The sequence below is a fragment of the Pristis pectinata genome, chromosome 12 (genome assembly GCF_009764475.1).
Source record: "Pristis pectinata isolate sPriPec2 chromosome 12, sPriPec2.1.pri, whole genome shotgun sequence".
NCBI lineage: Eukaryota > Metazoa > Chordata > Chondrichthyes > Rhinopristiformes > Pristidae > Pristis > Pristis pectinata.
The window spans coordinates 7,762,476-7,888,271 of record NC_067416.1 but is presented as its reverse complement, the minus strand read 5'-3'; the positions used below and the strand labels follow the sequence as shown (position 1 = coordinate 7,888,271).

Here is a 125,796-nt window from a genome sequence, read left to right as displayed (position 1 = left end):
ATTTAAGGAACAACAGAGGGACACTGAGAGACACAAATAGACCAATATGGATTGCAGAGCTGTAAACACAATGCAAATATAAAGGAGTATATGCTGACTGCAGTTCTGATGAACTCATTCCAAAAATAGGACAGAGGTGTTTCCAGAAGCTGATTGAATTGCAAAGGATTTCTATTGAAGGAAGAGAGAAAAACAGAAAGACAAGAGAATCATAAACACAACACAGAAGGCAACAGACGTGCTAGAATCAATTTCCTGCTTCTCAATATCAAACTGCGAACCATAACAGCTGATGGAAAATTCTGCAGCAATGACTGGCTCAGCACAGGGGAAATCGGGAGACTCAAAGAAACAATAAGCCGTAAATGTTATAACTCGATAAATTATTGAGCTGGGTTTCATTCTATCAATGGTGTGTTGAGGTGCCTGCCATTGAGGGGAAAGAAGAGAGGAAACTTATCAGGGCAAATACCCTTAAAATAACAGTGCACACAGGAGAACTCGAATCATTATATGGGAACTGCAGACTATCAGCAACCAGCAGCCTTTCTTCTACACAGCCAGCTAAAACAAATTTGTCTCCATTTGAAGTTCACTTCACCACATTATTCTTTATTAAAAGTTGCTGAAATCTGTACTTGTGCTGCATTAATAACTGCTTGCAAAAACATCATCTACAAATTCACTGATGCTGGATATTGGATGGGAATTTAGCAAACAGGCTATTAGTAACTGCTGATGTGTGCCTTTGTTCCAGGATTACCTCAATCTATGGAACACATTTTAATCAAAAAATATTGCTTCTTTTTTTTTAAAAAGCCAATGGCAGTTATTCTTCCAGTGTTGATGCGTTAGTTCCCATCTCAGTTAATTCCCTTCTATGTTCCAAGAAGCTGAATAATGCAGAAGTGCAGAATTATACTTAGTGTGCAAATTGCTGTTTCTATATTTGTTACATTGCAATCTTTCAGGGGGGTTTTTTAATTCCCCAAGATAGTGATTTAAAACTTCTTTCTCCTATTACATCCTACATTCAGTGCTGACAGACTGAAGCATACATTTGCCTCATTATAGACTGCTGCTGGGGGCCTTGACCTCAGATGTGACTGGAGTTTGGAGGAGGCAATGGGGGGGGAGGGGGGGGGTGTGGAGGTCGGGGTAAACATTGCCGTTCACACCGGGAACTCTCCAAGCTGGGGTCGGAATGCCCAGAAATTAACCATCGATGTCCCGGACACAACCACGCTCAACACCCAGGGAAACAGAGCATCAACCAATGAGCAACAAACTGCTGGAGGAACTCAGCGGGTCAAGCAGCATCTGTGGGAGGAAAGGAACTGTCAACGTTTCGAGTTGAAACCTTGCATCAGGACTTCATCCCCTGCACCATCACATGCGTCATCACATCAGATCTGCCCTCCACAGCATCCAATCTGAGAGTGCCCCAACCCCACACTTCTATCTTTTACAGAGCTCTGGGCAACAACCAATGGGTTGGAGGTAGTGGATAGGGTTGAGATAAACAATGGGCTTCACAGAACTTTTTCATTCGTGGGACATTGATGTCACTGATGATAAGATGCAAGATACAAGGTTTCTTTATTAGTCACATGTACATCGAAACACACAGTGAAATGCATCTTTTGCGTAGAGTGTTCTGGGGGCAGCCCGCAAGTGTCGCCACCAGACCATGTCCACAACTTCCTAACCTGTACGTCTTTGGAATGTGGGAGGAAACCCACGCAGACACGAGAAGAATGTACAAACTCCTTACAGACAGTGGCTGGAATTGAACCCGAGTCACTGGCGCTGTAATAGCGTTACATTGACCGCTACACTACCGTGCCAGCATTTATTGTGCATCCTTAATTGCCCGAGCTGAGGCGGTTAGGAGCCAACCATATTGTCGGGTCTGGAGTCACATATCAGCCAGATTGGGTAAAAACAGATTACCTCCCTGAAGGACAGAAGTCAATGTGACAGGTTTTAAGCAACAATCCAACACACAATCTGTTTCCATGGTTACCACCACTAAAACAAGGACTTTATTCCCCTCCTACAATTCCAGATTGTCCAGTTCTTTTAATTCTCCAGCTGCAATGATGGAGTTTGTACTCATGTCCTTCAATCAATGGTCCAGAACTTCAGCTGGTAGTCCAGTACCTTAAACAATGGACACAGGGAACCTCAGAAGCTAGAGTCTATTTAAAGAGGAGAGCCAACACAAATAGTGACAGCAACCTCTCCCCATAAAGACAGGATCATTTCTTCAGCAAAGGAAATGCAGTGGGTACAGGATAAATCTTGTGTATAAAATCAAAAAAAAACAAAAACCATATGATCACAAAAATTGATTGACAGGAAAATTACCCAATTATCTCCATTCTGACTTGGAATAGCATTGTTACCACATGCAGTCCATTCTTATTTGAAGCCTTTGGTTAGTTACAAGAAATAATGCACATGGGTAACAAACGGGTAGTTCGACTGACAGTCAAATCAGATTTCCTTTCCAACCAGCTGTAGAAAGGTGGGGCTCCATGAGGATGGACAGCGGGAGTTGGTGGGGGAACCAGAGGTCATATGATAAATCCTCCAGGAATACCCACTGCTAGAGTTAGCAACCCAGATTACAATTGGTCCTGAGCTCAAGAAAAAATAATGTAGGCAAATTCTCCAGCCACTAATCTCCTGTGCACCATCCCTAGTACATATTTACGTGTATACCATCCCAAGGTTAAATCAGGCACAGAACAGGATGCTTTGTCCCACATTTTGTCGAGTTACCCAGCCTCCCCTCCATGGACTCTGTCTACACTTCTTGCTGTCTTGGTAAAGAAGCCAAAATAATCAAAGACCCCACCCACCCGAGACATTCCCCCCTCCCATTGGGCAGAAGATACAAAAGCCTGAAAGCATGTACCACCAGGCTTAAGGACAGCTTCTATCCCACTGTTATAAACTATTGAACCGACCCCTAGTATGATAAGATGGACTCTTGACCTCACAATCTATCTTGTTATGGTCTTGCACCTTATTGTCTGCCTGCACTTTCTCTGTAACTGTCACTTTAATCTACATTCTGCTATTCCTTTCCCTTGTACTACCTCAATACACTGTTGCAATGAAATGATCTGCATGGATGGCATGCAAATCAAATTTTTCTCTGTACCTCAGTACATGTGACAATAATAAACCAATTTACCAATTTAACCAATTTCTTGAGTACAGTTCTAGCCGCACCATCCAGACAATGTCAGAAAGCAAAAACCTGCAAATGTGGGAAATCCAAAATTAAAAACAGAAAACACTGAAAATACCCCGCAATTCAGGCAGCATCCGCAGAGAGAGAAACAGAGTCGGTGTTGCAGGTTGTTGACTGCTCATGAGAATATCTTGAGCTATTGGCACAGTTCCTGAGACAACCCCACGCTGGGAACACTGGAGTAGTTCCGGGTACCATCAGCAAAGTAAGGCACAGTCCCTGAACACCTGATGAAACGTCATTGACTTGAAACATGCACTCTCTCTCCCGACAGATGCTGCCTGACCTGCTGAGTACTTCCAGCAGCCTGCTTGGTGATGGTCCTTCCACCACTTTAAGCATTTACATTGTCCACGTGGCCAAGGTGTGTACCTACTACACGGACTCACCAAGGTTCCTTCAACAGCGTCTCCCAATATGGGAGCCAATAGAAGGGGCGATACCGCCCAGCAGGACAAGGGCAGCTGGTGTTTGGGAGATCAAAATCAGTCCTTCGTTGTCACTGGATCCAAATCCTGCAACTCTCTCCTTGACAGCACTGTGGGAGCTTCTTCCCCAAACAGTTTGTAGCAATCCACCACTGCTTTCTCAATGGTCTCCAATAGTGGCCAATGCTGGCCTTCCAGTAAACAGCCACCCCCTGAAATTAATAAAAAGGACATGCAAAAACCTGATTGGTAGGAGTGCAAGTTAGTCAGAGGTTGGCCTTGTTTTAAGGAAAATTCAGCAAGCAATAACTTTAAACCCCCTTCTCACACAGAGATGAAAGGGTCTATGCTCGACTAAACACTGACTAGAAAACTTTAGTTGTGGCCCAATGCATTCAAATATTGGCAAGCTCCAAGGAAACCCCATTGTAAATACTAACACATTTCTAGGGATCTCATGGAAATGATCACTGTCCTAGAGATCCCCAGGGACACAATGGACCCTCAGGGGATCGCGTATGTCGTGGACGGTGAGAATGTGATTCTGCTCTGAAGTGTTGCATGGTGCATTTAGCAGGTGTTTCTCTCTGCTGTGTTGCATGTGCATTTAGCTAGTGTTATTTTGCTGTAGATGCTTAGTTTGTTTTCTTCTCTTTATGTATTAGTTGTAGTGTATTGACACCGGTTGTCCCTTTGTAGTGCTTTTAGTTAATAAACGTTCATATTAAAAAAGGGACACACTGGAACAATCCCAAACGATCAGCCCCTCATGGATATACTGACACAGTCGCAGAGAACCCCAGGCAAATGATGGCATGGTCTCGGAAATTCCCAAGGAAATATTGGCATGGTTCCAGACACATCCTTTGAAGTATTCAAACACATCCACAGACTTTATGGAAATTTCTGGGAGTTTGTGGAACTACTGGCATCTTGCCAGAGAGATTGCAGAACTATCTGCAGTGTCACTGGATCCCCTTGCACTGCAGGTACGAACAAGGAGAACATCACTGGAGGAATGGTCCCACCCCCTCAATCCCAGTTGCTAATAACCTTGCAACCTTGGGAGCCCACACCCTCACTTCTGGCAGTGAGTGTAAGCCACCAAACAGAGCACTGTGACCGGTAACTTCCAGTGAGGAGCAACACAGCTGGAGATGGTGACAAAAGCCGACCCCCCCCCCAGGTTCTGAGCATAACACAAGCCCAACGTTGACACCAGAAATTCTGCAGATGCTGGAATCTGCAGCAACTCACAAAAAGTGCCAGAGGAACACAGCAGGTCGGGCAGCATCCATGGAGGGAAATGAACAGTCGACGTTTCAGGCTGAGACCCTTCGTCAGGACTAGAAAGGAAGAGGGCAGAAGCCAGAATAAGACGGTAGGGGGAGGAGCGCACGCAGGCAGGTGATAGGTGAGTTCAGGTGAGGGGGGAAGGTAGGTGGGAGGGGGACGGGGAGAAGATGTAATAAGCAGAGAGGTGATGGGTAGAAGAGGCAAAGGGCTGACGAAGAGAGGAGATGGGCAGGTCATCAAGGTGGGGAAAGGAAGCCACAGGAATAAGGGAAGGCAAAGGAGTGGGGGGGGGGGTGGGAGAAGAGGGGGGAGGGAGAAAAAGAAAGGGTGGGGTTACCGGAAGTTAGAGAAATCGATGTTGAGGCCATCAGGTTGGAGACTCCCAAGGCGGAATATGAGGTGTTGTTCCTCCGACCTGCGCCTGGCCTCAATGTGGCAGTAAAGGAGGCCGTGGACAGACCTGTCAGTATGAGAGTGGGAGGTGGAATTGAAGCGGGTGCCCGCCATGGACCACTTCCATGGTTTAATGCTCCTTGTAAAGTTACTCATTTCACGCGTGTTCCACAGACAGTTTTCCCATTTTCTTTCAGCCACAGGAAAAGCGACTGCCATGCAGGAAACACAGGAGGAAATCAGTCACTGCCCCTGCACCAACTGTAGGTCTCAGCCCCGAAATGGTCAGACAGCAACTTTGATGAACTGCCCCTTCCACCTGAACTCCTGATTGGTTTGTGAGTACCATTCACTACTGCAAATTGCACAACAGCAGATGATGCCAGTCCAAATGGTAACCCAGCAGAAATCTGTGCTGAGCATCACTGCTGGCCATCCGTTGAGGAGCTACATAGAACATTATAGGACAGTACAGGCCCTTCAGCCCACAATGTTGTGCCGACATTTTATCCTGCACTAACCCTTCCCTCCCACATAGCCCTCCATTTCTCTCTCATTCATGTGGCTAAGAGTCTCTTAAATGTCCCTAATGTATCTGCCCCCACAATCTCTGCCAGCAGTGCGTTCCACACACCCACTACTCTGTGTAAAAAAAACTTACCCCTGACGTCCCCCTTATACCTTCCTCCAATCACCTTAAAGTTATGCCCCATCGTGTTACTCATTTCCACCCTGGGAAAAAGTCTCTGACTGTCCCCTTGATCTATGCCTCTTATCATCTTGAACACCTCTATCAAGTCACCTCTCATCCTCCTCCTCTCCAAAGAGAAAAGCCCTAGCTCGCTCAACCTATCCTCATAAGACATGCTCTCCAATCCAGGCAACATCCTGGTAAATCTCCTCTGCACCCTCTCTAAAGCTTCCACATCCTTCCTATAAATGAGGCGACCAGAACTGAACACAATATTCCAAGTGTGATCTGACCAGAGTTCTATAGAGCTGCAACATCACCTCACAGCTCTTGAACTCAATACCCCAACTAATGAAGGCCAACACTCCACACGCCTTCTTAACAACCCTGTGCTCCTATCACATTCGAATTATATGAATTACACCATTAGTGTATGATTGAACTAGACCAATCTAAAGGCCAGCGACGGTCCTTACACATTTTCTGCCTACTTACCATTTCAACCAAAATCACGCAACTCATATTTCATTATGACATAGGAGACTATTCAGCCCATCGAGTCTCTGCCAGCTCACAGAGCAATCCCATTCCTCCACTACTTTCCACAGTTACTTTTCTCCCCACATTCCCATGAACTAACCCTAGAATCTACCACTCACCCACATTTCAAGGAGAATGTACGCCAGCCAATTAACTTAGCAACCCGTACATCTTTGGGATGAGAGGGGAAACCAAAGGAAACCCACCTAGTCACAGGGAGAACAGACAAACTCCACACAGACAGCACCCAAGGTCAGGATCGAACGTGTGTTGCTAGAGCTGTGAGGGAGCAGCTCTACTAGCTGCACACTGTTCGATAGTCACTGGACTAGTCCGCACACCAATAATCAGTTTACTTTCAGAATTGTTAAAAAGACAAATAAAACAATATCACACCTTGGATAATTATCCACTAACTTTCCAAAAGAAAGAATGACCTTTCAAAAACTTTCAACTGATTTTGGCTGTATAACGAGGACAGAAGAAGATTGCAATAGAATTATACAATTGAGACATTCGCAATTTGTTCATCAATTTATCACATATAAACACCTCCAATTCACACACTGAGTTGTTTCCAGACCTCAGGGACTGCTGCTCTGACAGACAAATGTAGCATCTATCTCTTCGCTACACACAAGAGGAGCAACCAGACCGTCTGCCCTTGGGGATAGTAACTGAGGGAAGAGTGATCACCAGGTCATGTGGGCAACAACACGAGATTGCTAAGTATCCACCCGAACGGTTTGAAATCTCATCCAAACTTTCAGATTAAGCTGGGAATGCCAACTTAACCATGAGTCCAATTTCTCAAGGAGTTGAGCAGAAAAACTTCACTTTATCAGATTGGTTCCTCGGATGCAGAGTTTGTTTTGGGAGGAGACACTCTTCCCATGGAATCAGACCATTTTTAAAAAAAAGGGGTTTGATAGGTTACACACAGGGATAAATTGGTAAATCGGTTTATTATTGCCACATGTACCAAGCTAGAGTGAAAAACATGTCTTGCATACCATTCATACAGATCATTTCAACAGTACATTGAGGTAGTACAAGGGAAAACAATAACAGAATGCAGAGTAAAGTGTTACAGTTACAGAGAAAGTGCAGTGCAGGCAGACAATAAGGTGCAAGGTCATAACGAGGTAGATTGGGAGGTCAAGAGTCCATCTTATTGTACTAGGGAACCCTTCAATAGTCTTATAACAGTGGGATAGAAGCTGTCCTTGAGCCTGGTGGTACGTGCTTTCAGGCTTCTGTACCTTCTGTCCAATGGGATCGGGGAGAAGAGAGAATGTCCGGGGTGGGTGAGGTCTTTGATTACATCAGCTGCTTTACCGAGGCAGTGAGAAGTGTGGTTCTCATGCCTGTGATGTGGAGAGCCAGGGTCCACTCTCTCAAAATATAGGTGATTTGTGTGTTACAGTAGTTCAGGTAACAGAAATTTGACCTTACCGAATTCACAAATCACTACCAAAAAATCTAAGGATTGTGTGTCAATTTTTTTCTTTGACTTCCATTTTCTTGATGCAGATGTGCAGATGAAATGGCTTGGCATTATGGAAAATTGTGATAAGGATGACTTTTTGTGAATGCAACCCCCTGCCCCCTCCGTAACGGGAGAGTGGGTGGGTTGCCTCTATGGGGTCAGCCATTTAGAGATAAGATATCTTTATTAGTCACATGTATATCGAAACACACAGTGAAATGCATCTTTTGCATAGAGCGTTCTCGGGGCAGCCTGCAAGTGTCGCCACGCTTCCGGCGCCAACATAGCATGCCTACAACTTCCTAACCTGTATGTCTTTGGAATGTGGGAGGAAACCAGAGCACCTGGAGGAAACCCACGCAGACGTGGGGAGAACATACAAACTCCTTACAGACAGCGGCGGGAATTGAACCCGACTCGCTAGCACCGTAAAGCGTTACACTAACCAGTACACTACTGTGCCTGCCCTCAACTGAGATAAGATGTCCCATCTCTGAAATTTTGGAATTATATTTGTCGAAAAGAATAGTGAAGCTTTCGAATTCTCTACCCAAATTTGATCAAATTTAAGATAGAGATCAAAAGGTTTTTTGGATATTTAGACAATCAAGGGATATGGGGATAGTGCAGGAAAATGGTGCTGAGGTAAGAGGTTGTATTGAATGACAGAGTAGTCACATAGGCAGGAATGACCTACTCTTCCTTCTATTAATTTTCTTGTGACCTAGAAGTGAGCACATTGTCAATCAAATTGGTGAACACATAAACGTTCCACCTCCTGCCCAATTTCCCTGGTCCTTTATAAATCTCCAAGCTGCCTCACAGTCATAGGGCAATACATTAAGGCTGCAGGTCACCAGGTCAGGGGAGAGGGAAAGGTCAATGGGATCTGCCTCAATAAATCATCCAAAAATAAATGCTCTTACGAACATGTGCACACATTTTCCTCATAGCACCTGCCCTTCCCAAGGTGGACCTGTTTAAATCACGGCACCCCTGCTCTCCGTGGCTGTGCACATTCGAGGAGCAGCAACCAAAGTCTCAAGGACTTTCATCAACAGGAGCTGCCCCTTAGAAATGAGAATATTCCCAAGTCCACAACATCATAGCAACACCTTTACTGTTGCTTCCCCAACTTCATTTTGTTTAACCAGTCACGATATGCTCTTTGAACCAAATAACACTTGGATACAAACTGCAGGCTTGTTTATAATCTAGCCACTTGCAGTGCTCAGTTTGGAGTTATTAATCATTGACAGCTTCCTCTCTCTGGGCTGTGCTGATGGTTCAGCTACACAGGAATCATCTGCTGTTCGCAAGGACAGTGTGCGGGTTGGATGTGGGACAGAGGAGGAATTTGGGAGGAGGCTAGATTTCAGAGTGAGCTACTTGACTCATTTGCAAATGAATTAATTTATCCCCCCAACTCTACACCCAACCCAGGAGCTCAAAATCCTCCCTCTGTCACCCTCACACTGGAGATAGGTTTCATCCTCTGTGACGACTCCATTAGGCCCCAAACCCATGCAGCACAGTGGTTCAGCTAGTAGAGCTGTATCTGCACTCCTCCAACGATCCAGGTTCGATCCTGACCTCGGCTGCTGCCTGTGTGGAGTTTGCATGTTCTCCCTGTGACCCCATAGAGCTCCTCCAGATACTCCATCTTCCTCCCACATCCCAAAGATGTGGGGATAGGTAGGTTAATTCACTGCTGTAATTTGCCCCTTGAATGTAGGAGAGGGGTAGAATCTGGGGGGAGTTGTTCAAAATGTTGGGAAAATAAAACGGGATCAGTGTTTAGCTTACAAAAATTGGGTGTTTGATGGCTGGCATGAACTTGATGGGTCACAGTGTCACAACTGTGAGCGTACGACTCTTTCACCCTGAAAGATCAGCCATGCATTGGTTACCTCTCAACTTGATCATTCCAAAATTGGCTGGCCTCCCTTGATCTACTCTCCCTAACCTTGGGGTCACCCCAGACTGTGCTGCTACATGTGTGGACGTACATAGGCATCCAATAAAGACAGGACCAATCTGGGTTAGGGGCTGTGGGCTCAGCCTGTTCCCAGGTACCTGACATTTCCAGGACTATACAGGAGTTCTCTCCTCAACCAAGACTGAGGAAAACTGACTACCTCATCAGTTGAGGGATTCTGCACCATGAAAAGTGACGACTGAATTTCCAAAGGCTCAAGGATTCTACCCCACTGTTATAAGACTCTTCAACGGACCTCTCATACGCTAAAAGATGAACTCTCAAATCTCCCAATCTACCTTATCGTGGCCCTTGCACTTTATTTGTCAACTTGTGCTGCACTTTCTCTGTAACTGTAACACCTTATTCTACATTCCGTTTTCTTTTTACTACCTCAATGTACGTACACATGGAATGATCTGTCTGGATGGCACGCAAACAAAAGTTTTTCCACTGTATCTCGATACATGTGAGAATAATAAAATCAATAATAAAATTGCAAATGATTGGCTGCAAGGCAGACTTTTTAAGATCTCATTCCTTTTGGAAAGCACAAGTCTTAAAACCCCACACTGATCAGTTATTCACTCTCTCCTTCATTCTCACTCATCGCCCTTCTCCGGACATATCAGCTGTGATTGACTAGTCTTCACCAGCCTCTCTCACAGCACCAACACCATTTCCAACTGGTTGCATCACAGCCTGGTGTGGAAACTCCAATGCACAGGAACGCAAGAGGCTACAGAGAGCGGTGGACTCAGCCAGTTCCATCGTGGGTACAGCTCTCCCCACCATCGAGGACGTCTACAAGATGCGGTGCCTCAGGAAGGCGACATCCATCATTAAGGACCCCCTCTTCTTGATGCTGCCATTAGGCAGGAGACCCACACCTCAAGGTTCAACAACAGCTTCTTTGCCACAGCTGTCAGGTCCTCAAACTGACGTGAAAAACCCGAACACTACATTTCTTTTTTTTCTCTCAACTTGCACTAATGTCGTTTTGTTTATTTTGTCACGTTAGTTGTGTATAATTTATGTTAATTTAACTTTATGTTAACTTATGTCTGTAATGTACTGCACTGCTGCTGCAGAAAGCTAATATTCATGGCATTTATTCCCTGGGTAGGTATGCCCATGACAATGAACTTGATTTGTGCTATCCAGTCTCCCTGGGACCTCATTCTTACACAGAGACTCCCCTCCTTCTCTGCAACTCAAAACGTGCCTGATTTCTAATTGTACTCAGTTCTAATGAAAGCTCATCCAGCTAAAACATTAACTCTGTTTCCCTCCTCGTGGACGCTGCCTGACTGGCTGAGTACTTCTGGCATTCTCTGTTAAGATATTTATTTAAGATATTTATTCATTAGTCACATGTGCATCGAAACACACAGTGAAGTGTGTCTTTTTGCGTTACTGAGAATGTGCAGGGGGCAGCCCGCAAGTGTTGCCACGCTTCCAGCGCCAACATAGCGTGCCCACAACTTCCTAACCCGTACGTCTTTGGAATGTGGGAGGAAACCGGAACACCCAGAGGAAACCCACACAGACACAGGGAGAACATACAAACTCCTTACAGACAGCGGCGGGAATTGAACCCAGGTCGCTGGCGCTGTAATAGCATTACGCTGACCGCTACACTACCGTGGCTATTTCAGTAATTTACACAGATGCTCCAGGCTTTCTTTGGTAGGAAGCCAAGAGACTGTGTAAACTGCAGAACCCCAGTCGCTGCCCAGTCTATTGACCTTTTTGACATGTCACCTCAAGACTTTGCACGTTACAGGTGGATGATTATTAAAGAGACTGGGTAAAATGTCCACCTCCATGGCTTCACCATTTGCTGGTGAGCCCTCAGTCATGCCCTTGCAACCTACGTTCAGACATGGCCATTCTAAGTCACCCAAGGCCCTTCCCTCCCACCCAGGGCCAGCCTCACTCACTCCACTCTTCATCCAAGGCTCTCCAGCTCCAAACTCTCATTCACCCAAAACCCCTCCTCAATTTTAGAATTTGCAGACTCTCAGTCTTGTCCCTCCCCATCTCAGTAACCTCCTCCATCCTATCACACCCTGTGTTATCAGTGCTCTTCTACTTCTGGCCACTTGCTCATCCCCATGTTTAATCACCCTGACATCGGTGACCATGCATGCCTTCAGCTGCCAAGGTCCCTAGCTACAGAATTCCATCTCCATTTCTCCAGCTCTTTTTCCTCCTTTAAGTCATTGACAGACATACAACGTTGACCAAGGTGTTTGTCACCAGCCCTAACTCCTTCCTTATGTGGCATAAGATTTCTTTATTAGTCACATGTACCTCAAAACACACAGTGAAATGTATCTTTTTGCGTAGAGTGTTCTGGGGGCAGCCCGCAAGTGTCGCCACGTTCCAGTGCCAACATAGCACGCCCACAACTTCCTAACCCGTACATCTTTGGAATGTGGGAGGAAACCAGAGCACCCGGAGGAAACCCACGCAGTCACAGGGAGAATGTGCAAACTCCTTACAGACAGTGGCCAGTATCGAACCTGGGTCGCTGGCGCTGTAAAAGTGTTACACTAACTGCTACACTACTGTGCCTGCCCGATGTCAGGTAAAGATGATGATGCTTCTGTGAAGGATCTTAACACATTTTTAACTTCCTTAATATAGAGTCATACAGCACAGAAACAGGCCCTTCGGCCCAACTGGTCCGTGCCGATCAAGATTCCCATTTGAGCTAGTCTCATTTGCCTGCATTTGGCCCATATCCCTCTAAACCTTCCCTATCAATGTACCTGTCCAAGTGTCTTTTAAATGTCTTTATTGAACCTGCCTCAACCACTTCCTCTGGCAGCTCATTCCATATATGCACCACCCTCTGGGTGAAAAAGTTGCCCCACAGGTTCCTATTAAATCTCTCACCTTAAACCTCTATTTTCCCCAACCCTGCGAAAAGGACAAAAGGACTGTGTATATTCACCCCATCTATGCCCCTCATGATTTTATACAACTCTGTAAGGTTACCCCTCAGTCTCCTACGCTCCAATAAATAAAGTCTGAGCCTGCTCAACCTCTCCCTATAACTCAGTCCCTCAAGTCCTGGTAACATCCTCGTAAATCTTTTCTGCACTCTTTCCAGCTATATGGCATCTTAATGGCATAACAGTGCCATGTAAATGGAGGTTGTTCATAATGAATTATTTTGGGCGGGATCAGTGAGGGGTGCTGCATTGCCCGAGGGGACCTGGTGAACTTGCAACCGTGAGACCCAGAGGTCACCATTACCAGTCTCCTGCTCGCCTTCCTTCTGTGAGTGGAGTGAGTTCAACACTAATTGATAGAGATGGATTGCAATGAATAATTAACTCCTCCATTATTGTCATACATGGTGACTACCAGGGTAGTTAAAGGCCTAGAAAAGTTCTGGTCTTTTAACTCAGTGACGGGTTTACAGCTGAAAGCTGACTTTAGCTGAAGTGATAAGCGTTTCCCTTTTAAAGTAAAATCCTTGGTGAACATTTTTCACGTCTGACTCGGTCTATCTGTGACAGCTCTCATAAAGAGGAAGGGGCAGTTTTCGTAAACTTAGCTCCCTGTCTGTGCCCGACAGCAGTGGGTTCTGTGGGTTCAAGTCCCGCAGCAGAGACTCGAGCACATCCAGACTTCAGGAGTGCTGCACTGTCAGAAACACCATCTCCTCCAATGGGATGTTAAATAGGAGGGCTTGACTGTTCTCTCAAAGATCCCAAGATGCTGTGTTGAAGAACAGGCTTTCTCTGGGCTGAGCTTATATTTAGCTCTCAGTTTACATCACTGAAACAAATCCAAGTTCGTCGCTCACTGAAAGTGGCCACGCAAGTAGATAGGGTGGTAAAGGCAGCATATGGCATGCTTGCCTTCATTGGTCAGGGCATTGTGTACAAGAGTAAGGAAGTCATGTTACAGCCATATAGAACTATGGTTCTGGTCGCCCCATTACAGGATGTGGAGGCTTTGGAAGGTCTGCAGAAGAGGTTTACCAGGATGCTGCCTGGATTAGAGGGTATGTGCTAATAAGGAGAGGTTGGACAAACTTGGGTTGTTTTCTCTGGAGCGTTGGAGGCTGAGGGGAGACCTGATAGAAGTTTATAAGATTATGATAGGGTGGACAGTCAGGATCTTTTTCCCAGGGTGGAAATGTCAAATACTAAAGGGCATAGGTTTAAGGTGAGAGTGGGAAAGCTTAAAGCAGACGTGAAGGGCAAGTTTTCCACACTGAGAGCGGTGGGTGCTTGGAACTGGCTGTCAGGGATAGTGGCGGAAGCAGATATGATAGCAGTGTTTAAGAGGCTGTTAGACAGACACATGAGTATGCAGGGAATGGAGGGATATGGATCATAAGATTTCTTTATTAGTCACATATACATCGAAACACACAGTGAAATACACCTTTTGTGTAGAGTCTTCTGGAGGCAACCTGCATGTGTCGCCGTGCTTGCAGCGCCAACATAGCATGCCCACGACTTCCTAACCCGTACGTCTTTGGAACGTGGGAGGAAACCGGAGCACCCGGAGGAAACCCACGCAGACATGAGGAGAATGTGCAAACTCCTTACAGACAGCGGCCGGAATTGAACCCGGGTCGCTGGCGCTGTAAGGCGTTAAGCTAACTGCTACACTACCGTGCTTGCGCATCATGTGCAGGCAGAAGAGATTTAGTTTAATTTGCCATCATGTTCAGCACAGACATCGTGGGTTGAAGGGCCTGTTCCTGTGTTGTTCCATGCTCTAATTTTTTTCTTTCTTTTTCAATCTTTTTATTGGTTTTCAAATTAATACAGATTAATATATAACATCGATGTTTGTACATGTATTACCAAGAGATCTGGATAACAATCATGGCATACATAATCATAAAGAACAATAAGATATAAAAAAAATCTGTAGATCCAACGATCTCTTAGTAAATGAATATAATATAAAAGAAAAAGATTATATAAATTTAAAAAAGAGAAAAAACCCAAATCAATAAGAAGAATTATAAACAATATAAACTAAACTAAAACAGAAAAATTTCATAAAAACAAACAAAGAAAAAAAAAGACTGGACTAAAATTTCTCGGTAGAAACAGAGCAATATTATATCATCAACTCCGTTCCTCTAAGTTGGAAAGTTATTGAAAGGGGATCTACATCACGTGAAAATATTGAATAAATGGACTCCAAATATCTTCAAATTTAAGCAAAGGATCGACAGTACCACTCCTAATTTTTTTCCAAGTTTAAACATGATAATAGTTTGAAAGAACCATTGAAAAGTAGTAGGCGGTATTAGATCCTTCCATTTAAGCAAAATGGATCGTTTGGCCATTAATGTGACAAACACAATCATACGGTTAGCAGAAGCAGATAAATAGCAGTGATAGGGTGAGGTTGTAAATCAATATTCAATACATTTGAAATAATGTTAAAAATGTCTTTCCAATATTTTTCCCAAAAGAGGACAGGACCAAGACATATGTGTCAAAGAAGCCACATTCCATTTACATCTGTCACATATAGGATTTATATGGTTATAAAAACAATCTATGCTCTAATCTGGTCACTTACTGCTGTGGGGTCTTGCTGTGTGCAAATTGACTAATGTGACACAGTAATGTTGGCTGTAACAAATCCAAGCTATGGTGCTATATAGTCACAGAGTCGCTTAGCACTGAAACAGGCCCTTCAGTCCATGCTGACCATCAAGTACCCATCTACACAACCCCCATTTACCACCACTTGATCTGGCGTTTCTGTGCTTTGATGATTCAAGTGCTCATCTAGATAGGTCTTAAATGTTGGAATCATGAGGCATAGATACAGTCTTTTTCCCAGGGCAGGGGAGTCTAAAACTAGAGGGCATCGGTTTAAGGGGAAAATTTTAAAAAGGATTGGAGGGGTAAATTTTTCCACACAGAGGGTGGTGGGTATGTGGAACAAGCTGCCAGAGGAAGTGGTAGAAATGGGTACATAACAACATTTAACAGATGTTTAGACAGGTACATGGATAGGAAAGGTTTAGAGGGATATGGGCCAACACAGGCAAAAATGGAACTAGCTCAACTTGGTCAGCACGGACAAATTGGGCTGAAGGGCCTGCTTCTGCTCTGTATAGCCCTATGACTCTATGATGAGGTTAGCAGAGCTAACACATGGCCTCCATTTTATGGAGCTGGGAAAGAATAAGAAATATTCACCAAGGTTATCACCATTGGTGTCCAATGACCCCAGGGCACACACTCTTAGATATGCAATGGGTGTAAGACTTGGCTCCACCACAATACATTCCACTAACATAATGGATGTCCTAATACAGGACTAGACCAACAGAGGCAGATGGGCCACTTGCTCATGGTCCCACTGGACTTTTGGTGTCCTATCCAATTCTCTGCATTCCTTCTCGACTGGTCATAAAAGATCTTGCAGCACTGTTTCAAAGGTCAGGAGATCTCTGGGCAATGACCATCCCCAAATCAGCATCAGTGTCCCAATATGACTGCAATCACATTGATGTTTATGGGAGCTTGCTGTGTGTGAATTGGTTCCCACTTTCTTACATTGCAGAATGGAGTCCCACAGCTTGGCTTTTTTCTAACAGATGAGAAACAAAGGACTGCCGATGCTGGAATCTAGATGAAAAACACGATGATGCTGGAGGAACTACCTAGCCTGCTGATTTCCTCCCAGCATCATAGTGTTTTCTATAGATGCCACATTGTCTTTGATCTAATCCCATCAATCATTCAGGTTCAAGATCATAACAACTCTGTAAATGAAATCATTGCTACTCCTGTGCATCTAGTTCTTTTGCTAAATCTATGATCACTGGATCTTGGCCCTCATCAAGGGAAACACTTCCAATTTCCGGTAAAACTCCTCAAAGAAACCAGCTGTCTACTCAGAGCAAAACATTGCTGGGATCTCTAATATAAAGTCATGAGGGGCGTAGATAAAGTGGATGGTCACCAGTCTTTTACCCAGGGTAGGGGAGTCTAAAACTAGAGAGCACATTTTAACTATGAGGGGAAAGATTTAAAAGAGACCTGAAGGGAAATTCTTTCCACCCAGATGATGTGGAATGAACTGCCAGAGGTGGTGGTAGAGGCAGATACAATTACAATATTTAAAAGACATTTGGATGGGTACATGGAGATAAAAGGTTGAGAGGGATAATGGGCCAAACGTGGATAAATGGAACTAGCTCGGATAGACCTCTTGTTCAGCATAGACAAGTTGGGCCAAAGTGCCTGTTTCTGTACTGTCTAACTCTGTGACTCTATCTCACGTGAACTGAAGTCCCTCATCTCTGACAGTATTCCCAGTTTACCACCACAAAATACACTCCAAAGCCATAACCTCCTCTCTAAAGTCCGGGGCCCACACTTTTCCCATTACAGCCTAACTAGTGATTTGTAGAGGGTTGGCCTGACTGTAGAGGTTTAACATAACTCTTTGTTCAAAGCCACTGAGATCACAAGGCCCAGCACCAAAGACTTGCTTCAAGGTATCAATTCTCCTCAGTGATTTTCAGCTAATGAAGTACTTTCAGAATGAGTCACTGTGGAAATGTGTGCCAAAACTTAACGTCCATCTGAAATTCTTCTGGCTACTTTAGCAAAATTGTTAACTGATTTAAAATAAATACTTCTTGAAAAATGTAATGTCAGGAGCTTCGTGATGAAGAGCTTAAAGCTGATACAGCCTCCTGTCAAAGAGAAAAGAAAATCTGGAACAAATTTTCCCTTAGGATGATCTTTTGACCACTTATGTTTATTAACAAGATGCCAAAATGCCCTGATAAACTTGCTCAGGTAAAATCAGATACAAAAGAACATGAAAACTAAAAAAACTGCAGATACAGGAAATCCGAGATGAAAACAGGAAATGCTGAAACATTAACTCAGTTTCTCTCTCCACAGATGCTGCCTGACCTGCTGAGTGTTTCCAGCATTTTCTGTTTTTTTGTGTCAACTATAAAAGGCTGATTTCCAGTCACGTGCTTGAAGCTGTTGGGATAGTCAACAACCTCGGGATCCATTTAAATATAGGATGGAGATACAGAGACTGAAGGCTCAAACAGGACAACCTCTCTCATTTACTGGCCTCCGTACTCGAGGATCTGTCCAACCAGAAGTCACTGGTATGGGGTCTCCCCATTAAACAACATCGCTTCCTCAAGCACCTGGGCAGAGCTACACTAAGCGCTCAAAGACCATTCTGGGCCTCAGTGGGCCGCACCCCCATCTCCGAATCCAACAGGTTACCGGTTCAATCCCCACTCCAGGAACTTGAGCAACGTTAAGCAATTCCCACTTGTTTGGACAATTTAAAATTGCACAGGTTGAAGTGGCTCTAAAACTTGCCATTTTGAGAGAGGGAGGAAGACCACTCAGCTGATTCACGGTGGTAACAAACAATCTGCTGAAGGAACTCAGCGGGTTGAGCAGCATCTGTGTGGAGGAGGAATTGTCGAAGTTTCGGATCAAAACCCTAATCGTGACTGACTGAGAGTGGTGCAGTCCTGATGCAAGGTCTCGACCTGAAACGTCAACAGTTCCTCCCGCACCCCACCCCGCCCGCCCCCCCAACAAGATGCTGCTCGACCTGCCAAGTTCCTCCAGCAGATTGTTTGTTGTTCCAGATTCCAGCATCTCCAGTCTATGGTGTCACAGTCCATGTTGGTGTTGGCCATTTGACTCCTGCTTTAGAACATAGAACATCACAGCACAGTACAGGCCCTTTGGCCCACTATGCTGTGCCGACATTTTATCCTGCTCTAATATTGATCTAACCCTTCCCTCCCACATAGCCCCCCATTTTAAAGGTTCTCCACAGCCAAGTTGTTGTTGAACTTGTTGCTTCCCATTAATAACCTGGCTGAACAACAGACACAATCTAATAATCTCATTCTTCTGCATCCTCTGCTGAAATACTGCAGACGTAACCTTGTCTTGCCCACTTTAAGCTGATGCAGGGAAAATTCATTCAGTAACCTCTTCAAACAATGATCAGTTGAAGGGGACTGGCTCTTTGCCAGACAAAAGCAGAAGTTACAATATGTGCAGTATAAAAATCTCCGAACATCACCTGGTCATTGTTACAAATGAATCCCTAACAGATTCAGTCATTCCTCAAACAAATCACACCAATACACATATTGTTCACTTGAGAAGTCTCTGTGAAGGATAGCGGAGGAATTTTCCACACTATTTCCTCAACTTGCCCAGATTTCTGGAAAAGGATGTCTGGAAATTCGACAGAACCCAGTGGATTTCTCAGAGTGCCATGTTTCCATAGAGGGAGCTGACCAAGATTAGCTGTGTGCAATACTATTTACCAGAGATGCAATAAGGAATATTTTTGTTTTGGAAAGAAGGAATTTTCCCAGTTTTTCCTCTTTCCCAGGCGATAACATGGCTCCAGGCAGGTATGTGGCTTCTGGCTGAGATGTGGGGAATGTCCCAACCACACTGGGACTGCCTGGATAGACCAGTGGAACTTTGTCACCCTGGCATGCCTTGTACATTCACCCCAACAAATCACCTCCATCACTTTGGCCTGCTCAAACCTTGTTGGCCTTCCGGCACAAGGAGATACCCACAAGTGAATGCTGCCGACCGGCACATCCCTAGGTGCAGGAAGGAGTAAGTTCTCCTGTGCTCAGTGTTCCCACCCCAAAGACTCAGTGGGGATGGACCACAGTCTGGGGCTGTCCTGCCACTGGACACTGAACGGCTGGGCCCTGCGTAATAGCCTCTCAAAGCTTCACAGGTGCATTACTCGAGCAGGAAATGCGAGCAGCATTAATGCATTGTGAGAGAATACATTGAATTGATGGCACAATAAAGGTAGAGAAAGACATGTACTGATTGTATTTACTGTGTACATATTATGAATAAAGTCTATTTTTGAAATAAAAGATTTTCTGCACAAGGTTTCTTTGGGCTTACTATTACAACCAGTAGTGCATACATTATAATAATTTACTAGGATTAACAAGTCGAACAACTGGCATTTACAAGGCACCTTGAACATAATGAACTATCCCAAGACACTTAACAGAAATATTATCAGATGAAAACGTGTTAGAAACAGGAACAGTGTATAGCTGTGAAGACTATCACTTGCCCTGGCATGCAGTAGACAAAGCTAACTTTTAAGTTCTAATAGCATGTTCAAAAACACACCTGCATTACATAAAATTACGTTTTGAGAGGACTAGAATACAAAAGCAAGGATGCACTGCTGAGGATTTATAAGGTGCCGGTCAGACCTGCATTTGGACTATTGTGAGCGATTTTGAGCCCTGTATCTAAGGAAGGATGTGCTGGCCTTGGAGAGAGTCCAGAGGAGGTTCACAAGAATGATCCCAGGAATGAAAGGCTTAACCTATGAGGAGTGTTTGATGTCTCTGGGCCTGTACAATGGCATTCATAAGGATGGGGGGGCGCGGGGGTGGAACTTCTTTGAAAACTACTGGGTACCGAAAGGCCTGGATAGAGTGGACGTGGAGAGGATGTTTCCATCAGCAGGAGAGTCTAAGATCCAAGGGCACAGCCTCAGAATAAAGGGACGCCCCTTTAAAACTGAGATGAGGAGAAATTTCTTCAGCCAGAGGATGGTGAATCTGTGGAATTCGTTACTGTGGATGCCAAGTCACTGGGTGTATTTAAAGCAGAGATTGATGGGTTCTTGATTGGTCAGGGGGTTCAGGGTTACGGGGAGAATGAGGTTGTAACAAAGAACCAGGATTGAATGGCAGAGCAGACTCGATGGGCCAAATGGCCTAATTCTGCTCCTATATCTTAAAAATAAGAAAAATCACTGCAGTGCTGAGGAATGGTCTCACTGCAAATGGTATCACCTTCCCTTATAAGATCGTGTCAGACAAGTTGTCAGAGTAACAGGCCAGCCAAATGTCACCGAGCTCGTCCTCAAATTCACAAGAATCACACGTATCCCAGTTTATTAAAACCCAACGTCACGACCCCAGCAAGAAGATCCTGCAGAGTGAATTACTGGAGTTCAACTGTCTCAGGGCACTGGACGAGAAAAACACTGAGACACAGTTTCAGAGGAACCCTTAGCTCACATCATGGGACACTTCCAGCAGAGGGCCAGAGGCAGCTGTGAGCAAGTCCACACTGCCGGTCAATTGGCCTGTATCACGTCAAGAAGCCCCAACAGGAAAAACAACAAACATTCCTGAAATCCATCCATGCTACTTCACATTTTCAGGATAACTTTGCTATATAAAAGAAAGGGTGTGCGAGATCATTGAACTCTGTACCTTATACTATCAAGTGGCCATAAAGGAATCATTTTAGCAGATTAATGACTCTGTTGTGGATGAGGGGAATAGTGCCAGATCACCTCCCTGGATGATTTCACTTCAATTAATTTTGGCAATTATGTAACTGGGAAAGTCAGAGAGAGAAAGAGAGACAGAGTGTGAGAGAGTCAGAGAGAGAGAGGGGGGGAGAGAGAGAGGGGGAGAAACAAAAATCTGCCTGGAATCCTCAAACAACAAACCCACAGGAGGACAAAGACAACTAAAACCAAAATGGGTGCATGGGATGGACAATAAGATTTATGCACAGCAGAAAACTCACACAACAGATTACCTCCAGACGACAAAGTTATTCCAGCATTAAAACACAAGTGCTCCGAACTAGGACAGTGCTCATCCGTCCCCAGATGGAAACTAAAAGTACTGGAAACACTCAGCAGTTAAAGCAACATTGGTGGAAAGAGAAACAGATGTTTCAGGGTCTTGGACTGCAAACTCTGTTCCTCCCTCCCCAGACGCTGCCTGACTTGCTGATTGTTTCCAGCATAATCTGCTTTTATTTCAGGATTTCCAGTATCTGCCTTTTTTATTATTTTAATTACCTACCTCGTCCCTTTCACCGCATTCCCCTCAGAACAACGTGAATAGATCTTCATCCCTGTTAATTCCATTGTTTGTTCAATTCTTTAAAAAAAAATCGGGGCCATTCTCTTTGCTGATTGGATTGAAACCGTGACCTTTCCATCGCTGGGGAAAGGCTGCTACAAGGAAACCACACACCAGATTGATAGATAGGTGTACACGCAGTGAGAGACAGAGATAAATAGCTTGTACGAGGATGACAGATACACAGTTCCAGCGATAAAGATAGGTAAATGAGCAGAACAGAGAAAAACACGGTTGAAAGAGGTAGCGCTATATGTAAATAATTCTGCCTTGGGAAAAAAACCCGATGGTAGCCTTAAAATAGCAAAGCAAATTCTATTGGCTGTATAACAGAAGACAGGAAAAGCTAAGTTTGATTCGTTGCAAGAAATCAGCCACTAATGGGGAATTATAGTTGCTCCAACATTGCAAAGGGTCGGATCACAAGGTGGGAGCTTCCTTCTCCATCTTGCTGCCGTTTGGACATCTTGTAATAGATGTAGATACTGGAACAGCGAGGGTGGACGCGCAGGTGTCCAGCGAGCTCAGAGATAGACAGAGAGAGTGATGAGTCTCCAAACCTCAGCACCTCACTGCCTGGAGAAATTCAAGCTCCCCCCTTAAGCCGAGGCAGCAGGGACACCATCTCAACGTGCACCTGGAGCGTGTACAGACAGGAATATCTACTTCATCTGCACAAGGTTACATGTGTGTCAGTATTCGGTCTGGAGAAACGCAGCTTGGAGTTACTGCAAACTGTGGCATGGTGCAGACGTTATTTGTTGCTATAACCGCACCACAGTTGCTATGTGCTCTGCATTCTCCCCAACTCACACACACACTCGGTCTGTTAAACATCTCCACTTACCTACTGATGGTTTAATTTCCCGCGGAGACTCGCCACAGGTCAGATTTTTTAAATATAAGGAACATTACGAGAGAAGGCAGGAAGCACTGTGGTTCTGAACCCACTGCCTCCCAAGGAACTGTGACCATTTAAGCAAATGTCCGAGAAAATAAACTTTCCTTTTGGACACACAAACTCCGGCCCCTCTGCAATTTCTTACCTCGTTTTTAGCTCTCCTCGTTGCCGGAAGCTTTAAGCCTGTTTTAAATGCTGGAGTTGCTGGACTCTTGTTACTACGACCTCAGTGAATTGCTTCACAGCTGAGAGATAATAAAAGCAGGGGACAGAGCGAAGATTGGTGCCCGATTCCGGTTGGTGATCGATACAGCAGAGACGCGAAAGGAGGCGTTTACTACACCTCTCCACGTTATAGGTGACATCAACAAGGCGGTGCTTACATTGAAGGGTCACAGCGCATACACTGGGTAGAACATTCGGTTCATTAGCTGTTGAAACACACAACCCAGACTGCCTGAGGCTGTTCAGCTCATCGTGCCTGTGCCAGCACTGTGGAAGCCCCGATGAGTGTCCTTTACTCCTTCAGCCCCTTCCATTTGGAAATGTGCATCCAATTCCCTCTGGAAAGTAATGGAAAAGCAAAAGACTGCAGAGGCTGGAAATCTGAAATAAAATCTGGAAGCACAGAGGGCAGAGGTTTAAGGAGAGTTGTAAGAGGGTTTGAGGGGATCTGAAGATCTTTCCCCACTCAGAGGGTGTTTGGAATCTGGAACGCACTGTCTGAGAGTGATGGAGGCAGGTACTTTCACAATGTTTCAGGAGCACTTGAATTGACAGGGTAGGGAAAGTTGCAGACCAAGTGCTGGTAAATGGGATCAGTATAGATGGGGTCAGCACGGACCTGGGGGCTGAAGGGCCTGTTTCTGGGCTGTCTGAATCTATGGATTCAGCAGGTCTGTGGAGACAGGAACAGAGTTAACGTTTTGGGCAGATGACCTTCTATCAGAACCGGGCCGTCCTGTGAAAGGTCATGGGGCCGAGACATTAACTGTTCCTCTCTCCACAGACGCTGCCTGACCTGCTGAGTATCCGGTCTGAACGTCCTGGTCTGACCTACCACCTCGATGTTCTGTGTGCCAGGCCACATCTGAAACATTTCTTTGCACCGCCACTCTGGTCCTACAATTGTCGTCTGATGAAATGTTAACTCGGGTTACTCTCTCTCCACAGATGCTGTCTGACCTGCTGAGCATTTCCGGGATTTTCTGCTTTCATCTTAAATCATGGACAGAGCTCAGAAGAGGGACCTTCAACCGGTCACACGGCACCCCAGCTGCTGTCCCTCTGCTCAGTGGCAACACCTTCTCCACATCTGTTTACTCTCTATTACAACCCTCCAGAATCTTGAATACTTTAGCTGAATCCTTCCCAAACCTTCACCACTCTAAGAGAGAGCAAAGCCAGCTTCCTGACCTTGACCATAGTTGATAAATTAGTTCACAAGGAAGGGAATATTCTGTATTGAATTAGCACTTGTAGAACTACCCGTGTTTAACAGAGTCGATCTACTTTTAGATAACACTTCGGTCTTTTCACATCCAACTTACAATGTCGGGTGAAATTGAAACAGCTTTGCCAAGTGTGCTACCAAGCCGGGTGCATTTATAAACCATCTCAGGGCTCCCTTCACACACGTCCTCTCTCTGATCCTCCCCTGTTGTCGTTGCTCTGGGCACCTTCGGTACTATTAGTAATCACCGGGATCTTTCATCAAAATGCTGTACTTTCTCTATAAAGCTCTTCACGTGAGCTATAACAGTGAAATAATTTGGAGGCATTGGCTGGGTCACCACTCAGCACACATTGCCACCTACTAAAATGTATTTATGTTATGTATAATTTATGTTAATTTATGTTGATGTAAACATGTTTGTCCTCGCCTTGCAATGCTGCTGCAAAAAGCTAATTTTCATGGCATTTATACCCTGTGTATCTGTACCTATGACAACAATAAGCTTGAAGTCTGGATCCATTCCATCCACTTTGGGGGGAAAGAGCAGTCTGGCACCACCTGCTGGTGACTCCACACAGTGCAGAATGAAGCGAAATGACTGACTGACAATAACAGAAAAATGCTGGAAACACCCAGGGGGTCAGGCAGCATCTGTGGAAGGGGAAACAACATAACAGTATCAAGGTCTGAGACCCTTTGCTGAAGATCCTTGTGACGAAGGATCTCGGACCTCAAACGTTACCCTTTTCTTTCCACAGATGTCTCCTGAAATGCTGTTTCCAGCATTTTCTGGTTTTATTTCAAACTTCCAGCCTCCGCAGTGTGTTTGATTCTGAAATAACTTATTGTGACACAGGAGGAGGCAATTTGACCCATTGGGTCCATGCCAACCCACAACACAGCAATCCCATCGGTCCCATTCCCCATTTATTCGTTCCCTCCTCCTCTCTCACACACCCATCAACTCCCCTTTGATTCTTTTGCTATTTATCTGCACTAAGGGGTAATTTACAGGGGTCAATTAACCCGCCAGCATGGGGTCTCAGGGAGAACGTGCAAACTCCACACAGAGTTTCTAATTCGTTATTGAAACTAATCCCACAACATATATTCTTCAGGGCATAGTCTTGTTGACAGTTTCAGCTCAATGGGCAATGGTTTTAACTTGCACTGTTTTGAACACAGCTACACAAGTTACCTCACAATCTACCTTCGATCTTCTTGAGGCACCTTGAAACATTCATCTGTCATGATGTCACTTCCTTTGGCTTGGTGTTGATGTTTTTCTACTTGCTCTCAGGCCAAATGCGCTGGGACACATCTCAACGTGAAAGGCGAAGTTCCCTCATGGACAGCACCAAAGAGCCCTGGAATGAGATCACAGATCTAGGTGGGCAAGTAAAGGTCATTGATGTGCATTCGATCCAAGGGAACAAACTCAGTTTCAACCCTGTCGCTCCTTCTAACATTTGGACCCTGCCGTGGTTTGTCAAGTAGATACCGCACGTACTTCTGGCAGTTTGGCTCTTTCCATACCCAGCTTTCAGGGTCTGCACTATCGCTAACGTGCCGCTGAACACGGATGTAACCGAGAGGAGGGAGAGAAATGTATTCGAATGGTACCTTCAAATTTCTTTCAGGATGTCCCAAAGTACTTTGTAACAAAGTAAATACTTTGAAAGTGTCGACACTGATGCAGATCAGGAAATGCAGCAGCCATTTTGTGCACTCATAAGGAGCAACATGATGTGGGCTGATAATCTCTTGTCGGGGTATTGGTTGAGGTACAAAAGTTGGGGTACAAATATTGGGGTACTGGTTGGGTATAAGTGTTAGGGTATTGGTTGGGGTATAAATGTTGGGGTATTGGTTGGGGTACGAATGTTGGGGTGTTGGTTGGGGTATAAATGTTGGGGTATTGGTTGGGGTACAAATTTTGGGGTACTGGTTGGGGTACAAACATTGGGGTACAACTGTTGGGGTACAAACATTGGGATACAAATGTTGGGGTACAAATGTCAGCCAGGACACAGAGATTGCCCTACTTTACATGGGACCAGGATCTTTGACGCGCCCTGTGTTGAGCAGAAGGGGCCTCGGTGTGAAGGCCCATCTGAAACCAATGAAACCAACCGTGCAGCCCTCCCTCGGCGCTGCACTGGACCAGCCCTCCCCTGGTGCTACACTGGAGCAGCAGCACAAGTATGAATGCTCAAACACCTGGAGCAGAAGCTGAGCCCACACCTTCTGCCTGAGGTTGGAATGGGTACAACTGAGTTACACTCAGGGTGAGGAGAAAGAAAGAGGGGAGACTGAGGGGAGAGAGAGAGAGAGAGACAACGGGAGAGGGTGGTGAGGGGACTGGGGCGGGGGAGGAGAAAGGGAGTTTTTTTTTAATATGATCGGCTTACCGAAAAATGAAGCCAGATGAGAAACCTAGCATTTCTGATGAACATTGCACCACAAGCAGTTTAAATCTGTTGAGTGACTGGAGCCAAATGTTCTGGTAGGTGTTCGGAATGCGCCGGTCTGAAACAGCAGCCAAATACGACAAGGAGAAACGCTTTTGATTGACCGATTGGAGATGCACTACAATCATCAGATCTCGATAAGTTCCAGCATCAATAGCGATGTATCTTCCATCTGAGTGAACAACTGGATCCACTCAGCAGTCAGGCAGCACCTGAGAGAAACAGTTAATATTTCAGGTTGCTTCAGAACCAGGAGATGTTGGGGATCAGGTTTAAATGAATCCAGAGCCAGGAAAATGGTGATGGGGTGGGAGGGAGGGAGGGACAGAAAAGGAACCCAGAGGGAGTTCTGATGAAAGGTCATTGACCTGGGATGTTAACACCATTTCAGTCGACACAGACGCTGCTCAACCTGCTGAGTATGTCCAGTATTTTCTTTTCTTACTTACAGTTTACCAGCATCTGGAGTTATGATCTTGAACGAGAGGGAGAAGGTGTGTGCCAGGGAGAAGGACGAGAAGGATCAAATGAAGGAAGTATCGGTGGCACATTGCAGTCTGAGGTGATAATGAGCAAAGTATCGGAGCAGGAGATGGGTCCAGTGGAGCTTTGAGCAGCAGAAATAGCAGAGGTGAAATGGAGATGCTATTCGTGGTGCATGATTGTGCATGTTAGAAGCTGCATCAAGATTTTAATCAAAATGTGGTAATTAAAACATTATACAATACATCTTAATCCCTCGGTGTTGAGTGAGATTGAGCTGATATCCTGCTGATCTGTACACAGGCAGTGTGCATCTTAAATAAAGCTGGGTGGGAGATAATTGCGCTGGTGAGTGCTGACATAATTTACATAGAATTTATAACACAGAGATAGACAATTCAGTAAAGCCGGTCTCCATCTGTGTGATCTGCTCCACACAAACCACCACGATCAACATAGTCTTTGCTCCTTCCTTTTAATCCATCTTCCCCTGAAGAACTTCAGTGCTCATTGCCTTCATCATTCTACAATGTGGTGAGCGCCTCATTCCCACAACTCTGCTTTGGTGTTGCACACTTAAGGTTATATGATGTTAAAGCCAACTGGAGCCATTGAGGGAGCAGTGTGGCTGGAGGAGAATGGCCCAAGGAAGTTGAACGAGGTAGTCCAGCACCACCACTGGTGGATCCATGCTATTACAGCTTGACCAAAGTAAATGGGCAGCTACTAACGTGGTCACAGGTATTTATAATTGAAATAAATTAAGTCAAACACATAATGAGTGGCAGTAAAGCTTTGTGGACAGCAAGTAATCAGAGGGGACAGATGTCCATGGAGTAAATGTTGGTTGGTTCAGCTGGTTGCTGCTGAGGTGGAACTGTATAGAACATGGTCCATCTCATAAAGACCACAGTGCATCGTAGATAAGTAGGCAGATTTTGGAAAGGTGCAAAAATAATAAGGTTGTTGTCACGGGTGACTTTAACTTCCCTAATATTGATTGGCACCTCCTTAATGCAAAAGGTTTAGATGGGTCAGAATTTGTTAGGTGTGTCCAGGAAGAATACCTGACACAGTAATGTGGACAAGCCAACTAGAGGAGAGGCCATACTGGATCTTGTACTAGGCAATGAACCTGATCAGGTGACAGACCTCTCGGTGGGCGAGCATCTCGGAGATAGTGACTACAACTCCATGGACAAGAACAGGAACAGATGATATGGGCAAGTATTTAATTGGGGGAGGGCTAATTACAATGGTATTAGGAAGGAACTTGGGAGCGTAAATTGGGAACAGATGTTCTCAGGGAAATGCACAGCACAAATGTGGAGGTTGTTTAGGGAACACTTGCATGGGGTTCTGGATAGGTTTGTCCCACTGAGACAGGGAAAGGATGGTCAGGTGAAGGAATTATGGTTGACAAGGGAGGTGGAACGTTTAGTCAAGAGGAAGAAGGCAGTATACTTAAGAGCCCTGCCTGATTTTTGCTTCCTAGACCTTGAGAATTATAAGGTAGCCAGGAAGGAGCTCAAGAAAGGAGAGCTAGAAGGGGATATGAAAAGGCATTTGCAAGTAGAATTAAGGAGAGCCCAAGCCGTTCTACACGTATGTGAAGAACAGGAGGATGACTAGAGTGAGGGTTGGACCAATTAGGGATATTGGAGGAAACATGTTGGGAGGTCCTTAATGAATACTTTTGCTTCAGTGTTCACTAGGGAGAGGGACTTTGATGAATGTGAGATCAGCATAGAACAGGCTAATGTGCTGGAGCATGTTGAAGTTAAGAAAGAGCTTCTGAAAAACATTAGGAAAGATAGGTCCCTGGGGCCAGACGGGATATACCCCAGGTTTATTCAGGAAGCAAGAGATTGCTGGGGCATTGATGATGATATTTGTATACTCCCTGCCCACAGGAGTGGTACCGGAGGATTGGAGGATGGCAAATGTTGTCCCATTGTTCAAGAAAGGTAATAGGGATAATCCTGGGAATCATAGACCAGTGAGTCCTATGTCAGTGGTGGGAAAACTATTGGAGAGGATCCTCAGGGACAGGATTTATGAGTATTTGGAGAAATATAGTCTTATTTGGGATAGTCAGCATAGCTTTGTGAGGGGCAGGTCGTGCCTCACGAGCCTAATTGAGTTTTTCGAGGAGGTGACAAACTGATGAAGGTAGAGTGGTGAATGTGACGTATGTGGACTTTAGTAAGGTGTTTGACAAGATTCCCCATGGTAGGCTCATCCAGAAAGTCGGGAGGCATGGGATCCATAGAGAGTTGGCTGCACGGATTCAGAATTGGCTTGCCCACAGAAGGCAGAGGGTGGTAGTAGATGGAGTGTATTCTGCCTGGAGGTCGGTGACCAGTGGTGTTCCGCAGGGATCTGTTCTGGGACCCCTGCTCTTTGTGATTTTTATAAATGACTTGGATGAGAAAGTGGAGAGGTGGGTTTGTAAGTTTGCAGATGACACGAAGGTTGGAGGGGCTGTGGATAGTGTAGAAGGTTGTTGTGGGTAACAACGGGATATAGTCAGGATGCAGAGTTGGTCAGAGGAGTGGCAGATGGAGCTCAATCCAGGAAAGCGTGAAGTGATACGCTTTGAAAGATTGAACTTGAAGGTGGAGGACAAGGTTAATGGCAGGATTCTTAGTAGTGTGGCAGAACAGAGGGATCTTGGTAGGGTTGATAGGGTGGTTAAGAAGGCGTATGGTGTGCTGGTCTTCATTAGTCTGGAGATTGAATTCAAGAGCCACAAAGTAATGTTGCAGCTCCATAAAACTCTGGTTAGACTACACATGTGCGTTCAGTTCTGGTTGCCTCATTACAGGAAGGATGTGGAAGCTTTCGACCGGTGCAGAGGAGATTTACCAGGATGCTGCCTGGATTAGAGAACACGTCTTATGAGGAAAGGTTAAGCGAGCTAGGGCTTTTCTCTTTGGAGCAATGGAGGATGAGAAGTGACTTGATAGAGGTGTATAAGCTTATGAGAGGGATAGATAGAGTGGACAGCCAGCACCCTTCTCCCGGGGCAGCAATGGCCAATACTAGAGGACATCAGTTTAAGGTGAGTGGAGGAAAGTTTAGGGAAGGTGTCAGAGGTAGGTTTTTACACAGAGAGTGATGGGTGCCTGGAATGCACTGCTGGGGGTGATGGTAGAGGCTGATACAATAGGGACATTTAAAAGAATCACATGGATGTAAGAAAAATGGAGGGTGTAGGAAGGAAGGGTTAGATTGATCGTGGAGTAGGTTTGTATTGGTCGGCGCAACATCATGGGCCGAAGGGCCTGTACTGTTCTATGTTCTAAGTACTCTCATTTGTAAATGACAGCTACTTATGAATCCAAAGCCTACATCAAAGGTCAGGTTATGAAGTTCAGAAGAAATCATCACTAAACAACTGACAGGTTCCTATTTTGTTGTTGGACATGTAAGATCACACATACAGCAATGGTGCAGTGTTTACCATGTGATTTGCACATTAAATGCAAGACTTCTAACAGGCCAGATGTTTGGTGTTACTTGTGAACATTGCCAGTCAGATAAGAGAAATACCGAGAGTGCAGGAATGTGATTTAATTTTACTTGGCCTCATAGTTTAATCGGGAAAACTTAATTAGATGATGTATTAATAGATTCACGTATTAATAATTGTAATGTGTAACAAATGGCTAATAAGATGCAAGATAATTAGATGTAGAAGAGTGCCATAACCGAGCTCATTGTACCATTAATGAATTATAATTCTAACAGAATATCCTTTGCTCTAAATACTTGTAAGTAATTTTATAAAGCAAAGATGTCATTACCCAGTTCTTTCTAAAGGGGCCATGGAATCACGTACAGGCCATCGTGTCTTTGCTGATCCTTGGAAGACCGACCCAATCGGACTTGCTCCTTTGTTCTTTCATGTTGCCTTGTAAGTACACAGACTCTTATACATGACTCTGCTTTTAAAACCCTTTCAAGCAATGCATTCCCACACATAACACCATAGAGCATAAAAAAATCCCAAGTCTGGTTCCTTCCTTAACTACACAACTCTGTGTACTTATTAACCCATCCTCCTGCAGTAGGCAGTTTCTCCTAATTTACTCTGTTAAAACCCTCAAAATTTTTGAATCCTTCTATCAAATCTCCCCAGAGCAAAAAAATCAAAGTCACTATTCTTCAACCAGTAACACAGAGTTCCTGAATTTATAAAACATCATCAAAATTCCTGTGTTTAAACAGTTCCACTTATTTTCTTCAAAACAAATCGCAAATGTTCATGGGTTTGAAATGCATGTCTTCATCTGTAAGTTATTGTTCAACCTATTTAGCTTGCTGAAAGTTTTTTTTAATATGCTTTAAACAAATCAACTGAGGTTGTTTATCGACTATTTTTATTCAAGATGTGTCAATCTAATTGCCCCTGGTTTGATGGGCCGTTTCAGGGGGCAGATATGAGCTCATTACATTGCTGTACGTCTGCTGTCACATGTGAGTCAGACTGGGTAAGATTGGCCAATTTCCTTCCCATGAGGCTGTTGGTGAACCACGTGGGTTTTCACAGGTAGCTGTGTGGTCACCGTTACTGTTCCCGCAGTTCCTCACTTTACAGATGGGGGCTGTTCCTGGAAACTGTTTCATTAAGCAAAATTTGTCAAGGTTGGGCAGGCTAGGACTTTATTACTTGGGAGTGTAGGAGACTGAGGGGTGACCTTATAGAGGTGCACAAAGTCATGAGGGGTAGAGAGAGAGTGAATGCACAGTCTTTTTTCCCCAGAGAAAGTGAATCGAAAACCGGAGGTCCTAGCTTTAGGGTGAGAGGGGAGAGATTTGAAGGGACGTGAGGGGCAACTTTTTCACCCCAGAGGGTGGTCAGTGTATGGAATGAACTGCCAGAGGAAGTAGTTGAGGCAGGTACATTAACAACATTTAAAAGACATTTGGACAGGTATATGGATAGGAAAGGTTTAGAGGGATATGGGCCAAACCTGGGCAAATGGGACTATCTTAGATAGGCATCTTAGTCAGCATGGACAAGTTGGACCGAAGGGCCTGTTTCCGTGCTGTATTACTCTATGGCCAAAAAGTTTGGGGAAATTCATTGTGGGAATTTTGCAACAATATATTTTTACACACAGAAAGTGGCTTGTTACTTGTTATAGCAAAAAATATTCTCTTCATTGATTCTATCTACACTTCTCACTGCCTTGGTAAAGCAGCCAGCATAATCAGACTCCACCCACCCCAGACATCCTCTCTTCTTCCCCCCACCCCCCACCCCAAATAGGGCAGAATTTACAAAAGCCTGAAAGCACATACCACCAGGCTCAAGCACAGCTTCTATCCTGCTGTTATAAGACTATTGAATGGACCTCTTGAACGATAAGATGGACTCTTGACCTCACCATCTACTTTAAGACCTTGCACCTTATTGTCTGCCTGCACTTTCTCTGTAACTGTAGCCCTTTATTCTGCATTCTGTTATTGCTTTTCTTTTGTACTACGTCAGTGTACTGATGTGATGAAATGATCTGTATGGATGGCATGCAAAGTTTTTCACTGCACTTCAGTACATGTGACAGTAATAAACCAAGTTACGAATTTTTATTTACCAATATTTTTCTTATAACGTAGAAAGGCCATTTGGCCTATCGCTCTACTAGCTCTCAAAGCAACCCCCATCACTCCCATTCCCCCACTTGCTTCCCTGTAACCTAGTCTCTCTCATCTAGCTCCTTATGATTCCCGAACACTCCCAACTAGGGTTGGTTTAAGATATCTTTATTAGTCACACGTACTTCGAAACACACAGTGAAATGCACCCTTTGCGTAGAGTGTTCTGGGGGCAGTCTGCAAGTGTCGACACGCTTCCGGCGCCAACATATCATGCCCACAGCTTCCTAACCCGTACATCTTTGGAATGTGGGAGGAAACCGGAGCACCCGGAGGAAACCCACGCAGACACGGGGAGAACGTACGAACTCCTTACAGACAGTAGCTGGAATTGAACCCGGGTTGCTGGCGCTGTAATAGCATTATGCTAACTGCTACAGTTTACTAACTCACCAACCAAAAAGCTTCCTAATTCAAAGACATGTATCCCAAAGAGATAATAGCATTAAAACAATAGATTTGTTAATTATAATATTCATAAATCAAGGAATTCCTGTACTATAATTATTATTCATACTACTAATGCTATTACAATCTATCGAATCTCACTAGAATTGTGCATGAATCTCCCAGGAATTCAAGGTCCCAGAAGCAGATTACCACATGGGTCTTTGGAAAATATTTACAGAAGGGGTAGCGATAGAAAAAGTGTTACAAAATAAATTCTGAATCTTGTCATTTTATTACACATATGATTCTTAAGGATGCAAGCTCTGTCAGGGAAAAGGTTAGAGGGAAAGGATTCAAAGATATTATAGAGTCCTACAGCACGGAAACAGGCCCTTCAGCCCACTGAGTCCGCACCAACCATCAACCACCCATTGACACTAGTCCCATCAACTCCCCTGCACACCAGGGGTAACTTCCAGCAGTAAATTAACCTACCCACCAACATGTCTTTGGGATGTGGGAGGAAACTGGAGTACCAGGAGAAAACTCACATCGTCACACGGAGAACGTGCAAACTCTGCACAGACAGCACCGAAGGTATACAACAGGGTGGAGACCAAGGTTGTCCAAGTAACACAGTGATTTTGGTCCCACCAAAGAGAGGGAAATGAATATGTGCTGGTCATAGCTGACCTCTCTGAATGAGTGTCAATGGACAAGGATGAACAAGGGTAGTGGAGAATATATAGGAACTGTGAGGTGCAGAACACATCGGATGCTGGAAATCCGAAATAGTGTGCTGAGCAGATCAGGTAGCATCTGTGGTGAGAGAAAAAAATTAGGTTAACAATCACAAGTGGGTGACACTTTATCAAAACTGGCTACTCCGGACAAAAACAAGAACGGCTGGTTATCTGAAATTGTTGGATTTAATATCAAGTCGCAGAGGCTGTAGCACACCTGTATGAAAGGTGGAGTGCTGTTCTTCAAGCTTATATTGGCCGTCATTAGAGGTCAAAGACAGACAGGGACCCCTGTGTGATGCAGGGTTTCGACCTGATATATCAACAATTCCTTCCCTCCCCACAGACGCTGCTCGACCTGCTGAGTCCTCCAGGAGAATGTTTGTTGCTCCAGACCCCAGCGACTGCAGTCTCTTGTATGACCTGTGTGTGGGGTCCGATTGTACAGGAACAAAATGTGTGGAATCATGACTAAGCAAGTGTAAGGTGCAGAAGAGCTAAAGGGCAGAAAATAGGAGAGAAACATACAGAAAAATGAAAATTAGTTGAAATAGTTAACTGGAGGAAATACTTTCTCAGTGATGGGAGAAATTGATGGGCAGACCAACCCATTAGTGCAACAGCACCATCCCCAGGTAGTAGTGAATAGATGCTATAATACAAATGTATATAAATATTGATGTAGCCAAGATCTGGACCATCTATAATAAGATGAAATGTTAAAAGATCCAAAATTCTTATTTAATTTCTCTCCAGGAAAAATACTGAATGGAAAACAAAATGCTCATCCAGAAACCATTTTATGGAAGACCAGAGTATTCTGTCTACACTTCTCACTGCCTCGGTAAAGCAGCCAACATCAAAGACCCCACCCACCCCGGACATTCTCTCTTCTCCCCCCTCTCATCGGGCAGAAGATACAAAAGCCTGAAAGCACGTACCACCAGACTCAAGAGTATCTTCTATCCCGCTGTTATGACCATTGAATGGACCTCTTGTACAATAAGATGGACTCTTGACCTCACAATCTACCTCGTTATGGCCTTGCACCTTATTGTCTGCCTGACTGCACTTTCTCTGTAACTGTAACACTTTAGTCTGCATTCTGTTACTGTTTTTCCCTTGTACATCCTCAATGCACTGTGTAATGAAATGACCTGTGCAGATGGCATGTAAAACAAGGTTTTTCACTGTACCTCGGTACATGTGACAATAATAAACCAATTTACCAATTTCTTTCCATTTTGGATGCCAGCATCATTGGCTGAGGCAGTATTAAATGCCCGTCCCTAACTGCCCTTGTGTATTCTCTGGTACCATTTATGCTGAAAAGAGATATCATCACACAAGTACAAGGTGCACTTGCTTTGAACAAAGTTGGGGATTAGAACAAAACAGCATGTAAAACAGAGAAGGCAATTTACAATCAGGTGGCCCTTTTTATCAGCATCTGACAGTCAAGAATTAAATGGGAGATGGATGGTTATGAACATTGCTGACATACTTTTTGGGAGTCTGAAGAAAATTAGGTCAGCATTTGATGTGTGTACCAGGAAGCACAACTGGGAAACAGGGTATCCATATTATGAACACTGAAGAAGGGTTTTAAGTCTGAAACATCAACTCTGTTTCTCTTTCCACAGATGCTGCCTGACCTGCTGAGTGTTTCCAGCATTTGCTGTAACTATGCACACACTCTGCTGCACAGAACTACATGAGGTAGACGGCACAGGGCGTTCGGTTCAATGGTCTGTGCTTGGTGTTTCTGCTCTCTCTCCATCTCCTCATCTCAGCCTTTCAGCATCTTGCCTTCGCTCCACTTCCCGCGGTAACAAGTTTATCGACGTCCCTGGACCTCACCGTACTTGTGCACATGACAATAAACTCAACTTGACTTGAGCTCTACATTCAAGCCACCACTTTCAAAAACGTCTCCATTTCCCCACTAGAAGGTTTCGTGACTATCTTGTACCAATGCCCTACAGTGTTCCAGGCATCTTCTTACGATGTTCCTCTGGATTTTTCTTTCCAGAATTCAGGACCCTTTAGGTTTGGCTCAACAATTTATAAGTTCTTCGACAGAAATGGTTTAGCTAATATACTTAAAAATAAACCCAGTGCATCCATAATTTAAAACTAAGTACAGTTATCTAGGTGGGTTCACTAATGAAATACATTGCTAAATTCAAAGTACTGAAGGTGTATCTGAAAGTTTACATCGCTCCCTCTTCGTCACTGTGGGGCAGCCTGGAGCTCCCCTCTCCCTCCGTCACTGCGGGGCAGCCTGGAGTTCCCCTCTCCCTCCGTCACTGCGGGGCAGCCTGGAGCTCCGCTCTCTCTCTGTCACTGTGGGCAGCTCAGACCACCAGTACCCCTGAAGAGGGGAGCCCCAGGTTCAGGTCCCACTTGAGCACAGCAGCAGATCCTGTGGTTCAGTCCCGAGGGAGCGCTGTCCTCTCCCAGGTGTCACTGTTACACTGGGGCACTAAAGCAGAGCCTTCATCGGCTCCCTCAGATACAGGCTCCCGGGACACCGTTCCGAGGGCTCTCGGAATATGGTCTCTCAGCGGACCGTTTTCACGTCCCTGTCTGTGGGACCATGTGGTGCAGAAGTTGCTGCTGCTCTTTGCCAGCAAGTTCATGGGACGTGAAAAGCGCTATATAAAAGCAACTCCCTCTTCATTTCAATTCACCGATGGAGGGTTACAAACCAGGCAGCTGAAAGCCAGACCAACACCACCAGACCAATGGAACCACGAGGGAGAGGCCTTTGTGGTAGCTCAGTGGTTAACCCTTACGCTGAGCCGAGCCACATGTCTGTGACGAGTTTGTGGTTGGGGTGTTACAACTGGACACTGCCACGTTCCCCATCGTCCCTCCACCCCACTCCAGGCTCGAAAGGGGGGAGTTCAGTTGGGTTTCCTAGTCTCCAGTGAGTTCCTCTGGAAGATGGTTGCAGCGGTGGAAAGGTAAAGACGTGCCGTCTGCAGCGGAAGATGAGGAGCAGTCACCAAGTGGAAGGTGTTAGACAGCCGTCTGCCATCATGGGTCCGCCTGTCAGCACCAGGGGGTGCCTCGGGGTAAAAAGGAAAGCACAGGACGAAGGAGGAGGCAAATGAACGTGGATATTGTGCACATCCCTTCACACGCACACACACACACACACATCCTCACAGACACATCCCCCCACACACACATCCCCACACACACACCCTCACACACACACACCCTCACACACACACACCCTCACACACACACACCCTCACACACACCCTCACACACACACATACATCCCCTCACACACACATCCCCACACACACACCCTCACACACACATCCCCTCACACACACCCTCACACACACCCACACACACCCTCACACACACACATACATCCCCTCACACACACCCTCACACACACACACCCACACACACACACATCCCCACACACACACATCCCCTCACAGACACATCCCCCCCACACACACATCCCCACACACACACCCTCACACACACACGCACCCTCACACACACACACCCTCACACACACCCTCACACACACACATCCCCCCACACACAAACACGCCCTCACACACACAACACATCCCCTCTCACACCCCCTCTCACACACACACATCCCCTCTCACACACGCACCCCTCACACACATCCCCTCTCACACACACACACTCACATCCCCTCACACACACACACACACTCTCTCTCTCACACACACACACACACACACACGGCTTTCACAACACTGAACAATAGAACTTTAATAAGGGATTAAACCAAAAAGGTTTTGACGTTAGTAATTAGCTGGGGATTAATTTTATCCCATTGGGGTCGATATTAACTTTAAGTATGAATCCTGACTTTTTTTGCACACTGCAGAGGATTCATTTATTGTGTCGTTCTCTCTGTAATCAGTGTTATCATTGTACACAGGTCCTTCTCCTCGTTACAGCGTTCCGTGCAGGAGACCATCATTGGAACGCACAAGGCACAGTGAAGCTTCAGTTCGTTGAGAACTTTTACAGATTCACTTGTTCTGCGTGTTGTTTAATTAACACGCCCTGGGGGCTCATCTTTATATCATTCATGTTTGCCTAGAATATCACCGGCTCTTCTTCCTGCTGTGAAAGTGAAATACTTGCAAATGATGACGGATTGTTCGATGTGCTTCACAACCAAGGGGTTCATTCTGACATTGGTTGAGAACGCTTCTTCTTTCATTGTTGTAGAGTCAGGCCCAGAATCAGGCCCTTTGGCCCATCAGCTCCATGCCAGCCACCAATTACCCATCTACACCATTCCCATTTACCAGTCGCCTTCTGTGCCTCGGCAATTCAAGTGCTTGTCTAAATGTTTCTTAAATGTTCATAGAGTCGTAGAAATGTGCAGCCCAGAAACGGACCCTTGTGACACACCGTCCCGAACACGATGTCTGTCTACACTGATCTCATTTGCCTGCGTTCGGCCCATTTCCCTCTCCTCCTTTCCTGTCCAAGAACCCGTCCAAATGCCCTTTAAACGTTGCATTGTACCTGCCTCTACTACCTCCTCTGACAGCTCATTCCAGATAACTGGGTGAAAATCTCACCCCTCAGACCTTCTTTAAATTTCTCCCCTCTCAACTTAAACCTGTGCCCTCTAGTTCTAGACTCCCCTGCCCTGGGTAAAAGACACTGACTATCTCTCCTCTTTGTGCCCCTCATAATTTGTAAACCTCTGTAAGGTCACCCCTCAGAGTCCCACATCCCAGTGAGAATAACCCCAGCCTGTCCAATCTCTCCTTATAACTCCAGCCCTCCAATCCAGGCAACGTCCTGGTCAATCTCTTCTGCACTCTCTCTTTTGCCACCACATCCTTCCTACAGTGTGGTGATCAGGACCATCCACAATACCGTGCGGTCTAACCAATGTTCTGTACGACTGCAATATGACGTCCCAACTCTTATACCCAGTGCCTTGGCCTATGAAGGCAAGTGTACCAAATGGCTCCTTCACTACCCTACCCACCTGTGTCGCCACTTTCAGCGAGCTATGGACTTGTACCCCCAGGTCTCTCTGTACATCGATGCTCCTGAAGTCCCTGCCATTTACTCTGTAACAGGATTTGAACTCCCAAAGAGCTTCACCCTGCACTTGTTTGGATTAAATTGCATCTGCCACTATCGTGAGATCACTCACCTTCACCACCCCCTCAGGCAGTACGTTCCAGGTTCCAACCACCCTCTTTCCTCAGATCCCCTCTGAACCTTCTTTTCCTTCCCCTAAACCCATGTTCTTTAGCTTTAGACACCTCGATTGTGTTTGATTCCCCAACAATTTTTTGATCATCTCATTCTATTTACCCTCGATGACAACCACTGTGGAAAAATGGCTTTGGATGGAGGTGACCTTTGAACCACGTTCTGGGATGATTAAAATGTTGGGAGAAGTTGGGCATCCCAATGCCAACCTTACATCCTCAGCTGGTATTGGCTTTGATATGGCCACCTGGAGAAGAGGCAGGACTTTGGTACAACCTTGCCCCAACCTCTGCTGGAGATGTATCTCTTACAGGTTTCTGGTCTTGCTGTGGGACATGACCCCACAACTCAGTGATAAGGGTGGTCAACAGCTGAGTCAGAAGTGGCTGCTGAGGGAGTGCGGCAGGTTGGAAGTGCCACCATCCAGAGCAGGCATTCAGACCAGGCTCCATCCATCTCTCCAGTGGGAGCACAAGAGCAGCAGGGAGTTATCACCACTGTCTGAGCCATTACTTTGACCTTAGTCAACATTATGAAACAGAGTTGGTCATTAAAAGCCTGCTGTATGTATTTAAGGCTGAGACCATGTCATTCTTGGAATTAAGTGATTATGGACTGGGAGGAGAGCAGGCAGAGCCACCGGGGGATGGGTCAAAGATAAGAACAGATGCAAAGAAGGGCTAGGAAAGGGAAGAAGAGAAGAAGCAGGGGGAGGGGGGGGTGGGCGGTATGGGGGAGTTGTGGGGAAGGGGGGTGGGGATTACTTAAAGTGGGAGAATTCAATGTTCATGCCGTTAGGCTGTAAGGTTCCAAGACGGAAAATGAGGTGCTGTTCCTCCAGTTTGCGCTTGGAATTCTCCTGGTAGTGGAGGAGGCCGAGGACTGACATATCAGTGATAGTGTGGGAGGGGGAGTTGAAGTGACTGGCAACGGGGAGATGCAGGTCGCGGTTACGGACAGAGCGCAGGTGTTCTGCGAAATGGTCACCTGGTCTGCGTTTGGTCTCACCAATGTAGAGGAGGCCACACTCGGAGCACCAAATGCAGTAGATGATATTAAGGGAGGTGTGGGTGAATCTCTGTCTCACCTGGAAAGATTGTTTGGGTCCGTGGATGGAGGTGGTGCAGCGGCAGGTGTTTCACCTATGGCGGGGGCAGTGGGAAGTTCCCACTGAGGATACACGTGAGTGTGCTCACATACATGCACATGTATGTGCCAGCTTTCTGAAAACGTTGGCAATGAGTCTCGATCCTCTGCTTCTTCCAGACAGACCGGCAAGTCCTCTGTTTTATGTCGAGATCCATTTTCCTTTTATACATCACCACTGAACTTGCTTCCACCCAAGCAATAATTCTGAAGTCGTACTGATTTGAAATAACTCTCCCCTCTCCTCTGACTCCTTTGTCAATTCCTGCAAGTCTGGGTATTCTATTTACTGGCACTCCCACACTAATACTCCCTCCTTACTGGTCATTATAACCTTGAATTTCTCTTTCATTTGCCCCGTGATCTAAGGAGAACAAATCCAGCTTCCCCATCCGATCTCACCAACACTCATAGCCAGATAATTATACAGCAACTTCCAGGAGGAATCATTCAACTCATTACACTCACCGGGAGACTTGCACTGCAATCATTTGAATTCTGTGATGGGAAATCATTTCTTCGGTCCCGGAATGTTACTTGAAACCTGTCAGCTTTGTGCTTCTGCTCTCTAATTCTGCACTGTCAATCCAAGCAAGATGCTCCAAGTTAGTATCTCTCTTCATTTTAAACCATGACTCCTCTGAATTTGTGGTCTTCTTGAGAGTTCACCTTCAGACTTGGCAATTCCCTCACCAAACATTACTGTCTGTCTGAAGATAGATGACTCAATATTGCACAGAATAACTGATCTCACCAATTACCTGCCCTGTGGTAGAATACGTTCATGGATTAAATACACAGGCTTTCTCCTGCTCATTCAATCCATGAGTTATGCCGCAGACTTTGACGGGAAGCTTCTGTTGAACAGTCAGTAATCATTCCTCATTGCTGAGCCTGAGACAAGGGGTTGAGAATCCATTTGACAAAGAACTACAGTTACAACTATAAATGATGCCAACACAGAGGAGAATTTAACAGTGCACGTTCTGCTGAATTAGATCATCGCTTTTCTCCCCCACTCTAGGACTAGAGTTGGAAAGTCAAACCAGTGTAGGATTTATACTGAATGGTAGGGCACCAGGGAGTGTAATAGAACAGAGGGACCTAGGAGTACAAGTGCATAGTTTGCTGAACACAGTGTCACAGGTAGCCAGGGTGGTGATAAAGGTGTTTAGCACGCTGGCCTTCATCAGTCAGGGCATTGAGTATAGGAGCTGGGACATTATGTTGCAGTTGTTAAGTTGTTGGTGAGGCTGCACTTGGAGTACCGTGTTCAGTTTTGGTCGCCCTGTTAAAGGAAAGATGTGGTTAAACTGGAAAGAGTGAAGAGAAGATTTCTGAGGATGTTGCCAGGACAAGAGGGCCTGAGTTACAGGGAGAGGTTGGCCAGGCTGGGTCTTTATACCTCAGAACGTAGGAGAATGAGGGGATACCTTATAGAAACGTTTAAAATTATGAGAGGCGTAGATAAGGTGGACGGTAACAGTCTTTTCCCCAGGGTAGGGGAGTCCAAAACTAGGGGGGCATAGGTTTAGGGTGAGAGGGAAAACATTTTAAAGGGACCTGAGGGGCAACTTTTTCACACAGAGGGTGGTGAGTGTATGGAACGAGCTGCCAGAGGGAGTGGGTGAGGCAGGTACAATAGTATCATCTAAGAAGCACTTGGATAGGTACATAGAGGGGCGGGGATTGGAGGAATATGGGCTGAACACGCGGAATTAGGACTAGCTGAGTGAGCACCATGGTCAGCATGGACTGGTTGGGCCAAAGGGCCTGTATCCGTGTTGTATTGCTCTATGACTCGAGAGATCAAATCCATGACTTAGTTTGTTGTAATTCTTCTCTTCAACAACTGTAAGGATATGCAGTGAAATAAATCTGATCGACGATAAACATCTGCATTTTTGCCATGCTTTTCAGGACCTCAGCTCATCACAAAGCACTTCACAGCCAGTGATATGACTTGGAAGTATCTTCACAGTTGCAGAATCGCCATTCGCTCACGGGAAACACAGTTCAACAACATGAGGAGTGTGGTGCTAAGCTGGTGATCTAAACTCAGATTCTAGGTGTAGCCAACGGAAACAGCACATGGGAGCCATCTGTACCCTTGAGTATGGAGCATAGCTTTGGCTTCATCGTCCCCCTGCTATTCTGGATGTGGAAATATAACATCACAGCTTGGTACGGCAACTGCTCTGCCCGGGACCGCAAGAAACTGCAGAGAGTTGTGGACACAGCCCAGCGCATCATGGAAACCAGCCTCCCCTCCATGGACTCTGTCTATACCTCTTGCTGCCTTGGTGTAGCAGCCAGCATAATCAAAGACCCCACCCACCTGGGACATTCTCTCTTCTCTCCTCTCCCATTGGGTAGAAGATGCAGGAGCCTGAGGGCACATACCACCAGGCTCAAGGACAGCTTCTATCCCACAGTGATAAGACTATCAAACGGTTCCCTTACACAATGAGATGGACTCTTGACCTCACAATCTACCTTGTTGTGACCTTAAGATATATAAAATATTTATTTATTAGTCACATGTACATCAAAACACACGGTGAAATGTGCTGGGGGCAGCCCGCAAGTGTTGCCACTCTTCCGCCGCCAACATAGCATGCCTACAGCTCCTAACCCGTACGTCTTTTTTTCCTTATTGTCTACCTGCAATGCACTTCCTCTGTAGCTGTGATACTTTACTCTGTATAGTTATTGTTTTTACCCTGCACTACCTCAATGCACTCTGTACCAACTCAATGTAAATGCACTGTGTAATGAATTGATCTGTACGATCGGTATGCAAGACAAGTTTTTCACTGTACCTCGATACAAGTGACAATAATAAACCAATACCAATAACAGAGAATTTACAGCATAAAACAGGCCATTCACTCCCACAGGACTGTCAATGCTTACACCACGACAGGCCCATTTCACCTCATTCACAAGTCCTGCTTCATGTTTTTTAGCTTGGTTCCCCTTAAAGCCATTCACCTTACCCACACTAAGTGACTGCAAGCTCTACATTCTGACCACTTTTGTGTGAATGCTGAGTGTATGAATTTGACCATGAATTCCATGCTGGATTTATCAGCGACTATCTTACATTCAAGCCTGCTTGTTGTTGCCTCACAAGTGGCAACACCTGCTCCACGTCTATCCGACTGAACCTTTGGATTATGCTGACAACTAATGCTAACAATGAGAGAAAGAGTGTAAAATTCTGCCACAGAGCCATACAGCACAGATACCGGCCCTTCGGCCCAACCAGTCCATGCTGACCACGGTGCTCACTCAGCTAGTCCCAATTCCCTGCATTCAGCCCATATCCCTCCAAGCACCTATCCAAGTGCTTCTTAATGACACTATTGTACCTGCCTCAACCACTTCCTCTGGCAGCTCGTTCCATATACTCACCACCCTCTGCATGTGAAAGTTGCCCCTCAGATCCCTTTTAAATCTTCCCCCTCTCACCCTAAGTCTATGCCCCCTAGTTTTGGACTCCCCTACCCTGGGGAAAAGACTGTTACCGTGCACTTTATCTACATTCTCTACAAGTGACTTTTCATGCCTTGAAACAAACAGAATATTTTGGAACAAGTAGCTGAAAAAACTAAAACAATAATTAGTATTTCCCTGGCGCCTTTAATATCCCAAGAGCCTCCACAGAAGCATTATCAAACAGAATCCAACATTTAGGAGATGCTAAGGCAGATGACCAAAAGGTTGATCAAAGATATGTATTTTGTGTCAACTAAAATAAAAGGGATAGTTAAAGAACTATAGAGTAGGAACTCCAAAGATTAGGGTCTTGGCATCTAAAGGGACAGTTGTCAATGTTTCTTCAGTAGCTTGATAAGACGAATGTCTGCCGAAACAAATCTTCTATTCCCAGTTTAAAGTAGGCAAACATAAAAGAGGTGGATAACAGAAGAGGTTCAAAGACGTCTTAAGAACAAACATGAAGAAATGTAACATCAACAATTGGGAAACCAATGCCAAGGACAGGAAACTCTGGCAGACCATCATCCGAGAAGGAACAGCAACCTTCAAAGCCAACAGATGTGCAGAATTAGAGGAAAAGAGAAGAAAATGGAAAGAGGCAGGAACAACCAAAGCCCGATCTGCCATTTGGAACTACCTGCCCTGAATGCGTAAGAACTTTCAGAGCCAAGATTGGACTCATAAGCCACTTGAGAACCCATAAATAGATCAACGGAATGAAGACCATCATCCTCGACCTCGAGGGATAGAAAAGACAGTGGATTCCTTGCAGCCACACTGTTAACTGGACAGCGTACAAACAAGTTAATACAGAGGTTCAACGTTGGTGATAAACTTTTCCTTCAGAACAATGCACACCACTTCAGTAATACCACAGGCCATCCTGGGTATAAACAAATTCCACTTTTACAAATGTCTCTAAGTCAATTTTGTCCATAAGATAGAAAATACACAAAAATCACTGGCTATGCTAACCACACCGTCACAGTGCTGTAATGAATGGCATCTAAAGCACACAAGACTGATAAGAAAGAACAATTACTAAATGGAGAGTTTTGCCTTTCGTAGGAATGAATGTATGTCAGACTTTTGAACCTATGGCAGCTCGTTCGTATGTAGGGGTGTCTGTAAGTCAGGAATTCATAACCTGGGGATGACCTACGCCACAGAACCTGAAACATACTTCACAGTTACGATATAAAACAAAAGTAAGGTTGTGTCTGTACCTGTAGACACATTCCACACGAAAAGTATGTATGGTACTCACAAATTAAGTACACTGCAGGCACTGGGAAAATCACATATCACGCCCCTAATATATAACCACAAATATATGGAATGGCAGGGAAGCTAATCCTCTTGGAAATGAAGAACCGGGTGATAATTTAGTAAAGAATAAAGACAAGTATGTGTGATTTAGAGAGGAGGCGAGGGAAGAAGGCTGGGGAAAGTTTAAAACAAAAAGTAAGCAATGCTGGCTTAAGTATTGTGTGCAAAGGAGAGCCTAACTTGTGAAGCAATTTAATAGTTTTGAATCCCAGATGGGAGGTTGCTGAGATCAAGCACTCTGACTGTTCATGTTTGTCCAGGGTAAGTGCTTGAAAAATGATTCCAAGCAAAATTATTCCATCAAACATTAGTCACTGCATTTTTAGAAAGGAAACCATTATTGGCTTGATGTTTGGTTGCAGTCAGAACATAAACATTAATATACTTTAGCACTGACTTCATGGATATGATTTAAAATACAATAAACTGTGTTCCACATGAGTGAACCTCAGAAGTGATTCAGATCCTTGTTCTGGCCTTCCCTGGGGTAAAATGTGGAGCACCACTGCATTCTGGATCACTCATGCCCCCTTGTGGCCAACTTTAGTGCAGCGACGGCAGAAGCCTTGCAAATCTACACCAGTACAACAGGTAACAATAAAAGAAACTCAGCTTCAAAAAGTGAGTGTGGATCACATCGAAGGATCACAATCAAAGTATCTGCTCTTCCTTTAACACGCTCTTTAAAACCCAGCTTTCAGATCAGGCTCGTCAGCACTCTTTCCATGACCAGATGCAGTGCCAACTCAATCTTCAAGTTCACCGATGACACCACTGTTATAGGCTGGATCAACAACAGTGATGAGACAGGGTTAGAACAACCACCTAATGATGTTAGGTGGTTGTTCTAACACAATGGCACATCACAAACCTTGTGTCATGGTATTAGAACAATGACCGAACATCATCATGATGAAAGAGCTGGCTGCTGACCCACAGAAGAGGAGGGTGAACACAACCCTCTCCTCGTCAACGGAGCTGCTGTAGAGATGGACGACATCTTTAAGTTCCTTGGCATTCATATCGCCAGCAACCTCTCCTGGTCCCTCCATACTGATGTGGTCATCAAGAAAACTCATCAGCGTATGAACTTTCTTAGGCGTCAGACATTATCCAGCTTGTCCACAAGGATTTTCTTGAACTTCTACAGATACGCTATAGTAAGTATCCTGACTGGTTGCATCTGAGGCTGGTACGGCAACTGCTCTGCTCTGGGCCGACGGAACCTACAGAGAGCAGTGAACACAGCCCAGTCCGTCACAGGGTCATCACTTCCATCCAGTCCATCTTCATGGTGCGTTGCATAATGAGGGCAAGTATTGTCAAGGATGCCTGCCACCCTGGTCATTCCCTTTTCTCTCTTCTACCCTCTGGGAGAAGATACGGGAGCTTGAAAGCCCAGATTCAAACAGCTTCTTCCCCATTGCTATCAGACTTCTGAACCAATCACCTCTTTCACATCCCCTTCCCAGTGGTGCTGCCACGTTCTCAGACTCTTAATTCTACCCCTGTTATTCCGCTATTGGCAATTTAGTCTTTCTTCTTGCACGACCTCAGTTTGCAATACTGTGTTTTGCACTCATCGCTGTATTTATTATTATCATCTGCACTGTTTACTCTGTGAGCTTCACGCAAGCAAGGAATTTCATTGCACCCTGGTCTATATGACGATAAACTAACCTGAATCTGAATGTCCCTTTCTTGAACACAATATCAGGTTTTGGCTAATTACACTCACGTGAAGCACCTTTGGAGCTTTTCTGACATTTAAAGGTACGACAGTCTGTCCCGGGTAACAAATGGGTTCTATTTTTGCAGATCTCCAAGTCAATAAGACTGATGAGAAAGAACAATTACTAAAAGTGGAGAGAGAGGAAACTAATTCTGCCATTCGTAAGAATGAATTTTTGTATGTGTGATAGATATTTGAATTTAATAATATTATGGGAGCTCGATCGTATGCAGGGGTGTCCATAAGTTGGATATACTAACCCAGGGACAACCTGTATATAAATAGCTAGTGGTTGTTGCCAAAATCTCTTTACTAGCAAATCTATTTGAAGAAGTGAAACGTAGTATGATGGGGAGGGGGTTTGTTCCCATCATTTTAATGTTTTAATTCCTTAAAAGAACACAAAAAAAAAAATCGGTCTACTCTTGAGAATACTCATTCTTCTCCAGGCAGAACAACTTTACACATAACCTCAATGTTACACCAATCTTATACTATTGGATACAACCAAAAGATTTTGATTTGGAACACCTGGATCAAAGTGCTTATAACAAAGAAAAAAAAATTTAAAACAGTAGGATTCACATGACACTGAGTTCAATAGAAAGGAATAATGGAAGCTTGGTGCCCTATCACATTACTCAAGATTTCTCTCCGTAATTTATTTTGACTGTAATATTTTACACATAGTTGGTTCCTACCAGTACCAATGAGATAAATGGCCAGGTGATCTGTTGTTGCTGGCATGGACTGAACGAGGAACACTAATCAAGACCGTACAAAATCTCCCCATTCTTTATCATATAAAGGATCAGAAAAACAGTGCAATATGCATCACATCAATAGAATGATAAAATAAGACAACTTGTGGCAGTTCAGAAGGAATAAGTGGGTCAAATTCAAAAGCCCACCAGGTATCACTGACGTTGGTCATGCTGAATTATCGGGAGATGTGGCTTCACATCTCATCTCACAAACAGCCGTTGACTGGACCGGAATACCAAAACGGTTTGTGGAATCAATAAGAACACAGGAAGAATAAATGGATATTCCCATTAAACACGCAAAAGAGAAATTCATAAAGATTCAACACACAGTCAATGATAATGCATCCCCCAACTTCCAATGCTGCACATTTGGACTCAGTGACCCTGCCATTGAATTGGTGCAAAATTAAATGCAGAAGCAGCATTGATGTTTGCGGTGATGTGGGGCCATCTGGTCAGAGATCTGTTTACTGTAGGCACAAACGTGTAACGTTCAATATGTGAAGAGCAGAAATTCCCAAACACCCACCAGCAAACTATTTCACCTAAACTTTGAAACCTGCCATTAACTAATCCTTAAAATGTAACCAATTCTATCTGCTTATTAATCAATAAAGAAGTAGCCAACTTATCCAACACAAAGTGAAAGATCACCTATCTGTGCATCTCCTGCCAAGATCTCTCCGACCATCTCACTCAATCTTCTCTCGATATTCACACTCCCCTCCCTCAGTAAGAGATAAGACAAGACATTTTTATTAGTCACATGTACATTGAAACACACAGTGAAATACATCTTTGCATAGTGTTCTGGGGACAGCCCACAAGTATCACCACACTTCCGGCGCCAACATAGCATGCCCACAACTTCCTAACCCGTACGTCTTTGGAATGTGGGAGGAAACTTTGGATGGTGGGCCGAAGGGCCTGTTTTGTGCTGTATGGTTCTATGAAACCGGAGCACCCGGAGCAAACCCACGCAGACACGGGGAGAACGTACAAAATCCTTACAGACTGTGCCAGAATTGAACCCTTGCTGTCAGCCATTACACAGTTTCTCCCACCCGTCCCCAGAGCTCCCTATCCCCGCCCATGGAACTCACGTCACAATCTCCAGAACTCACGTTGTCAAAACACAGATAAACCTGCACTTGTACCACAGCTGGCAACTTCCACAAATTGCATTAACGTCCAGATAACGTTGTTCCTCAAATCGAAGAGATGTTGGGTGAGGAATAGATATTGGCCAGGACACCAGGGACACATAGAAAACAGAAGGAAACCATTCAGCCCTTCAGACCTGCCCTATCATTAGACGTGATCATGGCTGATCAACCACTAGAGCAGCCTCTTTCCTCCTCTCCCCCCATGTCCCTTGATCCCTGTGTCATGGAGAAATATATCCACCTCCTTCTTCAATATCCTGTGTGACACGGCCTCCACTGCCTCCTGTGGTAGAGAACTCCATGGGTTCACCTCGCTCTGGGTGAAGAAGTTTCTCCTGACCTCACTTCTGAATAGCAGACCCCCCCTCTCCTAGTTCCGGTCTCCCCAGCCGTCAGGAACATCCTCCCCGTATCTGGTCCGTCTGCTCCTGTTAGAATTTTCCAGGTTGCTCTGAGATCCCCTCATCTTCCTGTACTCCAGTATTTGCCCAACCTGCCCAAATTCTCCCCCAACATCAGCCCTGCCAACACAGGGATCAGTCTGGTGAAGCCTCCCTGATCTCCTCACGTGCTGTGGATCATTGGTCCACTGAAGAGAGCAGGTCCTGGGTTCAATGACTAGCCAGAAAGTTGTTTTTTTTATATAAACACATTCACTGTCGGGATCTGGGCTCTGCCCGCAGTGCCAGCATTCATTACTCATCTCTTACCGTTCTTGAGAAGGTGTCGATGAGCGGCCTCCTTGAACTACTGCTGTCCTTCCAGTGACGGGACGTTCACAGACTGTTGGGTGGTGAGTGCCGGGATTTACACCCAGCGATATACATTTCCAAGTCAGGATTATGTGCGACCTGGCGGGGAACATGCCGGAGCTGGTTCTCCCACACGTCTGCTGCCTTTGTCCTTCTCGTCAGTAGAGGTCGTGGGTCTGGGAGGTGCTGCCGGAGTAGTCTGGGCAAGGAGCTGCGGTGAACTTCGGAGGCGGCAGGCACTGCAGCCGCTGTGTGCCGATGGCGGAATGGGTGTTAAGGGGTCGGTGGGCACCAATCCAGGGGCTGCTCTGCCCTTAGGGCGAGAGTTGTTGGCACTGCACTCATCCACGTAAGCAGAGACCATTCCATCACACTCCTGATTCACACCCTGTGGACGGTGGAAAGGCATTGGGGCATCAAGACATGAGTCACTCACTGCAGGATCCCAGCTTCAGACCTGCTCTTGTAGCCATGGTGTTGATGTGGCTGGTCCAGCTGAGGCTCCAGCCCATGGTGACTCTCAAGGTATGAATGGTGGGTGACTCAGTGATGGTAATGCCATAGAATGTCAGAGTTGGGTGGTTGGACTCCTTCTTGTTGGTGATGGACATTGCCTGGCACTTTTGTGGCATGTGTTACTTGTCATTTATCAGCCAATTCTTGGGCCTCATTTCATTCAGACACAGGCTGCGTTATTGGCCGAGATGTGAGCTGAATTAACATTGTATCATCATCAGTACATATCCCCACTTTTGACCTTGAAACGGAAGGAAGGTCACTGCTGAAGTAGCTGAAGGTTGGACCTTGGACACTACCCTGAAAAACCCCTGCAGTGATGTCTTGGAACTGGGAGGATTGACCTCCAATAACCTAAATCACCTTCTTTTGTGCGGGGTTTGAGCCCAGTCATTGAATGTTTTCCCTTTGATGTCCACCAATTTCAATTTGACCAGGACACCTCAATACCACACTCAGTAAAAACGCTGCCGTGATGTCGGGCAGTCACTCTCAACTAGAGTTCAGCTCCTTGGTCCACATTTGGGACATCAGATGGTGCACGCTCTCATTGTCAGTCTCGATTTTGTGCCAGAGCCTCTGGAAATGAACTTGAATTTAATCTTCTGACGCAGTGGTGAGTGCACTACGTCTGAGTCAAGGCCGATACCCGGTAGAACCCGGGGTTCAAAGTGAAGCAAAACACTGGCATAGAATTGACAGGCACTCAGAACCATAAGCACAGGAGAAATGGAGACACTTGCCAGTGATTGACATCTGATGTTTTTCCATCTACATTACACTTCTTATCCTGCTTTACAGTCTTGGATTGTTTCTGACCATCCACATGGCAGACTAGTATCCACCCTTTTCCACTTAGAACATGGACTAACGAGTCAGGACGATATGAAGGATGTCCCCACAACTACTTCAGCCGTAGCAGACACAGCACAAGAGCACCACTCACCTTCCACCCTTCCTCACCCATCCAATATTTCCTTTCACCACGAGTCAGCTGAATGGGAGCGCTCGCCGAGGCCAGGATGTGCAGGATAACAAGTTTCATTTACCCATCTGTGCAGACTTGTCTTCTTCCAGTGTGACCATACAGGCAAGGCAATTACTTCATTCACCAGCTCAGAGACATCACGAACTTCAGCCACGATTCACCAATTACAACGTTGAGCCAAGATCACCTCAGGTTGACTTCATTCACAGAGGAACAAATTCTGCTGAAAGCTGGAGGCAAAGTTCGGTTTTATGTGAAGAAAACCCAAGAAGAGTCAACGTGGCATTTGTCCTGTTAGACGATGTGCACATTTAATGAGTGCAGTCAACTGGCCAGGTTGTGTTGGGGGTCGGTTTGTTGCTAGGCAACACATAATGAGGTCACAAGTGGCGTGCCCAATCATTGGTCGAGCATTATGACATCAGTCGCAATATAAAAAAACTGCATCATGCAGCAGTGCAGTCCCTCAGAAGATCAGTGATGCCAGATATCTGAACCTCTCAGGTAATGAAGGGGTTAAATGAATGGAATTGTGGATATATGGATCTTAATATTGAGAATATAATTATCAGGAAAGAGTGAACAGGCTTGTTAAAACAGAGGATAGCTTGGCAGGTCCAAGATCATGAAAGTTTGATAGTATTGATGGAGAGGTTCCCACCTGTGGGGGAAGATACTTTTATTAGTCACATGTACATTGAAACACAGCATGCCCAAAACTTCCTAACCTGTACATCTTTGGAATGTGGGAGGAAACCGGAGCACCTGGAGGACCCAAAGAATAGGCCATAAATACAAGGGAGCAGTAACTACAACAGGGAATACTGGAAGATCTTACTTACCCAAAGATCTCCTGGAATGTGGAACATGCTCCAACAATGAGTAATTGAGCAAAAAGATAGATCTATTCAAGCTCAATAGACATGCAAAGAGGAGGATGTGGATTCCAGGGAAGGTGGGAGGTTTGTCCCATGAGGAGAGATAAAGCAGACTGCACTTACACTCTTTGGAATTTAGAAGAATGAGAGATAACCTTATTGATGCATACAAAATTCTTAGAGCTTGAAAAGGTAGACACAGGAATGACGTTTCCCCTGGTTGGCACATCTCGAACCAGTGGTCAGTCTCAAAAGGAGTTGGCCATTCAGGAATGAGATCTTGTCACCCAGAGGGTAGTGAAACTTTGTAATTTCCACCCCAAGACGGCTGTGGATGCTTAGTCACTGAATATATTCTGAACAGAGATCAATAGATTTTTAGAATAAGATAATTGAGGGTTTCACAAGATTACAAGACAAAGGAGCAGAAGTAGGCCATTCAGCCCATTGAGTCTGTTCCATGAGCTAAACTAAAACTATTCCTATCTAGCCCCAATTTCCAGCCTTATCCCTTGATACCTTGAGTAATTAAATACCTATCAATCTCCTCCTTAAACACCCCCAATGATCGGGCCTCCACAGCTGTATGTGGCAAAGAATTCCATAAATTCACTACCCTCTGGCTAAAGAAATTTCTCATTTCTGTTTTAAACCAGTACCCTTTAATTCTAAGACTGTGCCCTCTAGTCCTGGACGCACCCACCAAGGGATACAGCTTAGCCACATCTACTCTGTCTAGTCCTTTCAAAATTCTAAATGTTTCCAGGAGGTCCCTTCTCATTCTTCTATACTCCAGTGAGTACAGTCCAAGAGCCGACAAACGCTCATCGTATGTAAGCCCTTTCATTCCGGGAATCATCCTCGTCAATCTTTTCTGAACCCTCTCCAACATCAGTACATCCTTTCTAAGATAAGGGGCCCAAAACTACACACAGGTCAGTAGAGAAAGGTGGAACAGAGGTAAAAGATCAGCCGTGATCTTACTGAAAAGGCCAAAGGAAAGTATGGTTTATCCCTGCTTCTACTTATGTTCTGATGTAGGATTTTGCAAATAAGTTGCAGTAAACTCAAAACAACACAAAACACTTTGTAATCATACTGAAAATTTATTTTGCCAAAATAACTTGAAAATTGTGTGTATAAAGGACTCATTTTAACAAAAAAATTAAAAACAAAATTTTGTGCATTACACAGCTGTGTTAAAGCAGAAAAATAATATTCAAGTCTCTTACACATTTCTGAAGTCTGAAGTGCAGGGTGGCAGAATTATAACAGAAGTTCCCTGAGGACAAGTTCTTTGACCAAAGATTCAGTTCTGTCCTGAGGTAGGTCAACTAACAGTAGAGAACTTAATCTTGTATTCTTTGGTTAAAGACTTTAATGTGAAATCCCAACCATAAAACCAGTAATTTGCGAGACCAGGCTAGCTCAAAGGCATTTCAAGCATATTGGACAGTTAATCTTTCCTCTCCTTCAGTACACCATGAGCAATACCAGAATCTATTCCTAAGCACATGAACCACAATAAACTATTTTATTTTTAAGAAATACTTTAAAACACTTCACGACAGAAAGATTGAATTTAAAAAAATAAATTATACAGTTAGACAGGCTCAAGTTTGAGGCCAACCTTAAGACATTCAATCTCCTCACATAGGAAGTGTTGTTTGAAGGGGTTGGTGTTAACTAGCTTGACTAGCCTTAACCCACGATGTTTATCTCTTGAATGCCTCCAAATCATAGCTTCTTGCCCAAGAAAACAAGTAAAAAGGCAGGAGCAAGTCCTAAGTATATGAAGGCATTACATAATTGCTATAAAAATAAAGATTCCCAAAACCCCACCCAAGCCACACTCCAAGGCCCAAGCAGACAATGTCTAACTCAAACAAACTCTTCAAAATGGTCACAAGTCATTCCTCTCCAATCTTGGGGGGCAAAAATCAAATTGTTTTAGACAAGAATGCTCCTGGGCCAAACCTTCAAGGAAAAGATATTCTTTGTAAGATGAAAATTGACTTCATTAGGCAGCATTTTTCATCTGTACAAACTGCTCAGCTTAAGGCAGCATCTATGATCATGACTTTTATTCACGTACATATACAGTTTGCAAATAAACTGGTCTTAACTCAAGTTTGAGAATTCCAAATCGATCACACCTCTTTTCTTTAATACGTGAGCTGCAGCAGTTTGCCCCTGTTAGAAATTCTTTAGTTGGAAATTCTATCACCCTGCACTAGTTAGAATGGAAAACCAAGTATAAATACAAGAGACAGGTAGTGAATAATCCAGCATTTTCTACAAACAAAACCAAGCATTTAATACTCTCCTCTGACAGTTAGAAATCTTACAAAATTGTGTAAAAATCAAAATTCTTTCATTTGCATCCCTTAAAGATAGGAGGCAGATATAAATTTACAACATATACATAAATTATGGGCTTAGGTAAAGGAGTTACAAGGCAACAATACAGCTGAGGTTCAAGCGATAAATAAAAACTAATCAAGACCTCTCTCCTAGGTTTGTGATTCAAGAACCAGGTGCATTATGCCAGATAACTCATTTCGCCAGCCTTTTATTCTATACAATGTATAAATTAATGATGAGACTGGTTGTTTCAGACAACAAAATCATCTTAGCTCAAACTAGTGCAAACAGACAAAAAATTACATTGGAAAGGAGGCCTGAAAAAAAAGATTTAAAATGTGAAAAATCCTAACCATACTTGAACATTTTAAAGTGTAAGCCAATGTTAGAGGCTACAATTTAAAACCATTGGCAAGAATGGCGAGAGAGATACATGTAAACTCAATTAGCACAATGAATTTAAAGTCTCTGTTAGAGAGAGAATTGCAGCTTCAGTACATATACAACGTTCAGCTTAGCAAGCTGAGAAATCACTGCATCTTCCACGAGAAACAGTCCATTGAACTGATATTCGATTTATAAATGGCATTAATCAAAAAAAAAGATATTTTCAAGTAGAACACTTCAAAAGTTCAATTATAACAAAGTTCAATAAAAATGAGAACATTACAAAAGGGGCAAACTTTTATGTACAGCAATAAAATTGATACTACAAAACACTGCAAATGTGCCTGTAATTATATAAATAAACTCAATCTCCAATATTATCACAAAATATGTTTTGATATATCTTTTGAGCTAAAATATCAAAAAAATCTACAGGTTGAACCACACCACATGTAGGTTCACCTGCAAGAGCAAGAACCTAGAACACAAACTCATTAAGGTCTAAACATTTATATACAACAAGATGACGGCTTTATAAATCATAAAAAAAAATTAGATTTGTACTAAGCAAAGTCCAAATTTTTATCACCAATAGCAAGTTCTTGAACTGTTTAGTGTTCCATTTCCTCATCAAGAATGCACGACTGACTGGGGTGATTCAGATCTTCAGACAAAGGCTCCCAATAATCATGAAGTTTTCCCTAAGGAAAGATTACACACGTCAGAAATTGATGGACTTACAAAATGTTAATATAACCACCTATTAAGGATTGTTAATCTGAAACTCCATGGACCTTGTCTGCACTTCTCGCTGCCTCAGTAAAGCAGGCAACATAATCAAAGACCCCCCCCCACCCTGGACATTCTCTTCTCCCCCCTCCCATCGGGCAGAAGATACAAAAGCCTGAAAGCACGTTCCACCAGGCTCAAGGACAGCTTCTATCCCGCTGTTATAAGACTATTGAATGGACTTCATGTACGATAAGATGGACTCTTGACCTCACGATCTACCTCATTATGACCTTGCACCTTATAGTCTGCCTGCACTGCACTTTCTCTGTAACTATAACACTTTATTCTGCATTCTGTTATTGTTTTCCCTTGTACTACCTCAATGCAGTGTTGTAATGAAACAATCTGTATGGATGGTATGCAAGACAAGTTTTTCACTGTACCTCAGTACATTGGAATTGGTTTATTATTGTCACTTGTACAGAGGTACAGTGAAAAACTTGTCTTGCATACCGTTCGTACAGATCAATTCATTATGCAGTGCATTGAGGCAGTACAGGGTAAAAACAACAGAATACAGAGTAAAGTGTCACAGCTACAGGGAACTGCATTGCAGGTAGACAATAAGGTACAAGGTCAAACAAGATAGATTGTGAGGTCAAGAGTCCATCTCATCGTATAAGAGAACCATTCAATAGTCTTATCACCATGGGGTAGAAGCTGTCTTCGAACCTGGTGGCATGTGCCCTCAGGCTCCTGCATCTTCTGCCTGATGAGAGGAGAAAAAAGAGAGAATGACCCGGGTGGGTGGGGTCTTTGATTATGCTGGCTGCTTCACCAAGGCAGCAAGAGGTATATACAGAGTCCATGGAGGGGAGGCTGGTTTCCGTGACGTGCTGGGCTGTGTCCACAACTCTCTGTAGTTTCTTGCGGTCCTGGGCAGAGCAGTTACATGCAACCATAATAAACCAATTTACCAATTTAAAACTACTTAGTTATGTTTCAGAAGGCCAAAAAAAAATACCAAAGGAAGAGCAGTGAGCAACAGCCTGATCATAAGTAAAAACAAAACTGCAGATGTTGTAAATCCAAAATAAAAAATGAAAATGCTAGAAACACTCAGCGTGTCAGACAGCATCTGTGGAAAAAGGAATAGAATTACCATTTCATGCCTGGGACCCTTCATCAGAACAGTGATCCAGACCCAAAATGGTAACTGTTTATCTATGCACAGATGTTGCCTGACCTGCTGAGTATTTCCAATATTGTCTGTTTTTATTCAAATCTGATCAGAGATGATTTTTAAGGAGGGTTTTTAAAAAAGGAGACTGAGGAATTAGGGATGGGAAGTACAAAAAGGCTGTCCACTGGTACCCTGTCCAGGAACAATAGCATTAATGGAATCTGCCCTAAAAGTGGTCATTATAGAAAGGAGTGTTACTGACCGCTGGGCTGGAGACCTGGTGTGATCTCCTAGCCTCCCCATTGCTCCATGCTATTGTGCTGGGAACCAATGTGAATCTAATGACGAATTACCCAGTGGCTCAGTGTGAAGAGGTGGGCTGCAGTGAGCAGTGCAGCCAGTGTTGAGATTTGGGGGGGTCCAGGCTACACTAGCACCATCTCCCATTTTTCTTGTTTGTTGCACCAACTCTCCACGTCACAGACACTTCTCTGGGGTAACAAGCTCAATGGTGATTGCTGGGCATTGAGCTTTCTCCTGGAGAGAAATCTCTGGCCTGGGGAGACCCATGAGAGTGATCCATGTTTTCCAGGGATTCACCATGGATCTCAATTGTCAGGGGATGTCAGGGTTTCGACCTGAAACGTCGACAGTTCCTTTCTCTACCCCCCAAGATGCTGCTCGACCCACTGAGTTCCTCCATAGTCTAAGACAGTCATCTCATATGGTTCACTGAAGTAATCAAAGATGCTTTGGAGTTCAGCCTTTCGAGTATGCACAAAAAACAAGGGGTTGCCTACTCACTATAACCAGATGACTAAGGTTGAAGTGATTTTGGTTTTGCAATGAAGGCTTGTCCTACCAATTAACCCCACTCCTTGTCGGAGGTGGAGTATTGTATTAAATGAAAATAGAGGTTAACGTAACGACAAAGCCAGCCATATAATCACTATGCCAACAAATCCAATAATTGGTGGGTTTCCCAATTCTACAGCTTTAAATGAAATTTGAAGCATTATAGCTAGAAAATGGTAACTAACGATCTACAGCTTTTCTAGAATCATTGGTCGTCACACAAAGGAGATGACAGTCATTTTGTCAGGTTAATTACTAGTTCTGCTCACAAATCCTAATCAAAGAAAAATAACTTCTTGGTCTTGAACAATGTCAAGTCTTTAATGCCCACTCCACACCCAAACTGCATCATCAAAGCCAATTTATCCTGCATCGTATTACCTGAATTGGCCGTGAACGCTGCAGCAACTCTTGCCATTTTGCATGGGTTCTTGCTTCTAAATCTTTCACCTAGACCAAAAAAAACTGATTAGTTTGGTACAGGTTATTTCCAAAAATAAGTGTCTAAAGCTGTCTCTCCCTACCTTCACAAAAAAGAGAAACTGAAACAACAGGAATGTGAACAGGAGCCTTCTTCAATAAAACTTTCACTGGATATTTGAACCCCAAGGACTGACTGATATCTCTTACCCCTTCCAATAACATCAGCTGGGGCCAGGTTTTTGTTTCCTGTGCTTCCCATGAAGGTTCAGCATCATTTAGGGTTCTTAAGATTCAGGAGTTTTACAGTCTTTAGAATCACAGCACTTGTGATGAACTCAGGAATTCCACGCCTGATGCCTGCTGATATCTATGCAACATTTTGTATTTTCCCCACCAAGATGCAAGCTGCAGCACATACACTAAGAAGCGACATTAATGTAGAAAACCACACTGTGATGCTGTTTAGGAGCTCTAACAAAACTAGTTAATATGTGCATTGAGTCAGAATCATAAAAAGATAGAGCAGAGAAACAGGGCATCAACCACCCATTTACACAAATGTTACATTAATCCTAATTATTCTATTTTACCTACATTCCAATTAACTCCCACAGATTTTGCCACTCACTTACAGCGGCCAATTAGCCTACCAACCCGCACGTCTTTGGGAGGTGGCTGGAAAATAGAGCACCGAAGGAAACCCATGTGGTCACAGGGAGAACATGTAAACTCCACCAGACAGCACCAGAGGTTAGGATTGAACCTGGATCTCTGGGGCTGTGAGGCAGCAGCTCTCTTAGCTGCGCCACTATGAAGTAATTCTGCCCCTGATCCTCCGTGACACCAAGCGTTCATCTGTGCTTAACAGAAAACATGGAAAGCTCTGATGAGAACTTCCCAAGCCCAATGTCCAGCCATGTGAGTTTACACATGGCGTGCAGGTTAGATGTCAACGCAGTCCTAGAAACCTTGAGAAGAACAATTCACAAACTAATTCTACGCAGCCTATTGCTGCCTTCTCAGTTTTACATAAGCCTCCTCCACATCCTTAATGTTTGAAATACAGCAAATGTTGTGGTTCAGGACATGAGGGATCACACAGAACACAAGAAGGATACAAATTGCACTGCATAAGGTAGTGACCCACAAAAAAAGCTCTTTAGCTTCAGCAAATTAAAACTACAAGGCAGACAGACTGAACAAGTCGGTATTGAGCACCTTGCTTCGGTACAGTAACTTGGGGTCTTCCCTTATGTCGCATTTGATGTATTTTTCTATTTCAGCACAGAGCTGTATCAGATGGCCCTGAAACAAAAAATTCCTCCATCAATATGTACATACAACAAAAATAACAGGAAATATATCTTTAAAATGAACACACGGCAGAAGTACGTATGCAAGTTTTTCCACTGTATCTCGGTACAAGTGACAATAATAAACCAATACCATGACTGCCCATGGACACAAGGGAAAGACTTACCCGTTGACTGGGAGGAACATTTTCCGTATGTAGCACTTCGTTTGCCAAAACCAGTAGATTGTAGCATAGATAATAAGCCTAGTGAATAAAATTAAAGTAGAATTGAGTAATTCAACAAAATTAGCATCAATCACCTCTTCAGGTTTTTTTGGTGCTCATTTCCCTATTGAGTTCAACTTGACAAAACTGAAATTAACCCAAAATATTAATGATTTTTCTTTTAAAAGTTGGAAGAAGAAGTTGGGTGGGTGGTAAGGTGGAATTTTGGATCAAGGTAATCAGAATTAATACCAGGTAAAACCAAGTCACCAGTGAAAGGCACTTCTGGTGCCTCTAACTCTTCTTAATGTGTTTTTGCCCCAATTCAGAAGGGGATTACTACACAGACATGACATTTCCATTTCCCCATCCGGCACTCCTATAGAGTTGGTTTGCTTAATTTAGCACTCATTTGGCAATTTAATTCTTTTCTGCATTCTTGAACCAACTGGGAATGGAATTAAGGTTAGGAAAACACATTTCACACAGGGCCTTTACAGCCAGAGAGTTCTGATACTATCATTACGGGATAAAACGGATCCAATGAGTAATTGAGCAGTCAGCTAATCCACCACAGCTGCCAAACAGGGCTATTTTCATGCTATTTGTTATCTGAATGGTTATTTACTACAAATGCAATAAAAATGCCCCACTTGTCAGGGGAAAAAAAAAATCACAAATAGAACTTACATCAATTGAAATCAAAATATAAAACCACATGAAATATTTGTAATAAAAGTTATTTCAAAATGCACAGGTAACAGTAATTCCACTTCTGTCTTTCTTGATGAATAAAATTAAGATAGATTGATTGGCCTTTCTCATGTCTAGTCATTGTATGTTATTATATCCTTATTCACCACCAATTTCAACAAGATTCTTTAAAATAAATAAATAAATAATTCCAGTTTTTTCAAGGCCAAGATTGGAGCAAGCAACAGGTAGACAATTTCACCCAGCGTTCTACATTGTTGATGACAATGGCAGGAACCAGCACGAGACCAATTTCCGATGACATAAAATTCTCATGGCTATGTATCAAAATATAAGTTCAAATATATAAAAATACATCAGCATTAAAAAGTAAATTTCCTGCTCGACTGAACAGACTAGTCATGCACATTCAATACCTTAAAGGTTTCCAACATAAGAAACAGAAAGAGTAGGTCACACAGCCCCTCAAGCCTGCTTCCTCATTCAACATCTCTGCTGATCTTGCGCTTCAAATCCACTTTGCTGTCTGTCAGATTTCCTTGTCCTCTTTCTCTTTAGTATCCAAAAAGCTATTAATCTTGGCCTTCAAATAATAGGTGTCAAGTCCCAGCTGAGAACAAATTGCTGGTTATGGGCAATTAAAAATTACCTAAATGACTAAATTGAAGTAACATGTCATTTAAAATGTAGGTACAGTTCCTAATCTTAAACTATTAAATAAAACAGTGTCTAACAACGCATTTCCACAAAGTTTCCATAAGAGACAGAAGTTGTTACAGAGCCATTTACCTACCGGACAACACATAACACTCAGCGTTGACAGCAGATACTGGTGCAGGCAGGAACAGGTTTTCAAAATCTCAAGTTTGTACAATATTGTACTTGGGGCCTACTGAAGAACACTGCATTTTCTAATAAATTAGGACATTCGCTGTATCTGGAGACCTGAATTAAAGAAATATCTCCAGAACATTTTTTAAAATGCATACCAGAGGGCATGCATTTAAGGTGAGAGGGGGTAGGTTGAGAATAGATGTGAGGGGTACGTTTTTTACTGGGAGAGTGGTGGATGCCTGGAATGTGTTGCCTGATAGGGTGGTGGAGGCAAATTCATTGGGGGCTTTTAAGAGGGGCTTGGATGAGCACATGAATGAAAGGAAAATAGAGGGATATGGGGATTCTGTAGGTAGGAGGGAATAGCTATGTCACCACATCACTGTGGGCTGAAGGGCCTGTTCAGTGTTGTACTGTTCTATGTTCTAAAACAACTTCTGTTCTAATTATCACTATTACAAAAATCCTCCCAGTCCTGAACCCCTCAGTGAGGATCCGTAAAACTTAGCACTGTAGTTCATTGCAAATAAAGCAGGCAAAGCAATACCTGCTGATCCAGCTCTGTAAGTGCAGCTTCCTGATGCTCTTCCTCCTGTTTGGATTTACTTTCCTCTTCAATAGTTTTTAACAAAGAAGATGGTTTCATCATGTATAAGAATCGACACAGATTAGAGATCTGCAGAGAACAAAAAAGATAAATTGTAATTATAAAATCAAAGAAATGACATCTGCTCCTACTTGACAACTGACTTTCTCTTCCAATTTTATTACAAAGCATTGCAACGGCAGACCAGGCTCAAGCAGCTGAACAGAAAAGATTTTGCTACAATTGCACTGGGAACTGCTTCCAATGACATGATAGGATTTTACTGCACTCTTATTAATTCTATTAGACTTCATTTGTGCAAAACTTGAGCAACTGCTCTGCTGTCTGCTCAGCAGACCATGCACAGCATGAGAAAGCAAAATTTGAGGTGGACGGATTTAAACATCAGGTAGTCCTTCAAACAAAAGAATCAACATCAACCTAATGCTTAAATGAAAATAAAAAAAGATTCTAAAAACCACAATAGATGCCAATGATACAAATGGACAAACCTAGATATGCAGAATGGCTTACCTTTTCAGTATCTATTAAACAAGCAAACTTATTTTTCATGAACAATTTTAATTTACACTCTGTAGGTCTGTGTTTATTGCAAAGCACCTTTACGTAATTATAGGCTATGATTTAGAGGTAATCATTATTGTGGAGCAGACACATGAATGATGAAGGAACTTTCATCGTCAGTCATGATAATGTTAATACTTACTCATCTAAGCTTATGAGATCACTCTCTTATGTCCATACCCAGTGCCTAGAGTCAGAGCTTATACAGCAATACAGCATGGAAACAAGCCCTTCGGCCCAACTCTCCCACACCAACCAAGTTGTCCAAGAGAGTCCTATTTGCCTGTGCTTGGCCCATATCCCTCTTAAACTTTTCATAACTATGTAACTGTCCAAATGCCTTTTAAAATGTCATAATTGTACCCACCTCTACCACTTCCTGAAAGCACTTGCTTTCACTGAACCTCTAAATATTTCAAATATTTGCTTTTAAAGGTCACTATAGAACCTGCATCCACTGCTGATCCCAATGGAGCTTTCCATGCCTCGATTACCTCTGCATATGGATACTTTTCCTCTCCCACTGCTCTCAGTTAATAAACTGATGGCCCACTTGTTACCAACTCATAAACCAATGGTTTTAATCATGCAAAATTATATCCTTCCAAAATTGCAGAAGACCTCTATCAAATTTACCCTTATCCCCAACTTCAAACTCGTGGTCTTCCTGTTCTGGTGCTATCAAACCTTCTACACTGGTGGGACATGCTTCCTAGAGAAAAGTAGCCACTACTAGAAACAATATTTTGTCCGCAGTGATGTGCAATTTTTTTCTTCTGGGGCACAAAGAGCATTAGAGATAGGAGCAGTTGTAGACCATTCTGCTCCTCCTGCCTGCTCTGCTATTCAAGATCATGGCTAATCTTTTGCCTCAGTGCCTCTTACACTAATCTGATATCTCTTTATATCCCCATATCAAAATCATTATTTATTCTGTCTTAAACATACTTGGTCACTGAGCCTCCATATCTGTCCAGGTAAGAGAATTCCAAAGATTCACCATCCACTGAGAGAAGAAATTTCTCAATTCCTTGGATGGATGTCCCATTGATTTGAGACAATGCCTCCTGTTCCTAGACAGCCCTGCTAGTGCAAACATCAACATTACATCTATCCTGTCAAGTCCCAAAAGAATTTTGTATACTTTAACATGAACTCTAGAGAGCAAAGACTCTGGCTGCTTCATCACTCATGGGACAAACGCTCCCTCATCAGAAATCAATTTTGTGAACCTTCGTGGCACACCCTTGAAAGCAGATATATTCTTCCTTAAATATGGAGACCAGACCTGTACACAGTACTCCAAGTATGGACTCACCTGGACTCCATATAATTGGAGGAAAATTTATTTTCATACTCAAAACTGCTTTAAGAGCCAATGAACCCTTTGCCTTCCTGCACATTAATTTTCAGTAATACATATACAAGGACATCATGACACTCTGAACACCAACTTTTACTCTCTCACCATTTAATCTCTCCTGCTTTCTCTACCCTATTTTGCCCTTATCTAATCTGTTAGCTACAACCTCAAAACAAAAACTCTACCAGATTTGACAAACATAATTTTCCTATTATAAATTTATGACGACTTTGCCCAATTATATTATTATATTCCAAGTGCCCCAAGACCCCTTTCTTAATAGCGGATTCTTGTTCTTTCTCTACTACCAAGTCAGGTTAATTGGTCTGTAGTTTGTCTATTTCTCTCCCCCATCCTTTTATATAAAAAAACATTGTGGGGTTACATCTGTTAACTTTCAATATGTGGGAACCATTCTAGAATCAATGGAATTTTGGAAGATGACAATGCATTTGACCTATAGTTAAAATGGTAACACAATATTATTTCTCATCTTTTACTAACAGCTTTATCAACTTGTACATCAGGTTTTAAACATTAATGATCCTCTATCCTCTGAAGTATTATTTAGTGTACAAGTAACTCATTCCTCCTTCTAAAATCATCCTCAAATTTTTTTTTGCACAAATGTCATCTTTCTGCCCAAACTAATACCACCTGTGTTATGACCTGTTTCGATATGCAAAATGCTTAACAAAATAGTATACAGAATACAGTGGCTAATTCCAGACGGACATACTACACGTCTACCTGCAGGCATGTAATTGGTGACATAATGAAGCTGTAGCCCATACCTTTATATCTGGATCCTTTGGTATGTACATATGTCCCTTGTCAAGAAGCTTTGAAATTATTACCAAACTAAGGTGCCTCCTGAGTTGCCTAGAAAAATAATAGTCTGTTAATTTATAATGCTGTTCCAGTACAATTAGATAACTACTGCCTTGCCAATGAGTAAAAATGTGCCATCAAGAGCAAGCAGTTATTCTTAGTATTCAATATGTGCAGCAAGATAAGCCAGGTAATTACAAGCTAATGAGTTTAAATTAAGTAGCATAGAACATAGAACAATTACAGCACAATTCAGGCCCTTCAGCCCACAAAGCTATGCCGAACATGTCCCTACCCTAGAAATTACTAGGCTTACCCATAGCCCTCTATTTTACTCAGCTCCATATACCGATCTAACAGTCTCTTGAAAGACCCTAACGTATCAGCCTCCACCACAATTTCCGGCAGTCCATTCCATGCACTCACCACTCTGAGTAAAAAACTTACCCCTGACATCTCCTGTATATCTACTCCCCAGCACCTTAAACCTATGTCCTCTTTTTGCCCCCAGTTCAGCTCTGGGAAAAGCCTCTGACTATCTATCCTATCAATAGCTCTCATCATCTTATACACCTCTATCAGGTCCCCCTCATCCTCCGCCTCTCCAAGGAGACAAGGCCGAGTTCCCTCTACCTGCTTTCATAAGGCATGCTCCGCATTCCAGGCAGCATCCTTGTAAATCTCCTCTGCACCCTCTCTATGGCTTCCACATCTTTCCTGTCGTGAGGCGACCAGAACTGAGCACAATACTCCAAGTGGGGTCTGACCAGGGACCTATATAGCTGCAACAATACCTCTTGACTCCTAAATTCAATTCCCGATTGAAGGACAATACACATATGCCTTCTTAACCACAGAGTCAACCTGCTCCACCACTTTGAGCATCCTACAGACTCGGACCCCAAGATCCCTCTGATCCTCCACACTGCCAAGAGTCCTACCATTAAGACTATATTCCACCAACATATTTGACCTACCAAAATGAACCACTTCACACTTATCTGGGTTGAACTGCATCTGCCACTTCTCAGCCCAACTCTGCATCCTATCTATGTCCCTCTGTAACCTCTGACAGCCCTCCAAACTGTCCACAACACCCCCAACCTTCATGTCATCCGTAAACTTACTAACCCACCCCTCCACTTCCTCATCCAGGTCGTTTATAAAAATCACAAATAGTAAGGGTCCCAGTACAGATCCCTGAGGTACACCACTGGTCACCGACCTCCACTCAGAATACGACCCTTCAACAACCACTCTTTGCCTTCTGTGGGCCAGCCAGTTCTGGATTCACACTGCAATGTCCCCCTGGATCCCATGTCTCCTCACCTTCTCCATAAGCCTCGCATGGGGTACCTTATCAAACACCTTGCTGAAATAGCAGGAAAATTATTGGGAAAAATTCTGAGGGGCAGGATTAATCTGCACCTATTGGCGGGGGGGGGGGGCAGCGAACACTGTAGAACTGATTTGATTGAATTTTTCAAAGAAGTAACTGAGGGTGTCAATAAAGGTAGTGCAATTGATGTATTCTGCATGGGAAACTGGTCCAAATGGCATGCACCCATGGGATCTAGGATAAGTTAGCAAATAGGATCTAAAAAATGCCTTGACGATAGGAGGCAGAGAATGAGAGCTGATGATCGCTTTTGTGACTGGAAGCCTGTGACTAGTAGAGCACCACAGTATTGGTGCACAGATTCTGTCGCTTGTTATGGATGCGAATGCAAGAGGTACAATTACTAAATTCATAGATGACATGAAAATTAATGATGCTGTGGATGGAGAATGTAGTCTTTGGCTACAGAATGTTACTGATAAGATGGACAGAGCAGATGGAATGTCTGAAAATGTGAAATGACTATGAATGTTGGAGGAATATCAAGGCAAGGACATACATAATGAATGGTCGGGCCATTGATGGATGCATGCAGGAAAGAAAATGGATCACTCTTCACATGTCTGGCCAATGAGTGACAACAGAAATTTATCTGATGAAAGTCGTTAAAATATTCCGATTTCTATAGCGCTCGTACTGGGTAAACCAGATGGAGAAGCATGTCATCCACCTACTGCCACATACCTAACACTTTAACTCCACCTGGTCCAAAAGCCATTTGTAAACATTAACATATTGGGCTTGAGCCTGAATGGCTACAAGGTGGATAAATGAACTTAAGATACAGATCTTGTTCTTTTAGGTAAATGATAAAACAGACTTTTGTGTCTGAGTGGCATATTCATGCTCTTAAGGGCTGTGGAATCATTATGGCACAAAACTTTTGAAAGAATGCCACTTTATAGTAAGTGATCAGTAAAAGTTCAACCCTTACTATGCTGGGATCTGACTAGTTCTTCAACAGAATGGAGTGAAGAGTCTGGTTTTGATGGGAATCAAGATAAAATTGCTGCAGCTTTAAAACAGAATCAACAATGCTCACATTGAGCACATTACCTTCCTCGTGCACAGAAATCAGGCAGCAGCTGAACCAGATACAGGAGATTATGATGGTGTTCTGATAAGTCACTTATTATCTTGCAGAGTTCGAACATCTGTTTAAAACCAAGATAGTTTGTACTTGCATGTCATTTTGATAAATTCAAGCAAAAAACAACTAATGCCTGCAAATATCTGGTGCCCTGGCAAACATAACTTGAGCAGAAAAAAATAAAATGTAACGTTATCTTCGAAAGCTCAAAAGATCCAGGTAACTGGGTGAACATGAAAATTATAACCAATTAAAAGGAGGTATGTATTCACACCCATGCTGAACAACAAAAATTTACACTCCCATAGAATGCTTTCTTGCCAACAGCTAATATTTCAAAGCTGCTGTTTCTCAGCATTCTTGTTATTCTATAGATCACTGAAATTTCCTGCTTGGTCACTTCCTGGTGTACTAGTTTGAAGCAACTGCAGTCTTTTTAACATGGATGGTTTGACACAGTTGCAGTATTTTTAATTACAGGAACAGCGAAAGATGAAAGGCCAATTGTATTCAATGCTGTGGCACAACATTGCCAATCTAATGCAAAATAATTCTCAATAACCAGAAAGTACTATACAGTTAAGAGATCTACACTGAAGTATGGAGATGTATTTATATATAAAGTTGTTTAATACAAATTCACCAGTGACCCAGTGGAGGGATGATATAATCAGTTTAATTGATACCTCTGTGTATTCATTTACAATGTAGTACATCATATTGCTTTATGAAGAAAACAACACAATTTGACTAACACATGATCACTCCTTACAACACTGTGGCTTCAAGTATTATACGTGCCTGTCCAGGACAACAGACAGAGGTTAAGCAACAGTTACCAATTTTAAAAAGTCTTATTCTGTAGTTTTTGCTGCCAAACTAAGTTTGGTGTGATTACTTCATTACTGTTCCCATGACTTCCACAATAACCCAGCAATATATCACCAGTTTAATGAGTGAAGCTCAAGATGCAGCTGATATAACACCATGGCAGGAAAATCATATTGCAGTACGTGGACAACCTCCTGTGGCCTTCACGACCAAAAGGTTCTACGTGGGGCTGCCTGCTACATTGCCAGATGCCCTGAGGGAAGTGAAGTTTCAGGTCCTGAGTGGAAATATCATGTGCAGTATTTGGGGCAGTAATGTCAGAGTAATACAAAATGGAAACAGGCCCTTCAGCCCAACTCATCCATGCCAATCATGATGCCCATCAAGCCAGTCCTACTTGCCCACATTTGGCCCATATCCCTCGAAATCCCTCCTCTCCCAAATGTATCTCAGGGCTTGACCCAAAATTGCCAGCTGGAGTGCTATGATCGAAAGGCCTGCATAGAGTGGATATGGAGAGAATGTTTCCAGTAGTGGGAGAGCCTAGGATCTGAGGGCACAGCCTCAGAATAAGAGGATGTCCTTTTAGAACAGAAATAAGGAAGAATTTCTTTAGCCAGAGGGTGGTGAATCTGTGGAATTCATTGCCACAGATGGCTGTGGAGGACAAGTCATTGGGTAGATTTAAAGCAGAGGTTGATAGGTTCTTAATTAGTAAGGGCTTCGAAGGTTACAGGGAGAATGCAAGAGAATGGGGTTGAGAGGGAAAAATAAAATCAGTCATGATCAAATGGTGGAGCAGACTCGATGGGCCGAATAGCCTAATTCTGCTCCTATGTCTTATGATATATAATATCTCATGAAACCGGTGGTGCCAGAACACAGGGCCAGATGTGGTTCAGAAAAATCAGCAGTGCACAACATAACACAGGAGAGCAATGAAGATATGAATATCTCACCTGTCCAGGTGTACTGACACCTTGGGATTTTAATGGGCTACAGCCCAACTCTGGGGGAGAAAGTGCTTTTACTTGCTGGTGATATACCAGTGCACTCCATGGGTACAGGCTTTTACCAAATCTAACTGTTCAGTGGAAACAGTTATGCACATGGTGGCAGCAAAAGTGATACCTTGATCGGGAGTCTCAATGCAAATGGATGGAGATCGGGGGACTCATTTCACTAGTTGGGTAATGAAGACCAAATGCAAGTTGATGAGGATTAAGCAAAAGTTCCAGGATGGTTAGAACACAAGAACCAAACTCTCATAACCAACTTGGCCAAGGCTACCCAGGACACCATTAGGTCCTGGGCCAGATTATTTCCAGTCATCATGGTGAGACTTGGGTCTGTACCCAAATGCACTCACCTCATACAAACTAACGGCAGTACTGATAATAAAATCACCAGAGGGGTTGGGTTTGGGGGGGGGGGGGGGGGGGGGGGGGGGGGGGGGGGAGAAGTAGAGGCCTTAGATTAGAAGGCATGACCTAAAATCAGGGAAGCAGCTGGAGGGCTTGAGACAGGTAGCAAAGGAGAGGCAAGTATTCCAGGATAACACACACACAGATGGAGTAGGGTTAAGGGTATAGCTGATAAATACTGACAAGCAGATTTCATTCTACACATAACCCCATGTCCATCCAAGGAGTGCACAAGTGTCCTTCACCCATACAGAACATTTACTCAAATCATTTTTAAAGTTGTAAAACATCCACTAAACCAATCTTACCCTTGTGCTCCAGAGCCTGATGTTGTTGAGAAGATTGTCCAGCAAACACTGCAAGTCTTTCAAAGGCGTTAGCTGCAGCTCTTGTTCAAGGCTAATTCTACCCAACAAGCTTATCAGCAATACTAACTCTTTATCAGAGTATGCTTCAGGGCAAGTGGAGGTACACAGCAGAAGAAACTAATTGAATTTAAAAAAAATACAAAAATAGGCACATTACTCCAGAGATGAGCAAGATCAATAAAGCATAAAAGATTTTAAATTACCAGAAGACATTTCCTGGATTTGAATTTGTCTATTAGATTCTCTGCAAGTTCTCCATGGTTAAACACTGTGAATAACAGATTGCCAATTAGTGATCCAACCCTTAGATAACCAGTTTCACATCAAGCTAGATTGTAGGTTGCACAATTAATTTGAAGCCTTTTGCAACTGATTTTTCATTGCAGTCTTCGTACATTGCTACTTTAGTATTAGCTTGATTCTGTTTAAAACTTTATAAAATTACATACCAATTCCCCAAAGGGGAAAGAGAACAAATTGGTAAATCATCCATTAAAGAGCATTTAAAAGAATCAAGTGGGAAAATAATGGCTCAGACTAATTTTACCAGATTGAGAGAGGAAGTCAACCTAATTACTGCCACTAAATTGGAGTAACCTTTAATACAATTAACTTGTTCTGTTAATATAATTAATCATGAAGCAGTTTTACCTTGACTACATTCTTTATGCCAAACTCTGGCAGAGAGTTGAAGATGGATTCTTTCTGGGAGGTCAGCACATTATCCTTTGGATAATTTTCCTTATTATTCTGCAGCCCAGACCTAGAAAACAAAACCAAAGGATATAATTTTAAAGTTATTCATCATTATTTCACATACCACTGGTTTGAACAGTTTTTAAAATGATAAAAATTTAACAACTTAGTTTCCAATGATTATATTCTGCAACGTGGATTATTGTAAGGGTACATTACCAAGCCCTTCTGGAAATAGTGTAAATAAATTCAACAGGTCTGGAGTAAACCGAATCAGGGGGACCAGAGCAGCAAGTCATCTAAAATGATGGAAAAATGTCGATGTATCACTTCAAATTCCATCACAGTAATGTGTTCTAGTCATGATTTCATAACACAGGCTGTCCCCAGGTAACGAACAGATTCCATTTTTTTTTTAAGATGTCCATCAGTCAAGTCAGAAAATACACAAAAATCTACGTAATCATACCTCCACAGTATTGTGATGAATGGCACCAAAATACTGATAAGAAAGCACAATTACTGAAAGTGGAGAGAGAGGGAAAACTAGTTCTGCCGTTCGCATACGTCTGACTTTTAAATTAAATAATATTATGGGAGCTCATTTGTATGTGTGGGTGTCCATAAATTGGGATTCACAACCCAGGAATGGCCTGTACTATCAACAAAGAAAATTACAACTTAGCCAGCTTGAAATTCATCAATGGAAACAGAAAAAGTAGCACTCAGAGGCACTAGTTTTAAGTATTTGATACATATCACATTCGCTGACAAGCTTCAGAGAACAGTTAACTCTGCATCCACCATTCCAAAATCTCTCCACCACTCTTTTCCACACATCTAGGTCTATTGTAAACTTATTATTGCTTTGTTAATAACTCCATTACAGCATCCACTAGGATGGCAGAGAGCAAAATAGATGGGCTGTTGTCACTCTTCATTGAACTATTCTTGTTTTCCTTTGGAGTCTCAGGATAAACTTCTAGACGTGACAGAAATGAAAATCGAATTGCTTCTCACATACCCGTACTACTAAATGCATTGGAAGGGTTAAACGCACGAGTATGGTCCGAGACAATTAATCATTTTATAAATAAAAAGAGCTTTAAAAACAATGATTTGCTTATACTCATGAATAAAAGAATATATGTTAACTTACAATATGTCTGCTTCAGTGAAGTCTGGTTGAAGGTGCTTCAAGGGAAACAAAGTGCCAAACTCTGCTCCTAGGTTGAGAAAGACAGCTACTACGTCCTTGAGACATGGAGTCCAAACCTTGAACTCACTGGTGCCACCTTTAACAAGCAGAAATTAGGAAAGTCTGGTTATAATTTATTTGTCTCGCCATTTTTAAGCCGCAAATATATAACCTGTATACAGGTTTTACCGAAACAAATGTGGTTTGTGGTTTTATCATTCTGCACCAAGTGAAAGAGAGAAAGTTTCGGCCACAGATCAAACCAATGTTTCAGCTACATGAAGCAGAATCTTCAATCCTTTTGCAAAATTACTCCTAAAATAATCAGGAGAAACTGATGGACAGTGACACAGGTTTCAGGAGGAAGAGGAGTTTATTTCATGTTCTACTGACTCTTAATAACCTTCGCTGTGAACTCTAAAATGAATTCATTTTCTGCCTTCTAGAGCACTATATTCAATATGCAAAACACCATACCACGCAATCTATTTCCTGAATGGAGCATCAATTCTCATATCTATCTGTTCTTAACTCTGCCACTAGAGTGAAGGTATCCTTTCAATTTCACCTTTTGTTCTCAGCCCAGATTTTAGTTGCAATGACAGTGATTGTCAGCATTTGCTGTTATTACACTTTGAAAATGACAGCACACAGGAATATGTACAAATGCAATTCATCACAGAAACCTATAAGCTGCCACCTAATATCTTTCTCCTCCTTTATTATTGCCTTCCTCACTCCAAGTTGCAGAAATCAGCAAATTTGTGTAGATTATTTTCATTGATTGGTAGTTGGTTTATTATTGTCACATGTACCAAGATTCAGTGAAAAGTTTTGTTTGCATGCCATCCAGACAGATCATTCCATAGATCGAGGTAGTACAAAAGGAAAAATAACATACTGCAGTGTTACAGTTACAGAGGAAGTGCAGTGCAGGTAGACAAATAAGGTACAAGGGCCACGTTTAGGTAGATTGAGAGATCAAGAGTTCATATTTATCATTCAAGGGTCTCATATCTGTGGGATAAGATATAAGATATATCTTTATTAGTCACATGTACATTGAAACACAGTGAAAAGCATCTTTTGCGTAGTGTGTTCTGGGGGCAGCCCACAAGTGTCACCACGCTTCCGGCACCAACATAGCATGCCCACAACTTCCTAACCCATACGCATTTGGAAAGTGGAGGAAACCGGAGCACCCAGAGAAAACCCACGCAGACACGGGGAGAATGTAGAAACTCCTTACAGACAGTGGCAGGAATTGAACCCAGATCCCTGGCGCTGTAATAGCATTACACTAACGGCTACACTACTGTGCCTGCCTTGAATTTTTAATGACTCATTAAGCCATTTGCTGATCGGTAAACTCTCTGGCTCTGAGAAACTTATGTGGACACTAATTTCCTCAATTCAAAATACTCTAATTTTAAAACTATAACATTTTAGCCCTACCTTAATCTTTTGTGCCTGTTCCATTTGCTTTATGGAATGCTTGATAAATATAGCGCAAGTTTAGAAGCTATACTTATTTTCTGATTTAGTATTGGTGAGAAATTTTCAATGCAATTGGCCAGCCAATTTAATGACATAACTGTTGCTAGATGCAGATATTCCACAGAACTGATGAAATGGCAAGTTAAATCCACAGCTATTATCATGGGCAGTCCCCTTCAAGATGAGCAGCAAGTGACTGCTCAGGTGACTTTGCACTGTGACTGCGAAGTCCGAGCCAGTATGCTAATTTTTGTATATAATAAATGTCCCACAGTGAAATAAGTTCTAACCTTTGCAATCACCTCAAATACAGAAAAGTAATATCCTCATTGAACTCTCTTGACTACCATTATTACACTTTAGTTACAGAGGGAACTAAAAGAGATTATCAGTACAAAAGACAAAGATGCACAGACATTCATATTTCAGTTGAACTTCCTTGAGAAACAAACATTGATTGTGGTGTGCAAAGGCACACTTTTTCTGCTAGTTAGATTCTGAAACTCTGGTAAAGTTCAGTTATTGGAAATTACAGCTTTCATTCCAATATAGCATTCCTTCTGGCATGGACCAATGCCTTGTGTCAGGAATAATCATAACCAAGATTCAATAGTTTGATGTTGTTTGACTAGAAGTCTATACAAGTCTATAATACTTTTCAGTACATGTTTCAGAACATGTACTGAAAAGTATTATAGACACTTACATGACAGGAGAGGACTGCACCCCCTTTAGGGTCAACTACAGCTCTCACTTAAAAGAACACAATTGTAATCCAATTCAAATCTCATGAATTTCAGCTTCTTATAACCTTTTACATTCAATTTAATTTTAAGAAAGCAATCTAAAAAACGATCCAGTAGCATAAACACAGACTTCTTTAATCTATTCTGTTCAGTAATTAATTGCAGTACGTTACTAACCTCCCAATGTTAATGTTTTACACCCAATGCAAGGGACTTCCTAGTGCACACAATTGATATCATACTCAAAGCTTTGCATTTCATGTACTGTGCAAAATTTTCCTTGTCCAATACCAACTCAACACCACTACTCTCTCTACCACCCCATCATATATTTGTTTTCTCCCCCACAGACAAGGAACAAGAACACAACTTTTTAAATGAACTTTCAATCAGTAATTGCACACCAACCTATCCTATTGGCAGCATTAGTCCAGATGTCCCAAAGTGCTTTGAAAGTGTGCACCGAAACAATGTAATCAGAATGAATGGTCATCATCTGCAAGGCAAAATTTAAACATGTAATTACTGAAAAAAAATATATATATAATAGCCAAATGTTACATCAACTCCTGGTAATTTGTGTGGGAAGTGAATTAACTCCTCAGGTATCAGCATTTTCATTTGGTTTGAAGCCCTTTATTGAAAAATTCGGATATCCAAAGAGCTACTTAGGTTGAAATATCAGCTTAAAATATAGCACATTTAAGATGAGCCAGATGGTGTTTCAAATGCAGAACGTGACAAAAATTGACAGTGTCATAGAAACTGATACAAATATAGGGCATCAAGTTGTGCATCAGGTTGCCCTAGCTTGTAGCGTGCTCCTTCCTCATTGCCCCAACTTCCACTTTCCCATCCATCGCCCCCAGAATGCTGAGTTTACAATTAAACCACACCACAGTTTTAAAATTCTGTACAACAAAGGCTATCATTTGAAAAGCATTAATTATTTTTGCTGCCCCCTTCTCCACACTCCTACACTACCCCCTCAATAAACTTTTGGTTGTGATGTGTATAATGATTTGGCATTTAATGCAATGCACTAAACATTAAGTATTTTAAAAAACGAACTGCTTGTCTGACAAAACTTAAGAAGTTTGATACCATAAATAGCCTCACTACACAACAGCTGATACCAATGAATATCAGAAGTTTGCAGTTTCCCTACCCAGCAAAGAAGCGTTTTAAAAATGAAAAAGAACAAACTGAAAATTGTACACTTGTATGCCAATACAGGAAAGCATAGTGCCAGCACAACATGGCACTGGGCTTTCCTGTATACTTCAGATATGTTGCTGCAACATGTCTGAAGTAAAATATCTGAGATCTTTGACCAATGCTAGTATCAGTGCCATTTCCATGTAATAAAGTGCTCCATACCTTAAATAAGAACTTGTAAACTGGCTCTGGGCATGGCGATGTGTAATAGGTTTGGCTTACAATCCCATTGGTGAGTAAAAAGATCTGCTGACTGGTTCCAGAACTGAAAAGCAAGAACACTACCATTAGCAGCAAAGTTCATGCTAAATAATGTTGTACTGGCTAACAGCATCAGAGATTAGTTAGCCAATGTGCAGCCCCAATTATTCCAATCACCAATGGGAGAATGGATTTAACTAGGATAAAGGGGAACTTAGAAAAAGATGGGGGGGGGGGGGGGGGGGGAAGCAAAAATAAAAAATTGTATTAAAGGAGTGCCTTAAACAAATCTCAGGGACACCAAAAACCTTTACAGCTATTTGAACTACTTTTAAAACATAGTCACTGTTGTTGAAATATTACAGGCAACATGCATACAAAAGAGTTTCACAAGTAATGGGATTATGGCCAGATAATAGTGATTTTTTTAATTGATGTATAAATGCGGGCCATATATCATGAGATCGACCCTAAGAGAGAAGTTTCAGTTTCATGTCTCATCTGAATGACAGGATCTCTGCAAATGCAATAATCACTCAGCTTGGACGTGATGTGTCAGCTAACAATTCTGAATTATTTATCCAATTCTCAGGACCTGGACCTTCATACCTGAAGGCAACAGTGCACCAGCTGCAATGTGCTTCAATACAAAAATCTATTTTACAAGACTAAAATTCTAGTCAAATTGAATAAAATCCCAAATTCTGTAAATACCGAAAAGTTCTTAAGAAAAGTCATTGACTAAATAATATATGCTCTACAAGTAGGTAAATATTTTTGCTGTGTAAAATAGCTAATTGAAATGAATTTATGGTTACATTCAATCATTATATACCACATACTTTGAGGTGATGATCCAATCCCGAGGCAGTACTTACGAGACATTCATTAAAAAGGACTATGTTCAATCAAGATTGCTGAGAAAAGGGATTGTAGTTTCCTTACCCAATAAGAGTTTTCTCCACAAGGTTTTGAGGTGTTAATTCACTCTGAGTCAACTTGAGGTTATGCTGATTAAAATGTTTTCCAGCCTCCAATACATTGAAAATCTTTTCTCCAGGATGCAAGTCTGGTATTCCATCTGATTTTACAGAGAATTTGAGTAAGAATTCCCTGCACACAAAGTGGAGGAGGATAATAGTTTAGCACAACACAATTTGATAAACAATGTCTTAAAACATCTTTTCAAAAGTAAGTTTTGTTCTCTGAATCATTGCTAAAAAAAAACTGCACATGCACCTCTCTCCCTCGGGTTTGGAGAAAGGAATTCTACTGCAGCTTAAGGACTGGGAGCCCAAAAAGATAATGTGCATTAGCAATCATGTTGATTCTGCACTTTCCTTTGGAGGCTTTCATTTCATAAAGTTGCCCATTCATACTGCCTGGTACACACTTATTCTCTGAAATGCAATACTTTTTTTTGCTTTATGAAATACAAATAGAGATCAGAGAAATGAGCAAGATGAGCACTGTTGGAACGGCAGATACAGTAAAATTCAGATAATCCAGCTTTCTCAGGACTTCGGTGATACTGGACCGTCAGATTTTCTGGACTAGTGGATATTCATTCTATTTAAATGCCAACACACATTTAATTCACTTTTCTTTTAACTATCACGCAGTAGTATAACAAATTTTGCAGCAAACCCAGAGAGTTTAAAGGGAATATGGGAACAAGGGCCCCAGTGAGCCAGACACCAAACCATCAGGATTTCCAAACAGTTAGATAGCTGGTTATCAGAGTTAAACAGGGCTCACGCTATTGGCAGTTCAACCAATAATGAGTACAAAATAAAGCTTTCTAAATGAACATGGACTTCAGGTTTCCCCAAAAAGCTAGAATTAATTATGGGAGAAACCAATCTCTCACACAGAAGAAGTATTAGCACAGATTTAATACATTACACTCTCCATGTAACTTCTTAGAAATAACCATTATTTAGAACTTGGCTCAAAAATCATTTTACACTAAAATGCTTTACATTTTAGTAATAAGAAGACATTTCTACAGTTAGCAGCCATCTTAGGCTATTTGCACAGCACAAAACAACATCAGTTGGTGGCAATGGTGTCAGAGGTTCCTACGTTAACTGCTGGCCAATACCAGAGCTTTAGTTACTGGTCTTCTTTGTGGAAGGCTGTCAGATGGGTAACAAAGACTACTCAATAACCTTTCCAAATACAAACTCTGGTTGTCCAATGTTCAATGGCCTCATCTAACATGCAGATCTCAAACAAAGATACAAAACAATGATATACACAGCATCTACATTTGAAATCCCATTAAAACGGCAATGATAGGTGGGAATTCATGGAAGACCTAAAGAAAGGAACAATCTTTGTGAGATGAACACATTTAATGATTTGAAGTGACAATACACTGTGCAGATCTAATTACCACATCATAGGAAAGGGGAAATTTAATCAAGATTTACAAAATGGATCTAAGTTGATTGGCAGAAGGCTTGGAGAGGAGCCAAGGACAATTTTGCCTCCCAAAGAGGGGCCTAGTTTACCATCTGAAAGAGAAGTGGAGGGAAAAACCCTTATTGCACGGTGCATATAAAGAGCCAGAACCTACAAGAGCGAGGAACTGGGATTAACCAAAGTAGGAACCTTTTGCCTTTGCCCAGCATGAACGTGGGTCAGATGGCCTCTTCCTGTGACGCAAGTTTAAATGATTCGACAAATTCTCAAATATTGTCTGTACCATTTATCATTAGTGCTTCACCTGTTGGGTGCCACTAACCTGTGTTCCTCTGCAATTTGATCCATGCCTTCATCCATGCTGCGTTCGTCATCTTCCTCAGTTAGACAACTGATGTCATGTGCTTCACTGAGCTGATCCTGCACATTTTTAAGGTCCTTTAGTGTTTCACCCAGTCTAAGGATGGTACAAAGTGATCAGTACTCTATTGAAAGGTGGCTTTTTGCATTGGCTATTGTGATGCAATTTTAAACTGTGTGTTGGCACAATCAACTATTCCCAGAGAAACAATGCGAGAGCAGAGGAAATATTTTACAAAGACTGCTGGCATGTCACTGATATAATTTGTATAAAATACACTCATTAGCTATGCTGATCAGCTTTTCCTTTGTTAGTAATTCAGAAGATACTTGCAAACATTCATTCCAACTTTAAATCATAGTGATCTACCCCAATATTTTTGAGTGCCACTGGGCCCTTACTTCTGTGGAGCTTTCTCTCTCAACATCTATCGACTAAATAGAACATTGTAATGCCCTCAGCCAGTGACGATACTGTAGTGCCTCCACTGGTAGTGTGACATATTTACATAGCTAGTTGCCATTATAAGTGTGGAGCAGTGTTTGAACAGTGCATTAAAACAGATTTTTAATGCACAGCACCTAGATTCAGTTTGTAGCAGTGATTCTGGTCTAGCATTCACTGGTGTAATGACTCTGTGTAAAAATATGCTTTTCTGTTAGCAGTGTGGAGGAACAGAGGGATCTTGGGGTCCACATCCATAGACCCCTCAAGGTTGCCGTGCAGGTCGATAGGGTTGTTAAGAAGGCATATGGTCGGGGTATTGAGTTCGAGAGCCGTGAGGTGATGTTGCAGCTCTACAGAACTCTGGTTAGACCACACTTAAGAGTATTGTGTTCAGTTCTGATCACCTCATTAGATAGGCACTTGAATGACAGAGAAATGGGGGAGGGGGGGGGAGCTACTTGGGAGGGAAAGGTTAGATAGATCTGAGAGCAACATTGTGGGCCAAAGGGCCTGTACTGTGCTGTAATGTTCTATATTCTATTGCATAAAACACTATGGTGCTGGCTGACACCTCTGTGATGTCACTGATGCAACATGTTGAAATAGGTGTCTCCTACCTTCATTCATAATTTCAAGAATGTGCATTAAATATTAAATACAAATGTCATGAGAGAATGGACAGTGAGCTACAGAGGTGAGAAGATCAAAATGATGAGTTGTGAGAAGGCTTTTAATTTTATCCACAAAATGCTCCTGAAAATAGCTCCAAGTATACAACTGTAGCCAGGGTAGAAGGATAAAGAGAACTCACCTCTCTGACTGCTGCTTTTCTTTAAGGAGGCGTTCAAAGCCATTTGAATAATTTGTCTGTCTGCTATTTTTGAACTGGAATTCAAAAGACATTGTTGTAAAGGACTTTTAGAATAAAATATTAAGTACCAATTTAAAATTTATTTACACACAGGGAAAGGAGACCAAGCCACAGGTCTGGAAGAGAAAACATATCCTTGGTTTGCAAATTAGTCTCACACTCTGCGTACAGTGCTATTGTAGTCACAGAATGTGGAGAATCTAAATAATGACACCGTCATGAAATTACTTGGGCTTCTGTGGAAGCACCACTGTTCAATTTCAACATCAGATCAAATGATTAACTGAATCGTCAGACTAGTTCACCTACAGTATCTGAAACCATAGATTCCTGCATCACACTTCTGCTTGCTCTTTCAAAAGAGCCAATTCCCCTCCCTCACTCTCTGTCCACAAACCAACAGTTTCCTCTATCTGGTGACCATTTTATTGAACCCGCTTCCACCATTCTTTTAAACAGTTTCCTCCAGATCATTTGACCCCGTCACTGGACATTGCAGGTCTTCCAACTCAATTCTATAATTCACAAGTCCAACATTGGTGTGGCCATGATTGAACAAACGGAAGGAATTTTATCCAGATCCTGCAGTTAGTTGAATGGCTTTAGCTGGCATACTGCCCATGCACAAATCCGTGCATCAATCAGACTTGGTTCTTGCCAACCAGCACCCAAGTCCCCTTGACTTTAAGATGCATCACGACAGGAAAAGAGGAAATTAAATTCTACCCTTGTGTGGTTCTCAGTAGCTTGGTTTGGATATGCAAAATTGACTTCTGATACATCTCACAAAATAAAAATCACCCAAAATCTATGCTCAAACTTCCCATTCAAACTGAGCAGTTGTAGTCCCGTCAATGTGAAACCATATTCACGTGTATGATTGAGTTTCTCAATTGGATAAGTTCATTGATATCGGTAGCAACTGCTTCTTAAATACTCTGTTAAACATGGGTATGCTCATTTTTGCCCACACCTAATTGAAGCCCAAATTTTTAACAGATTAATAAGGTTGTAGTTGCAAGTCATGTTCTCTCGTCCGGATATTTTAAATGGGTCAGGAGAGCTGTACAAAGAAATTTTTCATTGAAGTGGAAAAATAACAAATTGTTAAACTGGTATTTCAGGACCCAACAGATCCTGGAATATATTTTTCTCAGAGTCACAGAGCATGGAAAGAGGCCCTTCAGCTCAGCTCGTCCATGCCGACTGCATTACCTAGCGAGCTAGTCCCATCTGCCCATGTTTGGCCCATAGCTCTCTAAACCTCTCCTATCCAAGTACTTATCTAGATGGCTTTTAAATGTTGCTAATGTGCCCGCCTCAACCACCATTTCTGGCAGCTCTTTCCAAATACGCACCACCCTTTGTGGGAAGAAGCTGCCCCTGATGTCCCTTTTAAATCTCTCGCCTCTGATCATAAACCTACGCCCTCTTGTTTTTAGCACCCCTTCCCTGGGAAAGAGTCTATGTGCTTTCATCCAGTCATGATCTTATACACCTCTATCAGGTCACCCCTCAATCTCCTACATTCCAGGGAATGAGTCCTAGTCTACACAATCTCACCTTTAACTCAGTTCTCATACAACTTCCAACCACAGCATTTTTATGATAATTCTCTCCTGTATAAGTGTTAATCTTAAATTAACATAGATTATTATTAGGCTATGTTAAATTATGTTTGTCCTCATCTTGTAATGTACTGTGATGATGCTGCAAAATAGCTAATTTCCATGGCATTTATACACTGTGTGTGTCTGCTTAACACAATAAACTTGAACCACCTTAAAAAAAAATCACACTGAAAGTTGGTACAAAAGTTTGTAAAGACTGAATGCAAAACAATTCAGGAAACAGGAGTACACAAATCTAAAACTATTAAATATTTGCAAACTTACTGCCATTGAAGCCACTGGCGTGGTTGGGGCCGATGATTGAAAAGAAATGGCAGATTTTTCCGGTGTGCCAGATATTGGTTTATTCTGTAAAGTTAAGAGATCATCCAAAGCCATCAAAGTTTCATCATCATCATCACTACTATCTAAGTTACAGCTGAGTTCATCGTCACTGTCCAAACCACTGTAACTGTCTCTCTGTTTCTTCTCAGGGCCTTTAGTGCTGTCTGACAACTGGAGAGAACTGTACGGTTCCAACTGTCTCTTCTCTTGAGAAGGTAATGAAGACCTACTGTCCTCATCCGAAGGCAAAACAGCTAAAGAACTAGATTCAAGTCTTTGTGTCCTTTTGCTGTCCAAGGGAACCAAAGGGTGTCTACCCAAGAATCCAGATCTATTTTCTTTTGCACTGTCTAGGGCTGTCTTGGCTTTCTCCTCTGTAGGCAGCCTTGTGTAGGAATTTGAGGAGTTGTGACTGGATAGTTTCTCATCCAACAACGAATCCAAAGACAAACAGCCAGTTTCTGGAAATTCATGGGCTGTGTCCTCATTTTCCAATACACCATTATTATGATCTTTCAGTACTCCATTGCAAATATTTTCAGTCACACCACTGCCATATTTATCCGTGATCCTGCTTTCACATCTTTTCTTAGGGAAAGATGCATCCAATCGCTGGGGCTTCTTCCTCCGAATGTCCTCATTTATTGAATTATGTTTTCTTTTCTGCTTTGAACACAAGATGGGCAAGCCAGTTGGAAATCTGGCTTTCAAGGCACTCATCGAGCTTTTCCTACCCGAACAAGGAGGGAAGGAATGGTGCCGCTGGACTGCCTCTTTACTGCACATTTTCAGAGAACCTGAAGACAGTGGTTTTGCTACAAGCTTTAAAACCGATTCCTTCTGTGTAGGGATGCTGCTACTCTCTAGAAGACAGAAGGGGAAATTTTTTAAAAATGCTTGAACAGACAAAACAACATTGAAAACAGAGCTAACAGTACATCCAAAACAAATTTTGGGATACTGTTTGCAGTCAGTCAAAGTTTGTGGATTAAAAACACCCCCAATGAAGTTTCAATATATTTACGCTGTCAATATTTCAAGTTTTCAGGTACATGCAAACTTCAGCTTGATTAACAGAGACGTACAAATACTCAAAGCAAAGGAAAGATAACAGGATTTTTCCTGAGTTGAGCAGAGGCAAGGGGAAGAGAATACAACAGAAATAATGTACGGTCTAACCATGTACTGAGAATTAAAATAATTAATTTCAATAAGACAGAAGATTATTTGAGGGTTTGGAAGTAAATCAAACAAGAGGGTATTTAAACAAAAACGTTTTGAATACAGCAGTACAAAAACTCTGAGTAAAAACTGCTTAGTAGTATTAATTAGCAAAATTTTATACCAAGCCACACAGAGGCATTGGACAGGAGACAAGGTTTTAAAGAGTATCATAAAGATAGAAGGATTTAGCAAACAAATTTAGGCTCAGGACCATGGTAACTGTAGGCACAGCAACTGGTAGAGCACTAAAAAAAATTCACAGGTTAAAACTGGAAAAAACAGCTATGAGGGGTGATCTGACAGAGGTATACAAGATCATGAGGGGCATAGACAGAGTGAAAGCACATAGTCTTTTTCCCAGGAAGGGGGTGCCAAAATCAAGAAGGCATAGGTCTAAAATCAGAGGCGAGAGATTTAAAAGGGACATCAGTGGAGGCTTCTTCACACAAAGGGTGGTGCATATTTGGAATGAGCTGCCAGAAATAGTGGTTGTGGTGGGCACATTAGCAACATTTAAAAGCCATCTAGATAAGTATGTGGATAGCAGAGGATTAGTGGGCTATGGGCCAAACACAGGCAGATGGGACTAGCTCACTGAGCAACACGGGCAGCATGGACAAGTTGGGCCAAATGGCCTATTTCCATGCTGTATGACTCTATAACAATAGACAAGAGTGGGGCCATGAAGCTTAGAGAAAGAGGGAGAGAAAGAATAATGGAGAGGTTTTGAATCAAGGGAAGGAACACTTAAAAACAAGGCTGGATGAAGAGCCAAGATGAAGGGCGAGTAGTTAAACCAAGAAAGGAAGACACTCTAGCAGGTGCTAGGAGCGCCACATGAGCCAGAAAATCCATCACAAAACTTCATTGAATGCCTGACCAAAAAAAAAATACAAGAATGACACTTTGAGCATTTTGTAATCCATCAGAACAACTTCCCCAAGATTCAACTTCATCAAAATTAGGTTTATAATGAAAGCAGGCACCAAATACTCTCAATTTATTCCCACTGTGTTATAAAGTGTTATACTGCCGAAACAGCTCCACAGCAGACAACATCTCCCTGGCGCTACGCTCGTCTCTGGAACATCTGTTATTGGTGTTGGTTTATTATTGTCGCTTGTGCTGAGGTACAGTGAAAAGCTTGTCTTACAAACCAATCGTACAGGTCAATTCATTACACAGTGCAGTTACGTTGAGTTAGTACAAAGTGCATTGATGTAGTGCAGGTAAAAACAGTAACAGTAGAGTAAAGTGTCACAGCTACAGAGAAAGTGCAGTGCAATAAGGTGCAAGGTCACAACAAGGTGATCGTGAGGTCATAGTCCATCTCAATGTATAAGGCAACCGTTCAATAGTCTTATCACAGTGGGGTAGAAGCTGTCCTTAAGTCTGGTGGTACGTGCCCTCAGGCACCTGTAACTTCTACCCAATAAAAGGGGAGAGAAGAAAGAATGTCCAGGGTGGGTGGGGTCTTTGATTATGCTGGCTCCTACACCAAGACAACAAGAGGTAAAGACAGAGTCCAAGGAGGGGAGGCTGGTGTCCATGATGCGCTGGGCTGTGTCCACGACTCTCTTGCAGCTTCTTGCAGTCCTGGGCAGAGCAGTTGCTGTACCAAGCCGTGATACATCCAGATAGGATGCTTTCTATGGTGTATCGGTAAAAGTTGGAGAGAGTCAAAGGGGACAAACCAAATTTCTTTAGCCTCCTAAGGAAGTAGAGGCGCTGGTGAGCTTTCTTGGCCGTGGCATCTACGTGATTTGACCAGGACAGGCTGTTGGTGATGTTCACTCCCAGGAACTTGAAGCTCTCAACCCTCTTAACCTCAGCACCATTGATGTAGATTGGTGCATGTACACTGCCCCCTTTCCTGAAGGGAATGACCAGCTCTTTTGTTTTGTTGACATTGAGGGAAAGGTTGTCGTCATGTCACCATGTCACTAAGCTCTCTATCTCCTTCCCGTACTCCAACTCATTGCTGTTTGAGATACGGCCTACAACGGTGGTATCATCTGCAAACTTGTAGATGGGAGTTAGAGCAGAATCTGGCCACAAAGTCGTGAGTGTATAGGGAGTAGAGGGCTGAGGACGCAGCCTTGTGGGGCACCAGTGTTGAGAATAATCGTGCTGGAGGTATTGCTGCCTATCCTCACTGATTGCGGTCTGTTAGAAAGTCAAGGTTCCAGTTACAGTCTTTGGATAACAAAGACACCTGTGTAAGACACTATTTATTGACTATAGTTCTGTGTTCAGTACTATAATTCCAAACAAACTCATCTCTGCACTCCTAGACTTGGACTTGGCACCCTGCTCTGCAACTGGATCTTGACTTCCTGACCAACAAATCAGTAAGGATAAGTTGCAACACCTCCACCATGATTATCCTCAACACCAGTGCCCCACAAGGCTGTGTCCTCAGCCCCTAACTTTACTCCCTATACACTCATGACTATGTGGCCAAATTCTGCTATAATTCGGATGTCAAACATTGATGAGTCAGATACAGGAAGGAGATAGAGAGCCTTGTGGCATGGCGTCAAGACAACAATCTCTCTATCAATGTCAAAAAAACAAAAGAGCTAGTCATTGACTTCAGGACAGAGCACACATCCCTGTCTGTATCAATGGTGCTGAGGTGGAGATGGTTGAGAGCCTCAAGTTCCTTGATGTAAATATCACCAACAATTTGCCCTGGTCCAGCCATGCAGATGCTGTGGCCAAGAAAGCACACTAGTGCCTCTACTTCCTCAGGAGGCTAAAGAAATCTGGCACAAACCTGATGACCCACACCAATTTTTATAAAGGCGCCCAAGAAAGCATCCTATTTATTGCAACTGCTCTGCCCAAGACCGCAAGAATGACTCTTGTCCACACTTCCCACTGCCACAAGGCGGCAGCCAATATAATCAAGAACCCCACCCACCCCAGTCATTCTCTCTCCTCCCGCCTCCCATCAGGCAGAAGATACAAAAAGCTTGAGAACATGCACCACCAGGCTTAAGGACAGTTCTACCCCACTGTTATAAGACTCTTGAACGGACCTCTTATATGATAAAGATGAACTCTTGATCTCTCAATCTACCTCATCGTGGTGCTTGTACTTTATTTGACAACCTGCATTGCCGTCTGTAACTGACACTATATTCTGCAATGTTTTCCTCCCTTTGTACTACCTCGATGTACTTATGTATGGAATGGTCTGTCTGGATTGCATGCAAACAAAACCTTTTCACTGTATCTTCGTACATGTGACAATAATAAACCAGTTATCATTTAAAAATAGCGATAAACAAAAACAGTCTAAAAATACTGAAAGCAGAAGATTTCAGCAATCATTCCCAATGCACGTTGGAATCTAGTGTGAACTGCAGCACCAGTGATCAGGCATCATGAGCTTATCCATAAATCTAATGGTACAAGTTTCATTAGTATTGTACTTTTATATTCATATGTCATCACAAGGAATTGAACAGGCTTGTAACATCAGCCCCAATCATGTTCATATACCTACTGCTTACTTTTTCTAAAGTTGCTTTTTTCTCTACAATTCAGAACTCTATTTTTTTTTATGTATTTAGATAAGGCACTTCAATAGTTTGAAAAAAAAATTCAATTAACAATCTGAAGAAAAAAAAACTAGATAATGTTAAAAAGATAGGCAAATCTGTAGCCTGCTACACTGCTCTGATCTACCTTTACAAAGAAGTGACCATGCATCTATTTCAGTTAGAGAAAATAGTACCTTTCAATGTACCTGCACAGAAGAATTAACTGCATTTGGAACTGGAGGGGATAGCTGAAAGATTGGCATTGAGATGGGGCTAATTGTCCGCAATTATTTTACTATATTGCCTTCACGTTACTCTGAATACTTTCCAGTCACTCTCCACGTAAGAAAACTACAATACCAACTTTACAGAGGCTGCTTCCTCTTGCTGAAGTGTCCAAAAGTCGGGAGGAGGGGGACATGGAAAGAGGGAAGAAGTCTCTGAACAAGGGTTCATTTATTTAGACTGAGACGTAAAGAAAAATCTTTACGCAGGGTTATGCAGCTTTGGAATTCTAGATCTCAGGGTGCAGTAGGTGCTTGTCATTGAGTATATTCAAGCCTGAAACAAGATTTTGCTGGTAACAAGGAAATCAAGAAATATGGGGATCAGGTAGGATCTGCAGTTGTCAAGGCACGGGACCTCTCACAAGCTTAGTTAATGGCAAACCAGATTGATGGGCCATATGGCCTGCACTTGTTTCTGTTTGCCCTCTTTACAGTACAAAGGTTAAAAGAGAAAGTCACTAAAAGTTCAATTCTTACCTCTTTAAATTTGTACTTGCCTAGATTCCTAATTTCTGTAAACACTGAATCCAGAAAAAAATGGAAATAGAGATCTACTCCTGCGATAGTACATAAAAATGACATTTCCACCTACCTCAGAATGTTCCAATTGTTTTTCAATCAAAGTTCTGCCCTGGCCAGTTGACTTTTAAATAAGTAAATGAAGTCCTGGATGTTACTAAATAGGCAAATGATTTGTACTGAAAGCTGCAATATCTACTCATCCTACAAATAATGCTCACCATCCTTCCACCTAAATATTACAGTGTTCTTGTTTCACTTGTTTTCTCCCTTCAGTTCCTTTGACACATTGCTTTCATATTATAACAACCAAATCATTTTCTACCTTGCAACTCATGGTGACCAGAAGTCAAGTCAAAACCCTCCTCCAAATTGTTGAGAGTGTTTTATAGCCTTTGTACACAGTTAATTACAACCATACACTCACATCATAAATGATTAAAATCATTCCCAAGCCTGCTCAGATTTATTGCATCTTTATTGTCCAGCACCCTGAAGCTAGAAAGGAACAACATTAACCGATCCAAACAATCTTAAATTTGGGGAGGGGGGGGGTTCAAGATGAAAAAATTTGCCTTTAGTGAATTGAAGATGGTAGTTACTACTTAACATGGAGTGCGATGCACAAGGTAACAGTGCCTGAATGGGTATCAGACTCCAAACATGAAGGCAGAACAGTGAAATACAAGGGTGGGTTAGTGTACCCTACTTTAAATCTGGAAAGATGCTGCAATGCATGTCCTTGGATCCAACCCGTTCTGCAGACTCACTGCCACAGTCCCCATGTGCCTGGACTTGCAAAGGATAGGGTCAGATCGATGAGAAAGCCTCAGATGGCATCTGTTGAGGCCACACCCAAGATGCATCAACACTTTTAAAGGCTTTCAAACAGTTTAAATGTCTGATGTAAGCATTTCATTTTGTATTTAATACTTCTTTACAGCAAAGGAAGCCATTTTTGCCCATTAAGTTTATACCTGCTCTCAGAGTACCCCCATTAATCTCATTCCCCAAATTATTGCAAAATTATTTAAATACATATATGTAAGTATAGTTTGTAACATTTAGAAAAGTACACATTAAACACGTGAAAATACTAACAAATAATTAATAATTTAACTTTATGCTCAGGATCAGCGACCACATGAAAAGCTCATCAAGTCCCTCTCTTCAGTACGAAATGGCTCTGTTGCTGGACTCAATGGCTTGTCCAAAAACAACCGCACCTGGCCCTCAGAACAACAGGAGCATCTGCAATTTTGGTCCAAAAAGTCTATGCTGACTCAGAGCAACAGTATTCCCAAGCTTTTCATATAATCTTTTCTCTCCGAATATCCTCAATACTGAATGGCTGATAGAAATGTCAGCTGCCAGCAGTCATCATTTGCTCAATACTTTGAATGGAGGTTTAATAGGTAAACAAGGAAAAATGATGGTACAGCTTGTAACATGTACCCATGTCTTGTGCATTATGGTGGATGCAATTAAATTTCTGCGTTCCTTCAACAACACTGCCTTTTGGGTGCCTGAGGAATACCTACAGCTGTTAATACACCTCAAGTCTGCATCTGAAGCTGCAATTTTGTACAAAAGTCTTCAAGACTTTTACTGAAGACCATTGCAATAAGTTTGTCAAAATGAGTTAGTTGCTACCAAATTAGGAACAGATGAGACAAATCTGAACTTCTCTTTCTGTACATTTCAAACTGGTATATAATAAAATGTTCTGCAAGGAAAGCACAACATCTGTCATGAATTACTTGTGTTAATTCCCATTTCAAGTACTGTGCTCCAAAAAGAGAATGTATTACTTTTGCCAAGTGTACTTAGCAAGTCAGCTTTTTCTAGTTGACAAGGTTTCACCACTAGACTGCAGCATCTTGTCCTTGAATATGTAACTTCAATGGCTATCAAAACCAATTGAGCACTTGGTTTGAAGCATTAACGTGCCAAGTTACTGATGTACTTCATGAATGCCATTAGTATATGACAGAACCAGCATTTAACTGGGAAATTACTGCTCTTTGCTAGTTTTTTTTCTTTAGTTAGTGATACAGGGAATCCTGGTCAAAATTCATTTTTTTCATAGAATCCTTGAAGAGTGCATCAGTGCATTTCCTGTTAGAAATACAAGGCTATAGAAGAGTAAAATTCAGAAGCACTCTTTCTTTCCACCCACCACCTCCCCCCTCCCCTGGATAGTGGTAATAATGAACTTATGGATACTGTGTCAGTTCACGTTTGCAATTAGGATTTATGGATTTTTGTTAGTGAAGAGTTTTCAAGAGGTTTAAAACAAAGGCAAGTAAATGGGGTTACGGTAATCGGCAAAGGTCGGCCAAGATCCAAATGGAAAGGCAGTACAGAATAAGCCAAGACCTAAATGCCTGTTAGAATACGCACAACTAACTAAAACATATTTTCCTATGTTCGGCATTCAATATTTCAGTTTGAAGTTAAAAGGTTTATTTGCATAGATTTCTGTACAGCTTTGTTAAAATCTCATCCTTGTGTATTAATGGATCTCTATTTCCCCAGAGCAGCTCCTCATTGGTTTGGAGGTTGTAGAACAATCCATACGTGCCTTAATGGTATTTCCTAATCTCAGTTCTATTTATTCAAATGCTACTTACCATCATAGGAACATATCTGCATTACAGATTTGGGCATGCTGTGGAAACTCAGGTACTTAGATTCTTATGATGTGCCAGAGCAGACTCACTTGATTCAAGTACCATTTGAACATGATGGAATACTTTCAATTGGCCTAACGAGTGCAGCTACATTGACTTTCAAGAAGCCGGACACCATCCAGTGTAAAGCGGTCTGCTTGATTATACACTGGTGGTGGAGGGAATGAAGGACTAGAGTGGTAGAGGTGCTTGAAGCTGCAGGGCGTACCATCTACAAAATGCACTCCAACTGCATCTCCCAAGCCCGTGACCTCCTTCACCAAGGAGGACAAAGACAGCGGGTGCAGCAGAACACCACCACATGCAAGTTCCCCTCTAATCACATACTATACTGATTCGGAAATATATTGTCAGTCCTTCATCACTGGGTCTAAGTCCTGGGAATCCCTACCAACAGCACCGCGGAAGTACCTTCACCAGAACTACAGTAGTTCGGGATGGTAACTCACCACCACCTTCTCAAGGGCTAACAGAAGTGGATAATAAATACAGGTCTTGCCAGTGATGCCCACATTCAAGAAAATGAAAAATAAAAAACAACCCAATAACAATTTACAAAACAGCATTAACAGAGCAGGATGCAAGTTTTCCCCTTGGAATACACAAATGGGGAGATCTCTCCCCAAAAGGCAAACTATTTATAATTCAGCAAGACAAAGCAAGAACAAAACAACAAACACCGTTTCTCTCTTCTGAATGAGCAACTAATTTCTCATAATAAACCAGAAACAACATATCTTTCTGCAAGGAGCCACTCACCTTAAAAGGGTTTTGGAATTTTTAACTTTTGTGTTATTCATATCTAAACATTCAATATTACCTGGGCGTGAGGCTCCATAGATGAAGAGGTAGGTTTTCAAGATCCAAAAAGATAAAAGCTTGCAGAAAGAACTTGAGAGGAAAGGACAATGGTAGCTCAAGGCACAGTGACCATTGGCAGAGGACTTAAAATTAGGAATAAGCTAAAGGCCAGAACTAAAGAGCCCAATGATCCTGAAGAGAAGTAAGTCTAGAAGTGGTTACAGAGGTAGGATGGGTAGAGCCATAATTTTAAAATACTGGCCTGTAGGTCAGCAATTGTGGGAATGATAGGTGAATGGGATTTCACACGAGTTAAGAGTACAGGCAGAAGAGGTCTGGATAGCTACACTGATGCAGGATAAGGGCGAAAGTCAGCGAAGTCAACCATGAGCCTATTTCAACCACTGCAGTCAAGGTCATACAGCACAAAGAGAGGCTCTTTGGTCCACCAAGCCTATGTTGACCATCAAAGCATCAATTTACATAAATCCTACACTGATGCCATTTTTATTATATTGTCCCCACAATCCCATAAACTCCACTCATCTACACACTAGGGGTAATTTACAGCAACCAATTAACATACCAACCCACACACCTTTGGAACGTTGGAGGAAACTGGAACATCTCGAGGAAACCCATGTGGTCACAGGGCGAATGTGCAACTCCACGCAAACTGAACACTCTACTAGTGGCATCAACGTGCTGCACAGTCCTTGTGGGAAAAGTACTCCCACTGGTGAATTTTGACCCAGCACCAATGAAGGAACAGTAAATAACTTCCAGATGGAGGAATTCCTATGCACCTACTGCCCTTGCCCTTCCTAGTGCCGCTGTTTAAAACAAAAACACCTTGGCAAGTTGTTGCACTGCAGTTTCCTAGTGGTACAGATTACAGCAATGGCGGAAGAGAGTGAATATTTGGAGTGGATGAGGTACAATCAAGCAAGCTAATTTCTCTATATCGCGAGTGTGGAAAACCTTCACCAGTTCAAGATAATTAGGGTTGTGTGTACATGCTGGCCTTGCCAGCAATGCCTTAAATCCCACAAGATGAACACAGAAATTTAAATGAATTTAAACACCCCATCTGCAATGGTGGGATTTGAACTCAAATGTCAAATCATAAGTTTTGAGAATTGACCCGTGATCTTGCACACAGGCATTACCAAACAGCAGAACTATCTTCTGAAGCTAAGCGACAAGAATGGGCATAATCACTTGCATGTCCAAGAAGTGCAAATTATGGATCTTTATGATTATCAGATAAACCAATGCACCATGCTCCAATATAGTGCACAAATTTGGATTCAAAATTAAGAAGCTGAAATGATAGGGAAAGGATCAAAGAGCAAAAAGACAAAAAAAAAACAAAACGTGAATAGAGTGAGAAATCTATCATGGTGAAACTATCCTCGGGTACTAAAAGTTTGAAGACTGTAGAATAATGAGCTTCACAGTTTTCAGGTCCTGGGAAAGTATCTACCACAGAGTAGAGAGAGAGAGAGAGAGAGTTTTATCAATAATGGTGGGAATTTCATGCTTTCAAGGACAATAATCTTAATAAAAGGTTACTTGTGAAATTGAAGAGCACTAGCCGTTAGTTGGAACTGAATTAAGAAACTTTTCAATTTTGAGCCAATTTTAACCAACCAATAATTCATGCAACCTTTTAAACTTCCCTAAATCAGCATGTTCTGCATTTGATCAAAATAAAAGCACTTCTCTATTTTGAGAAAGTACATTTCAACAATTTGGAGTTTAACCAAATTTGCAGTCATGAAGATAAACTCCAATAGGTATTTCACATTTTAGGTGCTACTGTAGCTTGGAGTCTAAAATGAAAAATGACAAGTCCTCAATGGCAAAAATGTGCCACCATGTCCTCATTTACACTTAATTTATATTAATGACTTTGATATTGCCTTGTACTTTGTATCCAAATTTATTAACAATACAAAGACTGGTGAGAAAATTAAGTTGAAGAGGACATAGGATAAGCGAGTGGACAGATTATCTACATTTCCCGGCATTAGTTAGTGATCAGTATCCACAAGCCCATGTACTCACACAGCCACCCTGCGTACACTTGCTCCCACCTCAATTCCTGCCAGGATTTTATTCTACTCTCCCAGTTTCTCCACCTCATACGTTCTGATAATGCTTCCAACGTCACTCACCCTCTTGATCAAGCGTGCTTCTGCTCTACCACAGTTACAGGGCTCTCAAGCACACCTGTGCTATTTCCTGCACTTCTACTTTCACTAAAGGTGGAAGGAACTTTCTCCCCCACGTCAGAGGTATTTAAAACTAGAATGCATTCAATTTACGGCAAGAGGTTGAGAGCAAATCAGAGGAAAAATTGTTCTAACCAGAGGGTGGTTGGAATTTAGAACATACTCCTTAAATGGGTCTGAAAACAAACTGCTGGAAGAACTCAGCAGATCAGGCAGCATCCACGGAGGGAAATGGACAATCAACATTTCAGGTTGAGACCCTTAGTCTGGACTGAAAGAGTGGAGGGGAGCTAGCCAGTATAAAGAGGCAAGAAGGGCTGACAAGTGATAGGTGGATCCCAGTGAGGAGAGGTAATAGGCAGATGGAGAAGGGAAGAGTGGAAATATGACAGATGCTGGGAGGTGATAGGTGGAGGAAACAAAGGGCTGCAGATGATAGAATTTGATAGGAAAGGAAGGGGAGGCATAGAATCAAACAAGGGAAGTGGGGTGGGCAGAAGATCCAGTGGGAGGAGTGTGATGGGCAGATGGAGTGGGTGGAAAAGGGAAGAGAAACAGGGTGATTGGGGGCTGGGTGTGTGTTAGGAGGAACTGGGTAGATCAAGATGAGAGGAAAAGGGACAGAGCAATAGCAAATTATCTGAAATTGGAAAATTCATTGTTCATGCCATCGGCTTGTAGACTACGAGGAACAGGAGGTGCTGTTCCTCTAGTTTGCACTGAGCCTCAGCCTGGCAATGGAGGAGGCAGAAGACAGATAGGTCGGTGTGGGAATGGGGGGAGGGGGAGGGGGATTGGGATTAAAATGGTTTGCAACAGTGAACTCCAGATGGCCATGGCAGACAGAGCAGGTACTCAGCAAAGCAGTCACCCAGTCTGTGCTTGGTCTCACCAGCATAGATGAAGCCACATCAAGAGCACCGAATGCAATAAACAAGGTTGAAGGATGTGCATGTGAATCTCAGTGTACACCTGTCCCTACAACTCCTCCCTCACCACTATCCAGAGTCCTAAACAGCCCTTCCAGGTGATGCACAGATTCACATGCGCCTCCTCCAATCTTACTTACTATACTCATTTCTCTCGATGTGGCCTCCTTTTCATCAGTGAGATTAAGGGATTGTGTTATAAGAATAAAAAAAGCTGGGGCCCATACTTTCTCTGGTTCGGAAGTGGTAATCTTATCTAAGCACGCTTTACTGGGTAGATGTTGAGGATGGTTTTCCAAAATGGTGTAATCTAGAACTAAGGATTATAGTCTCGGGATAGAGGGATACCTTACTAGGATGATGAGGAAACTGGAATTCTTCACTCCACGGTGCCATGAATTCAGAGTTAAGTATATTCAAGGTTCTAATGGATAGAATTTTGGATTATAGGAAATCCAGAATTATGAAAATTAGACAGCAAAGTGATGTTGAGAGCAATCTGATCAACCACGATCACAAAAACTATGACGCTGGAGGAACTCAGCAGGCCAGGAAGCAGAAAAGCAGGCGGTCAACGTTTCAGGTCAGGACCCTTCTTCAGGGCTGAAGATAGGAGAAAGGGGAGCCCAATATATACAAGGGAAAAGCAGAGCAGTGATAGGCGGACAAAAGGAGGGGGGTGGGGGGGTGGGCACAAAGTGGTGATAGGTAGACGCAGTTAAGAGATAGTGATAGGTGCCTGCTTTTCTCCACGTATGCTGCCTGGCCCGAGTTCCTCCAGTATCCGCTGTCCTTTGTCTCTCTGATCAACCACGATCTTGCTGCTCAGCACTATAGCAGACTCCTGCTGTTTCCTTTGCTCTTATGTAGATAAAACAACTTAAGATTTCAGAATCTTAAATCTCAGATCTTAATTTAACATCTCCCAAGTGCAGAAGATTTCTTTTGAAGCATACACACTATTGTAATGTAGGCAAGTGCAACAAATGTGCATACAACAAGATTTTTCTTTCACTTTTTCTCTCACAAGATGAGGACATCCCTGACGATGCCAGCATTTATAAGCTAAGATAATATGTATTACGCATCTCCAATAGCCCCGGTCCAAGGGGGCAGTTGAAAGTTAATCATATTGATGGATCTGAAGTCACATTTAGGCCACAGCAGATAATGATGGCAGATTTCCTTCCCTGAAGGTCATTAGTGAGCCAGATGGGTTTGGACAACAATTTAGAATCTTTATGGTTACTAATATTAATTTTTTTTTTAATTCCATATTTGTTTAATTACTTGAAGTTAAATTGTCCAGTTGCCATGGTTGGGACTTGAAAACATTTATCTGGACAACTCTTGACTAGACAAATATGTGGAGTTATCTTTACGATCCAATTAGCCACAACCTAATTAAATGGCAGAGCAGGTTTCAGGGGGCCAAAGAGATCTACTCCTGTTTCTAATATATGTTTATGTATGTACTCACTTAACAGTATACTTTCATGCATAACAGTAGCAAGGAAATACTGGTTAACATGCAGGTAATGCAAGTGATTACAAAGGCAAACAATAAGATTTGAGTATGTGTCTAGACATTTTATGACAATTATAGCCCTAGGGAGACCATAACTGGATTTTAAACAAGTCTGGTCTCCATACCAAAGTAACAATATACCTGCAATATAGAAAGTGTAATAAATGTTCACCAGGTTGATTCCCGGGTTGGGGAGAATTGTTCTACCAGGAAGGATTAAGCAGACAAGACCTATAGCCTCTGGAGTTTAGAAAATGAGAGGTTATCTCATTCAAACATTCTTGAGGGGCTCATATAAAAACAGGAGGTGTTCTCATGAAGACTTTTTTTTAAAACAAAAATGACTTTACAGTATTCCCCTGACTGGTGTGAGAAACGGGGATCAGTCTCAAAATAAGGAATCAGCTATTCAGAAATCAAATAAGAAATCTTAACCAGGTGGCAGTGAACTTTTGGAATTCTCTATCCAAGACTGCTTGTGAAGGCTCTGTTGCTGATCATATTCAAGACAGACTGATAAATGTTTATAACTGAGGAACATGGGGTTAGTACAATAAAGCAACACAGAGGTAAAAGATCACATGATCTTACTGAATGGTGGCAAGTACGAAAGGCCAAATGGCTTACTCCTGCCTTACTTTCTTAGATTCTGCAATCAGCAGTAGGACGATAGCCACTCGCTGTCAATGTTGAAAGAGGCCAACTACAGGATCTAGTGGTATTTGTGGGATGATTCACTTTTCTGGATGTTAGCTGTTATCAGGCATAAGCTCTCTGATCTCTATCTTTCAGCAATCGTGATGACATCAAACAGAACAAGTAGTTAACCAATACTCAGAGAATAAGCAGCAAAATGTTTAACATCTTGCGCATTTTATTGAGTGTGAAGTGAAATCTCAACATACATCAGATCATGGTAGGAGATGAAATTGCAAAAAAAAAATCAATGATTAATTTAAAATCCATTATATTTGAAGGAATTACAATCATACATACCAAGCTTTTTTAAGCACCGCTTAAGTTACTTAGTGCACCATTAATAACATGAAACGAAGCATGACATTCTTACAGGATTTTATGATACAAGTACTTACGTTCTCATAAGATCATTGATTTCTGAAGATTATATTTGAACTGTTTTCAAAACAGCACTGTGTGGGGGAAGTAGGGAATCACTAACAACAATTCTAGATTTAAAGGTTTAACTGTCAAGTGTCTAGTTAGGAAATTGCCATCTACTTGAAGATGTAATGACAGCAAGCAATTGTCATTGCTGCAACTGCAAAATCCAGGCCATTGAACGGATAATATACTTTAATGATATTAGCTGAGGGATAAACATTGGCTAAATCCACCCGCTGGTACTCAAAAATAAATCACCCGGGGGCAGACAAGGGCTCGATTCAACATCTCATTTAAAAGATGGGACTTCAAGCAGCGCAGTATTTCATTACTAATGCAAGGAATTGAGGTTGTAAATTGTGTTCAGGTCTCTGGAGTGTTGAATATGCTAACTGGAAGCCATGCTGACACTTTACAACAAGACAGTTAGACTGAGCAAGTGTCTATTTGGACAGAATCCAAAACTTTTATCAAATCTTTTGCGAAACATTTCAGGAGTCTAAATTGGCAAATATTTAACCAAGACAGAAAACAACAGAGATGCAATTTGTTCCTCCAAACTCTGCAGGTCCTCTTGTGACAATGGCATCAAGGTTCCTCTCTGCCTTTTACTTTTCAGACCCCGCTACAGCTTAATTAACCATATCAACTCAATTACTGCCAATTGCAACTACTGCCCCTTACATCCAATTCCATCAAATGCCAATCTTGCAGCCATGGCACCTCATTCTTTCAAACACTTTCACCCAAACGAGCATCATGTCACCCACGGCATACCTGTGAAAGCTCCCTGAAAACATGGCACTTCCAATGTGTATCTTTTCCTTCCACCACCAACCCCACTTGAGGAAGTCTATATGCAGGCCACAGCTTTAAAGTAAACCACAGCTGAGTGTGTAGCAACATTCAACCTATGAAATAGTTGCAATTTCACTCACTAGCAGTGCAACCCTGATCATCCATAACCCACAATCAACTACGACTAGACAGAATTTTAGATTCTAAAACTAGACTTTTAAACTAGGGGACAAGACAGAATATCCCCATATAAAAGTTTCTGGGCCACTGGTAGTCTTTCAGATGCAACTTCTATATCAATTAAGCCAATGTCACCATCTCTATTACATTATTAAGATGACCCAGACAAACACACCAAAGTGAGGCGAACTCTAGGTTGGGCTATAATTGCTAAAGATACCTGTTAATGATGTTGAAGGCAAAGAGTACGATCGTTTCAAGGTGCTCTGCAAGAAACCAAAAAGTGACAGTCAGTAACACAAAAATAAAATGCAAAATACAACTGCGAATGCCATCAAAATCACCACAGTTGAACTGATTTGGTCGCACAATGTTACAAAGCCAACTTTCTGTTCTTTACCCTTCCAAAGGAGACAAAATGGTGGTGTCAACATTAAAATGTGTGCATATATTTATATGCATGCAAATATATTTGTTACACAATGGTCTTATATCCGTAAACCACTGTAATAACTGTATGCTAACTTAAAAGTGCAAGACACTAAATTTCCTGAGGGACTGACACCAGCACATATTCTGATGGGACTATGCAGAAAATGAGAAATAGTTTGTGAAACTGAGGTTGCTTCCATCTCAATAGAGGAGAGCGACATGCCAGTTGTAACTCATGTCTTTTGTTCAAGTATACAAGCCTGAGGAAAAGTTATCAAATAAATAGCTATGGAAAAGTACTTGCACCTAATTTGAAAATCCTGCTGATATTGAAAATTTAAGAGTTCACAGCAAAAAGTTATTGAGGTGGAAACTATTCTGCTCAACTTGGGTGCATCAAAACAAAAGCTACAAATTGTCTAGTGAAGTTTATGGAAAAGGTTACACTACGACCATGAATATATTACTACTTGTTACATTTGTGGCCCAAAGCCACTTATCTCACTCAGATCAGAATCAGGTTTATTACCACTGACTCGTATGTCATGAAATTTGTTGTTTTGTGGCAGCAGTACAGCACAAAGACACAAAATTACTACAAATTACAAAATAAACAAATAGTGCAAGAAAAGGAATAACAAAGTAGTGTTCATGGACCATTTAGAAATCTGATGGCGGAGGATAAGAAGCTGTTCCTAAATCGCTGAGTGTGGGTTTTCAGGGTCCTGTACCTCCTCCCTGATGGTAGTAACGAGAAGAGGGCATGTCCCAGATGGTGAGGGTCCATACCATGAAGATAAATTACACTGATCACCTTGTCATTACATAGCTTTGGTGTACACTTGCATAAATACCCATGTATAAATAAAATATCTTGTCATGACATAAACACCAATGTCTTTGTAAATGAATAATAAAAACTCATTACAACCTGATAATAAATGTTCATTACCAATTATCATACTCACGTAATACTGCTTTGGAAACCACCTACAATTGACCCTACAGAATTAATATCAAGAAGCTCCTCTTAGAACGCCATGTGTTTATAATGAGAATCTGCTCTAAATAGATTAGGGAAGCCTTGGTTTGCTGAGCTCATTCAATAAATGATTCTAAAATTGGCTTTTCTGCTCTAAGTTAAAAAATGGGTAAGGAAGTAATGAGAAGCCAGACCAGGAAAGAAAAGAGTCAATGAGGGGAAGAAGAGGGGAATGGACAAGATTCAAAACAACATTGTGCTGCTATAACACAAACTTTAGGGCTCTCAAATTTTAGTGGAAAGATCAAGCGAGGACCTCTTCAGAATTGCCTCAAAATGCTACAAAATGGATGCAACTACCTTCAACCCTGAACCAGCTTTCAGTGAATTGAAGTCCACAACCATTATTTAGCTACAATAGGTCACAACCATGAAAGGCACTAAGACTGGATGCATAGTAAACAAATACTGCATGCGTGGTGAAGCAGAGAAGGACAACACAAAGATCCTGGTTACTTGCCTGATTCATCGTCCCGCCTGATAAAGGATTTGGTGAAGGATAAGAATGCTTTCCTTTCTGCAACCTGATTTTCCTTAATTCTCGTGCCTTCTTATAGGCTTGAAGGGTATTCTGAAAATTATCATTGAATAATCCATGCTGCTGCTGGAGCCTTCTAGGAGATAATCGAGGTCTCATATACCAAGGCGTATGTTCCGAATTGTTTGTGTCATCAGAATACTTCAAAACATCAAGTGAAGTTGGTGGTGGCAACTGGTTGGGTAGTGACCGCTGCCACAAAGCTGTTCTTCTATAGTCATCTGTATTGCATTTAGAATGCAAATTGTTCTGCCTTGCTGAGGCATCTTCAGTATTAGAAGGTTTTTTAACGTTTTCTCCTTGGTCCTGTACAATAGCACCTTCCGAAGGATATTGACTCGAAGGTAAAAAGAGTCTTCGTACTATCACTCGTGGAGAACCAGGATGTTGAGTAACCTGGCACTTAACTACACCTCCCATATTTCCTCTGTCTGACTTTAAGACACCCTTCATAAAAGCCTCTAGCACAGGGCTTCTCTGAGGCGAGGGCAAATGCATGGATCTTTTGGATTTAAGTGAAGGCGTCTTGTTCACATGTTTCTGAAATGGTTCAGCATTCTGTAACACAGAACTGCCATCTGTACCACCTTTTCGTGGTGAGCCCAGAATTAATCTATCATTTCCTAGTGGCACAAAAAGCAGAATTAGAGAAGGAACCAACAGAAAGTGCTACAATTACTCACAATAGCAAGGAATATTACAAAGACAACAACATACATTTATATGCCGATTTTAATATAAAACACAGCATGGCTCTTTTACCAAAACATGATCAGACGAAAAGCAACATCAAGCCAAAAGGAGGAGACGCATTAACCAAGTGTCTGGTCTTTCATACTGAAGAAAAGGCAAGGCAAAGAATATGGGGCAGGGAATTTCAGGGATCAAGGCCCAGTCATCTACAATTGCCAATGGTATGAAGAAAGTACAGGGTGCTCAGGGCTCGAGTTTGAAAGTGCAGTGAATGTTGGGACTACGTGCTACCACTAAATCATAGCTGACACTCAAGGGTATGAAGTGCACCTAGTTTTCAATCACTGTATTCATTAGAGAGAAAAGCAAATCTATTTTCATTCAAAGGGCAAGATAATGGAAAACTGAAACTCAGCCCATTGTGATATTACAAAGACGATTGATATCATAAGCATTATGCAATCTTGATGTCACAATGGGGTAGGTAAAGTGGGGAAAGGAGGTGGTGATAAAGATAATGGACAGATCAGGGACAGGAAATTTCTAAATGATGTTTTCATATGCAGACTAAGTACATGCTGATTTACAAGCCTGGAACTTTGAAAAAGATTCAACGGTGACTATAACAAGAACCAGTAGATGTACAGTACTTGTGGTCCAAGGACACAATGATGGGAAAGAGCTCAAAAGGTGCTCATCCATCAGTATCATGTCTGAAAATGTCACTTAAAGCAAAACAGTTTAAACTAAATCCGCTATAAACAGATGTCCATTTACTCAAAAGAGTTGTTCAAATCCAAATGGCCTCATCCTCTCAGATCTTGTTTGTAGTTAAAATTACATCTACTGATGTCAGATTCATTGTCTGTGACACAGGGGAAAAACGCATTGGGAAAGGGATCATACATCTAACCTAAATGCTCTTAACTGAAATTTTTTCTACCAAAGCCAAAACAGTGATGTGACTTTAAAAAGTTATTGATTGTCATATTGAACTTCTTTACAAATAAAGGAAGTTTTGGCAATACATTACTGTTTTGAACAGCATGTCCACCATTCCACACTACACAGTTTCTGTCTTATCCTGATCCATTAACATTAGTCTTCTTGACCTCTCTGTTAAAAACTCTAATATACTTCAGTTTGACAGCTATTTGACTGAATATCAGGTTGCAGTCTTGAAAACAAAATCACACATACCAACCTGTGACTGGATTTGGTGCAAAGAATTTCGTAATGACCTGGCTGCTGCAAAAACAAAAAGAACATAAAATAATTAGAATGGATGTTATTGATGACAAGAGATACATCACAAGTCAAACATTTGAGATCACAATTTGTCGACCAGTACTGTCACTATTACATCAGCAAAATACAATACGATGTAAAACATCCTAACTTTGAATAATAAAAAATATCCAGAAGCTGCTGGCATGGATTTATTCATCCACTTCAAATTTGGATGAAGTGCTAGTTAAAAACCATACATTGCTAACGGAGGTATTGTTATAGCTGTTAAAGTTCTGCTAATATCAAATCCGTTCAAGATACTTACCTACACACAAATTTCAGCAATTCCAAGGGCACCAATAAGTCTGAACAAAAAGCAAAAGACTTTGGATATCTTTTGACATACAGGATCTAGAGAATTACCCCTGAAGTTTCAATCAACAAACATATCCCATCCAAGACCATCAGATCAAGATATCAGTCTACCTACTTTCTTGCTATTAAATTTTTAATTATAAATTATTTTTACTTTGTCAGCAAACTCAAAACAAAATGGATCCTTTAGTTTCAAATGGAGAACCACATTCACATACTATTAAATTCTCAAATCCCTTTTGACAACATACTTTTCAGTACATTCCCTTGTAAAACTCTTCATATCAAGGAAAGAGCCCTCATTGCTTTGCAGTGCAGTATGCTGGTATATTCTACCATTCCTAGACAGAAATATACAACCCCAAAATAAATGAACATAGAAAGCACAACAAAGTGGCTGTACCACTCAACTGTAGTCAAGTCGAGTTTATTGTCATAGTCACAAATACGCTGAGGTGTAGGTACAATGAAAAGCTTGCAGCAGCATCACAGGCACGTAGATTCAGACAACACTCAAAACATAAATTATACAAGACAGTGAAGAGAAAACAAAATAGCAAATGCTACTCAATCAGCCAGGAAGATCCTCTGAAAATGTACTGAAAAGTGCAAATCACATTTCTCCAACCTGTACCCACGTACCCTCAACTAATAGGACATGTACAGTAAATGGTAGGGCGTTAAGGAATGATGAACAAAGGGACCTTGGGGGAGAGATTGGATAGGCTGGGCTTATTTTCCCTGGAGCAGAAGAAGCTGAGGGGTGATCTGACAGAAGTAACTAAGATTGATAAGCATTGATAGGGTATATAATCAGAATCTTTTCCCCATGGTAGGCATGTCAAAAACAATAGGGTGTAGGTTTATGCTGAGAGGAAGGACTTTCAAGAGGAAATTGAGAGGAAAGGTTTTGTCTTTAAGCAGAGAGTGGTTGATATCTGGAACTTGCCACCAGGGGTGATAGAATCAGATACAATCACTTCATTTAAGAGACATTTATTCAGCCACTTAAAAAAGCAAGACATGAAAGATTAGTGTAGGTGGGCAAAAAAGTCAGCGTGGATGTGGTATGCCGAAGGGCCTGTTTCTGTGCTGTACCACTGTGACTATTTTTTTCTACAATGAAACATTAGCCTCTCAACTACCAATGCCGGATGTTCCATGCATTCAAATTTCAATAAGCATTGCTCCTTGGTAACTTTAATTATTTACTTTAATTATTCTGACAATGCATTAATCATTTTAATTTCATGGTTTCAAATATAAAAACATTAAATATTTGATCAAATTCCTAAATCTAAAATTAAAGCAGAAAAGCTGCTTTACATTTTCAGGAAAATCTATGGCAATTTCATCCCCTCCACGGTCTATACACAAGGGTTTTGTCAATTAGTGATAAAAGGACCAAGTACAATTTGTACTGTCAATTCACTAAGACATAAATACAAATTAAGCAAATGAATATTAATAGCTCAGGGCAGACTTCTACTTGGAAGGAAACAAATAATTGGAGTTACAGAGAAATAATCTAGCACTAAGTTTGAAAGGGCAGAAGATTGTGTTTTGTCAATATGGACCTGGGTATTTATGTGAGCAAGAAACTCTGAATGACATTATCATTTTGGTATGGATACCTGAACTACACCAGGGTTCCTGCTACACATTTTCTTCATTGAATTAAAAGATCCTTTCTAGGTAGACACAAGCAACCAAGAACAATTGATTGGTTTTGTGTTGTTTGGAGACTACCTGCCAGAGTTAAATCATCTGTTCATTGGTGGACCTAGTTCCTGTATGTGGCCTTTGTCTCTCAGTGGATTAATATGGGAAGCAAATGTCTCAAACACCACTCACAATGGAGTGATGACCCTGTAGTTTCTGCAAACTCAGAATCTTTGCAGAGTACCAAGTTCCAATGATGAGGAGTAGTTTCAGCATCGTGCGTGGAAACAAAAAGTGGAGATGCCGGTCCTTACCACCTGAATTCATGAGTTCTGAAGGGATGCAATAAATGCTAAGGAGTTTATCACTCCCATTCTCAAATCTGGGTTTGGCTACTTTAACACAAGGGATTGGGTAGAGACTCAGGATGTCAATTATGTGCACAGGGGGTTGAAGGCTAAACAGTGGCATGGATTGGGGAAGGGTGAACAGAAAACAATGGATACATAGGTCATGTGCAGATTGACAATTAATAGCTAGTGGGTTGCTACAGGGATCAATGCTGGAGCATCAACTACTTACAATCTATATTAATGACGTACAAAGGGATAGTGTACTACAGCCAAATTTGTTGATGATGCAAAGATAGGTGGGTTAGCAAGTTGCAAGGAAGATACACAGACTGCAACAGGATATAGGACAAGCAAGAAGTAGGCAGATAGAATAGAAATGACAAAATGTGAAGTTATGTTTTGAAAGGACAAGTGTAAAATCAAACGAGATGCTGGAGAAATTCAGTGGGTCAGGCAGCGTCTTTGAAGGGAAATAGACAGAAGTGTTGACTGTCCATCATCTGCAGTCTCTTGTGTCTCCAAATGAAAAAACGAGTTATTTACATGGAGTAATACTACAAGCTATTGGTGTACAAAGGGACCTAGGGTGCACAAGGGATGGCATACAGGTACAGCAAATGATTAGGAAGGCTAATGCCTTATTCCTGTGGCTCCCTACCCCCAGCTTGATGACCTGCCTATCTCCTCTCCTCCTCCATCCTTTATTCCATGGTTCACTGCCCTCTCCTACCGGATTCCTTCTTTTTCAGCCCTTTGCCTCTTCTATCACCTCTCAGCTTCTCGCCCTCCCACCTACCTTCCCCCTCTCACCTGGACTCACCTATCACCTGCGTGTGCTCCTCCCCCTCCCCCCACCTCCTTATTCTGGTTTCCGCCCTCTTCCTTTCCAGTCCTGATGAAGGGTCTCGTCCTGAAACACCGACTGTTTATTTCCCTCCACAGATGCTACCTGACCTGCTGAGTTCCTCCAGCACTTTTTGTATATTGCTCCAGATTCCAGCACCTGCAGAATTTTTTGTATCTCCTAATGGAAAATTGGTCTTTATTGCAAGGGGTATGGAGTATGACTAGGGAAATTCTGATGGAATTTTATAGGATGGTGGAGAGACCACACCTGGGAGCAGCAAGTAGTCTTCATTTTTAAGGAAAGATATTCTTGCCTTGCAGGCAATGCAAAGAAGGTTCACCAGGTTGATTCTGGGGATGAAGGTGTTGACCACTGAAGAGAGGTTAAGCCTATAATCACTGGATTTAAGTAAAATAAGGAGATGACTTTTATTTTGAACCATACAAGACTCTGACGGGGATTAACAGAGTGGATGCTAAGAGAACTTTTTCCCCTAGTATCTAGAACTAGGGGTCACAGTTTCAGAATAAAGAATCACCCAGTTAAGATGGATGTGAGGAATAATTTCTTCTCTACTCATGTCTTTGAAATTTTCTACCCTAGAGAACCATGGAAGTGATATATTCAAGGTGGTGATTAACAGAGATTTGAACTATAAGGGGGCCAGGGATGTGAGAAGGGAGCGGACAGTGGTCGGAGGTTACCACTGGATCAGCCATGATGTTACTGAATGGCGGAATAGGCTTGAGGACCTAACTGCTCTACTCCCGTTTCTCATCTCATCCAGACCCAAGCACAGGTTTAAAACTTATAATACTGACCCGTTTTGCCAACTGATGCCGGCTGACCCACAGGTTATTTCAAATTTCTGTTTTTTTTTAAATCTTCCAAAGATGGAAGAGTCAGGCAGAAAGATCTATCCAAACACCAGAATGTCCCAATAGCAGATAAAACGGCATCATGGAATATTACTTGGTCATGACATATTGAATCTCGCAACCAAATGAGAACACAAAGCATGCAAGCCATGTCAGAAGTTCCTCAAACTCAACATCTGTACTTTTCCGCACAATTTACCCCCACTCCCCCCACAGCCTTGTCAAACACCAGCATCAGTTCTAATAACTAGTGTTGAGGAAGGGTTGAAAATCAAACAGTAAATTGAATTTTCAGTAATATTTAATCTCTGCTGATAACATTCACCACTAGAATGTCTACAAATACTCATGCTCCATTACACTGTCCTTTCAAGAGACAGCCCATTATAACCTACACGAATTCCATTGAAATGCATTGTATACAACTCCCGTAGAGATGATATGAAAACATCCATGTCAGAGACAAAGATACCACATTTCTATGATAAGTATTACTATTAGTAAAGATAGCATACATACTCTGAACCACACATCCATACAGGGTGAAAAATGAATATTTTGTTTCCAATCATTTAATACTCTAAAATATCCTCACATTGCAATCACTTCCTCCCACAACGTCCTTCTGGGAGTATTTTGTTGCACCACCATAGCAGCTGTAAACAAAGGAGAGCAACAGTGGCAGAAAATAACCACACAACCGCTAAGAGTAGAGATAATCAAGAACTTGGAAAGCAAACAGATGCAAAAATAAATAACCATTCACAGGCTTCAACAGTCTCCAAACCTTCTATTGTCTTAGAATAATTGTCCAATTATTCTGACAATGCATCAATCATTTGGGAAGAAAAGACAATCCTTTCAAGTGTAATCCAGAACTAGAGCAACACCAAGAGTAAAATACCAAGCAATTACTTTAAAAGTACAATTGTCCATTTATAAAATGTCACCAGTAATACTGCAACCACCATGCCATTTTGGCAGTGCATCACTCACCTACTCCTCTCAATAATTTAACTATTTCATAAGTTACCAACTGAACACAAACTAGGCATGACAAACATAACTGTTGCATCATTCACACAAGCTACAACTGAACACAAATTAAGCATGACAAACTGTTGCATCATTCACACAAGCTAATCTGGTAGGAATGGAAGACAGCTGGGTTCAGTGTACACTCAAGGGATGAATGCATTCAAAATGGGGCAAGAGGGAGGAGCATAAAACACATCTTTTAATTATTTTAGTATTTATCATCCTAAGTGTAATGTCATTCAACTGGATCTACGGCTAAGTTTTTGATAAGTTTTAAGGCATTATCAGATCAAATTTCTGGTGCAAAAATTATTAAAATATTATAATATTTTGAGTTGGTATCAAATACAAGTGGTTAAATATTGTTCTTAGTAACATGTAGACGAATGTTTACCTGAAAAAATGTTAAGTCTATCCAGTGACTAAGCACTTAAAATTACTTAATGTGATTCAAGGGAAAAGACTTGAACGGTTCCTGATTTAGTTACCTATCTGTGCTGGAACTAGAAATACCAGTTCACATAAAATAACGGGCCTTGGCATTCAAACCCAAGTGTGGGAGGTGAAGGTGAAAGCAATCAGACACCAGGGTTTCTGTTCCTGATTTCTATCCAGTGACTGAAAATTGCGTCTGGTGTCTTGCAAAACCAGAAGCAGCTTCTTACTGTGACATTCATTATGGTTAAATAACAGCCAGCATTCATATTCAAGCTCCAAATGATAATATGTGTACAATAGCAAAGTAATGGTAATGGGAGGAATCAGCAGGTAGCAGGGAGAAAGTATACCATTTTACATAAAATGTTTAGACATAACAGATACATATAAAAGACATTCAAGTAATGCTTTCCATTTTTACCAAGAGAACACGGTCATTTTTAATAAATGTGTTCAGTTGTTTCTCAAATAATGCTCTTCTTAAAATGAAGTATTAACTAAAAATCTAACAATCCATACATCAAATGGGTTGTAATTAATTAAGATCTGCTTAACCAAATAGATTTGCTGTTCCAGTATGTCGATTCAGATAATAAAGATTGCTCTGCCATTGAGATTTGATTGCTTAGGTTAATTTAGCCATTTCCAAACCAGAATAAGTCAATTTAACAGCAAAAAAACTTCCAATATAAAGTAATTAAACCAACTTTTTAAATTCAGAGATAGAAAATACAAAGACAGATTTCAATGTCTAATATCTAAACTGTTACAGAAAGAAGCAAACATAAAAGGACTTACAAAACATTCAATTCACTATCCTTATTAAACTACAACCACAAGCACCTACTTAAATTGTGTGTTTATACATGCATATCATTTTCCTCTTGCATTTAGCTAAATATTATTGTCGGACTGAACATGATATGCATAAATTGCAATTACATACTTAGTTTGGTCTCCATAAATCTACCAACAAAAATGTTCTAAGCAGTGCGTGAACCATGCCACCAGAGTTCCATGCTGTGATTAGAGTAGCATTTCATCACGATGTTTATCTACAGGGAATTGAATAGTTGTGTGCGCAAGTCATCTATCTTGAATGCTAACTCTATTTCTCATTCTATGCCAGTTACACAGGTAGGGTGATCATATTGTGGAGCACCTACACTCAGTCCACAGGAATGACCCTGAGCTTCTGGTTGCCTATCACTTTAATTCTCCAACCCACTCCCATTCCGACCTATTGGGGTGTAACCTCCAACAATGTTGTAATGTGGGCAACATTAGCTCAAAGAACATCACCTCATCTTCCATCTGGGTACATTTACCCTGCAAGAGTCTATATCGAATTCTCCAATTTTAGGTAACTCACTCTCTGTAGCAGAACTGACCATTTCTGCCTGCTATCATCACTTTGGCTCAATTTTTTTCCCCCCCATATAATTTGGTCTTCTGGGCATGCCCCCACAGCTTTGCCATTAACACATTACAGACAAAAAAAGCTTAATCTAAACATAAACTGCTCCTTAGCTGCCACATTACACCTCACCATGAAAAATGTTTCCAGCATTTTCTGTTTATATTTCATGGACTATACTCATCAACTTTGCATTTTTCATGTCAACAATTATATTCTCCATGCACCTTACTCCAGGATGAATGGAGACAAGAAAAGGTAATAATGATTTTACAACAGCAAACTTTTATTTCATTACTAATGAAGCATCTGTTCAGATGTGAATGCAGATTCAAGGGGGTGATTTTGAATAGTTCATTTATACACTAATCTGTTGAACAGTGTAGAAAAAATAATTGAGAATAGCACAAATCATTTTCATTTCAATCAGTCAATAAATCTGAAAATGCACAAGTAACATCACTGGTTCAAAGGAACTGAAGGAAACTGTCAACAACTGGACAGAGTCCAATTGTCCAGTCTAGATCTATACATATCATGTTGCACAATTGCCATGGCAGCCACTGCCAGAAACTGCAAACAAATTTTTGTTACAAATACTTTAATCAACAATGCAACGTTGTGACGAGGCGTTTTGAAAATATGCCAGTAGACACATCCAAATGACTAACTTGTTTTGAAATATCTAACAATCTCGATTTCATGTATCAATTACCAGAACTGGCTATTCTGACAACGTCAAAATTTGGAGCATTAAACAAGGTGATGTTTGTACCCATAATTTTTCATTGTACAAGCTTTTCACCATACAAGGATGTGAGTGGAACATAAACAGCTGTAAACTCATTTGCCCGAGTAAGGAAAAGACAGAAGGGCACAGATACGAGTCAATGAGTTTACAGTCACATGGTCACAGTGCTTCAAGTAAGTCTAATCTGTTAGGTGAAGAAAAAATAGGCACAAGTCTAACTGCAGGAACAGAAGTGCTTGTAAAAGACTGTTCTACTGGGGGAAAATTCTGATTCCTATTGATCACAATACCAGACCAACAGTTGCAAAAAGCTCTGGAAAACAGAGAAGAGTCATCAGCACAAACGTAACATGGATATTACTATCTACTTAGTGTAAGGGATGCACCTGACAGTACACATGTACAGACAAATCAGGGAAGCATGGGTGTAATTAAACCAGTTGTCCATTTCATCTAGCCAGTTACACAACCTCAAGGCAAGCATCACAGCCTTCAAGATCCTCTTAAAAACAGGTACTTCAACATTGCAGAATATGGACATGACACTAGCATCAGTCCACAGCTCAGGAAAAAAAAGCACAGCAATACTAGCATCTTCAATCTCTCTGTGTTAATGTAACACATAGTATCTAGACTGCTGGTTGGAATTGTAGGGGTGGTTTCAGAGATTTACACCGGAGTTTGGAATTTTGTACATCAACAACAGTTATTTATTCTATTAACTCTAGACTTCAATATATACCCTCAATACATCATATCCTTCATGTTTCCTTGGCCTGCATAATAAAATCAACATATGGCACAAACAGCTAATTGCTCACTTTAGTTACAACTTCCCTGTTGAAAACTTCCCCTTTTCCACGTGATACAGAGACAGCCAATAAAAGATGCCTTTAGCTGCGAACCTTGTTTTTCCAGCATTGTATTTTATTCTGTGTTATGCTACTTAAATCTTCCACCTATCTCAAACCTCCTCTTCTCTGTGCCTAAAAACTCATCTGATCTGATTCATTCCAATTCTGATAAAACATAATCAACCTCAAATATTAATTGTTTCCCTTGCCATGCATAATGCCCGACCTGCTAATTATTTCTCATATTTATTTCAATCTGGCTTCCTTTACTTCAGCTATGATTTCAGTTGTGACCACCACCATCACATCATACTCCTGATCAAACCGAGGACAGCCAGCCTAGTGGAATCAAATGAATGTTGGAAGGCTGTACAAATGCAAACCTATGCAAATGTGATTCTGTAATGCATTTCTGTCCTTTATTTTGAAACTGCTGCTCCTGATTTGTCAAAGCAACTCTAGGGATCCTGTCCAAGAAAACATCAAATATTTTCATTCACGATATTCTTCCCAATGTCTACGTTGCACTAATCTGCTTGATTGTGACAATGTACACCTTCGACAAGAGGCACTTTAGTGACTCCAAGTTTCTTCTACACTATCTCCCAAACCCACAATCTCTGCCACATGGAAAGGCAAGGGCAGTCACCTCCTCCAATCACACTGAACCAAATGGCCTGTTTCCATGCTGCAGGACTCCATGGCTCTGCCTTGGATGAATATCACTAGTCCTTCATTAAAAATCTGAAACTTCCTACCCAACAGTACTGTACAAGCACCTTCACAATAAAGGCTGCAGTGATTCAAGGCAACAGCTCACCACCATCTTGTGAAGGGAAATTAGGAACTGCCAATAAGTATTTTATAAACCACCTTCATAGGTTTCAATATCAACATGAAATAATTGGCCAGGTGCTGCACACATCTGTCACTAATATTCTCTATTCTCCCCCTCCCATCCGGCAGAAGATACAAAAGCACGTACCATCAGGCTCAAGGACAGCTTCTATCCCACTGTTACAAGATTATTGAATGGTTCCCTAGTACAATAAGATGGACTCTTGACTTCGCACTCTACCTCGTTATAGCCTTGCACCTTATTGTCTACCTGCACCGCACTTTCTCTGTAACTTTAACACTTTATTCTACATTCTGTTATTGTTTTACCTTGTAATACCTCAATGCACTGTTGTAATGAATTGATCTGTATGGACAGTTTGCAAGACAAGTTTTTCCACTGTACATGTGACAATAATAAAGCAACTTACCAACAGTCCAGGCCTCTGAACCCACCCCCAGAGACCTCAGTCTTCAAAGTCTCAGCTCAGACTTATCTCAAGCAATCTCTATAGAAAGGCAACTGTGCATTCAAGGTCACCCCTACTCTTTTTGCCACCAACCCTTAAGACACACTCTGCTCAATGAATACCAAAGTACTAACAATGGTATGTCAGTAACATTGCCTTCCAAAGTGGATAATGGGCTCTTTCTCAAGTATGCAAAATGCAATAATGGATCAGGTGCAGGAAGAATTTTGGCTCTTCAAATGAGTCTCTCTCTAAACATTCACTACTGCGAGGGATGTAAGGAACAACTGATTTGTGTACCTGTACACAATGGCAACAGGCCCTTAAAGCCAAGCTCCATAAACATGTCACTCCATCACCAACAACCCTGATGTTGAGGTACCAGTTGTTGGCCATTCCTTTACACTTGGCTCTAGTGGTTCTGTGATGATTATACAATGTTTCTATGCTCGTTACTGCAGACATTCCCATTTGAATCAGTGCAAATAGCTACTTTATAGGTGTGCATGCATTCATTCCCCTCATCAAGGCCACTAATGGCTTCAGACCTTTACAGCTTCAAGTGGCGAATCATGATGTAGTATAACTTTATCGCTGGGTACCACCTTCATGCAGACCATCTATTCCTTTGGAGCAAACCACTCTGGGTGCCAAAAAAACCTTTACATTCCAAATTTAATCTGTGCCAGCAATCTCTGTTCCCAGTCTGTGCATGATTCTGCTTGGCCGTTGTCTGAGATCACTATCATAGAAAACAGAACCCAACTTGTTCAGATCATCAGACATGATACTAGGAAGCTGCTCTGTTCACTGGAAAAGTCATAGGCCATAAAATAATTCCAGGAGGCAAAGACGATCTGCATGTTTGGATCACCCAACCGTGCTGCATTAGAGAAGCTTTGGGGATTTGAGGGGTAATTATTATTTTTTTTTAAACATAAAGTGGTTGACATCAGGGAAAATGGAATTAGCAGAAATGGGTAAAGAGGTTGATGTGGACGCCATGAGTCATATACCATGGAAACAGGCCTTCAGCTTCTGTCCACTACACCACCAACTTTGCTGTCATCCTCAAACTTACTAATTACGTTAACGACATTGTCACCCAAATTGTTAATATAGGTGACAAACAACAGTGGACCCAGTGCCGATCCCCGCTGCACACCACTGATCACAGGTCTCCAATCTGAATAGCAACCCTCCACTACCACCCTCTGACTCTTTCCACCAAGCCAATTTTGTATACAACTGGGTAGTTCCCCTGGATCCCATGTGTTCTAACCTTTCAGACTAGCCTACCACGTGGGACCTTGTCAAAGGCCATGATGACAATGTCTGCCACCCTGCCCTCATCATTCCTCCTGGTCACCTCTTCCAAAAACTCAAATTTGTGAGACATAATTTCTCATGCACAGAGCCATGCTGACTATTTCTAATCAGTCCTTGCCTTTCCAAATGCTGGTAGATCCTGTCCCTCTGAATCCCCTCAAGTAACTTTCCCACCACTGATGATAGGCTCACTGGCCTGTAGTTCCCTGGTTCATCCTTGCAGCCCTTCTTAAATAAAGGGACAACATTAGCCCATCCTCCAGTCCTCTGGTACCTGACCTGTGGCTAAAGATGATGCAAATATCTCTGCAATTCCTTCCCTAGCTTCCCACAATTTCCAAGGATAAACTTGATCAGGCCCCGGGGATTTGTCCACCTTAATGTGCTTTAACAGCACCAGCACCTCTTTTGTAGTGGAACATATCCACATTACATCACTATTAATCCTGTGGCCTCCATGATCTTCTCCATGGTAAATACGTGAGAAATATTCATTTAACATCTTGCCCATCCTGGCAGAAAAATGGTCCATTTCTGTGCTGTTCAACACTATGGCTATAAAGGGACACGATGAGACAGTCATATGCCTGAACTCCTGTTACAGTGCTGCAGCCTGTCACAGTTTGGGGGCTCACCATGGTGCAGGCTTCACTGGTGCATTGACAATGGCAAAAGAAAAACACCACAGAGTGAAATTAAAAGACAGCATTGAAGTGAAGTTACAAAAATAAGAGCAGCAATGAATGAACCAAAATCCCAAAAACTATCATGAAAATATTAAAAACACTAACCTGCTCAATAACATAAAGCAGCAAGACCCAAATGTGAATTGCATTATGTAAAGACACTGCTGACTGTTTGTGTATAGCCACAGGGATGCATGAAATGGCGTGGACTCAATCAGAAACAAGTACCACAATGTCACCAACCATAGCAATGTCAGATAAATCAATAAGAAATTGATGTTATCATCTCTTGAATCATTTTTGAAGAACATTTAGAAAACAAGGATAAATTGGGCTCAGCCAAAAAGCCCAAGCAGAGAGCACCTGGGTGCCAGTACCTGCACATGTGCATGATTGATGAATGGTAACTTGGAGGGTACTGGAAGTCAGTTCAAGATATTAACTATATTACTGATAGTATTGGTTGCCAAATGAGCATTATACAGAAAAAATTACATTACAGCCATATAATTAAAGCCTAAATGGCAGAAGCAGTTCAATGGCAGGACATGCATCTGTATCAAAAGGTTCTGGGTTCAAGTTTCACTCCAGAGGTTCAAGCAATAAATTAGGCAAGCGCATCGCTGTAGTAATGTGGGAATGCTTCACTTTAATAGGTGTACATAAATAGGATATTAAACTAAGTTCCCATCTTTGAGAAGGCTATGATGTAATTTTTCTGAGAAAGGTATAGAAAACCCTATGGCATTATTTTCATAGAATCATAGAACAGTACAGCACAATACAGGCCCTTTGGCCCACAATGCTGTGCCGACCTTTAAACGTCACCTAAGACTATCTAACCCCTTCCTCCCACATATCCCTCTATTTTAAATTCTTCCATATGCTTATCTAGCAATGAAAAAAGTGAAATCTCCCATTGTCCAAGCCTACATTTATCTAAATTCAAAAACTGTTTAATACACAAATCATGTGTCTCTTTACTTAAAGAGGACTTGTCTGTGAATTACATCACAGCCTTGTGAGATTCTGAAACATGCTAACTCAAGTTCTTTCCACTAAATAGAAACATTAGCACACTTTGTAGTAATAGCAATTACTTAAAAGAAAAACATTACAAAATGAAAAAATTAACACCTAAAACTCAAATATATTTATATTAAATATTAAAATAAAAGTAATCTTACATCTTTGTAACTTTCTATCATAAAACAGCAACATACAAAATCATAGAACTACAGAACAATACAGCACAATACAGGCCCTTCGGCCCAACATGTTGTGCCGACCTTCAAACCACTCCTAAGTCTAACACCTTCCTCCTATATATCCCTCTATCTTAAATTCCTCCATATGCTTACCTAACAATCCTTTGAACTTGCCCAACGTATCAGCCTCCAGCACCACCCCAGGCAGCGCATTCCATGCACCAACCACTCTCTGGGTGAAAAACCTCCCCCTGACATCTCCCCTGAACCTCCCACCCATTACCTTAAAGCCATGCCCTCTTGTATTGAGCATTGTTGCCCTGGGAAAGAGGTGCTGGCTGTCCACTCTATCTATTCCTCTTAATATCTTGTATACCTCTATCATGTCTCCCCTCATCCTCCTTTCCTCCAATGAGAAAAGCCCTAGCTCCTTTAGTCTCTCCTCATAATCCATACTCTCTAATCCAGGCAGCATCCTGGTAAATCTCTTCACCCTTTCCAACGCCTCCAGTGACAGTTCAAGCTGGCAGAACAAACCTATCCATAACGTCACATTATTTGTCAATACTGTAACTTGCAACATTTTTTAAATCCACATCTGAACACAATAATCACCCAAGTTTGTTTTTTCAAAAGCACCCCACAAACTGAACATTTCTCTCTCTTATGTGGTTTAAATACAGAATATACCAAAGTATATAGAGTCATAGAGCAATATAGCAGATTCAGGCCCTTCGGCCCAACCAGTCCATGCCGACCATGGTGTCTACCCAGCTAGTCCCAATGTCCTGCCGTCAGTCCATGTCCCTCCAAGCCCCTCCCCTCCACGTACCTATCGAAGTGCTTATCAAATGACACCATTGTACCTGCCTCAACCACTTCCTCTGGCAGCTCATTTCATATTCTCACCACACTCTGTGTAAAAAAGTTGCCCCTCAGGTCCCTTTTAAATTTTCCCCTCTCACCCTAAACCTACACCCCCTTGTTTTGGACTCCCCTACCATGGGGAAAAGACTGTCACTGTCCACCTTATCTATGCCTCTCATAATTTTTAAACCTTCTATAAGGTCACCCCTCATTCTCCTACGCTCCAGGGAATAAAGACCTAGCCTGGCCAATTTCTCCCTATAACTCAGGCCCTCTAGTTCTGGCAACATCCTCGTAAATCCTTTCTGCACTCTTTCCAGTTTAACCACGTCTTTCCTATAACAGGGTGACCAAAACTGTACACAATACTCCGAGTATGGCCTCACCAACAATTTATACAACTGCAACATTTGAAAAATAGTTTCAAAAAAATAAATAAAAGTAACATCAGCCTTCAAAGCTGCAAAACTGGGAAAAAATACATTTTGCAGAAGCTAAATTCATCAGTCCATTACACAAACCTTTGTTTAGAATTCATCAAAACAATAGCTTTGATATTTTATGTTTTATATTAGATGTTTTATAACCAACAAGGGCAAAAGAAGATCACATTTTCCGTACTCACACAACTGGACATAAATCACACAGAGTAACAACAAAGGTTATTAAAAAGGCAACAAAACTCGGATCAAACCTTGATGGACTAGGGAATAGTTTTGGAGATGGTACAAAAATGATTTAGCAGAATATCAATACTAAGGCATTACACTGATCAGGATAAACAGAGCAAGCTGGAGCTCTCTCCTATAAAAAGGAGAAAGACACAAGGGCAGATAGTCAACAATAAAGAGCATAGAACACTACAGCAAAGTACAGGCCCTTCGGCCCACAATGTTGTGCCAACATTCCATCCCGCTCTAAGATCTATCTAACCCTTAGTGCCCACATAGCCCCCTATTTTTCTATCATTCATGTGTCTAAGAGTATCTTAAATGTCCCTAATGTATCTGCCCCCACAACCTCTACAGGCAGTGCGTTCCACGCACCCACCACTCTGTGTAAAAAAACTTACCCCTGACATCCCCCTTATATCTTTCTCCAATCACCTTATAATTAATGTTCCCTCATGTTAGCCATTGTCGCCCTGGGAAAAAGTCTCTGACTGTCCACTTGATCTATGCCTCTTATCATCGTGTACACCTCTATCAAGTCACCTCTCATCCTCCTCCTCTCCAAAGAGAAAAGCCCTAGCTCACTCAACCTATCCTCATAACACATGCTCTCCAATCCAGGCAACATCCTGGTAAATCTCCTCTGCACCCTCTCTAAAGCTTCCACATCCTTCCTATAATGAGGCGACCAGAACTGAACACAACACTCCAAGTGTGGTCTGACCAGAGTTCTATAGAGCTGCAACATCACCTCGCTGCTCTTGAACTCAATACCCCAACTAATGAAGGCCAACACTCCATACGCCTTCTTAACAACCCTATCGACCTGTGTGGCAACCTTGAGGGATCTATGGACATGGACCCCAAGATCCCTCTGTTCCTCCACACTGCCAAGAGTCCTGCCATTAACCTTGTATTCTGCTTTCGAATTCGATCTCCCGAAGTGTATCACTTCACACGTATCCGAGTTGAGCTCCATCTACCACTTCACAGTCCAGCTCTGCATTCTATCAATATCCTATTGTAATCTACAGCAACCTTCTCTACTATCCACAATACCACCAACCTTTGTATCATCTGCAAACTTACTAACCCACCCTTCCACTTCCTCATCCAAGTCATTTATAAAAATCACAAAGAGCAGGGGTCCCAAAACAGATCCCTGCGGAACACCACTGGTCGCCGACCTCCAGGCAGGACTGCCAGAGGGGTGATGATTTCACTCGCAGAAGAACCAGAACTAGGACCCATAGATTTAAAGTCACTCATGAATCCAATAGGGAATCAGGATGAACTCTTTCCCAAGTTAAAATGTAGAACTTACAATCAATAGTTGCAGGAGCAAAGGACAGAAGAGCTTTTAAGAGTGAAATAGATAAATACATGAGAGGAAAAGATTTTGGAGAATACAAAGAGTATAAAATGATTTCTCTCAGTCTCATCTGCTGAATATTACCAGTGTTCCCTCTCTTTATGGTTCAGATGGATACATTCAAAAGGACAGAAGGTAAGAATTCTTTATTAGTCACAAGTACATCGAAACACAGTGAAATGCATCTTTTGCGTAGAATGTTCTGGGGGCAGCCTGCAAGTGTCGCCATACTTCTGACGCCAACATAGCATGCCCACAACTTCCTAACCAGTACATCTTTGGAATGTGGGAGGAAACCGGAGCACCCAGAAGAAACCAACGCAGACACGGGGAGAACATACACTCAAACATGAGCCTTTTAGACCAAATAGCCTGTTTCTGTACTATTATACAGTAACACCAAATTACTGCAAATCAGAGGGAAATTTAAGGTTACTATTAAAGAATTAAGAGTTAGAAGAAAAGTTTGCATGAAACAGGTGACTTGAACAGCAACTTCTAATTAGGGCACGCATGGTAGTGTAGAGGGCAGGCACGGTAGTGTAGTGGTTAGCATAGCACTATTACAGCGCCAGTGACCCGGGTTCAATTCCTGCCGCCGTCTGTAAGAAGTTTGTACGTTCTCCCCGTGTCTGCATGGGTTTCCTCCGGATGCTTCGGTTTCCTCCCACATTCCAAAGGCATATGGCTTAGGAAGTTGTGGGCATGCTATGTTAGCACCAGAAGCGTGGCGACACTTGCAGGCTGCCTCCAGAACACTCTACACAAAAGATGCATTTCACTGTGTGTTTCGATGTACATGTGACTAATAAAGATACCTTATCTTACAATCAACTTACCACAAACTCAGTTGAAGCAGAGCCCACGTTATTTTAAAGGGGAATTTGGTGGCAGTTTAGAAAGGATTACTATTTAACACAGGAGTCAAGCAGGAAAATAATTTCACTGGTAGCAAACATTAAATATTGTGCTGGAACCTCCCAATAAACAATAAAGAAAATAATGGCAAAAATAAAGCATCGATAAATTACAGTGCAATTAATAAGAAAAGGAACTTCCGTCCCTCCAAATTGAGATTAAGTGATAATAGTTGTTAACTGCAATTAAACAGCACAGTCCCTCAAACCACAGTATCGTCACGTAAAAGTGCAAGCCAAGTATCCAAAGCAACAATCGAAACAAGTGTTAGTGGGTTTCTTTGAAACACCAGATGTGTTTCAGTTCAAGTTTTCTAAGATGCCCTTTTCAGTAACAGCAACTGGACATTTAAAAAACTAAGGAAGTAAAAGCACTCAATAAACACTACTGTACAACTGCTTCAGTAAGAAATGGCCTCATTCCACATGAATTAGTATGATTAGGCCAGTCAGCTCCTGAAAACTGCTGCACCATTTAATAAAATCACAACAGAGCCTAAGTAGTATCAATTTCCATGTCTACAAGGACATAGGAAATAAATGGCAGTGGTAGAAGAATGATGAATAGCAGAACAGGCTCAAAGTGTCAGAACACATTGGTGACATATCGAATCTCCTCAAACTCCTAACAAGTAGAGGCACTGGCGTGCCTTCTTCATGATTGTATTGAAGTCTCTTACAAATTTCTATAAATGTACAGTGGAGAATATTCTGACTGGTTGTATCACAGGCTGGTATGGAGGCTCCAATGCACAGGATCGCAAGAGGCTGCAGAGGGTTGTAAGCCAGCTCCATCACGGGCACAACCCTCCCCGCCATCGAGGACGTCTTCAAGTGGTGGTGCCTCAAGAAGACGGCATCCATCGCTAAGGACTCCCACCATCCGGGACATGCCCTTTTCTCATTACTACCATCGGGGAGAAGTCACAGGAACCTGAAGACCCACACTCAACGATTCACCAACAGCTTCTTCCCCTCTGCCATCAGATTTCTGAACAGTCAATGAATACTACCTTTTATTTCTTTTCCCACTATTTATTTTTGTAATTTTATGTCTGTGCACTGTATTGCTGCCTCAAAACAACAAATTTCACGTCATACAAGTCAGTGATGATAAATCTGATCCTGAGATGGCCTACTCCTGTTTCCAATGTTCTTTAAACAAAGGGTACAGAGCACAATCATATTGAGATGCCAACTGACTTACTGTGATAATTATAGTGCTGGCTTTTCCCCACTTTGCTTCATTTTACCTTTACATAGAATTTGGGCTAAACTATACAGTCAATTACGTCATATCAGCTTCAACACATATTTTGCACCGGAAAGGGAAAAGTACAAATTAATTTGGAAAACTGAGAAACCACCAATTACTTCAGGAATTTCACATCTACTCAGTTCTTACATGAAGAACATAACCTTCAAACAATGTTACTGGATCCTTCCTATAAGTAATAATCCATAAAATGTAAAAAAATAAATCAAACTATGGAACACACAATTATCTAGTCTTCATAGGAAAAAGGTAACTAACAACGTGCACACACACTGTTGTCTTTACCTTAGCATTAAAACAATAGAAAGTGCTTTAAGCAGACTCAAACCAAATCAACAGAAGACTCCCAGATAAACACACACATACTCATGCTTCCTGTTTACAAAGACAGTTACAATTTTCATGATCTTCAGATCTCTAGAGCATTAACAGCTTTGGCAATATCCTTTGCAGACATTCATTGTGCCTCTTCCTTCCCAAGAAATTTGATAAAACACACAAACAAAAATCAAACTGAATTATGCCTTACCAAAAATATCAGCTCTGCAAGGTTTTGAGAGGTTATTGTTGGTCGGATACAATGCCATCAAATACGTTAACAACAATTCATACGAGTTATTACCCATTATATTTTTTTAAATAAAATGAGGCAACGACAACATAAATTATAATTATGAGCACTCTATGCAAAAGTTGTTTATATTACACAGGGGCAAAATTAGACCTTAATTTCTTCAATGTTCGTTCCTGACAGTTGTCATTCTGTAGTGTTGTTCCAAATGACAAATGCCTGAGTCACGAGTTTTAGACATCAGCTCAGCCCCTAGGGCTCCATGTTTGATCTAGTGTCAGCCAATCACAACCAGCGTTGTGGCAAAAGCGCATTTACTTGTGCTCTATCACACTTTACATCGAGAGCAGAGGTTCAACGTAACAAGACGGAGTCCGAATTAAATAAGAGGAAACAGATAAAATGACTGGTAGTGTCAGGGGATTGGGGATGGGGACGGGGGCACACACACACACCCGGCCGTCGAGGGGATTGGGGACGGGGGCACACACACACACCCGGCCGTCGAGGGGATTGGGGACGGGGGCACACACACACACCCGGCCGTCGAGGGGATTGGGGACGGGGGCACACACACACACCCGGCCGTCGAGGGGATTGGGGACGGGGGCACACACACACACCCGGCCGTCGAGGGGATTGGGGACGGGGGCACACACACACACCCGGCCGTCGAGGGGATTGGGGACGGGGGCACACACACACACCCGGCCGTCGAGGGGATTGGGGACGGGGGCACACACACACACCCGGCCGTCGAGGGGATTGGGGACGGGGGCACACACACACACCCGGCCGTCGAGGGGATTGGGGACGGGGGCACACACACACACCCGGCCGTCGAGGGGATTGGGGACGGGGGCACACACACACACCCGGCCGTCGAGGGGATTGGGGACGGGGGCACACACACACACCCGGCCGTCGAGGGGATTGGGGACGGGGGCACACACACACACCCGGCCGTCGAGGGGATTGGGGACGGGGGCACACACACACACCCGGCCGTCGAGGGGATTGGGGACGGGGGCACACACACACACCCGGCCGTCGAGGGGATTGGGGACGGGGGCACACACACACACCCGGCCGTCGAGGGGATTGGGGACGGGGGCACACACACACACCCGGCCGTCGAGGGGATTGGGGACGGGGGCACACACACACACCCGGCCGTCGAGGGGATTGGGGACGGGGGCACACACACACACCCGGCCGTCGAGGGGATTGGGGACGGGGGCACACACACACACCCGGCCGTCGAGGGGATTGGGGACGGGGGCACACACACACACCCGGCCGTCGAGGGGATTGGGGACGGGGGCACACACACACACCCGGCCGTCGAGGGGATTGGGGACGGGGGCACACACACACCCGGCCGTCGAGGGGATTGCGGACGGGGGCACACACACACCCGGCCGTCGAGGAGATTGGGGACGGGGGCACACACACCTGGCCGTCGAGGAGATTGGGGACGGGGGCACACACACCTGGCCGTCGAGGAGATTGGGGACGGGGGCACACACACCTGGTTGTCGAGGAGATTGGGGACGGGGGCACACACACCTGGTTGTCGAGGAGATTGGGGACGGGGGCACACACACCTGGTTGTCGAGGAGATTGCGGACGGGGGCACACACACCTGGTTGTCGAGGAGATTGGGGACGGGGGCACACACACCTGGTTGTCGAGGAGATTGGGGACGGGGGCACACACACCTGGTTGTCGAGGAGATTGGGGACGGGGTCACACACACCTGGTTGTCGAGGAGATTGGGGACGGGGGCACACACACCTGGTTGTCGAGGAGATTGGGGACGGGGGCACACACACCTGGTTGTCGAGGAGATTGGGGACGGGGGCACACACACCTGGTTGTCGAGGAGATTGCGGACGGGGGCACACACACCTGGCCGTCGAGGAGATTGGGGACGGGGGCACACACACCTGGTTGTCGAGGAGATTGGGGACGGGGGCACACACACCTGGTTGTCGAGGAGATTGGGGACGGGGGCACACACACCTGGTTGTCGAGGAGATTGGGGACGGGGGCACACACACCTGGTTGTCGAGGAGATTGCGGACGGGGGCACACACACCTGGTTGTCGAGGAGATTGGGGACGGGGTCACACACACCTGGTTGTCGAGGAGATTGGGGACGGGGGCACACACACCTGGTTGTCGAGGAGATTGCGGACGGGGGCACACTCACCTGGTTGTCGAGGAGATTGCGGACGGGGGCACACACACCTGGTTGTCGAGGAGATTGGGGACGGGGGCACACACACCTGGTTGTCGAGGAGATTGCGGACGGGGGCACACACACCTGGTTGTCGAGGAGATTGGGGACGGGGGCACACACACCTGGTTGTCGAGGAGATTGCGGACGGGGGCACACACACCTGGTTGTCGAGGAGATTGGGGACGGGGTCACACACACCTGGTTGTCGAGGAGATTGGGGACGGGGGCACACACACCTGGGTGTCGAGGAGATTGCGGACGGGGGCACACTCACCTGGTTGTCGAGGAGATTGCGGACGGGGGCACACACACCTGGTTGTCGAGGAGATTGCGGACGGGGGCACACACACCTGGTTGTCGAGGAGATTGGGGACGGGGGCACACACACCTGGTTGTCGAGGAGATTGGGGACGGGGGCACACACACCTGGTTGTCGAGGAGATTGGGGACGGGGGCACACACACCTGGTTTTCGAGGAGATTGGGGACGGGGGCACACACACCTGGTTGTCGAGGAGATTGCGGACGGGGGCACACACACCTGGTTGTCGAGGAGATTGGGGACGGGGGCACACACACCTGGTTGTCGAGGAGATTGCAGATGGGACACACACACCTGGTTGTCGAGGAGATTGGGGACGGGGGCACACACACCTGGTTGTCGAGGAGATTGGGGACGGGGGCACACACACCTGGTTGTCGAGGAGATTGCGGACGGGGGCACACACACCTGGCCGTCGAGGAGATTGGGGACGGGGGCACACACACCTGGTTGTCGAGGAGATTGCGGATGGGACACACACACCTGGTTGTCGAGGAGATTGCGGACGGGGGCACACACACCTGGTTGTCGAGGAGATTGGGGACGGGGGCACACACACCTGGTTGTCGAGGAGATTGGGGACGGGGGCACACACACCTGGTTGTCGAGGAGATTGCGGACGGGGGCACACACACCTGGCCGTCGAGGAGATTGGGGACGGGGGCACACACACCTGGTTGTCGAGGAGATTGGGGACGGGGGCACACACACCTGGTTGTCGAGGAGATTGGGGACGGGGGCACACACACCTGGTTGTCGAGGAGATTGGGGACGGGGGCACACACACCTGGTTGTCGAGGAGATTGCGGACGGGGGCACACACACCTGGTTGTCGAGGAGATTGGGGACGGGGTCACACACACCTGGTTGTCGAGGAGATTGGGGACGGGGGCACACACACCTGGTTGTCGAGGAGATTGCGGACGGGGGCACACTCACCTGGTTGTCGAGGAGATTGCGGACGGGGGCACACACACCTGGTTGTCGAGGAGATTGGGGACGGGGGCACACACACCTGGTTGTCGAGGAGATTGGGGACGGGGGCACACACACCTGGTTGTCGAGGAGATTGGGGACGGGGGCACACACACCTGGTTGTCGAGGAGATTGCGGACGGGGGCACACACACCTGGTTGTCGAGGAGATTGGGGACGGGGTCACACACACCTGGTTGTCGAGGAGATTGGGGACGGGGGCACACACACCTGGTTGTCGAGGAGATTGCGGACGGGGGCACACACACCTGGTTGTCGAGGAGATTGCGGACGGGGGCACACACACCTGGTTGTCGAGGAGATTGGGGACGGGGGCACACACACCTGGTTGTCGAGGAGATTGGGGACGGGGGCACACACACCTGGTTGTCGAGGAGATTGGGGACGGGGGCACACACACCTGGTTGTCGAGGAGATTGGGGACGGGGGCACACACACCTGGTTGTCGAGGAGATTGCGGACGGGGGCACACTCACCTGGTTGTCGAGGAGATTGCGGACGGGGGCACACACACCTGGTTGTCGAGGAGATTGGGGACGGGGGCACACACACCTGGTTGTCGAGGAGATTGGGGACGGGGGCACACACACCTGGTTGTCGAGGAGATTGGGGACGGGGGCACACACACCTGGTTGTCGAGGAGATTGGGGACGGGGGCACACACACCTGGTTGTCGAGGAGATTGGGGACGGGGGCACACACACCTGGTTGTCGAGGAGATTGCGGACGGGGGCACACACACCTGGTTGTCGAGGAGATTGGGGACGGGGGCACACACACCTGGTTGTCGAGGAGATTGCAGATGGGACACACACACCTGGTTGTCGAGGAGATTGGGGACGGGGGCACACACACCTGGTTGTCGAGGAGATTGGGGACGGGGGCACACACACCTGGTTGTCGAGGAGATTGCGGACGGGGGCACACACACCTGGCCGTCGAGGAGATTGGGGACGGGGGCACACACACCTGGTTGTCGAGGAGATTGCGGATGGGACACACACACCTGGTTGTCGAGGAGATTGCGGACGGGGGCACACACACCTGGTCGTCGAGGAGATTGGGGACGGGGGCACACACACCTGGTTGTCGAGGAGATTGCGGATGGGACACACACACCTGGTTGTCGAGGAGATTGCGGACGGGGACACACACACCTGGTCGTCGAGGAGATTGGGGACGGGGGCACACACACCTGGTCGTCGAGGAGATTGGGGACGGGGACACACACACCTGGTCGTCGAGGAGATTGCGGATGGGACACACACACACACCCCTACCTGGTCGTCAAGGAGATGAAGTGAGGGGGGGGGGTACGCACGCCCGGTTGTCAAGGAGACGAGAATAGGGATTAAAGACCGTGGGACGAGGGAGGTGGTGAACGCCACGGGCTGAAGAAGAGGAAGAGGAGGAGGTAGTAAACAGCAAGCAGCAGGAACGGGGCAGGGGTGCGGCTTGCGTGACAAACAGCAGGAGGGAAGCGGACGGGATGGAGGGCCGGCGCCGGGCAGGGAGAGCGGGGGCGGGAGGTCGCCGGCTCCGGATCACCGCCCCCCTCCCCCGCCGCGGCGGCCTAACCCGGGCCAGCGTGCGGATCCCGGCCGTGCCGGGCCCCGGCCTGTCCTCACCCTTTGCCGGGAGCCAGGGGCTTGCGTTGCTTCATGGCTTCCGTCTGATCCGCAGGCCGGCCGCCATCTCTCTCCCTGAACCCTAGGCTGCTGCTGCTGCGGCTTGTTGTTGTTTTAAATCCTTCCTTGTGTTTTTTTTTCCCGCTCCCCGCCTTCGACTGGCGACCTAGACCTTCAGTTCCCGCCTTCCGTTAGCGCGGCGGCTCCGGCTCAGCTGACCCAGGGCCCAGCCTCTCCCCTCACCGCGTCCCCGGCGAGCGGGCTGGCGCGGGCGCCGCCGGGAATTGTAGTCCTGCCCTGCCCGGAGAGGCGGCCGACGGAAGCCGCTCTGCCTCGGCGATGGACTACAAATCCCACAATGGCGCGGAAGGCGCTTAGTTCCCTGTTGTACTTCTCAGCAGAGCGCGAAACTCTGCAGAAAAACACGAAATGATAATCCCCAATATCTATTTTTTATCTTAATTTGTTATTTGTGAAATATTATTTGTGCATTGAGTTTAGGGTTACGTTGCATTCTTCCGTTAAATCATTTCGCTTTCTTCCAAATGTCCCTGTCCTGTTGCGCTCTGTTGGAACTCACTCGTAAGTTTTGTACGAGTTACTTTTTTGTACTCCGTAACCTTACCCTTTCGTAAACTAATAACCAACTCGTCATCCATCAGTTGGACACTTGATGGTTTTGCATGCTCAACTTTGCATTCAA

General features: G+C 43.0%; 2 protein-coding genes across 6 annotated transcripts in view; both read right to left on the bottom strand.

Moving 5' to 3' along the window:
* LOC127576880 (semaphorin-4G-like) overlaps positions 1 to 23,424 on the bottom strand; it is a 171,415-nt gene extending 147,991 nt beyond the window's left edge. For 2 of the 4 annotated variants that reach the window (XR_007957291.1, XM_052027690.1), the window contains exon 1: positions 23,086 to 23,424. The gene's annotated coding sequence lies outside the window, so the exon portion shown is untranslated. Of the gene's footprint in view, positions 1 to 3,654; positions 3,906 to 21,979; positions 22,014 to 23,085 lie in introns of those variants that run through there. The other 2 variants (XR_007957292.1, XR_007957293.1) reach the window with 2 other exon arrangements.
* Positions 23,425 to 53,267: 29,843 nt separating this feature from the next.
* Positions 53,268 to 125,289, bottom strand: slf2 (SMC5-SMC6 complex localization factor 2). 2 transcript variants are annotated; one of them, XM_052027687.1, is made up of 20 exons: positions 125,094 to 125,289; positions 101,062 to 101,105; positions 99,087 to 99,787; positions 97,373 to 97,418; positions 81,224 to 82,146; positions 79,269 to 79,342; positions 77,972 to 78,106; positions 76,168 to 76,335; positions 75,184 to 75,286; positions 74,212 to 74,299; positions 71,522 to 71,657; positions 70,318 to 70,429; positions 69,607 to 69,783; positions 67,010 to 67,107; positions 64,518 to 64,605; positions 61,737 to 61,865; positions 59,603 to 59,680; positions 59,341 to 59,427; positions 58,081 to 58,149; positions 53,268 to 55,630 (listed from the first exon to the last, which is right to left on the bottom strand). In XM_052027687.1, the coding sequence occupies exons 1-20, from the start codon at positions 125,126 to 125,128 to the stop codon at positions 55,541 to 55,543; spliced, it is 3,381 nt and encodes a 1,126-aa protein (XP_051883647.1). In that variant the 5' UTR covers positions 125,129 to 125,289; the 3' UTR covers positions 53,268 to 55,540. The 2 variants fall into 2 exon arrangements, with proteins under 2 accessions (XP_051883647.1, XP_051883648.1); XM_052027688.1 differs by having other exon boundaries at positions 53,279 to 55,630; positions 101,058 to 101,105.
* Between the last annotated feature and the right edge of the window lie 507 nt (positions 125,290 to 125,796).

Bases quoted from the DNA above. Each gene is read 5' to 3' on its own strand.
- slf2 (XM_052027687.1), bottom strand. From the start codon at position 125,128: ATGAAGCAACGCAAGCCCCTGGCTCCCGGCAAAGG. The intron at 101,106-125,093 runs GTGAGGACAGGC...TTGTTTTTGCAG, and splicing joins CCCCTGGCTCCCGGCAAAGG to CAGCCAGGTCATTACGAAAT. The intron at 74,300-75,183 runs GTATGGAGCACT...TTTGCCTTGCAG, and splicing joins TTTACAAGTTCTTATTTAAG to ATGATGACCATTCATTCTGA.